This window comes from Labeo rohita, chromosome 10 (assembly GCF_022985175.1).
Source record: "Labeo rohita strain BAU-BD-2019 chromosome 10, IGBB_LRoh.1.0, whole genome shotgun sequence".
Lineage (NCBI taxonomy): Eukaryota > Metazoa > Chordata > Actinopteri > Cypriniformes > Cyprinidae > Labeo > Labeo rohita.
In genome coordinates this window covers 13,741,096-13,885,274 of record NC_066878.1, presented here as the reverse complement: position 1 = coordinate 13,885,274, position 144,179 = coordinate 13,741,096, and the positions used below count along the sequence as shown (strand labels likewise).

General features: G+C 38.6%; 1 protein-coding gene across 1 annotated transcript; it reads right to left on the bottom strand.

The window, feature by feature from the left end:
- Positions 1-38,474: 38,474 nt before the first annotated feature.
- Positions 38,475-137,142, bottom strand: pcdh1a (protocadherin 1a). The gene is made up of 5 exons (XM_051121521.1): positions 136,520-137,142; positions 130,949-131,767; positions 128,131-130,317; positions 75,876-76,095; positions 38,475-42,106 (listed from the first exon to the last, which is right to left on the bottom strand). The coding sequence occupies exons 2-5, from the start codon at positions 131,738-131,740 to the stop codon at positions 41,733-41,735; spliced, it is 3,573 nt and encodes a 1,190-aa protein (XP_050977478.1). The 5' UTR covers positions 131,741-131,767; positions 136,520-137,142; the 3' UTR covers positions 38,475-41,732.
- Positions 137,143-144,179: the final 7,037 nt, after the last annotated feature.

The following is a 144,179-nucleotide window of genomic DNA, read 5'->3' as shown; positions in this document are numbered from 1 at the left end:
AATAAATGTGAATATGTATTTTCAATTCCGCACTGACATATGAACAACTAGTTCGTAATAAGAATGATGTCAGTGTTACTAAAGTATATGTAAATCACATTACTGGCTCCTGGTTTGTTTTGTTTAGTCAGATGTGAACTCAGTAACTAATTTACTGATTGATGCAGAGTCTGATTTTTTAAATCTTTGAGTGACCCATAGGAAAAAAAAAACTCTTCATAAGAGTAATTTATTCGTGGTTCGGATATCATGGCTCGTGCTTATTGTTGCATGCAGGAAACGCTCTAATGAAATTACATCTTACAAAAGCACATCAAATGATAATTAAACTACTGAAACTGACAAACATTTGTAGTTTTTGTTTCCTTCATGACCATTTTTATGATGATACTGAGATGTGGCTACAACAATGTCTCGTAAGCAATGCAGCCACCAAATACACAAAAAACAAAAGAGACGGGCAGGGCGAGCAGTAGCTCATTATCGTTTAGAGAGACATGCTGTGAACAGAGCTGTTTTTGACTAGGTAAAAAGGGTGTCCATTGAGGAATTTTAACCAAAGTGTGTTGCAGACATTTCATGAGGACCCTAAAGCAGGGGTTTTCAAACTGGAGACCCTTGGGGGTCCATGACGCAAAGCCAGGGGGTCCACAAAATAATTTGCTATTATATGCTACCATATTTTCCAGACTACAACTCGTTTCGTAGTCCAAAACATTTTTATTTTATATTTTTTTTTTTCTGAAACGTGCTATGATTTATATTTCATAGTAACTTCATGCTTAATGTCAAATAAGCATAAACACTTAAAAAGCGGGGCCTTCATGGTTTTTGAAAGTATATTTCTCCTGTCTGTGTCACAAGTAGGCAGTAGAGTTTTTTGTTGCATTTCAGGAACAGTTTGACAGAGGCTGAGACGGCAAGCGCATTTTGTTTGTGTTCTTTATTTTACGAAAGTACAACATTTCACTGTTATTTTGAAGTTATACAAATATAAAATAGACCGTTTTAAATTAGGCCCTGTCTTACTCTTACCTGAAGGATATATTTTTCCCACTGATATAAGGAATCCAAGTGTTCGCGCCGGGAGTTGTAGCATTGTAAACTTGACATCGCAGCCTCTTCATCATCAAATTTTGAGACAAGTAAACATACCGGTTTTGCTGGTCAGTGTGAGCACTGCGATGCCGTGGTGGTTTTCCAAACATTTTTTTTGCGTATGTGGAGGATGCTGTTTTAAGCAGATATTCAGACACGAGAGAACTACTTTATGTAATAAATAATAGTTTAGCAACCACACCGCGTCTAACAGCTCACTCATGAAAACGATTCGTGCTGAATGAGAGGTTCACTTTTAAATGACTTGTAAATGCCTGTGCGCATTTTACTTTGGCTTTTAGAATTAGCGGCAATTCGGCATCACTTGACTGAATTGACAACAAAATCGTGACACCACTGTGTAGTAGGCCTATCGAACCGTTACACCATTAATATTTATGCATTTATTTCTGTTCTGTTTTGAATGCCACTAAATTTAAACACTTTGGAGTGAGGGGAAATAAAATACATGTGTTTAAAACATTCGTTTTATTTAAGCCTATTAGTATTTACATTATAGCAAAATACGACTGACGTGTTTTTATATGGTAAATTTAATTATATTACGCCGTTAAAAGAACATATACAATGGGGACCATTTGCACCAATAAAACAATCATATTATGTTTATTATTCCCACCCACATTAAACTTTAGCCTTAAACGCTGTTATAATTATGAGGGGGTCCTTGGAAATCCTCTTCTCTGTAGGGGGTCCCTGGTTCCAAAAAGTTTGAAAACCCCTGCCCCCTTTAAATAGATAATGATATGTATATTTTAGCTTAGTGACCGAATTGATTTCAGCAGAGGAAGCAAAAATAAAGATGAGGATTCTGCATCGAGTCCTCAGTCAGGCCATTCCTTCACCACATTAGTTTTAGAGCCATTGCCATGAGTGTTTCCGCAGAGGTAAATGCGACTCTCGGGTCTGTCTCCGCATCATCCGTAAAGGTCCAGGGCAGCAGGAGCTCATTGGATTGGCAGACTGTAATAGAGCAAACAGGATACATTAAACGGTACAGCCGGTGACACCCCACAGCAAGAGTCTGGCGACCACTGCAGTCATTACTCTTTAAAACTGCTGACCAAAGCCATCACAGCGCCCGGGATGTCAGACAACACACAACTCCTACCTGCCAGGAACAGACAGGCAGCGGGAGACAGAAAGATAAAAAGAAAGAGAAATCAAATGAGGTGTGTAAGAGGAACCATGGCATAGAGGAGCTCGGTCGTGATTCTAGTTCAAGGAGAAAAGATGAAGGAGAATGAATGAGATTAACAGGAGCGATGCATGAAATTGCAATTTTATGGGTCCAGATTTTCTGTTTTTATGAACACAACCATGACGGATTCAGGTTAATTTCACAGAACTTAGTTAACAGGCTGCCATTTGCCCTTGGGGGGCAGTTAGTTCACCTTTCGGGACACTAATAAATAAAAAAAAATTTTATTGTTTCAGCCCATTAACATTTAATGCAAATTATGCCCATAATGCACATTAATACTTTAAGAATGGTAGCTTGGAGTGCCATCAAATGAAATGCTTTGTATTTTTAATATCCGTCATAATTCATTTGCCAATTGTACCCAAAAGAGGTCTGACTTTTCTTTAAACATGACGAATAATACAAATCACAATCAGGTTGCGTCATTTTATGTGTATTTTTTGGGAAAAAAAAACAGCTGATACTTGATGCAGGAAATCCATTAAAGCCCCATCTTTCTATCACACCCCTCTCTTATGTCATCCTGGGGACAGATTCAGAAAAGCATCCATAATTAATGAATATTCATAAAAGTCATTAAATATGAATGCAGACAATTGCTTTCAAAAGTGGATCCGATGACCCAAATTTAAACCTCAGCAATATTTTGGATATGGCGCCTCATGAATGTTAGGGTGTGTAATATCTTTTTTCAAAAGCAAACTGTTCATGAGGCGTCAGAAAACACAAGCAGAAGCCAAGTGCAAATGATGAAGCTTTATTCTGCTTGTTTCTAAATCGCATAAAGATTTATTATGTACATGCTCATCATGCGCCGTCAGTATCTCCACAGCATTAGTGCAGCTTGCATTCATTAGGCAGCTATCCCAAAATGATGAACGCTATTTGACACAAACAGCTCATTAATTTGACCCTGTCAAACATAAGTTTAGCATAAAGTCACTAGGAGACCATTTTGAAATGCTTGTTTGCACTGCATATATTAATAGGTCCCACACAACACATTGTAACAGCCTCCTTAGCATCCTGCTCCTCATCTAGAGAAAAAGGTGTAGTACTGTCGAGAAACCTTTGTTAACTGAGTTGTTTTGTGTATCTGTGTGTGTGTGAGTGGGGGTTGATGTTTATTTTTGTGATGTGGCGGATCAGCAGTTGACTGATGTACAAGCAAAAGAAAATGTTTTTCATTTGCTGCACTTGAGTTGCAATATGTTGAGTAACATTGTGACTTTTTCAATTCTGGGAGAAACTGTATTATATTGACTCGGATTGCTGCACTGAAGTGAAGACCATGGAAAACAGCTGCAATCAATAGTTTGGCACGAATTTTACACATTATAAAATTTTCTGTTTTGTGAAGAGTGAATGGTCCACACTCTCATGGGATGAAGAATGTATTCATAATAGTTTTCTGTCAAAAAGTGAAAATTCTGTCATTAATTAGTCACCCTCATGTCCTTCCAAACCCGTAAGACCTTTGCTCATCTTCAGAACACAAATTAAGTTCTTTTTGATTAAATCTGAGAGCTTTTTGATCCTGCATAGACAGCAACACAACTACCACATTCAAGGTCCAAAAAAGTATTAACGACTTTGTTAAAAGAGTCCATGTGACATCAGTGGTTCAACCTTAATTTTATAAAACTATGAGAATACTTTTTGTGTGCACAGAAAACAAAAATAATGACTTTGTTCAACAGTTTCTCTTTTCTGTGTCAGTCTTCGAAGCGCTTTCACGAGTACAAAACGCTAATAGCATAATATTGTTTGGTGATTTGAAGATGAAAATTAGACTACTCCTATTTTATCATACCTTATTGGTGGAGACAAGGGAAGAGGAAATACCTGTATGGTTGAAGAAGCAGAAAAGCAGGGTTCAGGAGTACTTTAAAAAGCACCTTCTAATCAATAATCAAAAAATCTGATTAAAAAAAAAAAATGCCTTCCCATTACAAGGTGATATTTAAGTCCTTAAAGTGATTTACAGGGTAATTTTGTTTTTATTAACTTTATTAAAAGTATGTTATCTTTTATGTCAAATTTTTAAAAAGTTATATTTTTAATCTTTTTAAAATTTCTAATTAAAACAACAGAATAAGAACAAGTAGAATAAGTTACCAATAAGTATCAACAAAATTAATTTGTACTACAGAGGTGGCACAGAAGAACACAAAAGTGGCTTAAAAATAAAACTAAAACTGCTAGTTGTCACGGATCTGGTCGGTGTTCTGCGGACTACCCTCCACCAGATGTCACTCTCACCTTTTCATGCTCTCTGACTGTTGCTTTGCATTTTGGACTGCATCTCCCATCCTCCACCGCGCTGATTGCGTCAGCCCCCATGACCAATCAGGCGCTCTATAAAACCCCGGACTTCCTGGTACACTGCACGGAGTGTTGTTTGGTTGTTATCTTGTTTATGTTTCCTAGTTTCCTAGTCCCCTAGTTTGTATTCACGCCTGGTTTATCGTGTACGACTCATCGCCGCCTGCCTTTTGGACTCTCGCTCTGGTTATTGGAATATTCTCTCTCGGATCGCCCCTATGGATAATGCTCGCTCCTGTTTTGACCCTGCCTGCCTGACCATGTATCTGTCTAGTCCTTCTAATAAAAGCTTGCACGTGGATCCGCTCGCCTCTCGTCTCACTCGCACTGTAACAGAACACTCCGTCACAACAGGATCCAGCAGCTTTTCACCCGGACAATCTTCAGATGTGGACACAGACCTGATTTTAGCCAGGATCAAACAGGGACAACGTACACTCGAACAATACATCCGTGAGTTTTTGGCCATTTCAAACTATTCTACCCTCCCGGACTGTATTATTATTGAACTGTTTGCCGATGGCGTCAATGAGCCGCTAAGAGCGAGAGTGAGACGTGAGGCTCCGCGCTCATCATTAGCCGCATTTATGAACTTTGCGTTGCTGTGTGCGGGTTCGCCGTGTACTGTGGGGGTCGCGAGAGAGGAACGCGACAACGCGGACATGGCAGCCGCGCATCCCTCTCGCAGACTGGTGGTCACGCCGGATCACGACGCCACAAACAAGTTTACCGCCTGGATCGCTCGTGAAATGGCGGCCGTGTTGGAGCGCGCTCAGGCTATGGCGGCGTCAGCAGAGCCCGCGCACAAGATGGCGGCCGCGCCGGAGCGCGTTAACGCGATAGCAGCAACAGCGGTGCCCGTTCACAAAATGGCGGCCGCGTCGGAGCGCGTCCACACAATGGCGGTGACTACAGAGCCCGTTCACAAGATGGCGGCGAAGACAGAGCTCTGTCACGTCACGGCTGCCATACCAGAGCCATATAGAGTTGCAGCTGTGTTTCCTGAGTCAAGTCGAGTTTCCAAGTCCAGTCAAGTTGCGGCTGCATTTCCTGAGTTAAGTCAAGTTTCCAAGTCAAGTCAAGTTGCAGCTGTGTTTCCTGAGTCTAGTCAAGTTCCCAAGTCAAGTCAAATTGCAGCTGTGTTACCTGAGCCACTTCACAAGAGGGCTGCCACGCCAGAGCAACTGCACAAGATGGCCGCCGTCTCCAAGCAACTGTACAAGATGGCCGCCATTACAGAACCTGTGGTCAGCACCCGGACGCCACCTGTGGTCATGATGGCCCACGTGCTGGACACACCTCTAGTGACGGTATGGGCAGCAAAAATGGCACTCCTTCATGCTGCGGCGGCTACCCCAGAGTCAAGTCAAGACACAGAGTCAGGCCAAGTCACAGCTGTTCCCCACGAGTCAGGCCAAGTCACAGCTGTTCCCCACGAGTCAGGCCAAGTCACAGCTGTTCCCCACGAGTCAGGCCAAGTCACAGCTGTTCCCCACGAGTCAGGCCAAGTCACAGCTGTTCCCCACGAGTCAAGCCAAGTCACAGCTGTTCTTCACGAGTCAAGTCACGTTACAGCTGTTGTTCCCGAGTCAAGCCCTGTTGTTCCTGAGTCAAGTCACGTTACAGCTGTTGTTCCTGAGTCAAGCCATGTTGTTCCTGAGCCAAGCCATGTTGTTCAGGAGTCAAGTCCCGTTACAGCGGATCCTCATGAGCCAAGCCGAGCTGCTGCTGTTTTTCCAGAGCTAAGTCAAGCTTCAGCCGCTGCTCCAGAGTCAAGTCAGGCTACGGCTGTAGCCTCCAGCTCCAGTCAAGCCTCCAGCTCCAGTCAAGCTTCCAGGTCCAGTCAAGCTTCCAGGTCCAGCCAAGCTTCCAAGTCCAGTCAAGCTTCCAAGTCCAGCAACGTCAAGGCTGTTGTTCCTGAGCCAGGTGAAGTCATTGTTAATCTTCACAAGCCGAGTGAAGTCAGGGCCGTTCCTCCTGAGTCAAGCAAAGCCACAGCCGTGGTTCCGGAGTCAAGTAAAGTCAATGATCCTCACAAGTCAAGTCAAATCACCGCTGATCTCCAAAAGTCAAGTCAGTTCACTACTGAGCTTCACGAATCAAGTCAAGTCACGGCCAATCTCCACGAACTAAGTCAAACCATAGCTGATCTTCATAAGTCAAAGGAAGTTATTACTGCTGTTCCAGAGCCAAGCCACGTCCCGCCTGACGGCCCAGACTCAAGCCACGTCCCGCCTGATGGCCCAGACTCCAGACTCCCGCCCACGGCCCAGACTCAAGCCACGTCCCGCCTGACCGCCCAGACTCAAGCCACGTCCCGCCTGACGGCCCAGACTCAAGCCACGTCCCGCCTGACGGCCCAGACTCAAGCCACGTCCCGCCTGACGGCCCAGACTCAAGCCACGTCCCGCCTGACCGCCCAGACTCAAGCCACGTCTCGTCTGACCGCCCAGACTCAAGCCACGTCTCGTCTGACCGCCCAGAGTCAAGTCACGTCTCGTCTGAGCGCCCAGAATCAAGTCGCGTTCCGTTTGACCGCCCAGAGCTTTGTCACATCATGTCTGCCAGTGTGATGGCAACCGCCATCCTCAGCATCTGGGCCGCACACTACGCTCCAGAGATCTTGACAATTCCAGAAGTCCTGCCCGTTGTCAAGTCTGCGCCAGAGGTCTCGTCTGACCTCCCTGAGCCTTGTCACGTCATGTCTGCTAGCGTGCTGGCGATCGCCATTCTCAGTGTGTGGGCTGCACACTCGGCTCCAGAGGTCACATCTGTTCGCCAGCCAACTCCTGCGGTCACGTCTGGTCACAAGCCTGCTCCAGAGCTCCCGTCTGGTCACAAGCCTGCCCCAGAGCTCCCGTCTGGTCACAAGCCTGCTCTAGAGCTCCCCTCGGTCGGAGAAGTTGCGCCAATACCTCCTGAGGTGTCAGCTACGGCTGTAGATCCTCCCTTGGAGGTGGCGTCCCCTTACAAGCTCTCTGCTTCTCCCCCTATTCTGTTTGCCTCCTCTATCTCTGCTTTCCCCAGGTACCAGACTATGATGCGGGTTCCTGTTCCGCCCCGGAGGGCTGCTCCGCCTCCTGTTCCGCCCCGGAGGGCTGCTCCGCCTCCTGTTCCGCCCCGGAGGGCTGCTCCGCCTCCTGTTCCGCCCCGGAGGGCTGCTGCGCCTTCTCCCCCTATTTTGTCTACCTCCTCTGTCCCTGCTTTCCCTAGGTCCCAGACCGAGACGCGGATTCCTGTTCCGCCCCGGAGGGCTGCTGTGCCTCCTGCTCCGCCTCCTGTTCCGCCCTGGAGGGCTGCTCCGCCTCTTGCTCTGCCCCGGAGGGCTCCTGAGCCTTCAGCTCCGCCCTGGAGGGCTCCTGCGCCTCCTGCTCCACCTCCGGCTCCGCCCTGGAGGGCTCCTTCGCCTCCTGCTCCGCCTCCAGCTCCGCCCTGGAGGGCTCCGGCTCCGGCTCCGCCCCGGAGGGCTCCTGAGCCTTCAGCTCCGCCCTGGAGGGCTCCTGCTCCGCTTCCGCCCTGGAGGGCTCCTGCGCCTCCTGCTCCACCTCCGGCTCCGCCCTGGAGGGCTCCTGCGCCTCCTGCTCCGCCTCTGCCCTGGAGGGCTCCTGCTCCGCCTCCGCCCTGGAGGGCTCCTAAGCCTCCTGCTCCGCCTCCGCCCTGGAGGGCTCCTAAGCCTCCTGCTCCGCCTCCGGCTCCGCCCTGGAGGGCCTTTGCCCAGCCGATTCTGTCTCAGTCTCCTGGCCCCCCCACCGCTCCCCTGGACTGTTTTTTCTGCTTATTCGGTTGGAGCGTCTGGAAGCCGCTCCTTGGGGGGGGGCTATGTCACGGATCTGGTCGGTGTTCTGCGGACTACCCTCCACCAGATGTCACTCTCACCTTTTCATGCTCTCTGACTGTTGCTTTGCATTTTGGACTGCATCTCCCATCCTCCACCGCGCTGATTGCGTCAGCCCCCATGACCAATCAGGCGCTCTATAAAACCCCGGACTTCCTGGTACACTGCACGGAGTGTTGTTTGGTTGTTATCTTGTTTATGTTTCCTAGTTTCCTAGTTTCCTAGTCCCCTAGTTTGTATTCACGCCTGGTTTATCGTGTACGACTCATCGCCGCCTGCCTTTTGGACTCTCGCTCTGGTTATTGGAATATTCTCTCTCGGATCGCCCCTATGGATAATGCTCGCTCCTGTTTTGACCCTGCCTGCCTGACCATGTATCTGTCTAGTCCTTCTAATAAAAGCTTGCACGTGGATCCGCTCGCCTCTCGTCTCACTCGCACTGTAACACTAGTAGGTGGCATTAAGTCACTGATTTAATTACTGAATCATTCATTTGATTCGTTCGAATGCCTGATTCATTCAGGAATAAAGCAAGTGACTCTTTTTATGAATGGGAAATTGAATCATTAACTCACTAGTTTAAAAACGCACGTTCATTCATAAACTAAACAACGCTGCGGTTGAATGGTAGGGCTGTTCGATTCCGAAAATTTTGGAATCGAGTCCGATTCCGATTCCTGGTTATGGAATCGATGGGATTCGATTCCAAGAATCGATTCCTCACAGTTGTTTTCGATTCTTTTTCGATTCTTGTTTTTTTATGTTGGAGGAAACTAATTTCACCATGACTGTAGGATAAAGGTCTTAGAAAAGTAACCTTATCATAATATGAAGCTTTTTTTTTTAAATTATGATACATTTCTGTATTTATTATTTTTTTTATCTGCATCGCCCATGAAATTAGTCATAGCCCACAGATGAGAAGTGGACATGCGTTTATTGCATAAATGAAACAAGAAGTGTACAGTTAAGCTGAATGATGTTTACTTCAACCGTATGCGTTGCACAGAATGGGGAGTCGATTCCCCCTGATGGAATCGATTCCGACCTTTGGAATCGACTCTCGATTCCCAACGCCTCGTATTCGAAGAATCGATTCTTTTTGGAATCGATTCCCAGCCCTATTGAATGGAGATACGCAGCGGCTCAGTTGTGACTTGTTTCAGACTATTTTTGACGACAAAATAGAGCAAAATCAGGCAATAGTGTTATAGTCAGACAATGTAAGTCACTTAACATGAACCTCTTATTTATTTAACTGTTGTATTAAGTCAATATCTCATTCACAAAATCATTAAAAGCTGTCACTCACTTACAGATCTTATTTCTTCGCGATATCACAAAGCTCCACTATAATTAGTGAAGCTCTCTACACTGCACAATGAATCTCTTATTTACACTCTCACTACACTTTGTTTATGAAAGGATTACATTTATATTTACATTTATTCGTTTACATTATTACATAGGATTCATGAGATATCTCTGTGATACATTACTCAACGTTGCTAAAACACGTAAAAACATTTTGAAGCTCCCCTCAGCACAAACACAGATATGCTGATCGGATCACTTAATTGCACATTGTGCTCCTAAATATTTTTTCACGGTCGCAGTAGTCTTAAGTCGCAAATGCGATTGAAATGGTCGCGATGTAACGTTAGAGAAGGAATACAGCTCTTGCTACTGGGCATGCGCATATCAATCTTACGTTATTTTTGTCACCCTGTACAACAACAAAACTGTTTTTGTATTATAGTGAGGGCTAAGTTTAGGGTTTGGGGTAGGCGTAGACGTTAAAAAACATAATCCAATAGGTATAACAATTCATTTCATTGTTAGTTTCTGGTCGGAGCTGTTTCCCTTATAGCCGCAAGCACTGTAGAGCCCTGAAAAGGTCTGTTGACAGAAGAAAGAAGACATAAGTGTAAACAAAACATAGGAACAACAAACACAAGGTGGAAAGACTTATAGATAGAAAATTCTGAATAGTGATTCCAAAGTTGCTCTTTTGGAGAAGTAAGATCAGTAAGAAACATGAAAACTCAAAAGACAAGCATGCTGAACCATGTCAATAGATGGCAGTGCAGCATCTAACACCACTGTGGTATTGGTACTGAAACTACACAAAGAACAGTGATTCTAATGTTAGCTAAAGAACTACTCAAGGCACTTTTAATTAATATATATATATATATATATATATATATATACACACACACACAAACCCTCAGCAACACTGTGTTTTTAACATCAGCTTGTCTATGTATGAACAATATGTCCAGTTAATTGCTCTCAGTGGATGATTCCAGATACTGATACTGATTCCCTGACTATTGATTTGCTCTGTAAAGCACTGACATCGAGACAATAGCCCTTCCGCTATATGGATCGATGAAAAGATGGTTGATTGATAGACCAATTGACGATATTACAAGACAAAGATTAGTTCAGCCAAAATGAAAATTCTGTGATTATTTTTATCCTCATGTTTCTCCAAACCTGAATAACTTACTTTTTTCTGTGCAGCATCCTGGTCGATTTTTTTCCATCCAAATACAATGAATAGTGACTAGACCTTTCCAATTGAAAAAAGACACAAAAGCGTAAAAGAATAAACAAAGCAAACCAAATGACTCATGCGTTATATTCCAATTCATACAGTTTTGTGTCATAAACAGAACAATTTTTAGGTTGTTAGTCACTGATAATCGTAAAGGGATAGTTCACCCAAAAATGAAAATTCTGTCATTACACACCCTCATGTCGTTCCATGCCTGTAAGACTTTTGTTCATCTTAGGAACACAAATTAAGATATTTTTGATGAAATCCAAGAGACTTCTGACACTGCAATAGACAGCAACAGTACTACCATGTTCAAAGCATTCTGATATTGAATCTGGATCGATGAGAAGTCGCACACTGTACATAAAACAGTCTTTGTTAACGTGCCTGAAGAATTCGACAGAGGATGACTTGCAATTTTTCACCCATTCTTACTTATTTGAACCAGAATATACAGACAATGAACTAAGAGAGATGGACGTTCTACTTTAGAACGCCATATCCTGTGTCAGCAGAACCACACAGATGCGTAGTGATACTCAAAAACACGTGACAGAGACTGACACGGAAGAAAATACATTTTTATATTTGTGCAAAAAGTATTCTTGTTGTTTCATAAAATTACGGTTGAACCACTGATGTCACATGGACTATTTTAATGATATCCTTACTACCTTTCTGGGTCTTGAATGTGTCAGTTGCATTGTTGCACTGCAAAAAAAAAAAAAAAAAAAAAAAAAAAAAAAAAAGGATTTTCTCAAGTATTTTTGTCTTGTTTTCTAGTATAAATATCTAAACATTCATGAATCAAGGTGCATTTATTTGACAAGTAAAATCACTTAAGATATTAAGTCTTATTTTCTAAAAAATAACAAAATATATCTGTCAATGGGGTAGAAAAATAATGTTAATTCAAAGGCTAAACGATTATTTTTTTTGCCCCATTGGCAGATATTTTTGCTTGTTTTAAGCAAAAACTAACAAAGTTTTGATAACCTTTTTTTTTTAAAAAACAAGACAATATCTTAAGTTGTTTTACTTGTAAAGTAAATTTATCTTGATTGAAGAATGTTTAGATATTTTTACTAGGAAACAAGACAAAAATACTGAGTAAGAAAATCATTTTTGCACTGCGTCTATTTCAGAAAGTTTCCAGATTTCATCAGAAATATCTTAATTTGTGTTCTGAAGATGAACAAACGTCTTGCGAGTTTGGAACAACGTGAGGGTGAGTAATTAATCACAGATTTTTTCATTTTTAAGGGAACTATTCCTTTTAACTGCTGTAATTAGATTAACAGAATAATGTGAACTAATCATTGAGTCATTTGAGTGAACTGAATTTGAAGACCCAAATCAATTTGATTTACGAACAAACCATTCAGCCAACTGGATGAACTGATTAAAAAAAAAAAAAAAAAAAAAAAAAAAAAAAATGACATAATTACTTTGCACCAAAGAGAGCTAGTCAAGATTTTGTCAATATTGTTTTAATGAATAATGACTTAAACGAAGTCTGTTCCTCACACAAAATGTCTATATTCCTCACTTTTGTTTTTCCAGTCTTTATTCACTTTCAATATATTCAAAAGAGTTTTTTTTTAAATTAACTTTTTGAGGTTAGGAATTGATATTGTTTCATGAAAATTGAGCAAATTGATTTTTTTTTACCCAACCCTAGCATTTTTTGTTGATTTTAGTGGCCTCCGCTGTCACTTCAGGGTGTGGTGTTGAGTTTATGAACAGTCTCTGTTCAGCTACTTCACACATAAATACATCCATAAACCTATATGCTTGTCTTGTGAGTTCATGATAAAAAAAAAGTAAACAAAATGTGTTATTATAACTAAAACATGAAAATTAAAATTACTGGTAATAGTAGATTATATTGGAATTTTTAAAACCCGGTCTGTCAAAAGGACGGACAATGTTAAAATCTAACACAACCTCTGGTTCCACTGAAGAAATAGTCATGCAGGTTTAGGACAAGAAATGATAGGCTTTAGTTTCATATTTTTGTGAACTATTGCTATAGGTTCACTGGCCAAACAAAACTTATTTGTTCCTGAAAAACCCCAAATAGGCCAGGACTGACAGTCAGTCAGTCACTGAAAAGAGGTCCAGTAAAGTCAAGTTTTATTTGTCCACACTTTTCACAATACATTTTGTTTCAAAGCACCTTTACTGAAAATAGGACCTTACAAATTCCCCGGTGAGCAAACCAAGGGCAACTGTGGCAAGGAAAAAACACATTCTGAAAGAAATGTACTACTTCATGTTCTCTGGCACGGACAGGCCTTTACTTTTTCCCCTCTACTAAAAGAATAGTGAATTTGTGGTCCCATCTTCCAGTCAAGAGCATTTTTGTGTGCAGAGATGTGTCCTGTGACAAACTGTCTGATGTGCGAGCACTGGCTGCCCGTAAGTTTGCCATCACTCTCGCTGTCTGTGCCTCAGTGCACACTGGGAAATATTTCATGAGCTCTAAGTGACTGAAATAGTGTGTAAGCATTTTTATCGGCTGGCCATTTTAATTAAATAAGGTTGGGAGAGTTTGGAGTTTTAAAGAGGGCCTTTTAGCGCTGCGCTTAGACATTTATAATGTACGTCTTCATGTCCATTTAGGTCTTATCAGCATTGACCCATTACAGCTCTGTCACTGTGGTCATAAATAAAGGATCCTTAAATATGTTATCAGCGCTGACCCAGGCTTGATCACGGACAGGAGGGAATTTGCAGACCGTATTTCTGCTTTCCCTCAGCGGGACACAAAAGTAGTATGTAAACACACACACAAACCCAGCTCAGCTAGGCGATGGACCTCTCGGTGTCCATCTCGTGATCAATCTTGAGTCAGCTCAGCTGTCCCACTTTCCACCAGAGACTTGTGTTAGCAGGACTCATCGATTTCCTTCCCAAAAAGAGACACCTTGTGTGCTTATTCTACCGCATATTAACAGAATCATTTCTTGCTCTCTGCCCCCGGCAGCAGGTTCTGACTGCATAAGGAGATGTTGCGCACCAAAAAATGAGTCATTGCAGTCTGAAGATCTGCACAGATCCACTTCACACTTGCTGTTACCTGCTACAGGAAATGGCTTTCTCATGCAGCTTATATATGTACCTTTTTGGATCCAAAAAAGGATTAAAGGGCCCACAAATGAGGTTCTTTGGGGGCTCCGGAGAGTCTTCCCACCTCCGGTGGGAGCTGTCACCTCTGTCTTTTTGGCACTTCAATTACCAGAAACTCATGACCCACAAGAGCGAATCGTGTACAGGAACAGGCGTGCTGAATGTTAGCGCGATGATAAGATGTTATCAGAGAGTGACATTTGCACCTGCAGAGTCTCGCACTTCTTTAATTGGTGAACGACGGAAGCTCTTTGTTTTTGCAGATTCATTAGAACAGCTCGGTAGTTTTATTCAATCGAGAGAACTGTGATGGTTCAGGATTCTCAGCAAAGCAAACTTGCTGTAGGCACATGAATTATTTAGAAGTACAGTGGCCTTAAAAAGTATCTGGATGCTTAAGCCGCACTTAAAAATGCATGAATCTCATTGCATTATATAACGAAATATCAAACCGAGAGGCATTCATTTTAAAGAAAGATAAAGCAAGAACACTTTACAAGAAAATTACACTTCCCAAAAATATTAAGGGAACACTTTATCATCACATTATCATCCAGCATGTCTGCTTTGGCAGCGAGTCAGTGATGGACTGGGGAGGAATATACTTGGAGGGTTGCACAGACCTCCCTGTTAGGTACCAGGATGAAATCCTCAGAGCCACTGTCAGACCTTACACTGGTGCAGTGAGCCCTGGGTTCCTCCTGGTGCATGATAAAGCCCGGCCTCATGCGGCCAGAGTGTGTCGGCAGCTTCTGGATAATGAAGACATTGATGCCACTGACTGGCCCTCGTGTTCCCCAGACCTGAATCCAATTGAGAACCTCTGGGACCCTTTGTATCGAAGCATCTGAAGCCACCAAGTAACACCATAGACTATCCAGGAGCTCACTGATACCCTGATCCAGGTCTGGCAGGAGATCCCCTAGGACACCAATGCATAAATAAAGTTTTGATGTTTTAAAAAAACGGTGTGTCTATTTACACTAATTGCAAATAGCCTGACTTGTTGGCAGAGGCTATTTACACTAACTCCGGCCATAAATGTGTGATTGGGCTAGTCAACACTACACAAAACGGTGATCTAAAGACAGTTCCAGCGCAGGTGGTAAAATGCGTGTCATGGTCACTTTTGAAGGATCGACCCAGGTTTGAATCCACAGTCTTTGTCCACAATATTACATTTTAGTTTGAAAACGCATCTTTTACTATCTGTTTGGGCTGAAATGAGATAGCGTTTTGTCAAGGAAAACTCTGCTATCCGGATTAATGTAGGTGTAGCCACAGTAGAGGTCTGCGCGGGCTTTAAACTGAAGCCTGAACCCGGCCCGTACCCGAGATCATCTGACCCGACCCGACCCGACCCGAGCAGCACTGTTAAATTTAGAGCCCGAACCCGACCCGAACCCGAAGCTATTCGTTAAATATTAACCCGAACCCGACCAGAAACCCGAGAGAATTTCGGGACCCGTCGGGCTCGGGTCGGGTAGCAGACCTCTAGGCCACAGGGATGCAAAACTGCTGTGGCTTTGTTTGGAACTATTTTCGCTGCTGAAGTACAGAAAAAACAAGAACTATTTTGCCAAAAATGAAAGCCAGCTTCCTGTTTATTGAACTGTTCATCAAATCAATATCAAATTTGTAATTGTGCCGATGTTTGAAGAAAAACTTCACTCTCTGTGTGATATTAACAGATGACAGTATAAATGAAGCTCCAAAATTTAGGTAATATCGCAATGAGAGGCTGAACTCTGCGCTCAAGCCGAGCCTTGAGTTTGAGCCTCCATTAAGGACAGCGAGCCAAGTTTGTTTACCAATATCCATCAGGACCGGATGGGCAGAGGGAACTCGTGAAAAGACATTTAAAAGTTATACGAGGACATTTTTGCCTGTGAGATGAAGTTGCAATTACAATACAAAATTCAAGATTGTGAGAAAAAAAGGCTCTTTTTGATTCAATTATGTGATTGTGAGACACAAAGCAGCAATTGTAAGATAATGTGAGAGAAAAAAAAAAAAAAAAAATCACACTGTAAGATCTAAAGTCACCTTGTGAAATATAAAGTTACATGAGCTACAGTAACAAATGGAAGATAAAAAGTCGCAATTATCAGAACTGAAGCTGAAGTTTCTTTCTTTTATTGCGAAAAGTTATTTAGATGATGTTTCTGGTTGTCAAACATGTCAGTTAATGTGAACTTGGGACCAGCTGGTTAAAGTAATTGGCCTAGTTCTGGAAAATATCTGGCATAATTCGTTTGCAGACGCCACTTGGTTTGACATTTTGTTAACTTATGTAATGAAATTCATGCATTTTATATAAGACTTAAGTATCCAAATACAGATTCCTGCAATGAGAACATGAAGCACACAAGCACTGGCAAACCAATTAAGTATTATTTTTCTATTCATCCTTCGGTTTCATCCAAAACATTTATATAATCAGGAGAACTATCCAAAAAAACTCAGCAAATTTAGCCAACAATCTATGAAATTATCATTAGAAGGTTCTGTAAACTGGAGCAGTGTTTTTCCAACCTGCTCCTGGAGGACCACCAACACTGCACATGTTGTATCTCTCTCTTATCTAACACCTGATTCTTCTCATTAGCTGAAGACTAACAAGTATCTGAATAGCAGAGCATCCAAAATATCCGGAAACACTGAACTGTAAAAGTGGGGAAAGAAGCTTCAAACTCACGTTATCTAAATGTGTCGTATAAGCGGTGAGTAGAATCCTTTCAGTCATGCACATCTGTTACCATGGTGACAGAAGGCCTGCTGGGCTCTTCAATACATGCAACATGTGTTTGACACACTGCCATGAGCACAATAAACGAAATTTACATGCAGAGATGCTTAAGTAGTTGCAACGAGTAGTTTATGTGAATGTATTTATTTGTGTACATGCATATGAGTGCATATGCAGATGACGGAAATTCTTTTAAAAATCTATTGCCAAAACAAGTTCTTATGAATATACTCATATTAATGTCGGTTTCAAATGGTTTGTAAAAACTATGTACACCATTCTCAACAATTGAATGGCTGTTTGAGCCATCAAGAAAAAGTATATAGTTGCTGTTGTTATTATTATTACTAGTTATTACTAGTTAGTGTATAGTATAGTGTGAAGCAGTTTAGCAAATTTTTTCTAAGAAATATATTAATAATAACAATATTAAATGTGTATTAATAACACTAATGACATGATCCTTATTTTTATATATTAATATATTGTTATAATAATAAAAATTATTATTTATATTATTAAAATACAAAACTACTTCCCTGATTATTCAATATTATTTATATTCAATATTAATTATAACATTTATTTTAACAAATATATTTCAAAAATAATTATAACAAACAGTAAATTGTTTTTTGAAATTTTCCTAAATAATAATAATAATAATAATAATAATAATAATAATAATAATAATAATAATTATTATTATTATTAACAATATTTTATCATTACTGTTTATATTGTTAAAGTACAAAACTGCTTCCCTGATTATTTATTTTCAATATTGTGTGTATTAACAATAAAAATAATATTAAATTTATATTAATGACACTAATGGCATCCTTATTATTGTTATTATTATTATTGTAGATTATTAATACAACAACATTAATAATAATAACAACAACAACAATAATAATAATAATAATAATAATAATTATTATTATTATTATAGTACAAAACTATTTTCCTGATTATTTACATTCAATAACAAATATAACAAATAGAGAAGTATGTTTTGCATTTGTCCTAATAAACAATAATGAAAGAAAAATAAATAAATAATTACATACATAATAAAAATAATGATAATAATAATATTAATAATAATAATTAATAATAATAATAATAATAATATTTTATCATTATTGTTTACATTAGTAAAGTACAAAACTGCCTCCCTGATTATTTATTTTCAATATTGTGTATACTAACAATAAAAATAATATTACATGCATATTAATGACACTAATGGCATCCTTATTATTATTATTAATACGATAACAACAACAACAACAACAATAATAATAATAATAATAATAATAATAATAATAATAATAATAATAATAATATAATTATTATAATTATTTTGTTGTTAATGTTTATATTATTAAAGCACGGAACTGCTTCCCTGATTAATTATATTTAATATGAATTTATTATTATTATTATTACTATTATTGTTTATATTATTGAAGTAAAAATCTGCCTCTTTGATTATTTATATTCAATATTAATTTATAATATAGTAGTGTATATAATAATAATAATTATAATAATAATAATAAACGTCAAACTATTCAAATCAGGTTTTCTTTTCAAGAATTTCATTTTCTAATGAGGCTCTTCTTAATTGTGTTATCAAGACTATGATATGACACTTTAGTCTCAAAATTATTTGCCATTCATAACTCAATAACATTACATTATGTACTGACATTATCACTTTTAATGTTATATAACCAGTAAACTGTTGTAGATGCAATTTTTATAAAGTCCTGGATCTTCAGAAAAGCTTGTAATTGTAAAGTACTGCAGTCTCTGCAGTTTCATTTAATATTATATAACTGAGGTTAACTTCTGAACCTGGAACGTTCCTTTTAAGAAAGCAGTATGTCATATTGACAACTAGCGGCTAAAATAATCTCAAAATTAATTTGAATTCAAAAATCATAACATGCTAAAACATAATAGTAGTGGTATAATGGAAGTGTATTCATTATCATAACCATTAAAAATATAATAATAATATAATAGTCTACCTGTTGTGATTTGATTTCAGTTACTACACATGCATTCGTGGTGTGTCCGAATGCGTTGCTGCATACAGAAATGTGTGTGTGTGTGTTGCGGCAGAAGTGGCTTTGACGTGCTCATCCATCAGCACAGCGAGCTGAGGTCTCCGTCAGAGCGGCAGGGATACAGTGGGCCGCTGGGAGGGGAGGTGTCACTCTTAAACAGGATATATGGCCTCTCACTGAGACACAAATTACAGAGTAAATACATTATGGTGCTGCAGGACTTCCCCACTGCAACATCTCTTTACTAGCTGCGGCCCGGCGAATGCACGCAGTCCCGCATTAGACGGCTCCACACCGCATACACAATCACATTAGAACGGCCTGCCAACACCCCATACAGTCACATTACACAGCGTCGAGAACTGTCACGCAATCACCGCCGGCATAAAATGAACTCGCTGGATCTAAATGTTGATCGACCCACCACACAGCGAGCAAATTTAAACGTCGCATTCAGCTCCCACAGCATACCGGATTCAAGATGGTCTCCAACTATATCCCAATGATGGCATTTCAAGGATACAGCCTGATCCATCATAAGCTACACGGCCTGTGCACTTTAAGAGAAAATTGCTCTGGCTGCTGTCTTTTCCTCCTTTTTTCCCCCTAAATTAAGCTCAATTGACAGCATTTGTGGCGTAATGCTGATTAATTAATTAAATTTCCATTTGTATCTCTTTTACTTTTAAAAAAGCAAGAATCCATTATACGCCTCAGCAATTACAATGGAAGTAAATGGAGCTAATCCGTAAATGTTAAAGTTCTCTCTTTCAAAAGTCACAGGATGTAAACAGTATGTGTTAACATGAATTTAGTGTGAAAAAAAAAATCACTTGCTAACCTTTTCTGTAGTTTCACAACACTGTTGCCATGACAATGCAATACCACAAAGCCTAAAAACCTAAAAAAGGCTATAAAAAATTCTTAGTTTCAGAGCTTAAATAATACATTTTTAACAGAGATCTTAATGCAAGTGCTTTTATGAAATTCACATTTCTGTTTTCAAATCTTCCAAAAAATAGCCCTATTTACTTCAATGGTTAGAATCTCACTGTAACTTTAATTACATACAGTTGCAGTCAAAATTATTAAACCCCCTTGACCTGCAAGATATTTTGCAGCAGAGAACAAAATTTAGTGAAAACTATTTAACAACGGCATCAGTACAGTATTAGAAAAAATGTATTATTAAACATTTGAGTAATTCTGAGAACGTAAGTTGATGATTAATGAAAACAAAAATCAAACTGGCTCTAAACGTTCATGTTCAAAATTTTGCAGAATCTTTTATTCTTCTTATTCTTTTATTCTTTAACCACAAATAAACACTATTTGGAAGTGCTTAGAAGCTTCTGTCACCTCTCTACTGCAACCTTGGCCCATTCCTCACCCGAATAAGCTTTCAGATCACTGGTAATCTTTGGTTTTCACATTGCCACTGCTTTCTTCAAATTCAACCAAATATTTTTAATGAGAATTACATCTGGAGACTGAGCAAGAACATTCTATGACTGATCTCTGAACCAAGCATAAGTAGATTTGGATGTATGTATGTAATGATTGTCCTGGAGGAAAGTCCATTGATCATCAACTTCAGTTTCTGCACCAAAGGCATTGCAATTCTTGTCTAAATGGGCTGGTACTTCAAAGAATCCACAGTATCCTTCATATGGTCATGTTTTCCACTCCCTGCTACAGTAAAACAACCCCATAACAGGACTGGCCCACCTCCATGTTTGACGATGGAGATGGTGTTCTTCTGCTTATAAGTGTTGCCTTTTTTTGCACCAGACATACTGTTGATCCATAGGCCCAAAAAGTTCCAGTTTGGTCACATCACTCCATAAAACATTCTTCCGGAACTCCACAGGTCTATCCAAATTAATTTTAGTATGTTTAAGTCGGCCGTTTTATTCTTCTTGGTCAAGAGTGGTATTCGGCAAGATGCCTCAACATGAGGGTGGTTAACTTCAACTAAACCTGGAATGTTCTTTTTAAATTTGCAGTATGTAATATTAACAACTAGCAGCTGAAATACATCTGCAGTCCAAATTCAAAATATTGGAGAGAGTAGTTTCTTACCCCCAACTTCTCAAACTCAACCAATAAGCGGATTGCAGGATTGAGGACACGCAACAGGAATAAGCGCATCGGACAGGGATGAGTTTTACAATGTAAATTGATTAGTTTATTTTTTTTTTGTTTTAATATGCATGTGGTCCAGGGGCATTTCCTTAGAGGAGGCAAGGGAGGCAGTGCCTCCTCAAAATATTGGATGAGAAAAAAAATTCATGGTGCAAAAATACCAATATTACAAAATCTAACATTAAAAAGTGTATACATGATTGTCCAACAGCAACACCAGCAGGTAAAGTTACAGTGGTAGCCTGCATCTCTCTCGCCTCCCCTGAGACCATAAGTTTTCAGACCACCTAAAGCATGCGGTGGGTTTGGTGGGTGTAATTGAGAATGAATAGGGGAAAGTCATGTAAGAGGAGGCAATGCCTCCATCGCGATATGATTGGATATGACTGATTATAATCAGCTGTGATTGGTTCATGTGATAAATCCTGCCTCTTGTGTTCTTGTGCATTCCACATTTGCGAATCAGTCTGAATAAACAATATAATGGTGTTAATAGGAAGACTAATTAAAAAAAAGTAAGCAACTGACAAACTTACATATAACCACTTTGTTACATCGACTTAAAATGGCACAAAAACATGATCTGTGGGAGTTTTTAGTATTTAGCTTGATGAAATTTGATTCTCCATGTCTATGAGCATTATTTACAGAGCTTTGATGACTGATGATCTGAAAATTCAAAAATAGTTAAGTTAACCATTAAAAAGAATAGCCGAACATAAGTTCACAAATAAAATATATGGTTTAAATTCCCACTGCCTTGAGTTATTATTTTGTAAAAAATGGAAAATGCTTAAAAACCCTTACTTTGCTGAGATTCATACTCGGCTTTAATAAACAGAATATTGATTACCTTGTCTGTGCAAAAATATAAAACAGCGTAATAAATGCTTATTTAACCAATAAAATGTGTCTTGGACAAAAATTTACATTTAATAATTAAAAAAAAAACCCTTTGAGGACATTGCCTCCATCGCACACCACTGATCTGTTCATAGAAACGCGGCTGGCGCAGCCACTGGAGCTGATCGCAACCACTCTAGTCAGTGTTAGTGTTTATACCTGCCGCGGCACCTTTCTGAAGCATCCCAGAAGCAGCTCTCCACTTTGCCTTGCTAAAGTTTAGCACCTGGTCTATTTGTGATGGCTAATAATAATAATAATCATCTTGCTATCATCAAAGGAATTAGCAACAGGGGATATTTCTATCGCTGATACACGATACTATTGTCTATTGGCACAACCCTACTTCAATGGCTGCAATACTGTTTTTTACCACTGTGTTTCCTGCCAACTGGTAAGCCAGATGTCAAAATTCTATTGGGTAAATCGGCAGTGGGCGGGATCACAGACAGAAACAAACGTTTCAAGACGGAACACAAATTTCAAAGTAGAACTAGCTTTAACATTGTTTTCTGGAGAAACAAGTATGTTAACTTAGTATGTTTCCTAAATATCCACAAACATATTATGGTATTATGTTTTAGTAGTCAAAAAATGACATACATCACCTTTAAACAATAAAAACTCCATACAACAACAAAAACTGAATACTATCAGTTGGCTGGCCACCAACGTGAATGAACCACCCAGACGGTCAGTGCATCCATACATCAAAAGCCCACAAGTGCTTCATGGTTTCACCATCTAATAAAGACTGATGTCCAACATGAGGCTCAGGATTTCACAACTGCCTTAAAAGCAAAAGAAAACGGTCTTTCCACCATATCATTTGCTGATTGTCAAAACAGAGCATCTTCCTTGACAATCAGTATACAATTCTCCATCTATAAATTATGATTTTTTAACATAGGGAGCAGTTTGACATGAATTATGCCCCGTTTGTTTGAAGCACAGCTATAATTTTCATAACTACACCCACTGATAATAAAGTGCCACGGGTGGCTGTCTGTCACCTTGCCGGCATTCTGTGACAGATGACATCCTGCTTGGTTTATTCCCAGCTCTCTGCTCTCTTCTCATGCCCTCAGCGAATCACAGCAGCGCCCCGCAAAAGCACAAACACGCTCGACGTGAAATTAAGCTTTTTTTTGCCGGTGCTGTCAGATAATGCGGCAAGGATGACGGTGACTTGTTTTACGACCTCATTTCTCGTTTTCAAACCTGCAGCTTCACTCTGTATTTTCCTTCCTTCGTGACTTCTCCTATGAGAACAGACAGGGCAGGGTGCGCAGAACGTCGTAGACAAATGGCCTCCTGCTTCCGTGTTTATAGCTGGTGGAGAGAAACAAAGATGACCAATGAGAAAGAGGGGAATAGGTCAAACTAAATCTTTGATTTGAGAAGCGGAGGTATTCATTTAAACTAGCACAAACAATCATCATATATTATTTTGAATTACTGCCGACAGGCCACTGTTTGTGTGCAGGTTTCTCTGAGGCAAGGAACACAGTCCAGGGTGAATGGACAATTAGATCCACATAGGCTGATCTGTGCTGAGTTTTCCTCCAATTATCTCTGGTGTAAACCACAGGGAGGGGGGTGGGATGAACCTAGCCCTTAGCGAATAATCATGTACAAATGAGTGGAAGCAGAGGAGGGGGTAGAAATGAGAGAAGATTCTACGACGGCTCCGTGTGAGGCCTCTGAGAACCGTCTGTATGAAGAAAAAGAACTCTTCCATCTCAGTGGTTTCTACTAGACAGTTACACATTAAATAGAGAGCAAATGGAGACTTTTGCTGACATGTCTCTGATGTGTTTTCAGAGATAGAGAGAGAGAGAGAGAGAAAAAATAATCCTCAACAACATCAAAAACTGTGTTCAGATTGGCCAAGATACAAATTCACAGATTTCCACATGAACTCAAAGATTTCCTTTAAAAATGTACTTGGCAAAGCTAAAACGCACACACACACACACAAACAAACAAACAAAAAAAATCAATATTCAAGTAACTATTTCCTTTTTGATTATTTTTTATATTTAGCTCATTCCTGTGATGTAAAACTAAATATTTAGCATCAGTAGCCTACTCCAGTCTTGAGTGTCACATAACATTTCTTAATTTAAATTTTTTTATTCACATTTCTTAATCATGTGAGACATTTCTTAAAATTCTTTGATATACACTGTAATATATACTATATAAAAAAATTACATATTCATATTGAAACAAACAAACAAAAACAAAACAAAAAAACATTTTGACACTATGGTTGGAAAATGTTTTACCGGATTCGCAATGAATTCCTCTGAGTTGATTCTCTGATGAATCGAACAAATGTATTGTTAAAGACGCTTAGCAAAGCTTTTTCTTTCATCGCTTAACGATATAAATATCTACTTAATTTGCCACTCTTATTGATCTGTGTTATAAAGCTGCTATTTTCCAGTTGTGGGTCACAGATTGGAATAACCGAGTCTAAAAAAAATAGCAAGTTTTAAACATAGTGCTGCTTTCATGCCATCGCAAACAGAAGAGCTCCTCGAATTCAATTATAAAAATCGTTAGTTGGCATATGCTCACAAGACGAACCACAAATGTGTCTGTTTTAAAGTATTCCATTTCCATGTTAAAAGTGTGAAACCGCTCCAAGTGGATCAGACCAAATGTCGAACCGATTTGACCAATTCATTAGAGATTCATTAGAGAACCGACTCCATAGAAGGTTTCATTCGTGAATTAGTCACTGCTAGTTCTGAGCACAAACGGCCGACAGAAACTGAGACAATTTGTGGTTGCATAAATATTGTGAGGGATAATGTTTCTCAGATCCTCTCACTTTTCTGAGGAGTTACAATTAAGTAACTGCCAAAGCCAGTGTTGCCAACTTCTTTCAATGGAAAGTAGCTAAACGCTTGAAAAGTCACCAAATGTCGCTAGATGACATCATACGCTAATTAGAATACTCATGACACCAGTGCGTCCTACTGCCTTGCCTCTCTAGGCTCACATACTGCATTTTAATGCAGCCAGATTCTCAATAAAACCGTTTTCATTAATATATTTCATAGATATATTAATATATTTTACTGTTTCTGTTCTCACACGAGATGAATTTGAAATATTGACTGAAACGCGGCTCATTAAGACTTACCAGCTCTCGAAGATATTAATTTACACTAAAATCCTGATTTATAATCACATTCTCTAATTAAATCAAATACACATATGATTAGGACAATGGCTGTGCTGTGATTTCAGCTTTACACTTGCATGTAAAATAGTTAGAAGCAACAGAATATCTTTTTTTTAACTGAAAGTGTTGCTCTTCTGCCACTCACTGAACAGAGCAGATGTAGAGAGAGAGAGATAGAGAGAGGTGAGTGGTCTAGAAAAGCACAATCTTGCGCTTGTACGGCAGTATGGGAGCCTCAGAAACTAAATAAGGTTTGTCTAAGAAGTTACTAGATTTGTCGCTAGGCGCGTTTTTGGAAAAAGTCACTAAGAGGGGTCTGAAAAGTCACTAAATCTACCGACAAAGTTGCTAAGTTGGCAACACTGGCCAAAGCTTCAGACAGCTGGTTGTTTCGGTGGTGGGCGGGCTTAACTCTTACGTAGTAATCTTATTGGATAGTGCTCATCTTTACCGTCCGCGTTTTGATTTTAGCAAATCACTTTGGATGAACACAGACAGCATGATTAATATTCATGAGCCCAACAGCTTTTCTGACATAATGCAGCAGACGCTGACTACAGTTTGCTTTAGTGATGGGAAGTTCGGATTTTACCGACTTTGACCTTTGAGTCTCGTACAGCAAAATCTTCAGAAAAAATCTTTTTTGAGTAATTTTGTTCATTTTAGCAAAATATAATTAAAATGTTACGTGTTACTTCCCTAACACATCTACTGCTTTCACAAACATTGGTCACACTACAAACAAGACAAAACTATAATGCTATAAGAAACAGAAAAGATTAATTCATTGTTTACCTGGGTCTTTAGTCTATGATTAGCTCACCTCACCTCTTATCTGACAAGTTTTCGGGTTTGAGTCGTTCGTTCATCACGTGACAGCCCCATAAGCTTAAAGGGGTCATCGGATGCTAAGCTCACTTTTACGTGTTGTTTGAACATTAATGTGTGTTGGCAGTGTATGTACATATCTACTCTATAATGATAAAAATCCATGCAGGCGAGCAGAGCTCATTTGCATTTAAAGCAGCCTTGACCAAAATGGGATGATTATTGCAGAGCTGATTTTGTCAAGGTAAAATGGGTGTTGTTTTACACAACCATTGAGAATTTTTAACCAAGGTATATTATAGACTTTTCATTAAGACCCTAAAGAATCATATCAACTTGTGGAAAATGGGCATTAAATGGGCGTTATTTATGTCTGAAAACGCGAGGCACACCACACTGCCCTTTTCTGGAGACTTTTAAAAAAAGAGCAGTGCGTTGCGTTTTTTATGTTGCTGGGCAACCATCAAATCAGCCGTCCTGTCAAACTAATCAAAGGATTATAGCGCGAGCGCTCTAAAATCTTTCGTCACCACAATGGAAGGTCCGCCTCTCCATTCATTCAATTGGACAATGAAAAGTCACGTGGTGCCGGCGCCGTGTGAAGTCGGACAAAATTTCTGATTTGTTCAAAATGAGTTTGCTTGAGGGAAGACGAGCATTTAAAACAAGTCGTCTTTGATTATTGTAAGTTAGTGTTGATGGTAGATAAAAATATTTTACATTTAAGTCATTTTAGCGTATTTTCAATTCTTGGACATTAGTATTTTTTATCACAAAAACAGTGACCGACCATAATGTCCATAATTCTATTTGATATACATATTTCATTCATACATGGTTGCAACACATTTTAGTTTAGTTGTTATCCCATATAATGTATATATAAGCCTTTTAAAAATCGTGTTATATTGTGAAGATAGACTAATTTAAAATTTAGACTGCAGTTTTCAGATTGTTATGTCCTTTATTGTACTAAAACTGCCTTGGTAAAATATACCAAGATGGTGCTCTAGACGTCAGGCCTGGATTTATGTATGCTTAAACGTAGTTTTTTTTTATCAACAGGTTAAACATTTAGATAAGAATGGTTCATTATATCTATGTAGACCTTATTTTATTTCTCAAAATTACATTTTGTAAAAGAATTATGGACATATATTAAAATTATCTGGTCATTGGATGATTGAAGCTCTGTATTTGCAGTACGGGGAGTAATAGACTCCGTTCATAATTCATTTTTAGGTTTGAATTTTTATGGGTGAAAATAGATGAAGCAGGTTATTTCACAGAAAGCCTTTCATTTATGCAGGCCTATAAAATGATGAATTCATCTCATCCCCAAACCTGAAGCTTAAGTGGGTTTTTTCCCTCAAGATCACCTCTTTATAAAGCCGCTGGGAGAGGGGTAGCACTGGACCATTTTCTCTCTGCGCTGTAAGGTAAGAGAGTGTTCGTTCATGATATGAATCTCATTTGAAGCAGCTGGAAACATTGCTTTGCATGAGTGGCCCTATCGCACGACTGACGCAAGGAACGCAACGATTTGTCACCCGCTTCCCGCGCTTCTGCAAAGAGCTCGCGAGTAAACGCTCCGTAGCCGCCACAAAACAGCCTAAACCACAACAGGCCATTAAAGTTACCTCACCATGAAGAGAGATTACACCACCTTCTGAGGAAAAAAAGGTGAGAGAGAGTTCTGGCTTACATAACTGAAATCTTTCGGTAATATGGCCTTATTCAGGGTAGACGCCATATTTAATCCTGTTCCTACTGTTTCAAGGTACTGTGTCATATCTGTATTTTCACACATTATGTCAAGTTAAAGATCTAGATTTTTTCTACTTGCTCGGTCGGGCCAGGCTGCTTGACTTGTGAACATTTTCACTGGCACAGAAAAAAAAGAAAAAGAAAGAAAAAACTATTTATGATTGCATAATTTTGTATTTAGTTTTCTGATATTTATTAAATTCTTATTCTTCATTTTTTTTCTTTTAGATTTTTTTAATTATCTCGAATACAGTATAAATGCTTTTAAATCAGACATTAAGTGTTCTTTACAAATAAAATCTGCAATAATAGCTTGAAATTATTCAGTTATTATAATTACACACTGGTCAGCAGGTCATTCTTATTGCTTAGCCCTGAGACATCGGAAATATAATTAGGTATGATAATTTTTTCCACTGTCTCAATTGCTTGGACAACCTACTCTTTTCAGGTTTCCATGAAGTATAGAGTCTGTAACCTTTTTAATAGCAAAAGCAGTGGCTTTTGGTCTTGTAGTCAAAGCTTTAAAGAGGCTTGGTGAAGTCATTTGTGGTCACACAAGTATAGGGCAAAAATGTCACCGGAATCAAAATATTCATAATTCTGCATTGCTGAACACAGATCTTGCACACGGTCAGTTATTGTATACAATTCAATTATACAAATTTGTTTTGGATAATAAGCCAGTGCACAGTTCAGCCTTCATCCTGGTTCTTTTTCACAGTGGTACAACCCATTGAGCAGACCATACATCTTTTGCTCATAGTATCGTTTTCACTTGCGAAAATGAACGATGGTGTCTCTCCTGAATAAGGTCCATTGCTACTCATGTATTATCTTGTTCTCTGTCACAACTTCTGCTTTTTTCTTACAGAATTATACCAACGCAAACAACAGATCTGGAATAATTGACTTTGGATGTAGCTGCTTTATTCATTTTAATTTTCTGACTATGTCTGAGAAACCTGACCGCACTCGTCAGCTCTACTTCAGACACATTCACAGTGATGAGAAAGAGAGAGAGTGGAGCTCCGCTGGCGTCCTCCATCTCACAAGAACAAAAAGGAAATACAAGTTTAGTCAAGTGTGAAGGGAGTACTCATTATAAAAGTGAAACATGTCAGTTTTGGTGTAAGAAATAAATTTAAAATGCATTTGACTTCCTGCTTCTCTCCTACAATAGAGCACTTTTACATTACATGATTAGTGTTGCTCGGAAAAAAGGGCTCATTTTCACACTTTACAACTCTTTATGAAGTCAACACATCCTCTGGAGAATATTCTCCATTCCATCATGAAATCTTGGAGAGTTCAGCCGGGAGGTTATCAAGTCTCACTTTTCCCCCATTTTCCTCCCCAGAACAAAAGACTTTCTGTCTCCTGGCAACAAAAGAACAAATTTATGGAGAGTGGAAGAGAAGAAATGTGACAGCATGTGGCACCCAAAACATATGCTTTATTTTATTTTTTTTACAGAGACTATTCAAAGTCCCTCAACCGTTTCTTCAAAAACACATCATGCGCTGAATAATGGCTTTGAGACTCGCCATTATCTCGAATTCAATGTGTTGTTGTTTTGAGGCACAATCTGCACTATCGTAATTGGACAGCCAGGCCTGGTGTGTGTAGCTCTTGTCTGAAAACACAGTAAGTCAGGTCTGCAACTTAGTGAACTGGGAGAGATACTTCTCCTGGGAGACACGGGTCCGGCGCTGAGGACAGTGCAAGAAAACTAGCTGAAAAAAGTGACTCTGCACTCTGGGTTCGAGATGGAACCTCCAATTCCACATGGCTTTAGAAGATCCAGTCTGGGAAGCAACAAAGTGGATGGGCTGAAATTGGCTGGATGCCGAGGGAGAGAGGTGTATTGTTAGGGCTATGGCGAAGCCTCGCTGCCTGAGGAGGGAGACAATGATCTTCAATTACCAACAACTCTCAGTCCAATTTACTGCGGACATGAGAGGAGGAACGACGAAAGAATTGTCTTCAGAGGAGAGCTTCGGGTTGTAGAGGCTGAAACTTTCCGGAGCGATCTGCGAACAGAAAAAGGTGAGATTTTCTTCTTTTTTTTACGTGCGGCTAAGTGGATCGACATATAGAAAAGTGAATGGGAGCCTTTTAATTAGATGACGGACACAAAGAAAGGGTGGTTTTAATTAGAAGCGAATCGATTCCAAAAGGAAGAAAGTTTTATTCAGAAGGGAGAGGGCTAGGAAAAATGTGAGCTTTAATGAGACTACAAGATCAGAGCTTTTATCCGAGGTAGATGGCAAGCGACACTGGGAAGTGGCTGTCATTAATGGCTGCGCCTGTCATTAAAGCCATAATGTATTTTATTTCTTCTTTTCTAAAGGCCAAGGCGCACACAGTTGCGGCGTATCGGAGAGCAACAACAAAAATAATCGTGCGCTTCACAAACGAAACGTTTCATGGCTACATTGGTGGAGTAGATCAAAAGCGTCTTGCATTATTCACCGAAACGCACTCGCTTTTCTCCCTAATCACGTGCATCCAACCTCAGTGGTCGGCAAACAGGTGAGAGCGTTCCCCAACGCCTAAGATATAACCGCAGACTAAGTCCGACAGCACGGCAATTATACTTTGATACAGGAGGATTGAAAGAGCAGAAAATGAGTGCATGGGGTTGATCAGAGGCTCCCACGGCTGAGATCAGCTGATGCCACTCAGCCGCCCAGGTGTGTGCTTAATCAGGAGTGCTTCTCCTTTAGATTTCGCCTTGGACAGAAGGAGCAGGTCCGCCGGGAGACCGCCTGTCAGTATTCATCTTCTAAATGAGAGCCCCCTTCCCTACTCCATCATGTAGCCTGTCTCTTCTTCTCTGGGAACTGCCAGTTCTGCTCTCCCCAGCAGCTACAACATTTCTCAACAAAACGCCGTGTTTTCCAACTGTACCCTGACTGTCTTTACAAAGCCATCAAGCAAGTGCAGGAGAGCCGCCTCTGCAGCCTTAGAGGCAGAGGAAGCACACTATAGCTCACCGTACCTGTAGGGTTCATTCAGGTGCATAACAATATCCGACAAACCTCTAGAATGTTGTTGCTGCATAAAACGCCGTCGAAATAATCCGGCCCTACTCGCGCAAGATTAATATGTAAAAGCAGCTCTGATTAGGCTCTCGACTGATCTCCCTCCAAAATAAACCACTTCTTTCCACCATTAGCGGCGGCATGTTTTGTAGTAACTCCGTATGGCCTTCAATAAAATCGTTCAGAGCAGCTGTACACATGATGTTTAATTGCACCCCCTGTGTTTACAACAAAAGATCCATCTTTCCTCGCTCTCCATTTTCTTGCCTTTGCTATCTACCTCTTGAGCATCTGCTTCTATCCACTTTGTCTAAGGTTGCTAAGTGAGTTTCTCACGGGAGAATCGTCTCGTTGCTATATTGAATCTTCTCTTGATTTAAAAAGTTTTATTTTCTCTAACTTTCCTTTTAGGCTACTGTTGCATACTAGAAAAAAAAGAAACTTTATTGCCTGACTGGACCTCTTTTCCCAAAGGACTGGAAAAAAACAGCGGCTGCCCACAAGTGTAGATGTAACCGAGGAGTCACAGATGGAGAAATACGCAATGTGTTACTGGAGCTGAAAGGTATTATTAAATGCAAACTATTGTCTAAATGAATTCTTAAATAAAAGGATGCATCCTTTGAGATTTGAGTTTGTTTCCTTATCCTTCAGATTACAAACTGCAAAGGAGTCTCTGACAAAAAAGAGAATATACCAGAAAAATGGCTAAAAGTAGATGAGGGTAATGATGGAAGATAACTGACAAATTCCAAAAATACCAGTTTGCAAAGAAAGCCAGGGTGTAAATTATGATCCATTAACATTAATTAACACCTGCAAGCAAAGAACAACCTTATTTTTTGCTATGCTTAATGTGATGTGTCACAACACATGTGATGCATTTAACAAAAAAAAAAACACAGCACATTTGCTAACCTGTCTAAATGGCAAGGTAATTAAAATCCATTTCTGCCACACAATAAAAATGTTTATTGGCATAGATCAGTGTTATTTTTTTTATAAAGAATGCCATGGGTTTTAGATCAGACCTATGAGATCAAAACATCACTACATTACTACATACATTATGGTCTGAGTCATGATGATCGGCTGGAGTGGAATAATTAATATTGCTGCATTATGAGGTGATTGAAAGTGCCATGATATTTTCCGGGATGTTTATGCAGGCTCATGGTGTAATTACTACATCCACCAGCAGGGGTTAATGAGCCATGCTAACCAGCCAAACCATGACCCTTTGGGTGAAATACATTGTTTCCAAAAGATTGCTGGATTTCTGCACTAGTGTGGATTTCCATTATTATCAGTGGATCAAGAAAAGCACAGAATTTGACACAGATTATAATAGTGCACAGACCCAGACATCATAGCTTTTATAATTGACCCCATTGCCCCCAGCAGGTGACATTTGGATCTTTTTGAGCCATCGCACAATGCCTGAAGATAATCGCAGTGACAAATTCATGACCAGTACCCAGTCTCAGCATTACTGCAGCACAAACTGGCTCCTTCAGAAAGGATATGCAAATAAAAAAATGTATTTAATAGAATCAGATCAAACCTAAATTTAATTCTGTCATCATTTTGTCACTCTCTCATTTTTTTTATTGTTTCAACACCTGTATTGTATTGATTAATTGATGGATTGTCCACAGTAACATTGGAAGGCAGTGATTTTTTTGTTGTAGGCAAAATATATATGTGACCATGGACCACAAAAGCACTCATAAGTAGCACGGATATATTTGTAGCAATGATTTTTCAAAATGATTTTTCTTTAATGACAAAAATCATTAGGATATTATGTAAAGATTATGTTCCATTGAGATATTTTGTAAATGACCTACCATAAATATATCAAAACTTTATTTTTGATTAGTAATATGCATTGCTAAGAAATTCATCTGGACAGATTTAAAGGCGATTTTATCAATATTTATGTTTTTTTTGCACCCTCAGATTCCATATTTTCAAATTGTTGTATCTCTGCCAAATATTGTTTAGAGTACAGTTTAAAAAAATTGACCTTTATGACTGGTTTTGTGGTCCAGGGTCACATCCATTTTTCAGAATGTATTCTTTATGTTCAACTGAACAAAGCAAGTCATGAGGGTAAGTAAATGACAGAATTTATATATTTTGATAGATTATATTATTTTATGCTATTTTATATTTTTTAAGAGGACATCATATGCAAAAATCACTTTTACATTGTGTTTGCATGTAAATGTTTCCTAGCAGTGTGTCAACACATCTACCCTACAATAAAAAAATCCATTCACTCTTTTTTTAATTCCCCCCAAAACTAAACAGTCTCACTTGTTTTGATTTTCTGAGCAGTGTGATGTCATATTGCTCAAGCCCCGCCCACGTCCTCTGAAGGACTGTCCTGTATTAGCACATTTCCATCCTCAGCCATTTGTATACTGTCCGTCATTTTCTTTGCACTCAAGCAACTATAGCGACAACAATTTCTTGAAAGGTGTTTTGTAGTTGGATGTAAAAGTGAACATAAGCTCGGTTTGTACATCAGCTGCTGTTGTGATGTACAAACGCTTCCAGTGTCAATACACTTGCGAGTCTGCATCTGCAGTGACGATGAAGTTACGTTGACGCGAAGCATAAGCTTGTGGTGTGACATAGGGATAAAATTATTAATTTTCTCCTGACATCAGAGCCACTGAGGGTGCATTACTTTTGTTTTTGATGGTAATGCATCACCAAATTAAAAAAAAAAATGGAAGAGAGGGGGATGTGGTGAGCAGAGCTCATTAACATTTAAAGAGACATGCACTGAAACGAGTCACTGTGAACAGAGCTGGTTTTGACAAGATAAAAAGGGTGTTTTACATAACCATTAAAGGAGAAGTCCACTTCCAGAACAAAAAATTACAGATAATGTACTCACGCCTTGTCATCCAAAATGCTCATGTCTTTCTTTCTTCAGCCATAAAGAAATTATGGGTTTTGAGGGAAAAATTTCAGGATTTTTCTCCATATAATAGACTGGTATGGTGCCCCGATTTTAAACTTCCAAAATGCAGTGTGATCATTCTTGGCTGGTCCCTGAAGCGTATGATCACACCCGTGTGAGTAGAACATTAAGCACATCACGAGATCAGCTGCTGAATTCAAATCTGTGTTCGCGCTTTGGCTGGCACTGAGCTAGATCAGACGCGCTGATCCTTTGTCATATTATTACAACTATTCAGTGTTTTCAACCATATACTGCTTATTTTAGGTTCTAGACATTTAAATACACATAGGTACTAGCAAAACCATACATTTCTAGTTTGTAAAAATACACGCTGATGTCTATGGAAGTGGCAATAATGATTCTATAGGGATTATATTGTATAGAATCCTATAGAATTATATTGTATACAAATATTATCTGATGGCATGTTTTATTAATATCATATACACAATGTGTAGGTAACTATAAAGTTTAATCTGCTCTTCTCCCAGTACTTTAATGTTTTTCGGGAAGAGAGGATGAATTTGTGGGCTGTAAATCCCACAGCTCGGTTTCAGCGTGAACTAACATGGCGGCGCCCATCACCCGGTATAACTAATGCGGTCATTATAAAAGTGTTTAAACTTCCAAATACATTTACTTGCGCACATTTCAGAACCGGAATATCATATATTTCATAATCTAGCAAGCACGTTTGTAAATATTAAAAAAGAAAAAAAGAAAAACAAAATAAAATCGATCCATGTGTCTTACAGCTCTATTGTGGCTGTGTTGTGTCAGTGACCGGTTATTTTAATTAAAAAAATACAATTTAAATACTTTTTAATGTCAAATGCTCATCTTGTCTCGCTCTGCCTGAACTGTTTTTTTTTTTCCGGTTCATGACAGTTAGGGTATGTCGAAAAACTCTCATCTCATGTTCTCCCTCAACTTCAAAATCATCTTATATCGCTGTTTTACCTTTTTTGTTAAGGGTGTTTGATCTTCTTTGCATGTTCACTTTGCAAAGACTGGGTCGGTACTTCTGCAGTGAGGTAGGATAATTTTTAAATGATTTTTGAAGTTGAGGGAGAAAATACGGTCAGAGTTTTTTGACATACCCTAACTGTCTTGAGGCAGAATACACAGAGTTCAGGGAGAGCAAGACAAGACGAGTGTTTGAGATAAAAATATATTTAAATTTTATTTTTTTTTAATGAAAATAACTGATCGTTTCGGTAGATAAGACCCTTTTTCCTCGGCTGGGATCATTTACAACCACATTTGGGATTGTTTGAAGCCGCATTTAAGCTGCGTTTTGGAAGTTAAAAATTGGGGCACCATAGCAGTCTATTATATGGAGAAAAATGTTGAAATGTTACCTCAAAAAACATAATTTCTTTACAGCTGAAGAAAAAAGACATCAAAATCTTGGATGGCAAGGGGGTGAGTACATTATCTGTAAATTTTTGTTCTGGAGGTGGACTTTTCATTTAAGGTAAAACCAAAGTATGTTACAGACATTTCATGAAGACCCTGAAAAATCATACCATCTTTTGGAAAATGGGCATCCGATGTCCCCTTTCTTTTATTCATTTATTATTTTATACAAAACACTATAGATGTTTTGCATTTGAGGATGAATTGTTTTTATGTTGTCATCATTCAAAAACCTATATAAATGACATATTCAAATACTGAATAAAGTAGAAACTGATTTTGCCTGCTGTTCAACACTGTAAATCATCAGTATTACTTTATAAAACAGTTCATTAACAGCAACAGACATTATATAATGCACTTAAAAAAGGTGTCATGATAATTTCATCTGACAAATGTGAATTTGCAAGTTGAGAAATTAGTTTCACAAGTGTATTTTTAGTCACATCCATGACTTTCAACACAGACCTATTTTTTTAAATATACATACATAAAAAAACCTTGAGGTACAGAATATAAATATTTACATAAAAATACCTAGGTGACTCAGACATTGTTGAATGCATGTATGCCAGTGGTTTGAAAAGCTGTTTTAATTCCATTTGGGCAGAGTCTTGCAGTAAATTAGATTAATGTTAAAGTGTCATGTTTCTAGGATTAGAAGATGAATTCAAACGAGTCTCTAGGTGTGTGATGGAGCTCAGCAGGTGGGCAGGAAAGTGTTGAGCTCCCTCTCTCTTGAAGGCACCGCTGATTCTGAGCTCTCTTCCATGTCTTTGCGATTTCAATAATCCCGTTTTAACAACCCGACGAACGCACACAGCGTGGGTCAATAAAATATGACTTTTAATAGTACTTCCTGTTGGACTACTCCACAAATGTGACTCTTATAATACGCTATAACTCTCTCTCGCTGCCGGTCATGAGCTATCAGCCGTTTTTATCAAGCAGAATGCCACAGACGAGGCAGTGAAAGGGACAAGTAGTTATTCAAAAAGTGATTTTCCACTTGAACATACAGGAGAAGCCTCCTGAGGCCTAAGCGACTGTGGAAAGGGGGGGCGTTTAGGCCCAATGAATGGGTGAGGAGGCACTGCCATGAGGTGTGGCGTATGGTCGCTGTGTTTGTCAAGGCTGATGGATGGCTCTAGGCTGTTTCGGGATCATAGATGATTGGAAGATTGAGTTCAGGTGGGACGTAATCGGGTGTTAAATGAGACAAAGAGACGTTTTATTGACACTTTTGGGCAGCAGAGGCGTGCAGTAGCTAGCTGAACAAAAACGTCTGATATGCACTTATAGTGTGACGCGAAATGAGTTTTTCATGTGTGATGTTGCATGTGCCTGCGGTTCCGAAACCATCTCCCCAGTGCTTATTGACTTTGCACATAAACCTTTTTAATGATGATGCTGTTTAAATTGCGCCATTGATTTTAATGCACCAATTACGTCTATAGTGTATGAGTCGATATGTAGGACAGCGGTACAAATAGCCGAATATGAGAGGGCTTTAGTCCAGCAATTTTCTATGAGTCTTAAGTGCCGACGATCTGTAAAACACCTCACTTTCCTGAAAAATGTGCAATCAATACTGTGGTGAAAACCTTTTTAGGGCTTGCAGCTACATGCATTTTCTGCTGAATGAAAGAATAATCAAGTTTTTAACGCCTTGTGACTACAGGAAAAACACGCCGGCTTTAGCATCATTACGGGTGCTGCCGGAAAAGGTTGGAATTTGCGCACACATCGATCTCCGCGTCTGTTTGTTTAGGTGCGGCTGTAACGATCCTTCTTTTAGAGGCACAAATGTGTCGTGTGATAGGAGGGGACGGCGGGAGGCGGCGGTTTTGAGATCCGCCGTTATTTGACAGTGTTTAATTGGAGAGTACATTTGAGAGGCAGCCGTCCCCGCCGCTGGCTTTGCTTCTAATTGCCAGCAGCACCGCGCTTAACGAAGCGAGCGAGAACGAGCGTGGGTGAGGGAGAGAGCGTGAGGAACAGAAAGAGAGAGGGGCCAGGTTGCTATGGCAACGGCACATCAACAGTAGGCAGTAGCCGAGGGGGTAGTTTCATCTTGAAGAAAGACCCTCTCTGCTGAGGCTCCCTTCGCAACAAGAAACAAATGCCCCAGCCGCACGTAAACAAAACACCAGCGAAACGGCTCCTTTTAAAGCTCAGCCTGCAGAGTGCGAGGCGAAGCGAAAACCTATCCATTAGAAGGAGATTAATGAAAAAAACTCAGTGGGTCCTCCCGTCGCAGCCTCGGTTAAATAAGCCGCTACGAGCATCCCTGTCTGCGAGATGCGCTTCTATGTGGTCCAGAAACCACTATCGTCCTGATCTCAATTATTATTCATGCAGCTTCGCTCGTTTCATCCGCCGTCCTCGGGAACGCGTACGCTGTAGGTGATGTCAACAAGAAACTGAAGAACCCCAGCAGAAAGGAAGGCTATCTGATTCATTAATCCTGACTGTTGAGTATCAGTTATTAAACACTAATCCTTCGCCCTTTTTTTTTTGGTGGGGGGAGTTTGGGAGTAGTTCTCCCGACGACCGTTAGAGGGCAGTTTGGCCTATCTTATTCAGACGCTTGACAGCGTAATGTGCATTTCTCACATTCGTCTGTTTACTCACATGCTTGCTTCGAGTATTTCCATCTTGTACGTTTGATATTCTTTTAAACTTGTTTACGGCTCTCGCTTTTCACAGCGTTTGTTCGCCGGCTCACATCCGTTTATTTTTATCTGTGAAAGCTATCATTTCAGAGGTGCACGAATTACGTCGTGGCATATCTATAAAGACAGCGCGCCAAATGAAAGCCGGATTGATTTATTGTCTTTCATCTCGGCGTTATCATCTTTACGGCTCCGTCTTTATTGTGCTGTCGAGTACCGGGAGGTCTTGGGTGTAACGGTTTAACTCCTCATAGAGGAGAGAATTAGGTTTCCGAGACTGAGAAAATTCGGGGTCTTGTGTTTTTTGATCATTAATATTGATGGACAGCTTTTGTGAAGTGAAAGCTTCACATTACTGGATCTCACATTCGCTATTCTGTTCTATTAAGTTCCTGTCAGTCTGGCGAAAGCGTAACCTTTTCCTCTTTCTCTGTTTACGCGGGCAGAGAGACCCAGGATGGGAGAGAAGAAAAAATTGAGTCTTATATCTTTGTCAGATCAATTTGCTTTATTAATGAAAAAGCTTTATGGAGAGATCACAGTCCCTAGATTCATTCTTAAACAATGACTCACCAAGCAAATGTATTTCTTTGTTTGTTGTTTTTTTTTTCTTCACTCATTTTATTACAAACTTTGCAAGGACTTATTACAAGGGGTTTGTTTTCAACATGCGGAAACAGAACGAAACAAAACACATGGGAATCAAACAAACAAGTCGGATCGGACAATCCACTGTTCACAATAAACATAAAATCTGATAAAGCCCTCGGTGACAGGAGCCAGTGAATGACTACGGTGCAGGCATACGACGGCCACATTCACACTGACTCGGCAAAAAAGATCAATCCATCCAAGGCAAGATGTGCACATCTCAATAAACACTTTACGATTTTTATATGCCATCGGCTTTTGTTGTAAGATTTAAAAAGCTTCACTTGCATGTACATAAAACTGTACAAAAACAGATCATCACAAGCATTTTTAGTCCTATATAAATATAACCAACAATTAAGGATAACAAGTTTTGAACTCTCCTGCAAAAGACATACTTTCAAGGCAGCTGTCTTCAGTTTGGGGTGAACGGTGAAGATGAGTTTTGTGCAGTGAACGTCGCTTTTGTTCTCAAGAAAAGGTTTCTGAACCGGCACTAACATTTCAGCAAGAACAGTAAACGGTTTCTACCAATTATCTTTGGAATTCATGCTCAACTCGTCGCCTGCTTGACACCACGCACGGGGGATGTGGAGAGCTATGTACAGAACACTTTTTAAGAGATGTTTACCACAAACACCAGTTTTCGTTAGTCTATGAAGAAAAGTCTCGCTCTAAGGACGAAGAAAAGACTCCCTCGTTCGTTACGGTCGTCTCGTCACATCCAGACATCTAACAGCGAAAGAGCACACATCTAAACACCAGTTTAAAAAAACAACCACGAGAAGTGGACATTCCTCCCTCCGTCCTAAAGGACTCTAGGAGTCTAGCCTTAGAATTACTAGGAATAAAACAGCCGCGACGAAGCCAGAGGAGTCGAAACCTGCAATTCAGACTATCTGACTCAGGCTGGCATCAGAGTGGAGGAAGGTCAAAACCTGCTTCACTCAGAGTTTGAATAGATGAAAGCCTTTAAGTGGTGGTAGAGTTTTGTGGTCATCTCTATCTTTTAGCCGTGTTAAGTCCAGGTCAGAGATCTCGCACGTTCGCCTGGGAAGAGCGCGGCCGCAGCGCGAAGGAGGGAAAGCTGGGCTAATTACGCTGGATCATGACTCTCGCTGGATTTTTTTTCCCTTCCCCTATCAGAGTCACTAAATGGCTTTGAAAACAGCATAATGTGCTTTCTTTCCTTAGGGCGGGATAATCATTCGCCTTATTTAATCATGGCTACGTCCAGTAATTTCCATACGTTTCAGCCTTAATTATTCGGCGGGAGGCGCTGAAGGCAGTCGCGATGAGGTAAGTGCAGTGAAAAATGCGACTCGCTAAACAATTGAAGCGTTTGGACCGGGATCTTTTTCTGTGATCTGTGCTTCCTTTGGGGGCTGGAGTGTTCGCATATGCCAACTGCACCACACTCATTACTCACCCTAATTAAGGAAATGCCCATCGTCAACCCCCCTGCAGACACAAAGCACGCCCGCCCGAGCGCCGGGATCTGGGCAGGTACTGTGCTGCAGCAGGTGCGGAAAAAGTAGAGATTGAGGCGATGCACCGTGATGCAATAGTAATGATAATGTCCATCAGATATATGGTCCTTGAGCACACTAGATAGTCATTGTCAAAATGGTCCCCCAGAGATTCTCTGAAACTTGGAGGGAGACACAGCTTTAGAGCAGGTTAGATAGTCAGCACAGTGTCAAAGAAAAAAAAACTAACCAGAAGAAATACCCAAGTGATGGAGGACAGAACATTTATGTAGATATAAAAAAAAAAAAAGAGAAGTGGCTGAAAATAAGCAAATGGCGAATGGTGGTTTGTAACATTTGTCTTTTTTTGATTGTGAAAAAAAACATGCACAATTGACATGCGAAGACAAGACAGGATTATCAGTCTAATTTGTCCATTGTGATTGTTATATACAACTGTTTTTAAGGCATTAATACATTTGTTCATCAAACAAAGTCTAAATAGGACACAAAGATTTAATTTAAAACTCTTAAAAACAACAAAACAGGACTGAATATGAGCGTGGCAAAAATGGACCCATTCGATGGAGACGAGGTGTGCTTGTGGACTTAACACACCATCGAGTTAACAAAACTATACTGATAATTTGAGGGGAGGCAGGTGGTCTCCTCCTCGCTGAGGCTGTGCTGTGTGAGCCGTAGGCGTCTTTGCGAGTGCCAGGCAGCGTTTGCACTACACCGTGGGAGTTCAGGAGAGATTCACAGTGCCAAAAAACACAAGTTCTGCCGCATGACACAAAAGTATGCACGCGCGTTCTCATCTGTTGAATAGCGAGTTAATGTGCCAGAAGCCACATGTGTTACTTTTCATGACAGTAGGTCCCCTGACGCACGAACGCACACCCCGGCATATGTTAAGGGTCTGTCATAGTGAGTTAATCGCTGCTAAACCCACTGCCCGCCCTTACCGAACGCATAACTATACAGGATCTGGGTCCTAGACGGGCACAACAAGGGTCAAGGAGCACCATCAGGACGTTTTCCCCTCCACTCCGGCTCGTCTTTTCACGTTCCTGTATGGCCGTTATAAACGTTCAGACCCTCAAAAGCGTGGTACCGACACACTTCAGGTGTTCAGGCTGATTTAGACGTGTTTTTACGATTTTTCAACTTGAGCCTGATAGGAATATTCATATATACACCATACAAATGTATTTACAGCGTTTTACAAAGACTGCTCTCCTCTGAGGACAGGATCAAGTTAAGAGTGTTAGACACTCTGTATGTGGCTCAAGACCCTTTTACAGCAGTGTCTCCTGCCCACTACAGCACTTGGTAATCTAGTAGACGAACCCATGAACATTCTGAAGGCTAGCGAAGCTAAACGTCTGTTAGTCACGTAAAAGTATGCGTCGGTTGGTATGCAAAAACAAATAGTGTCAAAAAGTGCTAATAAATAGATGTATGAATGAATGAATAAATAAATAAATAAAATAAATCTACTCGGACATTATGACAATAGCGTATTTTTCCACTCTCCTTCCAATTGATATCCTGTCGCAAATTCGATGTTCTCTTTTCGCAACCGTGTCTCTAATTTCTGATGTGCGTCAATCAAAGATGGTGGGTGTGGTTTTCTCACAGGTATATCTCTCTTTTCGAGGCGTGATTGGAGGGGGGGCTGGTAGGCGGGAACTCTGATGTCACGCTCAGAGGCACCTCCTCCAGTGGGGCGTGGTCACTGGGGGCGTGGTCACTACTGGAGTAGGCACTACGGGAAGGTGGGAGGCGTGGCCTGTTCTCCTCTCCTCCCAGCCTCACGCTCCCATTGGCCAGGCGTCCCAGGCTCCCCCTCTCCTGATAAGGCACAAACGTGGACAGTTTAGGGGGGTTGCGGGTCTTGCGGACGGGCGAAGGCTGACCGGGCATCCAACAGGCGTCTGAGTGACCCAGCTCGCTGCACTCCTGACTGCAGTTTCCCGTCATGGCGACATCAGGCAGCGAGCGAATATCTGCGGGAGGAAGGCACACAAAAGGCAGTCTTTAATGATGAGTAAATGATATTAAAGAACAGCAAATCAAACTTGTTTTGATACGCTCAAGTTCATTTCTATCGGGTGAGTCACTGAGACACTGCAGTTCACCTAGCGTCAAATGCAAGCAACTAACAGGGAATACACAAAGAGCTGCCAGTGGTTGCTATGCACTGTAGTGTGGTTGCTATGTGAGAGGCAGTTGTTGCTATGCACAGTGCTGTTGTTATGCATTGCATACTGGGATTTCTTCAGTGGCTACTGTGGGTCAGACTCTTCTGGTTTGATTCCATCAAGTCATTTGAATTGAAATGGTTTCTTCGTAGTGTAGATATGTACGCTTGGTAGGTGCATTCGAATGTCTGCATGCCCACATACGTTTTGGAAGTTTAGTGGCAAAAGGGCGAAAGTGCAATTCACTTTGCACTGCGTTTATGTCCTCTGGGCTGCAATCCCTCGATATACATGTCTTGAATATTTATGTACATTTACACACTGGGACGCTCGCGTTCAGTATCCTACATTCAACACTAAATGCGACCCACCAAGGCCCCTGAAGGAAAATTCAGCACTAAGGCTTATTGATTGGCAGGTCTGAAATTAGTGAGCCTCTGATTGCTATCCATTTTCCATTCCACTGTTCCCTAATTAATTAAATAGGGCCGAGACCCAGTGACCTCATTCCAACAGAGCCACACAGAGAGCTACATTAACACACACTCCCTGTAATCCGCCAACCACATGCACTCTTTCTCAGGAGCTGTTCCACTCGGTGGGCCACGTTCCTCACCCTTGTGCATTCACACCAGAGGTTCTCAACGAACCCACGTGGGGTTGCTGGATGTGCGGATGGGGTCATGGTCTTCTTATTCATGAAATATTTTTGAGCAGAATTTTTATAGTTGTAGGTAGACAGAGTCTAAAAAACAGTTAAAAGAACAAAATGACTTAAAGGATTAGTTTATTCCTGAATTCAAATGTCCTGATAATTTACTCAGCCCCATGTCATCCAAGATATTTTTGTCTTTCTTTTTTCAGTCAAAAAGAAATTAAGGTTTTTGAGGAAAATATTCAAGGATTTTTCTCCGTAAAGTGGACTTCAATAGGGATCAATGGGTTGAAGGTCCAAACTGCAGTTTCAGTGCAGCTTCAAAGAGCTCTACACAATCCCAGCTGAGGAATAAGGGTCTTGTCTAGCAAAATAATCAGTCAATTTCTACAAAAAAAAAAAAATGGATATATACAAATTTATATACCTTTTAACCGCACATGCTTGTCCTGCACTAGCTCTGCAAATGCTCTGCAAAAAACAATCACGTAATCAGTAATCAGTAATTAGAAAGGTCATGCGTGGTTAGTTCTCCAACATCGTTGTTTTACTTTTTTTTTGTAAATGGTGTTTGACTTGCACATTTGCTTTGTAAACACTGGGTTGATACTTCACGTGACCTTTCCCACATGATTACATAATGCGTGAAGTCACAGACGCGCATCACAGAGCTAGTGCAAGATGAGCATTTGTGTTTAAAAAGTAGGGCTGCCCTTGACTAAAGATTTTTATGGTCGACTCGTTTTAAGCATTAGTTGACTATTAGTTGCACATTAATTATTAAACCATATAAATCATAATAATGAGCCTTTATATGCCTACATAGCCTAATAAACGCAACGCAAAAAAGCATGCCACAGCGCAAGGGCAGAAGCAATTATGAATTTGTCAGGAAAAAAACTGCATTGACGTTTTAGTCATTTATTGATAAACTAGCACTTTCTTTGTTTTCGGCTTAAGAGATAAAGTGGGCAGCAGTGACTCGATATCTCCGCAGTAGTGATGTGCATGAGTGCATGTTTCATATGCATATGCATACATTATCATTTGTTTTCTATTTGAATTGGTTCAATTAAAAGTAGACATTTCACTCTATATATTTTTCATGTCTGTAAGGCAAGTTTCGAAGTTTCACGCTCAAGTTCACACAGACCAAGACGGCAGAAAGCGCATCCTGTTTGCTTTCATTATTTTACAAAAGCGCAATGTTTTGTTATTATTGTGAGTGCACACAAATAAACAGAGTTTTTATAGATTCGAAAGATGTATTAATACTATCTATATGACCAAAATGAAGTATTTTAAGAGCAAGTGACCGCATTGGTGTCTTCAATCTCTTGTGCAGGAAGTGCACTACTATTCAGCTTCCACACTACGCACAGACACTCCAATAGTGCACATTTTTCTAGATTAACATTAGATTGAGCTGCCATGTAAAGTTTCTACTACATACATCTTTTAGATGAAAAGCCATATTAGAGGTCGATGAATGATAGGTGAGGATTTGGATGTCCTGCCCGATGTACTACAATATTACCACATAGACCAGCCGTTAACGATCTGTCCATCACGGACCGTGTGACTTGGCCACTTCCTGTGGATTTTTTCTGCGACTAAGCAAATAATAAAATTTTGGTCAACCAAGACTCTTCTCGTCAACTAATGGTTTGTTGACTATTAGGGGGGAAGCCCTATTAAAAAAAGTACTGAAATTTTTATTCATTTTCAAAAAATGACGAATCATTTCACTAGATAAGACACTTATTCCTCTGTTGGGATCGTGTAGAACCCTTTGAAGCTGCATTGAAACTGGAATTTGAAAAGTCCACTATATGGAGAAAAATCCTGGAATGTTTTCCACAAAAACCCTAATTTCTTTTCAACTGAAGAAAGAAAGACATGAACATCTTGGATGACAAAGGGGTGAGTAAATTATTAGGAAATTTTAATTCAGAAGTGAACTGATCCTTTATTCTATGACGTATATAGGAATTTCAAGTAGCTTTGGGAATTGAGGACCAAATGGAGGCATGTGCAATAGCTAAATAACTATATAACAGACTCTCGCATCGCTAGCGTACGTCTCCTGTAATCGTCTTAACCTTGATTACAATTGTCATCCATTAAAACTTTACCAGCGTGACTCTGGTTTGCTTTGTCCTACCGAGAGATAGTTTGCATATCATATGCTCATGTAGCAGTTGGCTGTTTTGAGCCACCGTTCAATCCATATTTCACAGCGAAAAAAAGGGTTGGGCTGCTCTGAAACAATCACAGAATATGAAAGAGGTTGTGGTTTGAAGCCAAACACATTCAGAAATGAATAATTTACTAAAACCTAGATGTGAGTCACTATTCTTTCTGCCGTCTCTAATATAATCGGCCGTGTTTTTAAAGCATTAGCGCTGTTGACTGCTTAAATGCATTTGCTTATGCATTTATGGATCCTTGGACTTAAAGTTTTCCAAAATGATCTGATCGCAAACAGAAGAGCAGAAACATACCCTTGTCTCGTTCAAAAACCTGCTTCTTTTCACGTTTTGAAGTATTATTTCATCTGTAATGTACAGATTGAAATGGTTAATCAGTAATTCAATAATTAATTTTTCTTTCTATTTTGCATGCTTCTTTTGACATGCTCTGGGGAGGCCTGTCCCACACTTTCAAAGCCCAACCAGCTATAGAAAAGTCAACCAGTTATTTATTAACACGTTTATTATTTTGCAAAGTGTGTAATTAGTTTACTTACTTTTTTATTAGTTTTCCTATTAACACCATTATATTGTTCATTCAAACTGATTCATGAATGTACACAAATGCAAGAGGTGGGATTTATCGTATGAACCAATCATAGCCGATAATTTTCCCCCATTCTTTCTTAATTACCCCCACCAAACCCACGGCATGCTTTAGGGGGTCTATTAAAATTCAGTGGGCTCAGGGGAGGCAAGAGAGACGCGGACTCCCGCTGTAACTTTACCTGCTGGTTTCAATGTTGGACAATGTTTCTTTAGAAAAACGAGTGAACGAGCGAACCTCTAAAAAGTGAAAAGTCTTTTTTCCTAAATATGTATCGTTTATGGAACTAGAATCCTTAAGAACAATTGGAATTGCTAAATTATTAATGATTTCCATCTCTAGTCACAAGTATTTTTGATCCTAAGAAATGGGTTGCGGACCACAAAACGTTAAGAACCTCTGATCTGCACACTCTGCCTGCCATGTTACCTTTATTTCCACTTTCACTTCTTGCCTGAGTTCCAAACTACTTCATCTTCCAGAGACAGAGAAAATGAAGAGAAAAGTAGTAGAGACCCTTAAATGTGCAAGAGATCTACAGATGGCAGCCCCGAGGCAGACGCTGGGGCCCAGGGGACGTACCTCCACCGGCCTTGAACATCCATGCAGCTTTAATGCACTCATTAAAAAGAGCTCTGTGAGGCTCCACAAGCACAACATAACTGACAGTTCTCTCCACACGAAAACACCACACTGACCCCACCACCGCACAAACGTACGTATGCTTCAAAAAACTCCCAATAAGCAGGAGCCGACATGGTCAATACATCAAAGAGGTCTGGAATGGTGTAAAAGAGGGCGTTTACTGGAGGAGGAAAGAGGCTTTATATCTCGCCAAGCGGAATAGATCAACTCGCCCCTCTGGAACAAACACATTAGAGTCCTACTGTCCTGTTTGTGTGTGTGTGTGTGTGTGAGGGGGCTAGAGTGTGTGGGTGAAAAAAAGTGTGGTGAACTCGGAATATAATTGAGTGTGTGTGTTAGAGCCGCAACCTGTGAGGGATAGGATGTGCGTAGGAACAGGAGCATGTGTGTTAGATGACGCTTCTGTCTATGTGTTTGTGCAGTAAAAGTGTGCGCACACGTGTTTGTGCAAGAGATGTGTAATACAGATGGTGTTTGAAAGGTGAGGTGCTGGGAGTGTAGAAATGTGTGTGTGTGTGTTTGTGTGATATTCTTGTGGCTCTATGTAGGAAGGTGTGAAAACAGTTTTTTACATTTTATATTCATTACTGGATCTCATTTTTTTTTATATACTTTTAGGGCTGGGTAAAAAAATATTGTAAATCTTTCAGAAACAATATCAATTCTTAAATTCCAAGAATCGATTAGTCTAGCCTGTTTTGAACAAAACACTGTAGCCTGCCTCCCATTCAATAAATCACAATAAGCTTTGTGGTACTTTTGATATGAAACAAAGTCTCAGATTTCAAATTCTGTCCATTTTATTAAAATACTCAAAGAATAAATGCAGTTTTTGGTGCTGTTTAATGTGTAGTGACAGATCACTGTATAATGCCTCAGTTTAAGACAAGCGGAAGCATGAAATGCACACAAACTGATTGTCTACGTTTTTATAACAGTTTCAACATAAAATTAACATGAAAAAACATCTGAAGGTATGTTTAAAAGAAAGAGTACCGCTTATCGAAATCCATATCCTGTTGCATGTAATTGCATGTTTTTGTGGTCAGTGTTTTAACCTCTCAAAGACGTCAGTATAACAGCTTGTAAACAATGTCACGTAATGTCACGTACCTCAGAAAAAACATTTTCGATGACCATAAACTTGTTAGTCATCTAGAAAAATGATATCTAGGGAAGAGCATTTTGCTAAATATATGCACCATATAACATATTCATTACTTTTTTTTTTTTTACTGCTCTTCAATGTTTAATTCATATTTGAATATATCTGTCAAGTTTTTATGATAGCTACATTTTAAATGTTTTCAACAAATTGGAGTACATATAATTGTGTAATTCAAAGTATTTAGTATACAATATTTAAACTTTAATATTGTAATAATGTAGTACCAACTAACGCTTATGTATATTTTACAGCGTTAGCTGAGTAATTTTTTCTCTTGATAGAATTTTCCATGTACTGTACCTGATACAGTTTATGTGACCCTGAACGACAAAACCAGCCATACGGGTCAATTTTTTGAAACTGAGATTTACACATCATCCGAAAGCTGAATAAATAAGCTTTTTATTGATGTATGTTTGGCTGAGACACAATTATTTGAGAATCTGGAATCTGAGGCTGCAAAAAAATCTAAATATAGAGAAAATTGCCTTTAAAATTATCCAAATGAAGTTCTTAGCAATGCATACTACTAATCAAAAATTAAGTTTTGATATATTTACGGTAGGAAATTTACAAACAATCTTCATGGAACATGATCTTTACTTAATATCCTAATGATTTTTGGCATAAAAGAAAAATAGATAATTTTGTCCCATACAATGTATTGTTGGCTATTGCTACAAATATACCCATGCTACTTATGACTGGTTTTGTGTGTGTGTGTGTGTGTGTGTTTAAAATATAGAATAAATAGCCAATCAAATGCTGCTCTGTTTACAAAAAGTGAAAATTAGAAAAGCATGCATTTAGATGCAAGTACATTAAACACAAAATTGAATCAACCAAATTTTATTAAATCTTTCTAATTATGCATGATTGATACAGTACTAAAAACTATTATACCTATAAATATATATAATATATATAAAATATATATTATATAACTGTTTTGCCCAAAAAGGCTGATGGTGCTAAAGATATGTAGGCAGGGAAATATAGCCACTAGACCATTACACCCTCACTGTAAAAAACTTTTTGTTGAGTCAACTTAAAATAATTTGTTTCACGGCAAGTTTAGTCAATTTGAAATATTAAGTTGTACGAAGTGGCAACGTTGATATTTGAGTTGATTCAACTTAATATTTTAAGGCAGTTGGGTAACAAGCCCGGCTTTTAAGTTTAACACAATTTTTTTTGTTTAGTCAACTCAAATATCTTTAGTACATACTTAGTACAACTTAACATTTCAGGCTGACTAAACTTATTTGAGTTAAGTGAACCTAAAAAAATATATATATATATTTTTAATTTAATTTGGAAAACATCACATTAAAAAAGTAGTGTTTATAAAACAGTTACTGTAATTCTTCCTCTAAATTTTGATTAGATGTGCCACATTTAAAGTCGTTTTTAAAACGCTCCTATGCAACCAACAGTTTAGGTAATTCGTGTGCTACACTCTAGAAGAGTTTATTCAAAACAAAACAAAACAAAACTGAAATAATTTATTTGCTATTGGTGTCTTTTATCATGTTTCAGTTGCCCACAATACACCTTACCCTTGATACAATCAGAGTGTGTTTAAATGCACTTTACAAGTTTTATTCGATTTTATTTGATTTGTCTTTTTTAAATGCCAAGTACACTGTTAAATAAAGTTAATAAAACAAAGATTACTGCCTGGAGCACATTCTACAAGAAAATGCAATTTCATTCTTTCTTCCTCAAAAAATTTCATGTTTAATTCAATGCTATACTTTTCATTTCTTTGTAAATATTTTCTTAGTGAAAATTGTTTCAGATGTACTGAATTCGCACCACAGACCCAGATAATGTGATTGTAGCTCAGCTTTGTATACACATTAATTGGCAAGTAGCTTGATTATAACTGCCTTTCAAACTTGGAGCAGCTTATTGCATCCATAAATGTCTTTTGACATCTTAAAGGCATGTGTGTTTTGGCGTTTACTGTGATTGGCATTGCGTATGGGGTTTGGACTGCACTTTGGTGTTCTCGCTATACAACAACAAACGCTTGAAACCATCCAGGTTTACAGTCTTAATCACAGCACACAACCTGGAAGAGACCAAAGGAAAGTCAGAAGAAGGAAAGATGAAAGAGAACAAAAAAGGTAAACCGCACGCTACAGGCGCTTCGCCGTGACCACCTTAGCATGCAAAACTCGCCCGTCCTTCGTTTTAAGACACATGTAAGGGTGGGTTTGCAGTGTTCTTGCATCAGGGAACCAGTGGGATGACTGGTCTCGTGGATCTGTGGCAGGTTTCCTCTCTGTCTGATCTCCAGCCGAGGGGTAGTGGGGAGGGGAAATGGGCATGTTGCTCTTCCTGAGATTTCACAGAACACCTCCTGTTTGATCCAGCGTGCACACTTTCTAACGTACCCTCAGCCTTTTGCCCTCTCTCTGTCTCTCTGATCCTCTTTTTTCTAGTGCTTTTTCCGAATGACTCTCTCTCTACCTTGCCTTTCTGCTTTTATTCTCCCACCCCCTCCAATGCTCTTTTACTTTCTCTCCAATCTGCCACTTTTCCTCTCCCTTCGTTACCCTCCCTCCATCTCTTTCCTTCTACCTGCTGCTTCTGAGTGCGCCGCTGTGCTCTAATCAGCTGGAAATTACAGTCCAGTTCACGGAAAAAGCACACCAGACGAAAAGAATCTGTCTGACTCCGCAATTGTCCACGGTTTTAATCAAATGTGCAAAATGCTCGCGTAATTATAAGAATCTATTATCAAAAATCAGGTGCCCTGTGGTTAACCACGAAAAAACAATGATGTCTGTATTTTGGTAATAATTTGCGGCAGCCGTCTTCTTGCGGAGGGAAAATGACACAGCTTGGTTTTGCCTGACATGCTGAGGTTATTATCAGACACAGAAGCTCTTCTAACAAGCTGGCACTGCCGAGTACATCATGTTCCTCTCTAGAGCAACCAGGAAAGACAAAGAAAATGAGGGAAATCAGCCGAGAAAATAACACAAAATAAGACAGATCTTGGAATCTTTCACATAATGGCAAAGACATCCCAAGAAGGATACATATTTAAAAAGTAATGATGGCAAATTTTCAGGTGCTGAAGCATTATGGACGCCTATTATCCTGAGTTGTTTCGGTGACAAGGAAATTTCAGTTGCTCTATGAAAGCAGGTCATTTCTAGGTTACAAAACCCTTCGTATTTGGAGCGAGAGGGGCTTTTGTGGGCACAACAAGTAGCATTTCTTCCAACTGATCATGTCTACCCGTCCTTCAATCTCCACCGACTCAGCGTGGGGCTTTTGTTAAGCTAATCTCAGCCTGTAAATTTTTCACTCCAGAAAGTGCAAAAAAGATTTCAAGGAAGATTTGATTCATTATTGAACACAGCACTACTCTATTTTTGTACTTGTGAGTGTGTTGATTGCAGCTTGGAGCATTTGGGTTGCTGGAGTCTTTGGTCTCAATTTTCCTCCTCCAGTGTTTGACGCGCCGTGCCATGCCTTTCCTTATGAGAACGAACAGAATGGATGAGAAGCTTCTTCTAGAAGATCCTCCATGTAGAGAGGCATGCACGGGATTCATTTCTCAATCCCGTTCCCACAGGATTACACCTCGCTAGAGAATATCCAACCCTGCACTTGTAAACATTTTCTACCGTAAGTAACTTTTATTTTACTTTCACATACTGTCATGGCCAAAAATATCGGTACCCTTGCAATTCTGTCAGAAAACGCAACACTTCTCCAATTGCAAGTGTTTTGGTATTCACATGCTTACTGTTTTTGTTTGCACTGCAACAACACAAAAAACAGAGAAGAAAAGTCAAACTTGATAAAATTTCACACAGACACCTTGTCAATATTGTAAGAAATAATTGCTTTTCAAGCATGTGATGCTCCTGTAATTTGTATTTAGAAACACCTGTGGCAAGTAACAGGTGTGGGCAATATAGTAATCACACTTGCAACCAGTTAAAATGGAGAAACGCTGACTCAACCTTTGTGTTGTGTGTCACACTGAGCATGGAGAAAAGAAAGAAGTGTAAAGAGTTGTCTGTGGATTTGAGAGAAAAAATTGTGGAAAAACATGGACAATCTCAATCACATCCTGTGTCTACAGCTAACCTCCCAGGACATGGAAAAATTACAACACAGGATTGTTTGACTGGTGGAACTGCCAAACAAATTCAAACTGATCTGCAGACACAGGGTACAACAGTGTCAGCTCGCACTATCCGTTGCCATCTAAATGAAAAGGGACGTTATGGTAGGAGACCCAGGAGGACACCACTGCTGACACAAAGGCATAAAAAAGCAAGACTAAAGTTTGCCAAAACTTATGTGACAAAACCACAATGCTTCTGGGAGAATGTACTGTGGACAGATGAGACAAAGTTAGAGCTTTTTGGTAAAGGACATCATGGCACTGTTTACAGAAAAAGGCCTTCAAAGAAAAGAACACAGTCAAACATGGTGGAGGTTCAAAGATGTTTTGGGGTTGCTTAGCTGCTTCTGACACTGGATGCCTTGACTCTGTGAACGGTATCATGAAATCTAATGATTACCAAAGAATTTTGGGGCGCAATGCAGTGTCAGAAAGCTGTGTCTTCACCAGAGGTCATGGGTCTTCCAGCAGGACAATGACCTGAAACACATTTCAGAAAGCACTCAGAAATGTTTACAAACAAAGTGCTGGAGAGTTCTGAAATGGACAGCAATGAGTCCAGATCTGAATCCCATAGAACACCTGTGGAGAGATGTCAAAACAGCAGTTGGGAGAAGGCATCCTTCAAATCTGAATTACCTGGAGCAGTGTGGTCCAAAATTCCAGCAGAGAGGTGTAAGAAACTCATTCATGGTTACAGGAAGTGATTGATTTCAGTTATTTTTTCCAAAGGGGTTGCTATCAAATATTAAGTTAAGAGTGCCAATAGTTTTGTCCAGTTTTTTGGGTTCTGTATCAGATTTGACTTTTCTTCTCTGTTTTTTTGTGTTGTTCCAATGCGAACAAAAAAAGTGAGTACCAAACATTTGCAACTGCAACAATTTTCTGAGAGAAGGGTTCTGACAGAATTGCAAGGGTGCTGATATTTTTGGCCATGACTGTAGTTATATTTAGTGGGAGTCCCACGAGTGATTTCTTTCTCCCGCACTGAGAAATTCAGAACGTGTCCCGCACTCAGTTGCGTCGAATGCAGACCTCTACCTCCGAGAGAGGAGAGGGAGAGAGGTTGGGAGGTGGTGCGGCCATTCTGATGAGCTGATTAGCCACTCACTTCTGCCAGGTCCTCCTGATGGGCAGCAATTTTTGGGCTAGGGATCATTTTCCTCTTGGCGCCGGAGTGGTGCTGCTTGGCTGTAGCATGTCCTGGGTTTTATTATGGTGATTGCTGGCGCTTGTATGGTCGTATCTGGCTTTGATGCAACACACTTTGGCACTATCAGTTTGCTGTTGGATTATGGGGTAACAATTAAAGTCTGGCTTTCTGGTGTGTGACTGTATAATCACAAAGCATTAGAGCATGGAGCGAATGGGCAATGGTCTGTATGGCTGCACCAATACGTGCGAGGGAACGTGATGATGTTCTGTCCACGGATTTACAGCGTATGTTTGAGTACACAGGCCGTGTTGCCTTTGGCTCGCTGGTGAAGATGGAGAGCGGTCGCAGTGGACTTGTTCCTCTCAGCACTGCTGAAAATAAGGAAGTACATGTCAGAGCCACACAGCTCCGCTCCCTCCAGTGCCATCCATCATAGCAGGCCAGTTCAGTAGTTAGAGAGCGCTTCGCTGGCTCTCCGTGTATGCGTGTGTGCGAGACAGAAATGGAGGTATGAGCCCCAGGGCATTTCTTTGCCTGTATGAGCAGCCCAACTGGGGTGGAAGTGGATTTGGCCACAAGCCAACGGTCTCTCAAAAGTGCCCTTTGCTCTACCTGCTCTAAGAGAGCTTTTCTGGGCAAGTCATTGCGGTGCAGAGGTGGCGCATGGATTTTAGTTACGCATAACCCCTCCTTGATCATCTAACGTGTGTAACTTCTATAGTGGTGAATGGAAACCATGATAAATATATTTTTTCCTTTCTGTTTGTGTCAATAGCAAAAGAAAAATAAAATTTACAATAACATGGCATGAATTGGTCAGAAAAGAGAAAGATTTCAAATTTGCCATCACTCCCTCCCACCTTCCGCCATTGAATTAGAAAAACACGAAGAATTTACCCGAAAATCTGTCATGATTTACTCACCCTTATGTTGTTCCAAAGCCACAAGGCTTTGGTTAATCTTTCCTAACACATTAAGATATAATTAATGAAACCTGAGAGGTTTCTGTCTCACCTCCAAGTAACCAAATCTTAAAAGATTCAAAAAGATTATAAAATTGTTGTAAAGTACAGTATGTGTATGCGTGTGTTTTATGTATGTGTCCTCAAAAAAATGATTGAAAACAGTAATACAATAAAAACAAAAAAGCAAAGGACAAATACAATAGAAAAATCAAAAAGAAGTGAATTGAAGCAAACAGTGCTTTAATTTATTTTAAAGCTAGTCTAAAGTATTCAGCTAACAGACATTGAACAATCAAATGTAAAATAAAACAGCATAGTCTTCAGTGTAAGAATTAAACTTGCTTTGTTTCTTATTACAGCTACAAAAGTCCTTCAGTCAAGAGCAGTGAGTGATTTTCTCTTTGTCTTTTGTTGTTTGATTAATATTAACTCTTTCCCTGCCAGCGTTTTTGAAAAAAGTTGCCAGCCACCACCAGCATTTTTGATCATTTTCACAAAAATTTCATGGCTCCCAGAATATTTTGTTGTATGAATATCTGAACATGCAATACTGCAAAATACAGAACAGAGCATCTACTTTTAAACAATAAATCTTTTTTATTCTAGCTTCAAGCATTTTTTTTTTTTTTTTTTTTTTTTTTTGCTGATGATATTCTTTTGTTTTATGCCTGCGGTAATTATGAGTAAAACATCACATCATTACTGTCTATTAAACAGTGCCACCTTGATGAATAAATTTGAATTGCATGTATTGAGTCATCAGATATTTGAATATTTTTGCACAGAAAAAATATATATACACTAATACACACCTCGGGTCTCTAGCAACCCTATACACTTTTTATTAAAAAATTAATCAGAAAACATACATTCTTTTAAATTTTCTCAATTATTATATTTACATTATCGTTGGAAGCTGAAATTAAATAATCACACAGCCACAATAAAGATATAATAAAACTTTTATTTATAATGTTAATAAAAACTAGAGCTGCACGATTCTGGATAAATTGAGAATAACAATTGTTTTGTCTCAATTAACATCATGATTCTCCCACAACTTTGAACTAAACAAAATTATGTGTGACAAAATATTAATTGCTGCAGTCTATTTAAAAGTGTTTAATTAATTTGAATAAATTAACATTTTACTATATATGTATTCAAAATATATTTAATACTCCTTTTTTTAATATTAAAAGTATGAAAAAGTGGTTTGAATGAATGATTCAATGACTCACTCATAAATACTGGATGAAACAGCGTTTTTGAATGAATCTCTTGAATGAATGATTCAATGACAAATTATACATATTTTAACAGTCACTTGTGACGAAACGCTGTAATCGACACAAATGTTATTTGAAGCACCAGTTACTTTTAAAAGTGTATTTCCTCCATTTTGATTGATACCATAGACATCAATGTTTATATCTGAACTATTACCTTTCATCCCAGTACTTCTGATAACACGAATGACTGTGAGACAAAAATAATACTGTGTAGTTTAAAAGACTGTTTGTGAAGCCATTTCTTACCCTATCTGCTCTCTGTGTCAGTGGTAGCACAAACACAGATTTGAATGTTCCAGTATGACTTTTTCAAAGGTTTAATAGACAAGGGCAAATCGTTGTCATTTAGAAATTAGATCTTGTGGGCGTTTCTGAATCAAGATCTTTTAACGAGTATTAAAAATGTGTTAATACAGCCACAATTCAGTGGTGCAAAAAGGATCCATTGGCCCATGGCGTGTCTAATTTGCTCAGGAGCCCCTTTACAGAGACTGGAGCTTCAGCCTGAGCTCAGATATGTTGTTCTTTCCTCTTTGTTTTGAGCTAATCCTCTGTCCGGCTTCGCCTCATCACATCCCATCAGCCAGTGTTCTGCAACGTCAGTCCGCCGCAACCACGCACACAAACACCGTGGAGTATTTTCATGCGCTTTTTCAAATTATCCCCTGCGTCTCTATAATGTCTTACAGTTCCCCTTACTCTTCTAACTTAAGTCTATAATGTCAACTTCCCCAACTTTGCGTGTTATTTATTGGGTTATGTTGTGCTATGTGTATTGTAATGCTCTCCATCTGTCAGACAATCAAAGGTGTTTATTGTGTGAGCAATCCACATGGCAGTATAAAAGGTTTAGCTTCTGATTAGCATACAGATGCGCACGCTCACAGAAAGCATGCTCAAATTGACCGCTCACAGAAAGAATATTGAATCTATTGAAACTTGCTGAAAAAATCTATTGAAGCACCAACATTTCAGCTTTACTGCTGTTTATGAATTAACTAATATCTCATGGCCATTAAATAAATAACGGGATGATACATTATTGACTTTCACACTGGATTAAATGACTTCAGGCTGGACCACATGAGCAGATCGAGATGAAACTTAAATCAGAGATGAATTATATGTGGCCACGAAGATGAGAAATCTCACCACAGCAAAGCCATGCTATAGTTCGATATACAGCATCCAGCCCGACTTGTCAGTCCACATGATGTAACTTGAGGAAAAACTGGGCGTTATTTGCTGGAAAATGAGCGAGGAGCAGGCGAGAGGTTTGAAAGGGCTTATTTGTGCTTTATTGTAATGTGACATGATGAGGGTATAATCAGTTTCATTGAGGCACAAGCCGAAGGCTGATGTTGACGTTCCGTGAAGGCGATAATCATCTAATTTTTATCTATGATCAGCTCACATTGCCGAGACCCCATCAAGCCCGAACCCACTGCTGTACTTTGAGTGATCCACTTTGTCCTAATGACAGATGTTATCTGCACCACTTGGGCCAGATCGCCTCACGGTCATTACAGACAATCCTGGGTAAACATCGGTGCGATACGTGAAGGGAGGGCTGAAAATGGGCGCGTGGAGAAGAAGAGAGTACACCTGGACAAGATTGGACCGCAGATTCTCACTGAAAATAAGCAGCTAAATAATATTTAAACTAATTAAACAAATGACTTTGATAGTTGACTGAGGTCATTTATATCTACCTCTTGCAGTAGCCCTTTAGTGTTGCACACACTTTTTCGATTATTTGTGCAAGTAGAGTACATACAAAGTCAATGCAGAGACGCAAAGATATGTGAGTTCTCGCCACATGACACGAATGACGCAAATCGGGTGATGCAATTGCCTCAATTGCGTCTCGAGTAGGAAATTTTCATGACGTTGCGTCGCACAAGCCAATCAGCGGAGAGCTTATTGACATGTCCGACATGACACTGTCATCCAGGCACAGTTCCGGTGAAATTCACTGAGTTGTGTGCACCTCTGGATGGTGCTGCGAACCCAGACATGTCAGCGTTTGGATTTCCAGTGTATTTTTAACTTGTACAACAGCTACAGAGGAGCAATAGTAGTTATGGGTGAGTTATATGACCAAAATCTTATATGACGATATTAGTAATCTTTTCACAGAAATGATATATATCATGATATAGTTACTTTTACTTTAAATAATGATGTCAAAATAGTAATTTCATAATTCTTGTCACCAGTGTCAATATCAACAATAAAAAAACAAAAACAAAAAAACACTCAATCTCACCGAAGACAAGTAAACAGTCAGTGATTAAAAAAAGAATAAGAAACTAATTGCTCAGCTGTTTTCACTAAAAGGGATAGTTCACCCAAAAGTGAAAATTCTGTCATTAATTACTCACCCTTATGTTGTTCCAAACCCATAAGACTTGTGTTCATCTTCAGAATCCAATTTAAGATATTTTTGATGTCCAAAAGCTCTCTGACCCTCCCATAGTCAGCAAGGGTAATACCACGTTTAAGGCTCAGAAAAGTACCAGGAGGATCAACAAAGTAGTCCATGTGACTTCAAAGGTTCAACTGAAATTTTACGAAGCTACAAACATTTTTTTGCACAAAGAAAACAAATTACATTTATTACATTTTTATCGGTACTGCGTCACTTGTGGACGCGCATTCGAGTACCATGACTCATACATGTAGTGGCGCCGCCGCTGACCCAGATCTAGCATTATGACGTTGAACACACGCCTTGTTTACGCGTGGAGAAAGATGCGTGATGTGTGAAAGCTATTGAAATCTATTGACCTGGGTCAGCGCCGCCACACGCATGCATCGTGGTGCTCTCGTGAACGTGTGTCCACAAGTGACATTAGATTTCATTAGAGATGAAAATGTGGAATAAGGCTGCGTTAACACTTGTGCGTTTTCGTTTAAAACGTTTACACTACTCCGGCGTTTTCAACCCTCAAAAACGGAGACTTTTGAACATGCTGCAGACCCCATTTTAGTTTGAAAACTACTGGGCTGCGTTTTAGTGTAAACGGACCAAAACAGAGATTTTTGAAAACTATGGTGTGGCTGCCCACATTCGATCTGCGTATCCTTGATGATTGTGTAAACAATAACATCATGCTCATTGTTGTATACATAGATTCCTGCAGGTAGATGCATCACTCGACCGCTCAAAGCACGTAGACATGTCCGCCATAGGGAATCTACCTATACATATCTATGGTTGTACCTATGTGAATAGTCATGTGACATGCATTTTCGGTTGTGTAGTGTAGACAGAGATCGTTTCTGAAACGCAGAGAAAACGCTAGTGTAGACGAGGATCGTTTTCATTTTAAAACACCGTTTTAAAATGAAAACGCAGTAGTGTAAACAAGGCCTTAGGCCTTTTTGACTGCCAGCGTCTGTTCTATATTATAATGCTATGGAGTAAACAATGTTTTAAAAAAGTCCTGAGCGTTTTTTTAAATGCCACCACCAGCGTCTTATTCTGCAGCTCTTTTCAAGTTTAAAAAAGTTCAACTTTTCTGAAAAAAAAAAAGCTTTACGTGAAGCGTTTTTTTGACAGCTGACCAATGACAAGGCAGTAGCGAGACCTGACATTTCCATAACAACAAGAACAGCTAGAAAAAATGTTGTGAACCGACATTTTCCTCCCGGTTAACTTCAAATACCAACACTTGGAGCCGATAGCCTAGTGGGCAGCGACATGTAAAGCTGTTGCACTTCGGGCGTCCCTTTTTCGACTCCCACCTTGCTTCCTGTCTAAATACTGTCCTATCAACTAAAGGCATGACAAAAATAAAAAACAAAAGCCAACACAAGAGCAAGCTTTCTCTTTTCTCGACATTTCTCGTCATTCATACTGTTGCAGCAGTTGTTATAGCAGCAAAAGATGCCTTTGGCTGCAACGCTGCCAGATTTTTTGTTTTTTTACTAAAAAAGCACCCTTGTCAACTTTTTCCTGTCAAAACAGACGCCAAGTGTGAACAAAGACTAAAGTCATTATTTTTGTTTTCTTTGCGCAAAAGCATTCTCTAAACTTTGTAAAATTACAGTTGAACCACTGATGTCACATGGACTACTTTGTCGAACATTTTAGTACTTTTCTGAGCCTTGAATGTGGTAGTACCCTTGCTGTCTATGGGAGGGTCAGAGACCTCTTGGACTTCATTAAAAGTATCTTAATTTGTGTTCTCAAGATGAAAGAAGGTCTTATGGGTTTGGAACAACATGAGGGTGAGTAATTAATGACAATTTTCATTTTTGGATGAACTAACCCTTTAAGACCTAAACTACTGTGTTTATGTATGTATGTATATATGTGTGTGTATTTAGTCATTTAAGGCCTATAAAGTGGCAAAAATAACTCTGTTCAATACTCCTGCGCTCTATAAGCAACAACTTTACATGTGTGCACCTCAGAAACTCAGAAAAGTCTCTCAGGCAGTGCATGCATATAGCGAAATGAGTTCTCTTTTTCTCTGCTGATTGCATTTCAACTGAATAAAATCACTTGTTTTTAAACCTCAATGCTTAAAAACACATGAAGAGTTCGGATACAAAACCAGCTAAAAGGCATCTCGGTCAAAAATGAGATAATGATACTGAGTGAATGCTCCTGACACATAGTATATGTCCTTCACATACTTTTTCTTCAAACTCGCTAAATTCCAGCCTCAGGCCAATCAGAAGTACTTACATAGAAACCTGTACACAGTAGCCAGAAAGAAATGCTAATTTGAAAGAAATACATCAGATAGATTTAGAGGCTTTTGCATCTGAACTCTTCACATGCAAACTGTACGTTTTTATGACCATGTAGCACAGCAAAGTCACGTGAATGTGTAACCGTGATAGAGACAACCGATCAAAATCCTGATCGGCTGACAATTTTGTACCGGTTATATCACCCACTCCTAGCACTAGTTATCTCCAACATAGTTGATGACAGAAAAAATGTAAAGAAAAAAAAAAATGTTGTTGACATTCCTTAACACGTAATGTTTTTATTCGCACAAGTGATGCGAAAAAACTCCCGTGAGTAATCTAAAGCGAGATGCAAATATTTTGATATTCACACACCGTTAGACACCAAATACTCTTAAAGTGTGACAAAATGAACTAAATGGAAAGTGCTACATGTTTGAGCTGGAAGATGCAGTTTTTTTTTTTTTTGTTGTTTTTTTTTGCATTGAGCTTTCAGAATAAAACCTTTAAGAAGAGGAAAACTGATTAAATGAAGTAAACATTTCAAAACATTATTATAGTTATCAGTCTTGGTGAGAACTGGCCTTTAGTGCAAGGATACTATAAAAAAACATGACACAATGAAAAAAAAAAATGTACATAAAAATAACCATATCTGGCTAAAACTATATATATATATATATATATATATATATTTTTTTTTTTTTTCATTTGTTCATTCATCTTCCTCATAGCCTTGTTCACTTTCATATGTGCCTTAAAAAGAAATATGGGACAGTTGAAATTATTTTCTGAACCGGAAGGCTCTTTTAAACCGGGCTGTGACCCACTCTCTCGATCTCTTTGCACTCTGTTTGCATTCACCCAAACTCTGCAACACAGATACATCTGAGCCCTAGTTGGTTATTTTTTTCTGCCACTGCACTGTAACTGTAAACGGCGCAGTACAGAACAATAAAGGCGGTAAAAAAATGAACGATAGCACAATGAGCACAATAGCTGTGCTGGAACCTACTGGCATTAAGGCCAGAGAGCCACTGACAGCTCACCTCTTGAGGGTAAACAGAACCAGGACACATTGTTTCACTCCACCCCCCCTCCACCTGAAGCAACCACCAGGGAAAAAAAAAAAATACTGTCCGAAAAATCCAGAGCATCACATGCGCCTCTCTCTTGTGGGGAAGGTTGAGCAGAGAGCAGAGAGCAGAGAGGCTGGCTCGGGCCTCTGCAATCAATTCTACTAACAGGCAGGGACTCTGACAAGGCCCAACGCCATCTGTCTGAACAGAGCCGTGCCCCGCGTCGTCACGCCACGCTGGCACCCGGGCAACAGCCCAAGCTGGCACCCACAAGACAAACAAGCCCCCTCAGACTAACACTCTGTTCTTCAGTCTGTCCCTCTCACTTCCTCTCTTTCAACACGCGCATTGTCACATACAGAACAAACAAAGACATGTCATCTTTGGTTCACCCAACAAACTAGTGAACGATCACACACAAACACGAATCACTCACAAAAAATACTGACTGCCAAAGCGGCACGAGATCTGAACACGACGTGTGATTGAACAAGCTCGGGACACAATGAAAATGGTTTCATTAAAACCCAGAACTTGAAACCGAGAGAGAAGCTGTCAACAGAGTTCAAAGGAAGTGCTACAAAAATTGATTTTTTTGAATTTTTAAATAAAACAAAGATTAATGGAGTACATTTGGCAGGAAATTCAATTTCAGTCTTTATACTTAAAAAAAAAAAAAAAAATCATGGTTTAACCCTTCCCCTGCCAAACAAGGAGTTTTCGTTATTTATGAGACAATGCTTCTCTGCCAAACACAATATTTTTACGGGTTTCCATATTTTCACTGCTATATAGGGGGTGCTATTATACATTTCTAAAATAAGTCCAAAACACAGGTGAGGAAGATGCAGAAACGGCCGTTCTCATATGCATTTGTATACGCAGATTTTAAAGCAGATAGCAGATTTTTAAATAATGCTATCGACAATAAACAACATATATAAATGAAAAATGTCCAATGTTACTGAGTACACTGTTGGTCCAGGAAGTGGTAAAGGACTGTGAAGCTTTGGGAGTATTGATGGAAGCGATCTACTGCATATTTGCTTTGATCATCATACTAAATATGATCCAGATGTAGTATTTGATTAAAAACTTGATTTTCTCAGCTTTTTGTTCAAAATGTTTAAAAGTAGAGGCTCTGTTCTTTGTTGTATGAATATGTGAACATGCAATACAGCAAATCAGAATATTCTGGGGGTCATAAAATTGTAGTGAAAATTATAAAAATGCACGTTTTTTCAGAAACATTGACGGGGAAAGAGATAATGTGTTACTTGCTGTTGTAATTATTTGTGAAATTTAAAAAAGCACACAATTTAATAAAACGAGGGAACGAAATTAGTAAATTGTCTGCACGATTTAGTAAAATGAGGGCACAAAATTAGTAAAACAAGGGCACGAAATTAGTAAATCGTGCACACAATTTAGCAAGGGAATAAATTAATAACTTGTGCACAGGATTTAGTAAAACAAGGCAACAAATCAGTAACTTGTGCACAATTTAGTAATATAATGGAACAAATTAGTAAATTGTCTGCACGATTTAGTAAAACAAGGGCACGAAATTAGTAGATCATGCACTGGATTTAGTAAAACAAGGCAACGAATCATTAACTTGTGTGCACGATTTAGTAAAACAAGTGAACAAAATTAGTAAATCATGCGTCCGGTTTAGTAAAACAAGGGAAGAAATTAGTAACTCAAGTGCCAGATTTAGTCAAATGTGGGAATGATTTAGTAACTCTTGCACATGATTTTGTAAAACGAAGGAATAAATTAGTAACTCATGTGCACGATTTAGTAAAACTAGGGCACAAAATTAGTAAATCATGCATACGATTTGGGTAAAACAGGATAGCAAATGAGTAACTCACGTGCCAGATTTAGTAAAACGATGGAATGAATTAGTAACTTGTGCACACAATTTAGTAAAACAAGGGAATGAATTTGCAACTCGTGTGCACAATTTAGTAAAACAAGGGCACAAAATTGGTAAATCATGCGTACGATTTAGCAAAACAAGGGAACAAATTAGTAAGTCTTGTGCCAGATTTAGTAAAATGAGGGCACAAATTAGTAAACCGTGCACATGATTTAGTAAAATGAAGAAATAAATCGAAGAGTTTATTTGCAAAAACAGATAATTGTTTTTTTTTTTTTTTTTTTTTTCAAAAATCATTTTTTTTATTATGTGATTATATTTTTTTATTGTGTTTTATTGTGTTAGTTAGCTGTATTTTTAAGTTGTTTGTACTTAATATCAAAATGACCCAACTGCAGTTTGATCTAGATTAACGATTAATGAAAAAACATTATTTCTGAAAATGGTTTAAAACAGAGGTATCTGTTTTTGCAAACTAAATCGTGCATGAGTTACTAATTCGTTCCCTTGTTTTACTAAATCGTGCACATGAGTTACTATTTGAAGAGTTCGTAAAACGAGGGAATAAATTAGTAATGTGCACACTATTTAGTAAAACGAGGAAACAAATTAGTAACTTGTGCACATGATTTAGTAAAACACAGGAATGAATTAGTAACTCGTGCACACAATTTAGTAAAATGAGGGAATGTAATGAGTAAATCGTGCGCACTATTTTGGAAAACACAGGAACGAATTAGTAACTTGTGCACGATTTAGTAAAACGACGGAACTAATTTGTAACTTGTGCGCACAATTTAGTAAAACAAGGAAACAAAATTAGTATATTATACACACAATTTGGTAAAACAAGGGAACAAATTATAAACTTGTGCGCACAATTTAGTAAAATGAGGGAATAAATTAGTAAATCGTGTGCACGATTACCCTTTCTTTCCTGCATGTTAGGTGTGTAGTTCCGTATGTCTGCATATACTAGTTATAACATTCTTCTCCATCATCATACGCATAAGCATACAGAACAAAGACACGTCATCGTTGGCTCGTCCAACAATTTAACGAACAATCACACAAAAACACAAATCACTCACAAATAAGACCAACCACCAAAGCAGTGCTAGATTTGAATGCAACATGCAAATGAACAAGCTTGGGACATAATGAAAAATTATTTCATTAAAATCCAAAGTTTGAAACTGAGAAGCTGCCAGCGGAGTTTAAAAGACATGCTACAAAAACAAATGTTTTTAGAAGTTGTGCATAAAACAAATATTATTGTAGAAAATACTATTCCAGTCTTTCCAAAATTTCAAGTTTAATTCACTGTCTCCTTCCGTTTCATTGTAACTATTTGTAAATCCTGTGAAAATGTGAAAATCCTTCAAAGTAAAACCTACACCAAAGTTTTCTCAGAGTACTCTCAAGTGACTCTTTAAAATGTTAAAAGTGCACTTGTTTACAACGCACGTCTGGATATATGCCAGTTGTGAAGTTCTTCTCCATCGCCATACACGTACGCATTGTCAGATACTAAAGAAACAACAACACGTCCTCTTTGGTGTGCCCAAAAACGAGCAAACGATCACACGCAAACAAGACCAACCACTAAAGCAGCGTGAGATCTGAATGCGACGTGTGACTGAACGAGCCTGGGACACAATGAAAAATGATTTCATTAAAACCCAGAGCTTGAAACTAAGAGAGAAGCTGTCAGCAGAGTTCAAAAGACACGCTACATTATTAGGACTTCATAAGGCACCCGAAACATCACAGGAACCAAGAAGAAAGAAAGAAAAAAAAAAATCACAAGGCATTGCTAAAGTTCCTCATCATTATGCAAATGCCATTTTATTCCATTTTATCTCTGTCTCTTTTTCCACTCTGGCCATATGTGCTGTGGCTCATGTTGGGGCTTCAAAAGGAGGCTCAGCCAGGCCACATGCAAATACCCCCATCTGGGGATCAAACAGCCCAAGCTGATCACCACACACAGGACACGCTGTGGCCACCGAGATGTGGTCAAACGTCACCGCTGACCTGTGTAAAACTCCCAGCGAGGAAACCTGTGCACTTCCCTCTCCCTGAGGGACAAACGAGCGCTTGTCTTAAAGAGTACAAAAGCAATCTAACACGAATAGGACCCAATATCAGTGCCTCGGAGACCAAGCGTTCTGACAATCGTGTCTAATGAGCCTTTAAAAGCATTTCTGAGAGTCAAATTATTCCAGACGCACGCAAGACTGGATTGTCGTTAGAAAACTGCGATGTTCGATACAAAAAAACATGCTTGATAGTTCCTTCATAAATCAAAATTAGCAGCCCTAATCAGAGTCAAACAACCACTTATCAGGAAGGAATGATTCATCAGCGTCAATCCCTCCTCTTTTTCCTTCTCTCGAGTGGAGGAAGCCGCAATAAAGAGAAAATCAGCATTCGCGAGCATGTCATTGTTCGCCGGCTGTCACTCAGATTGCCTACATAAATGAGTTCTGTACACCTGGCTCGTCCAATCAAACGAGTCCAATTAAGAGAGAAGATTAAAACTCCGAACCTGTTATGGCAGACGTTCTCACCGCTAGCGTTGCCTGTCTTGAAAAATCATAATCAAAACCGGGTGCGCCCGTACGCATTAGTACAGAAATCTCTATTTTGGCTGGCCTCTGTGCTGCCGTATTTATAATCCAGAAGTGAAGCGCAAGCTGTTGTAGTATGCTGAAGTTGTGTTGTCGCCATTGTAGGGATGCTTCTACATACAGGCAAGTTCATTTGTAATGCATTTACTGTAACTCAAGCAGATGGGGCCCACACACAAACACGCTAACCGCTCAAAACAATCACTGATGAGATCTGCGAGCGAAATGAGTGGCCCTTCGTGTTCTGTACACTTTTGATTTCATGTTCATTTTTCATCATAATGCTAATATGATACTAATAAGCATTAGCCAGCACTTAAACTAATGACGCTCATCAATTCTAATAATGTCCATGATGATGACAGATTTATTGAAAGATTGCGTTCAATACAGCTAAAAAGATTGACAATCATTCAGTCCATGGGAAACGATGACTTTTTCCTGTTTATTAACTACAGAGTCTAAAATGATTTCGAATCAACATTAATCTAATTATTATACAGTGCGCTATCATTTATCTGCTTGCATATGGTGATATAGCGATGCGAATTACTCATCACTGCATAAATATGTATGGCTGCTTGGGCAAATGTTCATTTAACAAAATCAATGCTTTTCTACAAAGTTGGTTTATGGGAAGTCTTTAGCCAAGCTCTGAACCAGAACACAGAAAAAAGTAAGAAGTAAATATATAAACATAAGAGCAATTTTTACACTGCATTTCCCTAATTTGCAAGTTGCTGTGCTTGGTTGTGGAGGATTCAGCAGACTATTGTGATCTGCCATGCTTTACTGGAACCATACAGCATTATACTCTCAAAAAATGTTTTTTCTTTTTTTTTTTTTTTTTTTTTTTTTTTTTTATTAAAGATTATTAGAGTATATTTTATATATTAAGTATATTTTGTTAGAAAATACTATTTCAGTCTTTTGACTTCAGAATTTCCTGTTAATTTACTCACCCCAATGTCATGTTCACGTCTTTCTTTCTTTAGTCGAAAAGAAATTAAGGTTTTTGAGGAAAACATTCCAAGGTTTTTCTCCATATAGTGGACTTCAATGGGAGCAAACAAGGTCCGAACTGCAGTTTCAATGCAGCTTCAAAGGGCTCTACACGATCCCATTCGAGGAATAAGGGTCTTATCTAGACAAACAATCTGTCATTTTCTAAAAGAAATAAAAATTGATTTACTTTTTAACCACAAACGCTTTCTTGCAGAAGCTCAACCTCAAGCATTAAGTAGTCACGTTGGAAAGGTCACGGCGCTTACAAAGCGAACATGCCAAAAAAGGCGAACGCCTTTTAAGGTAAAGCGATGGCGGACGATTTTAAAGTTTGAGAGGAAAATGAGATTTTTGCAACAAGTTTATGTAATGTGTGAAGTCGCAGACACAGAGCTAGTGCAAGATGAGCATTTGTGGTTAAAAAGTATGCACATCTTTATTTTTTAAAGAAAATGACTGATTGTTTCGCTAGGTAAGACCCTTATTCCTCGGTTGGGATCGTGTGGAGCCTTTTGTAGCTGCACTGAAACTGCAATTTGGACCTTCAGTCCACTGATCCCCATTGAAGTACAATATATGGAGAAAAATCCTAGAATGTTTTCCTCAAAAACCCTAATTTCTTTTCGAGTGAAGAAAGAAAGACATGAACATTTTGGATGACATGGGGGTGAGTAAATTATCAGGAAACTTTTATTCTGGAATTGAACTAATCCTTTTAATTTAATGTGTCACCTGCCATTTTTTGTGAAATTTACAGGCAATTTCTGAGTGAAAACTGTTCAGTAAAACTGACAAGTAAATCCTCTTTTCTCAGTTTTCTCAGTGTTCTTCACCTCAAGTGTTGATATTGGACTTTTGCATAAATGCCAATTATAACACTCCTCTCTATAATTTGATGTATGAACTGTTTCAGTGATCAATTGTAAATGTATGCAAACATCTCTTTTAAATGATACTGCCATTATGTCGGCGTTCCATGAACAGTAATAGAATGCTGTTAATTGCACCAGGCATGTAGATTTATAAATAAACTGTAATTTATGCTTACTATAGTAATAACATTAAATCAACCAACCCTAAACTAAACACCAATTCTAACCCTAGAAAAAAAAAAAAAAAATAGGATTTACTCTTTACTCTAAAACTTTGCTAGTGAAATTAAAATAATTACAAAGAAACAGCAAGCACTGAATTAAACAGTTTTAAATTTTAAAGCAGAACTTAATTTTCTTGTAAAACATACTTCTATAATCTTTCATTACTTTTACAGCTGAGTAAGTACATTCTTGTTCTCAAATGTATAATTACACTGAAATAAGGACACCTTAAAATAAAGTGTAATCTAATCTATAATAAATCTCATTTACATATAAAGGAGGCGTGTTTACATTGAAATCAGTCAATTACTTGATTTAAATACAACACAGTGCTACTTATTTAGTGCATTTAGCACCCAGTTAAACTGGACTGCAAGTGGTTTATGCAGGATTTTGCTCTTAAATATTGTGCACAAAAATGTTTTTTTACATTCGCCCCCACAGTACTTAAACATACATGGGAAGATCAGGGAAACATAGTACAGAACAAAAACCAAGAGCAAACCAAAAACCAGAGCTAATGTTAAAGCCAAAATGAGAACTGTAGAAATCAATAGTAACAGATCATGTTACATGAAAATCAAATTGTGTATCACAGATCTCAGGAAGCCCGTCTGAGCCTTTTCTCTAAGGAGAAAAGCCTTGAGCAAGAGAGAGAGAGAGAGAGAGACAGATTGAAAGAGAAGAGAGACAAAAACGAGACCGACAACAAGGGGAAGACAGAGCAACAGACAGAGATAGAGAGACAGAAAGGAATACAAAGACTCAGAGAGACAGGTAGACAGACAGAAAAAGGGAGGGGGAGAGAATGGGTGAGAAAGCAAGCACAAAACAGAAAACATTTTCCTTCCACTAAATCATTGAATCCCAGAATTTAAGACCACCGCCCCGTCTCTCCCCCACCATATACCGCCAAATTACATCATACACTTCAATCTGATCCAGGATCAAAGGGGAATTGCACGGGTGCCATGGAAACACACTTCAAAGACTTCCTCTTCCAGGATCCAGTGTAAACCTCTGCAACTGACTGCTGTTCGTGCAGAGGAGACGCCGGGGTTTTGTTGACTTCTTAAGAATAAGAATATGTCTGACAACTGCCTGGGCTCAGATTTGATATTTACCGATGGAACAATACAACGCTGCTGCAAACTGCAAAATGAGAGATGTCAAAGTGTACATTTTTACATTGCATTGATGGAAGAGACAAGTGTGTTTTCTGAAGTGCAAAATAAGACTTAATTAGAGTGGGAATCACAGTTAGGATTCACAGAAACGCTGGTTGTGACGTCACAAAATGGAGCAAACGTTTCTCATGAATATTAATTAGGTTATATAATAACAATTTAGTTTAATCTGATCTACCACAGTCATTTCTGGGATTTTGCAGGTCAGTTCATATGGATTGATGGTCATTATTACATTATTACAATAACGCAAGAGGTGGATGTATATTTGGACTGGAGTGACATTTGTTTGCATTTTTTTTTGTGAATTCACTAGAACGCATAGCAAGCTGCTGAAAAGCAATAGATTAGAGTCCGAGTCTGAGAGGTGTGAGCTGGAGAGAAAATGCCACTGTTGCTTTCCACAACTGATAACAACCGCAACAAACATACAGCAGTAAAAAAATAACAAATTTCCAGAACCGTTGGTCCATTACAACACACACTAAGTAAACAAAACCATCCTGAAGAAACTAGAGCTGCTGGAGATGTATTAGATACATCCCTGCCACAAACTTTCATAAAGTTGTGGAGACCAAAATTGGGCATTGCTAGAAAAGTGGAAATCACAAAACAAAATGCAAACAGCATAAATTATACCTATCATTTTGGTTTCTGTTTTCGTTGTTGTTAGGGGTTTAGGTGCTTTTAGGATCAGCATTCTCCAGCTAGTTGTGGAGACTTAAAACTTGGAAGGATGGTAGTACTCGCACCATCTACAACGTCACCAAGGCTCACCCCAATCTGCCTGTAGGGGGCATTACAGTACAAAATTGCTCATATTGTTGGAATCCTTGGCTCACAATGGACAAAAAAAATTGCCCCAGGTTTTTTCACCTGGTGAAATTTCAGGTGTTTTTGGATTTGTTTTTTTGAAAAACCTACTTTTGCGAACTAGTCTTAGGTTTTTCGCCTGCTTGAAACCAAACTAGTGCAGAAAGATTGAGAGTGATGAGAGTGAATATCAGTAATTATAAAAAAGTGGAACTTTCGACTCACCGTCGCAACAGAATGCCACAACGTTCATAAGGTGTGGAGTCCCTTTTACCAAAACACCTATAACAGAAGGAACGGAAAGAGATAATTTTGCCGAACTATGTATGGTCACAGTAAAAGAACCATGGAGTTTGGCCACTTGATGGCGCTATAACGGGGGAAAAAACATCAAATTGGCTATAACTACAGATCCGTTAGTCCGATTGACTGAAATACGTACCAATAAGTACATATCACTTCAGTTTCCAGTAGAAATAAACAGTAGAGATGCTAAAGCGAGCAATTGTAATCGTTTTCGTACACAGTAAGTACATATCACTGCAGTTTCCAACAGAAATAAACACTAAAAAGTAGGCACTTGTAATTGTTTTCGTACACAGTTACGATTACAGCTTATATGTTTTGCTTTCAGATCGTTACAGGCTTGCACGGTAACTCAGCTGACACAGAATCCTTAGGTACGAATCTTGTGAAAAACATGACTCATGATGAAAGAGCTGAAAGATGAGAGATCATTTTGGCAAACTTGGAACACATATGTAAGAGCTGAATCTCAGGTCGCAGTAAAAGAAGTGGAGTTTGGCCACTTGATAGCGCTATAACGGGGAAAAAATCATAAAATTGGCTATAACTACACACCTATTATCTTGTGTCTTTGTGTCTCATGACAAAAACATACCTGTGGAAACTTTTTCGCAAGATGCAAAATACGCACCAATAAGTTCATATCACTGCAGTTTCCAACAGAAACAAACACTAGAGGTGGTAAAATAGCGAGCACTTGTAATTGTTTTTGTACACAGTTACGATTAAAGGTCCATGTGTTTTCGCTTTCGCTAACAAGCTTGCTCTGTAACTCAGCTGACACAGAATTGGAGTTAGGATGCGGAATCCTTGGGTGTGAATCCCATGTAAAACATGACTCACAATGAAAAAGCTAAAAGATTAGAGATCGAAAAACAAGCTAAAACACCATAATTGCAATTGCATGTCACATTCCCTTTTGTTCATACTATCGGTGGGATTATGTGCAGTGCAGATGGTACGTTATTTTAAAACGTCACGAAGCACTACAATTACTCAACGGACATTTCGAATCAACAAGTTTTAAGCCTCTATAATCAACTAGTGTCTCACACATCCACACAATATTCAGATCTGTGATATATATGATAGATCTCCTCATTCTGAGCAACTTTGCATCAAGAACCACTGCTGTCAATAAAATACTTCATTAAATACTCTCAATGATGTAAAAAACTACTTTTGCGAACTAGTCCTACGTTTGTCACTCAAACCTCAATAAAACAACTGCAGTACAATTCTCTGGACTCTATAGATCAAAAATGATCAAAAAATGTCACATTTTACACTGTGGTTAACTATAACAGGGTCATTTTTAAAAGGGGTGTTGTCAAATATACCCAAAAGCCTATAAACTCTAAATGAAAACTCAAAACTTCATGAAACTAGGTGAACACATGCAGCATATGATTTGCCAAAAATGCTTTATTTAATCATTGATTTAAGTGTTTGCAGGTTTGCTAAATAATATGTAATGTCTTTTTACATACAGTATGTGCTTAAATGCCTTCAAGCAATATTTTTTTTTGATATTGCATTAAATTAATGTTACTGCTTAAATAGTTACACGTTATCACACTTGAAATAAAATAAACATTAACTAAAATAATATATTTTAAAAGTGTTTTAAGCTAGTAGCCAAGATAACATTTCTCATTTAAACATTTATCAGAGAACATAAAAACAAAAAACAAATCCAAAATATACTGACAAAATCCATAATAGTATATCAATGATACTAAAATAACACTGTCACTGAATAACGCATATTTAAATACATTTTTTTTTTGGACATACCGTACACTGCTACATATACTGGCCACTCTACTCTTGGAAGAAAATAACATATTTGTTGACCATTGTCAAACTGTGTGATCGAGAGTTTGTGGCTGTTGTGGTGAACGCGATGCACTGTATATGCATGAAATAAATCACTAGTCTCTGCTACGTGCTGCATAACCCTGTCAAGATGACAGCAATCAATCATCAGTCGATTGACAAACGAGCGGTGTAGTGACAGGCTGAAACATTAGCGGAGCTCTCAGTACGTCAGTTTGCGGTCTTATGGATGGATTAGAGGTATCATGTATATTGCGCTCTGTATTGATAGCAGCTAACAATGGTTGTTGTGTCAAATATCCCGTGAAGGGCATGTGAAATATTACATCTGCCATTTGCTCAGTCTGAGAGATGGACGATATTCGACACGTTGTCCCGGGCTGGAGAAATGATTGGTTTAGAGTTGCAGTCGGTCACCGAATCAGTCACAGGCTGCAGGTGTTCACTGTATATCGAAAATAGGCAAAAGAACAATGCGTCGTGTTCCAGCACTGGGAATCAAGAGGACTGGCAACAAAGGTCAGAGCAAATCATAAAACACAATCGCTTCGTGCACGAAGGGGCCAACGTCGGCAACAGAAAAAAGGAGACTTTTCATAACCAAAGGCCAAACTGCTTCGGGGATCCGCCGTGTCATTTCTGCTGTGGGCCACAGACGCATAGGAATGTGTGTGTGAAGTTCACATATTGCTTTTCATCCAGCTTAAACGGAGTGACACCCCTCCCCCCAACTGTCAATCATTGCAACGGCAGCGAACAAAACCCTCCACCGGCCCCTGCTTGTCACTCTGTCACTCAAATCCCACCGCAAAAATAAATAGGGGGCAGGAAGCAGCGGCGTACGGTAGATGGCTAGAGGGGGTGGGCGAGTGGGAACAACTGCCTTTTTAAAATCATTTTCTTCTCCATTTCTCAATGAGGGATTTCTTTATAATCTCCCTGAGGTGAGAATCATATTTTAATTAGGTCTACCTCTGGTTAACAGTTCCCCTCCCTGCCTGATCAGTGTACGTGCCCACCCGGCGGTGCTAGCAGGGCTGTCAGACTCACTCTCTTTCAGATCAAATTGGATCAAATCAAAGATGCCAACAATCCTCAGTCTTCTCACTCTCACGACACCCCCCAATAAACAAAAAGTCAGCTTGTGCCACGCTAGTCTTTAAAGGAGACGTTCACTGAAACATAAACATTTTGCAACTTACAAAAAGTCGGAATAAAAAAAGTAAAAATTAAAGGCATTATTCTGTGATCAGGGGTACAATCTTGTCACTTTTCAATAAAAATCACCATTTGGAATCAAAAAACGGTAATTTCTGTGGGTATCATGAGTGCTTCAAGCATGGCACTGGTTTTATTTACATGCAAGCAGATCATGTTACAAGCGAGCAGTCTGTGTTTTCAGTGTCTTGGAGCAGCTTCGGTAGCAGTAAATGGTTCTCTACAGGACTCCGTCTTTGCAAGTGCTGAGAGTTTGGTTGACTTATAATCTGCATTTTAAAATGCGACAAGCGACAACCTTCTTTGGAAGTTTGTAATGAGAGTTGTTTATGAAAATTGTTGTCAACAAAAAAGAAGCTTTATGGTCTCCCTGTGGCTCTCTTTTTCTATCTTTCTTTTTTTTTTGAAAGTGAAGAAATTAAGTCAGCCATGAAAATTTGTGTTGTAATTTTACAGTTAAATAAAATTATTATTATTATTAATATATATATTTTTTGCCTTGTTTAATTTTTATAATTTATCAATTTATTTTAATATTTAACATTTTATGTTATAATAATAATACATTCCCATTTTTGTTATTTTACAGTAAAAAGTATATTAATATATTTCTTTATTGTCTTATTTAAATTTTATAATATAATTGAAATTAAATATTTTAGCAATAATAAGAAATAACTATTATTATTTTTAATTATTACTACTATTATTCTTCTTATTATTAGCATTATCATTAGTGTTGTTCTTATATACATTATTATTATTATTATTATTATTATTATATAAGTAGTATTATCATGTAATATATTTGTAAATACTACTACTACTACTATTACTACTACTACTACTAATAATAAATACCTATTTTTGTTAGTTTTACATATTACATATTTATTTTTCTAAAAATCTCTTAATATATTTATTATATATTTCTTTACCATCTTGTTTAATTTTTATAATATAATTAAATAAAATAATTTATTATTAATAATTATTATTATTAATAATTACAGTAAGTAGTATTGTCATGATAATATATTTTATTGCCTTGTTTATAACTTATTAATTAATTGAAGTAATAATAATAATGATGGTGATAATATTAATAATAATAAATCTATTTTTGTTATTTTGTATATATTATATATTTTTCTAATAATCTCATAATATATTATATATTTATGTACCTTTTTGTATCTTGTTTAATTTTTATAATTGAATAAAATATATTAGTAATAATAATAATAATAATAATAATAATAATAATAATAATAATAATAATAATAATAATAATTGTTGTTTTACAGTAAGTAGTATTGTCATGATAATATATTTTATTGCCTTGTTTACAATTCATTAATTAATTTCAATAATAATTATAATAATAACAATAAAAATAATAATATTGTAGTAGTAATAATAATAATAATAATAATAATAATAATAATAATTAAATAAAATATTTTGGGAGTAATAATAAATGCATAACAATTATTATTATTATTATTATTATTATTAAATGTTAAAATGTTAGTTATTTTTCAGCATTATTGTTATTATGTCAATATATTCAAAATAATTGTTATCATTTATTAAAATAATTTTTTTTTGTAAAAATAATGCTATATACAGATCAGTATAAAAAATTACCTGGATGAATAAAATATTGGATGAATAATAAATAATGTTGTTGTTGTTGTTGTTATTGTATAGTTACATTATATGGGTTCTACAAAACACGTTTATCTATTGACTGTCAGGAAATCCTGGAAAAGCCAGGAAATCTGACTTAAATTTCTGTTTGTGCAGGCAATTTGTAGGGCTTCTGAAGATTTATAGCACTACGTTTTACAATATATTTTGTTCTTTCTAGAAGTTGACAGTCCTATAAAACAATCTGTGGAGATATTTAATTTTTTGTTGTATTTCATGTCAAAGATAAAAGAGTTAATTATTTAAAAGTCCCTCTATTCATGGCTTCCTAAAGATATTGGCCAAAGCCCATCATGCAAAATCATGCATAACACATCAGACTAAGGTGAGACCCACAAGGCAATGTACAAACAGAAGGTTATGTGTTCATTTACCGTAGGATTTTCTCTGCCGAACACAGAGCCAGTCACACGCAGTGCTGACATTTCACTTCCTAAACGGTTCCCCTAGAATCTGATGCATGTCTGTGGGGCTGGCAGACACACCCCGCACGCGGCGCAGGTTCCCAGTGTGAAATCAACAAGACGTTGTGTTTCACCGAGCATGTTAAAACTAAGGTATATTTCACACCCAAAACGTTAACACGAGCTCACCAAGACATCCAGAGGGATATAAACATGGTAATTAAGCACTAATAGAAGACAAATCTGAAGAAGATATATGTGAAAAAGTGATATTATGGAAGTGTTGCCTTAGTAATGGAGCTTAAATTGAACAGAGATGAATTTGGGAGAGCGACATTTAAAATGGCAGCTGCTGTGAGGATGCTTCTGGTTATGAGAGCGACAATATAAATGAATTACAGGAAGAATGTCTAGTTTGTATCCGGCGGAGTTTAGTAATGGCTAAACGACATTGACGTTAGACTATCCTGCTTAGTCCTCGCGTTTTCGTTTTTGGATTCGTTTTCTGTCTTATTGTTTTATGACCCCAGCAGCTGCTGCAAGAGCAGTTTGGCTTCAGCAAAAGAAGCTGTTTACGATCTGCACACTGTTGTCTGGGCGGACGTCAAAGTGCAGATTTATTCCGAGACCAAAAGCTCCATTAGTCTGAGTTTTTAATTAGCACACTTGTGTGAGAGGGTCATTAAGAATGATTTGCTGTTGTGATTGAGGGCTTGCTGATGGGCAAGACACAGACCCTGCTGAGTCTGCTTCTGACCCCAAACTCATAGATCTAGCTTTGGCCAAAACAAAGCAGTGTTGATGAAAAAAAGAAAAAAAAAACGTATTTGGGCAATTTTTCACCCTGCCTACCAGTTTCTGGGTGTTCCATCTCTCCGATGCTGCCATCAGGGGTGGTCCGCTCGTAGTGGTCCTCGGGTAGGGCGAGTGGGCCGATACGTGGTCCCGAAGAGCTCTTGCTGCTGGGAGTCTCGGACTCCTCCAGACCACTGTCATAGTAACTCTGCTGCGAGGAGTCCTGCTGATCCTGCACGGGATTGGCCGTGGAGAACGTCACTCTGCGATGCGGGAGCTGAAATCGAGAGAAAAGAGGGGCCTTCAGTCAAACAACAATCTAATTATAACTTTAGGCCCCAAAACTAGGCTAATTGACCACTAAATTTGTAATATCACACTTCAGCAGACGGGTATTTTCAATATGTAATTTCCAGAGGGACGGCTAATGAGGAAACATTTTGTTCAAATTGAGGGGAAATGGTAAAGAGGGAATCACTTATTAGAGTATCTCTCGGCAAAGGGGGGAAAGCAATATAACTCTTCTTTTGATATCACTGCTTAGGTGACTGCGTTGTTTTTCACGAGGCCAATGAGGGCAAACACTCAAGCTGAAATACAGAGGCGCAGAGCTCATAAAACAGTGGAAATCACAGAATCCTGCAAAAAAAGCTTCCATTCCCAATTCCTTGTGAGCTCACAGCTCACCAACTGCAGGGAGGGATCGATAGTGCCAGGCTGCACACACACGTACAAACACACACATAGACTGGCAAACAGAACCATTTTAGAGTAGGAATTAGGGCCATTAAGAGAGCAATTTCAGTTCATATAAAAAGCCCATTAACACGGCCATTTAAAACATATAGAGAGGCCATTAACGCTACGTACTTCGCCATCCCAAAGTCGTAAGGCTTACGTTTCCCTCCTCTAATTCAGCATGTTTATTTATAAGCTCATTCATCAATTATTTTCTTGACTTCTGCTGAAATTGAATGTCTAAACTGTTCAGAAATTCAATGCACATACTAATACTGTTAATCTGCATATTTACGTAGCTATTCATGCAACATATTGCACATTTACATACATGCTAGAGTTGTGCTATAGCACCATTTATAGCACCATTTCCACCAGTCCAACATCAGGTAGAAAATGACAGCATTTTCTCCAAACGGTGTCACAGATGTGCACTCTTAGTATGGACAGCTTTGTTAATTATAAAGAGAGTGATTTTTTTCACCGTGCTGCACTGTGCTGCGTACGTCCGTACCTAAATTTTTCTTGTTCAGACATAAAATATGTTCTGTGAATGACTAATCTGAGTCCTTATATGAGCGTCTGCATGTGTAATTAAGTTTAGACAGTCTGCAAGAATGTTTAGTAGCATCCGCGGTGTGAAATTGATCGATGCAAGACACTGGCCGAATGAAGAGTGAGGGTGCAGGCACAGCCTAAGTCCTCTGTTGCCAGATCCAGCTGTTATAAGCACCTCTGGACTTGTCTTTTCCACTTATGTTGACACTTTAGAAAGTTAATAAAGCAGGAAGTTGCAGTTTAGGGTTAGTGCTTTCTAGCGCTATTTGCAAAAGATTTTAATTAATTTTTTTATTTGTTTTCGTAGAAATATCTGGCAACACGGCATTGCCCGCATTTAAACTGTAAGTAATCAAAAAAGCCCACAGGTTATTGCTGGCAGGATACCACATTTAGTAAAGCAAACGTAAAAAACAGAACTGTCAGAAATGGCATCAACACTATCAAAAACACTAGTAGGGGAGAGCGGGGTAAGTTGAGCCAGTTTTTAGTTCAAGTGTTTAAAGTGAGCACTTGGCAGTAATGGGTCCAACTCAAACATGTACATACATTTCAGAATGTGGTGCTTGGGAATAATCACTCTGGATCTAAATAAACAGATTTCACAATATGAATTTCCAAAAAAAAAAAAAAAAATTACATGTTAAACTGTTCCACTATTTAAAACTAGTAAAACTGTACATTTTCACCTCATGCTGTATCAAAACAAGAGAAATTCAATAAAAATGACGTCTTAAAATCTATGTGAGAGCATTGTAATGGACTGATCATTCATCCAGGGAGTTTTTTCTGCCTGCGGCTCAAGACACTGGGTTGACTTTGAAAGCATTTTTAAAATTAATAAGGTACCTCAGAACAAAACAAAGTTTAAATGAAAGACTTAAAAAAAATATAAAATAAAAATAATAAAAAACTGGCTGCAACTGACCTTACAGAACTGGGCTAATAGTACTCAACATCCCACGTACAAATGTTGTAGGGAAATACAATTTTATAAAAACTTCAATGTCCAATTATCTTAATCAAGACCTATTTAAAATTTTCAGAACAAAATCAAGTCCAAAACAAAGACAAAATCTAAATTTTTGGTTTAAAATTAATGAAATATCATGAGTAAAATAATACTATAATCACAAGAAGGGCCAATGGCTCATCTTACCCCAGGGTTTTCAGCTCAAATTACCCCACTACTACCATTTTAACTTTTAACTTTTAAATGCTTGCTGATGCGTCAGAAGTAAACACGATGCATTAAAAACCAGAGGGTGAAAACTTTTTGAATTTGAATATCAGGGTATATTTAACTTATTTTGTCTTTTGGGAAACATGTAAGTATCTTGTGTAGCTTCTGAAGTGCAGTACTAAATGAAAAAAAGAAAAAGAAAGAAAGATATTTAGGCAAAATAAGAAAAATAAGATTTTGTTCAAAAGTTTACACCCTTGGCTCTTAATGCATGTAACAACACAGTGTTAAGAATCAAGTGTATGAAAACATTTGAAAAGGTTAATTTTTATAAATTCAACTATTATTTTCTCTTGTGGACTATACGTAAACATCTTTTATGTGAAATGTCTTATTCAGGTCAGCACTAAAAAAAAAAAAAAAAACATGCATTTTGTATAATCCCTCTTATTTTGGTAAAATAATTAACATGTTGCAGATTCTGCAAGGAAACTTTTGACCTTAACTGTATGTGGTCATATAACCAATTTTGTTTAAGGTTGTCTAGAAACTAGGGGTGGCTCAACTTCCCCACAAGCTCGAATCACCCCATCTCCCCAGATCTGTAGAACAAGTAGGTTACAGAATGAAAGGAAATATGCAAACACTAGCCATTAAAAAGTCTATGCTATTTCATTAAGTATATTAGTTAAATTTTCATCAAATCATGCTAACACATTTATAAGTGTAGACAGTTATCATCTACATTGCAATGGTTATTAATGAAACCTATAACAGTTATTGTATGAATAATAAACAACTGATAAAATTATGCACCCCTAATCCATAGTAAATTATTAACAGATGTGTCTGTCTTTTTTAAAGTGTCTCTTTTTCAAACCCTGGTTACAGACATGAATCTTGGAACTTGTAGTACTATAGAATTAAAAACCCCATGAGTTTTATATATTAAATAACCATGTATTAATGGCCTAATATATCCTATATATACTGGGTATATACATTTAGGTGTTCGATTTCCACCAACATTAACTATATTGTGATATATACTGTTACCATGATATTAAATTACTTGCACCATGATATAAGATCTTGGTCATTCTGCCCACCCCAAATCTATTTACTTACTTACATCCCCTCATTGTTCATACGCCGTACAGACACTTCCACTAATCATTAGTACTTTGTGCTCACTCTTTACTTTGTCACGTTCATGAGTTGTAGGCCTGTTCTTCGTGTGCTCCCTTGTGCCCTGGTATTTACGGTTAGTGAGGCACTGAAGTGCGTAGACGAACATTCTCACTGCACAGTAATTACATCGACTTCCTTAGCAAACTCAGACATGGACTCACAGCATGAGTCTCTCCGTTGCTTGTCAGAGCTTTCATACAATTTGTGTGGAAGAGAGAAGGAGATACTGGGGCGAACGATGGGGTGTTCTGTCTTGGGGCAGTAACTTTTTAATATACTTCCTTTTTTAATTTTCTTATTAATTTGTAGTCTTTGATGTGCGAGGGACCGCATGCACACCATTCTTCGGGTGGCGCACATTTTAGTCATTGTTTTATCTTTTGTAAAATGTGCTTATCGTTCTTTGTAGAAAACGCAAATGGCACCGCTTGATCACTGTAAAGGGATGTAGTGATTACAAGGCCACGTGTAGTATGCAAATTGCAGCGTTTGATCTACAGTAAGGGACTTTGAAAAGAGAAATCCTCAAGTGCGGTTTTATTAAGGAAAGCGTATTATTACCGTTATGATATTTTAATTGCGAATATCGTCGCCATCCCAGGTACCATCCTGGAATAATGGCATTCTCACCGACTAGAATTGTACTTCAGACACGTTGCTATTTAAACCTAAGAGAGGCATTTAGTTATTTAAATATGGATTCTTGCTTAAACTGCTCCTGCAGGCATTGCTCGAGAGTCAGCACTTTTATCCCCCCTCAGCGCTGGAAGCTGCAGCTCTGCAGTTCTGCAGATGGGGTAGAGTCTCAGTGCACGGTCCAGTCTCTCTCTCTCCCTCCAGGGGGAGCGCTGCAGAGCTGGGACGGGGAAGGCGGGGGGGGGTGTAGCAGTCAGGCAGGACCAAGATAAAGAGACAGGGCCTTGGCTTTGAATGTAAGAGGGACAGTCTCCATTCTAGCTGGCTTGAGTTCTCCACTGATGCCTGGAATAAAGAGATCCCTGATTAGAATCGACCTGTGTGGATTTTGATGGCTGTAAATTGGGTAACTGCAGTTGCAGAGAGAGAATCTTAAAATTCTAGAGGATAAAGTCTTGGATTGGAGAGCGTCTTGTACTGGGCAGAGAATCTTGGACAGGTCAGAGAGTGTTGGACTGGAGAGTGTCTTGGATTTGAGAGAGAGAGAATTGGAGCAGGCAGAGAGTTTTGCTTTGGAGAGACAGCCTAGAACTAGGCAGGGAGTCCTGGATTGGAAAGGGAAAGAGATTTGGACAAGGCAGAAAGTCTTAGTTTGGAGAGAACTAGGCAGGGAGCTTTGGATTGGAGAGGGTCTTGGACTGGAGACTGAGACTTAGATTGAAGAGAGACTTGGACTGGAGTGGGTGAGTGCTAATCTGCTGTCTCCAGGACAGAAATGGAGAACTGTATTAGGGTTACTGGGACTGGCTGGTGCACTAGACTTGAAGCCAAAGAAAGGTTCAGTTATGCACCACAAAGATGATTGGACAAAGTAGACAGACAAAACGGCCCTGAAGGAATTCGGGTAAACCAGAACGGAATAATGCAAACACGCAATGCCGAATATGCAAGAGCATTTCACTTGACAGAAATAAAACCCCAAAGACACAAACAGAGGCAGAGGGAGAAAATGGCGTTGGGGTGTTGTGCCTCTGAGGATAATGGAGTGCTGCCTGATATCTGTCTATTCATCACACACGAGGTGTGGTTTGAGGTGAGATACTCCACAAATGGATAGCTGATACACGGGGTGGTTTAAGCTGCAGGCAGGGCGGCGAGGCTGAGCTTTTCCTACCAGTGATTCATTCAGCCCATTACTCCTGCATGCTGTCATACCAAATGGCGTGAACTATGAGATTTGTCATTAGAAGTGGCAGCTCGATCCCCTGTACTCTGCGTACGGCCAATGCAGGCTTTTACTGTGTCAGCGCTGCCGCAGCCTCAAACCCTGTACCAGTTTTAAACATTCTGCTCTAGGAGTGCTGCTTTCAATGCAGGGAGGGAGATCTATTGAGGGAGAAGCTCTCATGTCTCTCAGACACAGAGGGGTTTGTATCTACCGAGCTTTGCTGGTGCAATTAGCCACTGGTGAATGCTAAACAGGTCTGACAATGGCTTTCTCCTGCCCTCTTTCATTTCAATCACCAGCTCTTCTTCTTCTCCTTGTTTCACGTCTTCACTCTTTCCCTTATTTTCGTGAACACCCCCTCCATTCTGTTTCTTTCCCAGAATGCACCCTCCCGACTCCTCATTTCTCCCTCCCTGTGTCTCTTTGATAAGTCTGGACTCTTTGAAGACCCCAGTGTCACACTTCTTGCCTCTAAGCTATTGCACCTACAAAAAAAAAAAGAGAGGAAACACAACTCTGGAAGATGGGAGAGGAAAAAGCTGAGGAGGTGAGAGTCGGATAGAAAATAAGAACAGATCCGTATGTGCCTACACCCCACCACCACCACCACCCCCTTTTCTCAGCTCTCTGTGATTTTATGCTGGCTGCATCTCTTCCGAGGTGCACTCCTTCATTGTCATGTTTGTTTGCGCAGCTCATTTTTCCTCTGCTCTACATGCCTTCTGAAGCAGCGGCTCATTGATCCTCGCACACGCCCGCAGCCCTGCAGCCTGAACGCTCACTCAGATCCCCTTTAACTAACGCATGGCGGCAAGAGTTCACCCACCGACTTTAACCAAGCGAGAGCGCAGAGGTTCACACTACATCTCCTACTCAGTGTGGGTGCACAAGGGCAGGAAAGATCTCTAAATTAACCATGGGACAGCAGCTGAGAAAACAACCTTCAATATCTAACACATAATATATCACCGCAGACAGCACAACAGACCTTTCCAGACATGTGAATGAAATATCTTCACAAAAAGTTGGCTTTAATGCTTTGAGAAAATTAAAAAATGCTAAAAGTCAAATAAAAACAGCCATACTTCACTTTTTTGGCCTAGGGCCAAAGTTTTAAACCAGGGACCACTATGGAGTCAATTCACACTACTTCTGCCCACAGCAGAATTTTTATTTCAACATACAATTTGGGGTCTTAACCACTCACAAACCAGGTTAAAGCGAGTTTAGAATTCAATCAAAACTCTGTCATCATCTGCACAACACAAAAGTAGATATTCTAAACAAACGTTCTCCGTAAATGTGCTGAAATAGCACCTGAATTAACTTATTGTGATTTCTATGTAAATGAAGCTTTATTCACAAAATGACTCAGTGGTATTTGCCTGCTGCAATGAACACTGCTCTATTAACGCTCACAAAAAAGCAGGTTGGAATCACAATTTTATGACAAAGAGATGCTTGTGCAGATTTTCTACTGATCATGGCAGCAGTTTTTAATCAAATGATGATCAAATTATGGAGAAGAGCACGATAATTGGGCATACATTCAAATGCATGGTGTAGACGAACACACTTTCACATTTTAAAGGGAATCACACTGTTATATAATTTACATAATTCTTTAGTGAATTGGCTACTAAGAAAAGACAGCGTGGGCAATTAAGCAGCACTAAAAGCAGGCATAATGCTTTCTCACTGAGTGTTAATCTCGTCAATGAAATTACGGACAGAAATGTTTGTTATTTTTTTTTTTTTTAAGTTGACACTAATGAAGACAGGATATAACAAAATATTGTCAATGAATATATATATATATATATATATGTAAGAAATTTATTTTTAAAGAGTATTTATGTCAAAAGGAAAAAAAAACTGACAGCTAAAAAAACTTTCAAACAATCAGCACTACACTCCACACAGAATTAGATGTTTCCTAACTATTTGAATGAACATTAAATAGAGACCTTCTATAAATTTTATGACGTTAATGTTCTTATTTTTTTTTTCTTAAAGGGATAGTTCAACCAAAAATGAAAAACAACAAAAAAGAAAAAAACTGACAGCTAAAAAGCATTGAAACAATCAGCATTAAAACTTCCCACAGAATGAAATTTTTCTTAACTATTTAAATGAACATTAAATAGAGACTTTCTATACATTTTATGACATTACTGTTCTTCATTTATTTATTCTTAAAGGGATAGTTCACCCCAAAATGAAAATTCTGTCATTAATTACTCACCCTTGTTGTCCCAAACCCGTAAGACCTTCGTTCATCTTCTGAACACAAATTAAGATATTTTTGATGAAATCCGAGAGCTTTCTGACCCTGCATAGACAGCAATGCAACTACCACTTTAAAACCCATAAAGGTAGTAAGAACAATGTTAAAATGGTTTGTGCGACATCAGTGGTTCAACCGTAATGTCCACAAAGGAAACAAAAATAACAACATTATTCAATAATTTCATCTTTCTTGTCAGTTTTCGCCACGCGTTCACAAGAGTACAATGATGCATGTGTGTGGTGCTGCTGACAAAAATAAAAAATTAAAGTTGAACCACTGATGTCACATGGAATATTTTAATGATGTCCTTACTATCTTTCCGGGCCTTGAACTTGGCAGTTGCGTTGCTGTCTATGTAGAGTCAGAAAGAGTTTTTGGATTTAATAAAAAAAAATCTACATTTGTGTTCTGAAGATGACCTAAGGTCTTATGGGTTTAAAACATTTTAATTTTGGGGAAAACTAACCCTTTTTGTATTAAAGGTTCCTGGGTTGACTGAGAGTCTTTGTCTGGTCCAGACTATATGAAGACAATTGAATAGAAGATTATGTTGAGCGCAAGGCGAAAACAAGATTTCTGCTGTCTGCCACATCAGACGAGACAGCCGTCTAAACTTGAAGATTCTCTGTCCTGACTAGGAAAACACACAGTAACCGAATCCGCAATCCAGCTTTGGCCTTTTCTTGCTATATCGCAATGGCTGTCATTGTTGACCTTGCCGTGAACCCGTAACCTTTCAAACTCTTCGGTTTCCTGTCCATCAGCGGGACAAGATGCGAAACAAACACTCTAATCTACACTCCTTATAACACCTCTCCATCTCACCTTTACTTCTTTCACACCATCTAAATTTTAACCTTTCTCTCCTCCCAGTTTCTTCACACCCTCTATATTTTACCTTTCTCTCCTCCCTTTTCTCACCTGGCATCTGTCACTCCCTCTCTGCCTCACTCACGATCTCTCCATCTCTCCTCCACCCCACCTTTCTGGAACTGTAGGCCGCCATTGGGATTTGGAGGAAATTGAATTGAATTATGAAGGAATTTCTCTGCAGTTCGATTGGCATCATTTCCCCCCTCACAATAGAACATCATTCTCATATCTCTTCGTGTGAGAGAATGAAAATAGGCCCGGGCGCCATTCTCTCTCTCATCCTTTTAAATTGAATTTTTCATATCAGAGGGCACCCGAGACATCTGCCGATTCTTTTAAGGCTGGGGAGAAAAACCCATTTCATAACGTGTGAGAGGTATATACCTGCGATTTCCAACGTGAAAAATTTGACTTCCTGCGAGAGAGAACAGCATCAGTCACAGTACAACATAAAATAATAACACAAGCCTCTTTTACAACATTAGAAGGTGGAGCCGTGTCGGTGGTGCGCGAGTGTCAAGTCTTCGGAATATTACCATTTAATCTGGGGGGATCAAGCAGCCGTTTTTCCGCTATAAGTCCTTTATCCTGAGGGATGCACTTTGGTCGGCCCCACTGCAAGTGTTTGCTTTCAGAGGTGGGCAAACACTTGGGCTCGCTGTCCTAAATTGCATTTTATTTATGCTGTGTTCTGAAAGTCCTTGTTTTGAAAATATTGAGTGACAGTGGGAGAGGCAGTCGGAATATTAAGCCGCGACGTGGAGGTGGAAGGGAAAGGAGAGAGGCGCAAAAAGGAGAGAGAAAAGCACTTGAGAAATTAATCCTCAGTATCCACTCCCAAGTGGACACCTTTTTCCTTCTTAAACCTCCATTTCAGAGTTAATATCTCAGTCCCTAAAGCTCCTGGCTGGAAGGCATGCATGGAGCTCAGCCTCAAATTGCTTTAAGGACCTGATATATAATGGGATTGTGGGGAGAGATGACAAAGCTCTCAAGCGTGCACCAGACTTTAGGAGCTCCCCCCGGAATTGTTTTTTGCATCACTATTAATAGGCTATGATGGAATAGCTTGGAAGATAGTTCACAGTTAAAAATTATACTACTAAAGACAGTTACTGTATTACAGTGGTTTTGTAGAAGCACTGTAAAGGTGGTGTGGGAGACTGCCCTAGTTCTCAAATCCTGTACGATTCACGCATTTAAATCTGCCGCATTGACGATATACATGAGAACCAATGAAAAGCCAGCACAGTTTTTCTAATGGTGTTGCTATGCTTATGTAAACAAAGACTTTTAACTCAAATTATCGACTAAATAATCAACACAATCAAAACCTGTTGTACACAATCTGCTACGTGCCTTCTGTCATCCGAGTACTTTTTTTTTAGCAAGTGAAGGTGTATGTGATACGTGAAGATATACAAGATAAAACCTAAAATGTTGCCCTTTAGGGCAGTGAAATCTTGTATTTTTATAACATAAAAATAGCTTTTGTATTGTAGGTAATATTTCAAGATCAACACTTATTGGAATGAAACACCTTATGTAATTTTTAAGAAGTTATAATGTTTCAAAAATTATATCTTGGGCTTCTAAGGAATGTGTGTCTTAATTATCAGTTTATTACACTGCATTACAGTTTAGGTCAAAAGTTTACATACGCCTTGTAGAATCTGCAAAATGTTAATTATTTTACCAAAATAAGAGGGATCATACAAAATGCATGTTATTTTGTATTTAGTACTGACCCAAATAAGATATTTCACATAAAAGGCACTTACATATAATCTGCAAGAGAAAATAATAGTTAAATTTTAAAAAATGACCCTGTTCAAAAGTTTACATACACTTGACTCTTAATACTGTTGTTACCTGAATGATCCAATTTTTTATTGTTTTTTTTTATTTAGTGATAGTTGTTCATGAGTCCCTTGTTTGTCCTGAACAGTTAAAGTGCCTGCTGTTCTACTCCAGGTCCCACAAATTCTTTGTTTTTTTCAACATTTTTCAACATTTTTCAACTGTATGATTTCTTTTCACAATGTGGACAGCTGATGGACTCATATGCAACTATTACAGAAGGTTCAAACACTCACTGATGCTCCAGAAGGAAACGCAATGCATTAGGAGCTGGGGGGTGAACTTTTTGAATTTTAAGATCAGTAAATTTAACTTATTTTGTCTTCTGGAAAAGATGTAAGTATCTTCCGTAGCCTCTGAAGGGCAGTACTAAATGAAAAAAATATATTTAAACAAAATAAGAAAAATGTACACATCTTCATTCTGTTCAAAAGTTTTCACCCTCAGACTCTTAATGCATCATGTTTCCTTTGTGTTTGAGTGTTTGAACCTTCTGCAATAGTTGCATATGAGCCCCTTAGTTGTCCTCAGTGTGAAAGGATGGATCTCAAAATCATACAGTCTTTGTTGGAAAAAGTTCAAATACACAAAAATACTGAAAAACCACATAATTTGTGGGACCTGGAGGATTTTTATGAAGAGCAGTGGGAAGTTTAACTGTTCATGACAATAAAAGGAACTAATGAACAACAATCATTCATTGTTAGTTCGTGTTAATTCATGGAGCATTAACTAATATTCACAAGCACAACTTTTAATTTTAATAATGCATAGTAGAAGTTGAAATTACATTAAAGACTAATAAATGCTGTAGAAGTATTGTTCATTCTTAGTCTGCTGTCTTTTTATTTGTAACTAATTTTGGATTAAAAAATGCTAAATAAATACATACAATTACATGTTTTTTCCCTACATTTGTATAGCACATAATCGCACCACTACTGTAGCTAGACAGTCTTTTTATCTGTATACTTCTCCTACCTTCTTACTGAAAAGAGATGACTAACCAGTCTGAATTTCCTCAACATATAAAATAAGAGAGGCTATATTAAAAAATAATGTTTAATTAGAAGCCGGAGAGCTCTTTCATCTACTGCTCAGAGCGCTCTGCCATGGCCATGGAACTAGGACAAAATTCTTTTATTGATCCATTTGAGCGAACCCGTGGTTTGGCAGCTGCCTAAGTGTGTTCAACCAGACGTAAAAATGACTCTTAGAATTTTTTTTTTTATCTGCAGTGAGGCCAGCTCACTTGTGTGCGTTCTCCCTTCGCTTCTGAAATCAGAAGGACGTCTTGTCTGGAGTTCTGTTTGCAAATATCAAAAGAATTCAAAGCCTTTTAAAGACCCCAAGCAAATGATGGAGTAGATGATTCTGCTCACATCTCATCCTCCGCCCACTTTAGCCAGTGGGTGAAACAACACGCCGTAGAGCTGATGAATTCAAAGCTCTGTCCTCTTAATGAATTAAAAGCTGATTACAGATGGGTGAGTATAGCTCTGGCTACAGCTGGGCCTTGCAAGTGAGATGAGGGAGGGAGAGTGTGAGAGATAGAGAGAGAGAGAGTGAGAGAGGTTAGTCTTTAAAGAAAGGAAGAAAAAAAAAAGACAGTGCCGGATAAAAACCACTGCCGTAAGCCAGAAACAAACTATCTTGTGAAGCCTGGTAATCAGAAAGCATTGATCCGACATTTCCAATTAAGTGAGGACGCATGTAGAGTTGAGGAGTTTGTGATTACGCATTCATGCGTGTGCGTGCAAGGCAAAGTGTTTGTCTGTGCTTAGTGTGGTGTGATAATGGCTTGAAAGTCAAGGCATTCGCTCGCTCGCCCTTCTCACTCTCTCACTCTCTGTGTTTCTGGGCATTATCTGAATTCAGACTAAAACAAGCGAACCTAAGTTCTACACTGTACCCTGCAATGAATGGAGTCAGTTTGTGGCAGCAGTTAACTTATACAAGAGCAGGCATGAACAGAATATGCAACTGGAGAATTATGCAATATAACTTTAAAGGGGTCATCGGATGCAAAGTTCACTTTTACATGTTGTTTGAACATTAATGTGTTACCCTGTAATAATAAAAATCCATGCAGTGGTTTTTAATTAATCTGTCGCTCCAACAATAGTTGATTGACATGAGCGTCTTACCTCAGACCTGTAACAGTCCGACCTCCATTGATCTGATGCCGGAGCAGGGATGTAAGTTAGACAATAATATCTCTGATTGAGCGATTGAGGTGTTGTGTTGCTGGATGTAATAATGAACATAGTGGTCGTCATTTACGACATCTAAGCAGCTGAAGATACAGTCAATTACATTTGCTTGTGAAGGGAATGTGCCTCCCGATCTACATACATCCGTCTATGTTCACACAAATCATTTGTGATCCAGCTTCACCTACATCAGAAGTGAGTATAAGGGTTTTTCTTATGAATCTTTGCGATCGGCTTTCCTAATAATGTGCTAGTTAGCAAGTTTAACGGCAAAACGCAGCTAAAGTAAACAGGTTCGTCACTCCACAAAGAGAAGAGAGGGGCGGGGCGAGCAGAGCTCATTAACATTTAAAGCAACCTCGAACAGAACAGGATGGTTTTTGCAGAGCTGATTTTGGCATGGTAAAAAGGTATTATAAATAACTTGTTTTTCTAAAGAAATGTCCAACAGCGACACCAGCAGGTAAAGCTTCAGAGGGAGACCGCATCTCTCTCGCCTCCCATGAACCCATTGAGTTTTAACAGACTGCCTAAAGTGTGTGGTGAATTTTGTGGGGGGTAAGTGACATAAGCGTAGGCAATGTCTGGATGGATATGACTGGATATGACAGGCTGTGACTGGTTCATGTGATAAATCCCAGCTCTTATGTTCGTGGGTGTTTCACATTCGTGAATCAGTCTGAATAAACAATATAATAGCGTTAATGAGAAGACTAATTTAAAAAAAGTAAGTAAACAACTCACACACGTAAATATAACCAATTTGTTACATCAAAATAAATGTAAAACTGCATGAAAACATGATCTGTGGGAGTTTTTAGCTTGTGAAATTTTAAGTAAATCTTTGTGTGTGTGACCGATATTTACTGAGCTTTGATGAAAAAATAGGGCCGGACGATTAATCAAAAAGTATTTAAAAATTAAATTCCGAACCTATAACCATCATAATTTTCTTTAGTTGTTTATTTAGTTTTTTTAGTCCTATTAATACTTTCCCATTAAAAACATACTACCATGTGTGTAGTCGGCGCTATACGGACATGTATGACTGTTGCGCCATGAATTTGAACCATTTTGAACGATTCTTCACAACGTCATTGTTCGGCAATGAAAACAAAAACTCGCTTTGATAGTGCAGGACACAGCGATTTTTCGACGATGTAAACACAGTAAATAGCGGATGTGTTTGTGGGCAGGTCAGACTGTTCGTATTTCGCAATTTTTAAATAAAATTTTAACATCCTATGCGATTTGAAAACTGATACGATACGGCGTTGCACTTGAGTGATGAAGAGCTCCTCTGAAACTATGGATCGACAAAACAGCTCAAATCCACATGAAGAAGTTAAAATAGCACAGCTGCATCAACAATGTGTCTTTAAATCACTTCTGTATTTGTTAATATTATTGGGTAGGTTTAGGGTTGGGTTTGGTATAGGGAATATTTCTAATGCAATAGAGCATAAACCTTTAGCAACACTCCCTGGATATTTAAATTCTGAACAGCCGCAATACGTATCTCAGGCAGCGTAATAAAAACGCAGCTGTACCAACATAATAAAAACTCGGTGGACATTTCACTTTGAAAGACATATATTTTCATGAGCCTTGGTTGAATAAAATAAACGTTCATTAATCGTAATTGAGGTAAAACGTTCAATTAATCAAGATTTTGATTTTGGGTTATATCGTCCAGCCCTAATAAAGTTAACAGCTAGGCTAACAAACTACATTAACCAGTGAAAGGATTATTTTTAATGAATTCTTCTTTGTAAAAATGGGGATGCACAATACATCAGTACCATATCAGCATCAGTTTATGAGCCAGTATTACAGATGATATTGGATATTGTGTATTCGCATTTATAGAATTTTAATATCAGCCGTTTCATTATGAGCCATCAGCTTATCATCACCTGGACAGAATTTCAATATAACTGCATTATTATTAATAAATTACCATCAAGGCCCAGGAAGATGTCTGGTTGTCATGCACTTACACCTACAAACACCCATTACCAGTGGTAAAAAGTGGCTTATTTCTTTTATATCCCCTGATCCTTGTATATTTGTTAATTAAATATTTTGGCTAATATTAAAATGCTATAATTTCTGCAATGATTTGACACGGAATTTAATTCTAAATAAATAAACTCCACAGATTCTCTTCCATAATCAGCTTAAAAAGTGTGAGAAAAGTAGGCAGGTGTTGGCCTACGTGCAAGTTAGCAGATTTCACAACATTTCAACACTTAGTTTGCTGATTAATATGAATAAGTTTGAGGGTCCTGACACCTGTTTCCAAACCCCTGGATAACACAGGGATTGAAATGTACCAGCCTTCCTGGAACCAGTATTTTCTTATGCAGTGCGACTCAACGCCAAAACGCTTTCTCTCGCTCTCGCTCTCTCTCTCTCTTGGATTTGTTTCAAAGATAGCCCGTCGTTTCTCATGGAAATCAAGAAGTGAGTCAGCTAGTTGGGGATTAGAATAGCAGATGGGAGGGAAAGGAGGTTTCTCCAAGCTGCAAATTTAAATCTGCATTAGTTTTATTGGAAACGTTTGCAGCCAATCAGCAGGCTGGGATTTGAGACCCTGGCTTTACTAGGCTTTATAGGGGGTTTTGTAGGTCAGTGGACTAATCGGGAGCCAGAGGTGATGTTCTGCAGCACACATTGACCTCCATTACACTACTGCAGGACATTAAGAGAAACAGATAGTGAGAGATACAGACAGAGATACCCATTAGTCCCATGTTAAAGCAGCTCATTTCAGAACATTTCTGACCACAAACTGAGAGGCAGACAGGGAGCAGAGTCTGGCCTCAGTCTATATGTAACACGGCACTTCCGTAGCCATAAAGCTCCAGGGACCTTATCAGTGCAGTGATCGTGTCAAATACACAGAGCGCTTTCAACTCTTCTAAAACATCCAGACTCTCACAGTCCAACCGTAACTGGCATAGACATTCACAATTGGCTTGGAAAAAAAAGAAAAAAGAACAAAAACATAAAAAGGACCTGACACATGGTCTCGATCCCTGCGGACATATGCAGGCCATGCCACATTTTCCACTCTGAAAACCTGGGCAACAGTATGTGTTAAAACCACTTCCAGCTAATACAGAAAAGCAATTAAAGTTTTTTTCATCCTCAAATGTAAATTATATAATCAGTTACTCAACCTCCTGCTGTTTCAGTGTCCAAGCTGCTGTTTTTCATACAACTAAAGTGAATGCAGATGAACTCCATCAAGCTACAAAAATTGACACAGACTGTAAATTCATAGCATTATTTGCTTAAAGTCTTGCCTTCTGTGATATTTGCATACATTCATATATGTGACCCTGGACCACAAAACCAAAAAGTGTAGATTTCTCAAAATTGAGATTTATACATCATCTGAAAGCTGAACAAAGAAGCTTGATGGCCGAGATACAACTATTTGAAAATCTGGAATCTGAGGATGCAAAAAAAAAAAAAAAAAAAAAAAAAAAAAAAAAAAAAAATCAAAATACTGAGAAAATTGTCCAAATGAAGTTCATAGCAATGCAAATTACCAATCACAAATTAAGCTTTGATATATTTACCGTGGGAAATTTACAAAATATCTTCATGGAACATGATCTTTACTTAATATGCTAATGATTTTTGGCATAAAAGAAAAATCGTTAAATTTGATCCATCCAATGTATTTTTGGCTATTGCTACAAATATTCCCATACAACATAAGTCTGATTTGGTGGTTCAGGGTCATATATGACCAAGATAAACTGTAACAGTCCACACTGGGGAAGCAACTTTGTAAGCTACAAAAAAAAAAAAAAAATCAGAAATTAAAGGAGAAGTTCACTTCCAGAACAAAAATGTACAGATAATTTACTCATTAAAAATGCACTTTAAATGCAGCTTGAAGTTGGAGGAGAAAATGAGATTTGTGTTTTTCGACATACCCTAACTGGGCGAGGTTAAAAAGTGTATAAATTGTAATATTTTTTAGAAAATACCCGATCGTTTTGCTAGACAAAACCCTTCTACCTCGGCTGGGATCATTTAGAGCCCTTTGAAGCCGCATTTAAGCTACATTTTGGAAGTTTACACATAGGGGCACTATAGAAGTCTATATAAGAGAAAAATCCTGAAATGCATCTGAACTCTTCATATATATATGAATGATAAAAATGAAAGATAAAATTATCAGGACCTCCTGACACAACACATGAAAGTGAGTACAAAATGTGTTTCTCAAAAAGTTATGTTTATTTATTTATTTATTTTTATAAAAGAATAAAAGCTAAACTACTTAAAATGGTTCTTAGTAAATGGGTAAATTAGTGCTGTTACTTAATAGTTAATTAACCCTGGTGCCAAGTTCGACATCAATACATGGGTAGCAGTAAATCACAATACAGCTTGTTTGATCTAACAAAAAAAGTCCAATCTAACAAAAATTTTTGTGATGTATGATTACTGCATAAGAAATTTAAATATATATACTAAAAGACATATTATAAAAAAATATATTTTAAAATCAATTTGATAGAAATTGCACTTACAAAGAGCTTGGCTGTATATTTAAAAAATGAGCATAGCAATAAACATTTCATGACTTTCACAGCCCTGGAAATCGCTGTTCTAGAAACTCCCTGATATTTCCAGGTTTTCCACAACAATATGAACCTGATGTAGTGTAAATAATTTACAGATGCTAAGATTGTGTAACATCTATTGAAACACAGGTTAAACATACTTGTGAAAAGAATTATTCAGTGCTAGTGTTCTGGAGACACTGTTAACACCATTTTTTATTTTCTTTTTCTTTATTGTAACACATTCACAGTGCCGGTTCCTAAAGAAGGCTCTCTGTGATCACACATTCTCATTGTCTGTTAATGCATTACAATGCATTAACTATCTGCAGTGGTCATTGCTCTTTTGAACCCCAAACATCATGTAAAGGAATAGGCAGGCTGGGAACATTATGAGTTGCCATTATAACTCAAACCTTTTCAATTATTGAAAGTCAGTCTGACTTGCGATGAAGGCACACACATACTTTTAAAGTGCATAGCAACAAAACACGCTTTGATTAAAGATACATCTATGCCAAGTTGGAGATAAATCACAGTCTTTATGCTGGCAACGTTCCAGTGTGTTCATGCTCACTCTATGCACATAAACATTTGCATACACTACAGCTGGATCGATACTAACATTTTGGCTTCATTATGATACTAGCCTCTGTTTCCTCAATATTGATACTAAATCAATACTTTATGCAACAAATAAACAGCCTCGGGCAAATGATGAAATGAAACGAGGGCTGTGAATAAATTCAGTCAAATGTAAATAATTCATGATTAATCTCATGTTTTTATAGATAACATTACTGTCTTCAGTTCCTTTTTAATGTAAGAAAACAAAATTTCTAAGCAATTCATTTGGATGACAAACGTAACAGAATATTTTTGTTGCATTAAAAAGCACAGGAAATGCAAACACAATGCAGAGCTCTTCTAAAAATGTAATATAACAAGTTTTAATAAACTTATGAATAGATAGACATATGGTTTTGCTGCTGCTGCTGTCTGATGGTCTCCTCATTGTTTGTTTTACAAAAATATATTTCATATGAGCGTTGACAAAAATCTAAATTTGCAATACAAAGGGTGCAAATAACTTTTCTAAACATCCCTTAAGGATTTGATCCATAGATAAATTTAGGGATGCATGATATTAGATGTCTGATATGCTGATATTTTTCAAATAATTTTGCCAATACTAATATATATTTCCTTTTGTTTTGAAACAATACCAAATCTCTCCTGTGCAGTAATTATAAACTAATTATTATTTTTTTTCAAACATTATTAAACATTATTATTATTATTATTAATATTATTTATTTATTTATTTTTATATAAGCTTTGAAAACAACTATAATCTTTACTATCTTTGCTTTTTTTATTTGTATTTAGACAAATGCAGTTGAAATCTTAACATTATATTTGTGGATTTAATATTAATGGTCTAAATCAAATGAGCTGTAAAAATTCTAAAAAATCTTTTGTCTTTTTGAAAAATAAAAATAATAATAATAATAATAATACAATAATAATAATAATAATAATAATAATAATAATAATAATTGTAAAATATTGTTGTAATTTAAAATAGTGGTTTTCTATTTTAATATACTTTAAAATAGAAATTATTCCTGTGATGCAACGATTAATTTTCAGTATCATTACTCCAGTCTTCGGTGTCAAATGATTCTTCAGAAATCATTCTAATATGCTGATTATCAATGTTTAAAACAGTCAGTAATTTTTTTGTTTCTTTTTTGTCTGAAAGAAATTAAGACTTTTATTCAACAAGGCTGTATTGAATTGATAGAAAAAAAGTGATAGCAAAGACTTTAGTTGTTAGAGAAGATTTCTATTTTGATGCTAAGACTGTGTAACATCTATTGAAAAAGTTAAACATATACTTTTGAAAAGAATTATTCAGTGCTGGTGTTCTGGATACACTGTTAACACCATTTTTTGTTTGTTTTTTTTTTCTTTTTTCTTTTTTTGTACTGTAACACATACACTTTGCAAGTTCCTAAGGAAGGCTCTCTGTGATCACACATTCTCATTGTCTTTTAATGTATTATTATTTTTTTTTTAATTTTCAGACAAATGCAGTTGGAATCTTAACATTTTATTTGTGGATTTAATATTAATAGGTGGTCTAAATCAAATGAGCTGTAAAAAATCTAAAAAATCTTTTGTCTTTTTAAAATAAATAAATAATTATAATTGTGAAATATCATTGCATTACCCCAGTCTTCACTGTCAAATGATTCTTCAGAAATCATTCTAATATGCTGATTTATTATCAGTGTTCAAAACAGTCAGTAAATGTTTTTGTTTTCTTTCTTTGAAAGAAATTAACACTTTTATTGAACAAGGATGTGTTAAATTGATAAAAAAGTGATAGTAAAGACTTCAGTTGTTAGAGAAGATTTCTATTTTGAATAAAACTGTTCTTTTAAACTTTTTATTCATCAAAGAATCCTAAAAAAAAGTATCACAGGTTCCAAAAAAAATATTAAGCAGCACTGTTTTCAAATTTGATAATAAATTAGCAAATTAGAATGATTTCTGAAGGATTGTGAACGCTGAAGACTAGAGTAGTGGCTGATGAAAATGCAGCTTTGCATCAGAGAAATAAATTATATTTTAAAGTATATTAGAATAGAAATTGCAATAATATTCCATAATATAAAATCGTTTTCAGTATTTTTGATCAAATAAATGGATAATATCATGCACACCTAGATAGATTACAGAAGGAAACTGATAATGTCAAATCAGTGAAGTGCATAAAAACACATTTAATGAATCTCATACGCTGCACTGTCGAATTACAGTGAATAGCAGCACATTGTCATTCACCTCAGATGCCGAAATTTGCAAAACGCTAATATTTTTTAGTGACAATATTTCATTCGACTCTACACACGCACACATAATCACATCAAAGCCGTCACATTTGAGTGACTTCTGTTCATATTTCTTTGAAAGTGTTTACTCATTGGTCGAAATGAGAGATTGATTGGAACTCAAAACCATCTAACAAAGAGACACTCAATCAGCCTGAAACATTATTAAAACATCAAACGACTTCAACACTCCACCCCTCTCATTCAACGGCACACAAAGGCAAAACACACTTCATTTTCTCTGTTTCTCTCCCACACATACACTCACACATGCTAACACCCCCCACTGCCCCCATCCTCATAGTTAATACATCAAACAGCATTAGCTCACAGTATTGGAAGGCCTCAGACAGACACGTTTCTGACAGACCGTGATCTCTCTCTGCCTCTCAAACACACAAACACATACACAATGTGCTGACAGTGTGTAGATTGTATCTGTGTTACTAGACTTGTGTAATATCAAGTTGAAAGTGATGTGCTGTCTTACCTGCCAGTGTAAACTGCTGTGGGAAGAGCCAAAATGAGAAAAAAACGAAGCGACAAACATGGAGATCCAACTTTTGAAAGCCTCGTCTATAAGTCTATAAGGCTTCATTATTGTCGCTTATTATCACTGTCCATCAGGGATGGAAGAAATGCGTCAGCGTTCACAAAAGACCTCATTATCATGCTTTACATATATGGCTAACACATCCATATTCATGAGTGTATCTTTTATTCGTTTGTAATGAAGGTTTGGATTAGAATGCTCCCGAACAAGCTTTATTGGCTCTTAAACCCATAAAGGCCTTTGGCGTCTAATGAAATGACCAGGTGGTCCATTAGATTTCCCCTCAAAAAAGACATTAATTAGTTCACGAGCTGAATAAAACTCCATGTAATTAACACTGATGGACAGAGCTCTCGTCCATTTCCCCTTTTCATGGAAAATAGCGCGTGGTGTCCGTCCTCTTTTATTTCATCAGCTCGGTAATTATGCTATTGATATTCATTATTAGTTTTCAAACAAGCCTTTGTAAGCGCAGCAGGGTTGTTAAATCGAGGTAGCCAAAAATAAACAAGCCCCATTGTGGACCCGCTTCCACGCTCCGCCCCCAGTCTGGCCGGGCTTTCTTGTTTTTTTCGCCGTCGATTTGCTATATTCCACTTCAAATGCACGAATAAAGGAGACGTTTGCTGTGTTCCGCCTCAGCCGCAGCTCTCAGTAGGCATTAGAAAGGAATACCGGTGCTCTATGAAGTCCTAAATGCGCCCTGACAATCTGAGACCCACTTGTTATGCCAACTTGGTATTAGCACTGACACGGTACTATTTGGAAGCTGAAGTGGTGTTATCTTCAATTACCTGATCATTCTCTGAGTGAGCAGGTAATCCATGGAAAAAGAGTGTTTGGCTTTAAGGATAGAGAATGTCGACAACGTCTCTATTTTTCCACTCTGTTTTCCCCGCCGTTCTCAGCGGACACGTTTCATTAGCCTAAACCAGCTGCGGTAGGAAACTCATCGCGATGACACTTAGTAGATGGATTTCTCGTGTTTGAGAGCCATCCGGAGAGAGTTCCTACGGCCTTGGACGTGGGTGGGTCTGCTCGGGAGTGCAAATGCATAAACGCACCGGTCGTTTCTGCAGTCGCACCACGTGACTGCACTCTGGTGTCTCTGGAGCATCTGAAAAAGAAATGAGTGTGGGCCATTATCTTTAACCCTCCAACAGTGCAGACGCAACATCTTCTCGGATATACCCGTCGAAGTCCTTCCCCCAAGACTGCGCTCAATAACGCAGCTCCTAACATCAGATTAATGATGCCTGCCTGGCATGTGCACCAAACTCTCTCTTAATAACAGCACTTCTTTTTTCTTTTTTTTCCACGGACCAATTTAGCAGAACTCAAGTGGCCTGATTTCTCCATAAATCTCCTCCGTCATTTGGCCTCCCGCCGCGGTATCTTTACGGGGATGGCGAGATATCCCGGCGAATCTCCGTGGACCTATTTGCGATCTACTCGGCTGACTGAAGGTGTCTCGAGGAGCGCCCGTCTGTGTTCGCCTGCCTGTCTCTCCTCATTGCCACCCACGAGAAAATGAGAGGCTTGATTTAATTTCCACTTTGTTTTCGGTGATCTGTGTCATTCCAGTTAAAGATGTCACATGTCTGCGGACCCGTCTCACCTCCGGCGGCTCAGTGACATTTTCAGAGCCGCTTTCATCAGCGTCTATCTGACAGGCTTTCTCTTCTCGGCGCTCTCCATAAACATATAAGGCAAACATATGAAAAGACACAGCCCCTTGCGCTTTACCAGAGTTCCTATCAAAGAACCCCACATTAACTTGTCAAGCTAAAAAATAAATAATGTATTGAATTTAAATAAAAAGGCAGAGACGCCAGTGGTGGCAGCTAGCGTGGCAGTGCTTTGATCCACTTCATCAAATATAGAGCGTGCCGTTCCCCCTCTTCCACTCTCCCTCGCATTCTGTCTATCTATATTGAGCCTGCGCCTTTCTGCATTGTTTAAATGACAATCCTGGAAAAGAAAGGTTTCGAAAGCGATAAAACAGAAATGCTTTTCCCCCGTCCAAATCGGACTGGGTTTTTTAATTTGCATGGACGTCTGATGTGGGGATAAGTCACATGAAAGGCAGTGGCATTTTCAGGTGAGGTAGATAATGAAGAGGATGTGAAGAAGGGCTGCAACTGCCAGCGTCTTTCCGCTATGAATGGCGGTCCGGTGAATAATGCTTCCATTTCCCTGCTGGCATTTTAGTGGCATTTTGATGTGAGTGCGTGAAGGGTCCCAGGAGAGAGGGGAGGAGAAATCCAATAGAGATAAAACTCCCTCTTCTCTGTGTGCATTTATAGTTATGCCAAACATCAAAGATCAATATCCACGCTTGGTCTTCAGTTGGCTGATGAGGGAGAAAGAACGTAAAAAAAGACTTCTAAGAAGATCTGATCGATTGCGATGCATAAGCTTCCATTTGCACTCTTTGTGTACCTACCTTAATGCTTTCTGATCGTGTGTGAAAAAAAAAAAAAAAGTGGGGGCTCATAATTCGGTAGGTTCTTTTAGGACGCTCCTCAGGGGTTTTTGCCGGGCTTGTTTTCAATGGTTACGTAATGGGGATCGAGCGATGCCGTGTGACTTCGAAAGAGTGAGGAAGAAGAGAGGGAGCGAGTGAAAGAGAGAGAGGTTTCCTTCCTCCCCTCTTGCTTTATTTATGAGGGCTGTTGGTGCTCTCATGGCTCTGATTCATGAATGGAAGGGAGAGCAGAAAAGAGGAGTGGAGCACAAGTGTACACCGCGAGCCACTCCGGAAACCACTTCCCAGCTTGTTGCTTGCACTCCACTTTCGTTTACTACACATGGCCTATTCAGGGTGTGAGATTTCACTCACCTGATGATGCTGTGGGTGCAGACTTTCTTTGGTCAGTGTGAAAATAGCTTTTCAAATTAAGTCATTGGCATACAAGTGCAGCTCCTATCTTCCTTAATAGGACGAAACCAAAATCCACCCAATTTGATTACAATTCTAGAATACTCTGTCGACAATAGTATCGTAAATATCAAATATAAATTGTACTGTTATATCAGGCTGGTCCAGTTAATGTGCTTGCACACTCTACAGTAAACAAACTCTATCAAAAAGGCAATAGAGTGCAACGGTCGGGTTCTGGAAGTACAAAACGCATTCATTTTCTCTATAGAGAAATTGATTTTTAACAGTTCTGTGTAAACCTTTCAAGACAAACCCACCATGAGCCTTAAGGTTATTAATTGTTGGTATAAGATTTTGTTGAAGCCATCAGTCAACTTCATTATTTTTTAATGGTATTTATTAGCTTAATTCCAGTTGAAAAACACTACTCACAAATCCTGAAGAAAAAAACATACACAAAGAAACATTTGGTTCAGAGAATTCAAGCAAACAAAGAGCTCATCTGCTGACCCTTTGTGTGTGTGCGTTGGCACTGTGGAAACTGAAGTATGTCTGAAATTCAGCTGTTTACAATACCTGTCAATAGTTTGGATTTTTTTTTTTTTTTTTTTAAATGTTTATTAAAGAAGTCTCTTTTTGTTCACCAAGGCTGCATTTTTTGGTCAAAATACATGAACAAGCAGTAGTACTGTGAAATATTATAACAATTATACATTATTTTAATATATTTTAAAATGCAAAATAATATATATATAATATACAGGAAAGACATTAATAGTGTTAATGTCTGTAACACTGTAAAAAATAAAAAAAACACAATTCGTTGAGTCAGCTTAAAATAATTTGTTACCCTGCTGCCTTAAAATTTTAAGTTGAGTCAACTAAAATAAGTTTACTCAACTTGAAATGTTAAGTTGTACTAAGTAACAATTTAGATATTTGTGTTTGCTAAACTTAACAGATGGGTAAGTAACCCAGCTGCCCTCAAAATTTTAAGTTGATTCAACTCAAATATCTAAGTTGTCACTTAGTATAATTTAACACTTCAGGTTGAATAAACTTTTTTTGAGTTGAGTGAACTTAAAATTTTAAGGCAGCCAGGTTACAAATTATTTTAAGTTGACTCAACAAACTGTTTTTTACAGTGTAGTTGTTCATTTTAAGCATTAATCGAATATTAGTAGCACGTTTATTAATAAACCACTATATAAATCATAATAATGAGCCTTTAATTGCTTACATAGTCTAATAATTATAAATGTGTCAGGGGAAAACAGCAAGAAGACTGCATTATCGGTTAATGTTGTTGTTTTCGGCTTAAGAGATGAAGTCGGTGACATTGACTATCCTGTATGCATGTTTTATACGGATTACATAATCTGAGAAATATTTGTTTCTTTGATTTGAAAGTAGACATTTTCATGTCTGTAAGGCAAGTATACACTGAGTTTCAGAATTTCGTGCTCACTTTCACAAAGACAGAGATGGCAGAAAGCGCATCCTGTTTGCTTTCATTATTTTACAAAAACGAAATGTTTTGTTGCTATTGGAATGCACACAAACAAATGTAGAGTCTTTACAGATTCGAAAGATGTATTACTCTTATCTGTATGACCAAAAATTATATTTTAGTATTTATAAAATTATAAATTAGTATTTTAAGAGCAAGTGACCGCACTGGCGCCTCCATCTGTCATGCAGTGAGTGCGCAACTATTCAGCTTTCATACTGTGCACAAACACTTGAATAGCACACATTTTTCTAGGTTAACATTAAATTGAGTGGCCATGCAAAGTTGCTACTACTTACATATTTCAGATGATAAGCCATATTTGAGGTTGATGAATTATAGGTGAGCATTTGGATGTCTTGCTCAATGTACTATATTACCACAAGACCAGCCGTTAATGATCTGTGTGTCATGGACTGCTTGACTTCACCACTTCTTGTGGATTTTTTTTTCTGTGACTAACAAAATTTTGGTCGACCAAGCCTCTTCTCATCGAAGCAGCAAAAACTATTTTTAACAAGAACTATTATTAATGCAATAACTGATAATAGTTGAGCAAATTAGAACCACCACAGGAAAAAAAAATACATTTTAACAGAAACAGTACTTTTCATTTAACAGTATTTTTACTCTATTATTGATCAAATATATACAGCCTTCTTTGAAAAGCATAAGTATTTAAAGGGACGGTTGACCCACTTCGTGGTACTCTCATACACACGCGTCGAAGACTGATACGGAAGAAAATAAATTGTTGAATAAAGTTGTTATTTTTGTTTTCTTTGCGCACAAAAAAGTATTCTCATAGCTTCATAACATTACGGTTTAACTACTTATGTCACATGGACTATTTTAACAATGTCCTTACTACCTTTCTGGGCCTTGAACTTGGTAGTTGCACTCTATGCAGGGTCAGAAAGCTCTCGGATTTCATTAAAAATATCTTAATTTGTGCTCCGAAGTTGAACAAATGTCTTAAAGGTTTGGAACGACATGAAGACGAGTAAGTAATGACAGAATTTTCAGTTTTGCCTGAGCTATATATTTAGCAACATACATAGTAGCATGCTTCAGGGAGTTCTGCAGTCTAATAGTAGTTTTAAATTGCTCACTCCTCTCTGTCACTGACAATTCCTGCTTGTGACAGCCATTTTGGTTCCTTTTTTTTTACAATCCGAGTCTCTCTGGTGCTTACTACACAGATGGACTTCTCTGTCATACGGTAAATGGAACGGTTTCCAACGTGGGTGCCGCCGGGGAGGCCGAAGGGACTCTAAGGTTTTTCTTATTTCTCTCTTGGCCTGCTTAGCAAAATGACAACCCAGACCAAAGCTCGCGTTAAGGAGGCAGAATCTGTCCGGGCAGCCTTGTGGCTGCGAGCTAGCCAAACGCTCTCTTCCCTCATCATGACATCTTCATCTCAACATCCTCTCAAAGAGAAGAGTGACTTGTCTTTCACTCTCACTGACTCACTTCCTTCCTCCAAGTCTGTATCCCTCTCTCCTTCTCTCTCTTGGCTCTGCAGTGTGCCTGTCACTCACTGTCGACTGGGTGGAAGCTCATGTCTGACATGCTTCCATTAGTAGGGAGACTGTTCAATTACCTCAGCTCACAATGTTTAAACCCTGCCAATTACTGATACATCTTCCATCTAAATTATGCATACACAGGGTTGGGCTGCTGCGTGTAATGATTTTCCCCTTTTGACACCGTGCTGTGTCGAGACCAGCGCGCCTGCAGTCGGAGGGAAGGTTGATCCAGATGCCCGTGCCCGATAGATCCCGGTTTAGTATCTCGCTTTGGTGTATCTTGTGCTCATTTGGTCTGATGCCTTCACAACAGCAGCTTTCTGAAATCACTGGCACAAAGCTCGCCGTCTTCAAACTGGCACACTATCTCTCTGTATGCGCTCGGCACATCTCTTCTCATCCCACAGTCTCCTAGCAACCTCGGCTGTCTCCGGCCCATGAGGCTCCCTCGTATCTTCACTCGGCATGACTTATCCCCCTTTATTCTACCCTCCTCCCCCTCCGCTAGTTGACCCCCATTCTGCGTTTGGGATGTGACCCCATCTCTTGCATGAGTACTCTCTCTCTGTACGATCTCAATCCATGACTACTCTAACCTCTCTCTTTAGTTTGCTTGTTTCTTTCTTAGACTGTCTCACTCCATCTCCATCTATTACTCCTTCTAAGGCACCCTACAGTTAATCTCTGATCTCTAAAACCACCACATGTATCCGGACCCAGCATTCCTTTAAAAGACGACATAAAACGGCATTCAAGATGCATTTAACTTCTGTAGTGTAGCATTCTGAATAAAATACACTCTGAGAAACAAGTTCAAGAAGGTGGTTTTTGCAATGATGTCATAGAAGAACAATTTTTGCTTTCTTAAAGAACCTTTTAGTGAGTTTTTAATAATATAAAAAAATCCTTTTGTGCAGTGGAATATTTCCATAGATGTTAAAGATTCACCCTAGATGACTTAAATTCCTGATAATTTTTTTTCACCCACATATCATCCAAGATGTTCATGTCTTTCTTTCTTCAGTCGAAAAGAAATACAAATGTATATACTTTTTAACCACAAATGCTCATCTTGCACTAGCTCTGCGTCCCAGGCTTCACGCATTATGTAGTCACGTTGGAAAGCTCACGTATGACATACAGTTGAGGTCAAATATTTACATCCCCCTTTCAGAATCTGCAAAATATTCATTATTTTACCAAAGGGATCATACAAAATGCATGTTATTGTTTATTTAGTACTGACCTGAATAAGATATTTCACATAAGAAATGTTTAAATAATAGCTGAATTTATAAAACATGACCCAGTTCAAAAGTTTACATCCCCTTGATTCTTAATACTGTCATTACCTTAATGATGCACAGCTGTGTTTTTTTTTTTTTTTTTTTTAAGTGATAGTTGTTCATGCCTCCCTTGTTTGTCCTGAACAGTTAAACTACCTGCTGTTCTACAGAAGAATCCTTCAGGTCCCACAAATTCTTTGGTTTTCCAGCATTTTTGTTATACAATGACTGTATAATTTTAAAGGGGTCATCGGATGCCCATTTTCCACAAGTTGATATGATTCTTTAGGGTCTTACTGAAAAGTCTATAATATAATTTGGTTAAAAATTCTCAATGGTTGTGTAAAGCAACACCCTTTTTACCTTGTCAAAATGAGCTCTGCAAAAATCATCCCATTCTGAGGGGATTGCTCCTTTAAATGCAAATGAGCTCTGCTCGCCCCGCCCCTCTTTTCTCTCTGTGGAGTGCCATGCCTGTTTACTTTAGCTGCATTTAGCCGCGTTTACCCGCTAAACTTGCTAACTAGCACAGGCACCAACAGGCATCTGAGAACGGCTTGATTTGAAAAAGAAAAAAAAAAACCATAAATTAAGAGCCAGGGGATGAAAACTTTTTTAATTTGAAGATCAGGACAAATTTAACTTATTTTGTCTTCTGGGAAACATGTAACTATGTTCTGTAGCCTCTGAAGGACAGTACTAGATAAAAAAATCTATAATATTTAGGCAAAATAAGAAAAATGTACACACCTCCATTCTGTTCAAAAGTTTTCACCCCTGCTCTTAATGCATTGTGTTTCTAGAGCATCACTGAGCATTTGAACCTTCTGTAATAGTTGCATATGAGTCCCTCAGTTGTCCTCATTGTGAAAAGATGGAGCTCAAAATCATACAGTCATTGTTGGAAAGGGTTAAAATACAGAAAAATGCTGGAAAACCAAATAATTGACTTTTCTAACATGATTACATAATGTGTTAAGTTATGGATCAAAAAGTATTTTTTAGTAATTTTTTTTTTTTTTAGAAAATGACCGATTGTTTTGCTAGTTAAGTCCCTTATTCCTCGTGTGCAGAGCCCTTTGAAACTGCAGTTTGGACCCGTTAAACCCCATTTAAGTCCACTGTATGGAGAGAAAACCTGGAATGTTTTCCTCAAACACCTCAATTTCTCTTTTACTGAAGAAAGAAAGACATGAACATTTTGAATGACATGGGGGTGAGTAAATTATCAGAAAATTTTAATTCAGGAGTGAACTAATCCTTTAAGAACCTTTATTTTTAAAAGTGTGAAGTAGGAAATAAAGCAGCACAGGCCTTTTTTGATTGAACTGTAAAAAATGAGCATTACATACCAGAATGGCACCAAATCTGAATGCAAATTTGTTAAAACAATGTCTGAATCACCATTTAGCTATTATTTAAAATTATCCAGTAGCAAAAGGAAAGCCGTTTTGGAGTTTGATGAAGGATTTTTTTTTCTTCTTTGGAACAATAGTGATGAATAATACACAGTATGACCAGAAATGTTAATTACGGAAGTAAATAAGGTCATTTTTGTTGACTTTAAACACATGAAATGGCATTTGCACCACATTTATCGCTCATAATGTGACATACTTCTGAGTAAAGTGCAATAGAAAAGGAAATAACACAAGGCAGAATTTGTTTTTATCCATCAAGATTTGATTGGACTGTGATCCCTAGGCAATGATATTATTGGGTAATGTAATTTTTCCCACCTGCAGAGCCATAGCTACATAAGCAGAAAAACAGTTATTACATTTTGATAAAAGCAAATGATTATGAAAACATTTTTTCTTTAGAATAGCATGACTTGATAAGTCACGCAGTAACATTACGTTGTTAAGAAAGTAAGTACATCGCTGTAAAATTCTTAGAAATTCCTCCACTTTCACGAATGCATTTTAAGCTTGTCTGTGAGGCAGGCATTATTACCAGCGAAATCAAGGAGAATAAACTGAATTACTCTCAAATCATCAAAGTTCCCCGTAAGTAATTGTTTCTGAGTCAGTGACCACGGGCGGCGGGGGGGCAAGAGATGGTCTGCCTGCCTGCAACCAAATAAGCCTGCAGCAGTGCTTGTAAGTGCATACTGCCCTATTATGGATAAATGCACAAAGAGCTCGCATTAAATTACATTCAATTCAGACAGACTTCATCACACAGCATGCCTATACACAGCTAACACGGGCCATATCAAATGAGATCTGAATCACTTCCAAATCTGCACTTTGATTAAATATATTCGCTCTATCAACAAGAAGCCACCTTTAATCTAACACAAATGTGCATGGTGCTAAGGAAGACACAGACTTAAAAAAAAAAAAAACTAAATTGAAAAAAAAAAAAAAACAAATCAAAATAACTGAGGATAAAACAGAAACTCATAATTACAGAACTCAGAAAACTGCTGGAGTTATATAAATTCAGGCTGAACTTTAAAACACTTTAAGTCATTATTAAAAACAAAATAATTTTTATCTGCGCTGTTATGTTTTCACCAGATTTACCATTTATGTCTGTGAAAACATGAAATTATAGAGCCAAGAAGAAGCTTATTAATTATTTCTTTGAGAAAACAGAAATGTAAATATTTCGAATTGACTATTTGGAATATTTCAAGACACACAGTATATTACTGAACATTTCTGGGTTTATTAAATAACCATCCACTGAAACTGCATTGGGAGATTGAATTTGGTGGGTTAAGGAGGTTTGGTTGCTCTAGGGCTGTTACGATTCTTCGATTCAATTCGAGTACTCGATTTTAAAAAATCCTCGACTGCAATTTGCCCTTGTCGAGTAACTGGCAAAATACTAAAAGTGCCATATTCCATGGACGAGTTTTCCAAGGCTGCATGATATATTAAACCCATTTAAAAATCATCATAAAGCATATTGAGAATTCTCAATATGCTAATTGTTCATCGCAATTTTAAAATAAAAGCTTAAACCCTCACTTTGAGTTTACACGTTTTGAAGTCCAAATGACTGTAGTATTTCTGTCATAACCCAATATTAAATATGAATCCAATATTAAACAAGGATTAGATTGTGCAGTAAAGTGTAAAAACAATTGTTGAGCTGTTGGCACCCTCTGCAGTCATTTAAATTTTTTATATGTACACATTAGCTCTATTGTTTCTAATACATTATGGCTAAGACTAAGCCAGGATTAGGCCATAGCTCAATTGGGACATTAAAGTAATTTTTAGAAACATGCTTAGAAAAAAACAAAAAACATTACTGGTGTGCATCTTGCGACAAAACAAAGGCACTTATATATTTTTAGATCAGTCAGTGCAAGTTTCTTTAAGTTGAAACAGCTCAGACTTACATTTTAGACTAGGACTAGGCTTAAACCTTGTCTGTAGAACTGGGGGCAAGTATTTTAACAGTTTTGTTAAAGGATGATTAGTTGCTTTTGATGCTTTATTTGAACTAGTTACTAGTTACCATTTTTATTACCACCAAAAAAATAAAAAATAAAAAAATTTACTCAATTAATCATCAGAATAATTGAACGATTACTTGATTACCAAAATAATCGTTAGTGACAGCCCTAAGTCGGTCCAACAATTGCTTACAGGAGACAGAGAACAATGGTGACTGAAAGTCAAAATGTAAATAAAAAAATAACCATGAGATCTAAATGCATATTTAGTTTAAAAGGGGAAATTTCCCTCATCTTACAGTTAAATATTGAAGTAGAAGGTAGTTCAATAAGCACAAACTCTGAGACTGGCAGGAGAAAGATTGAAACTGAGTTCAGCTGCAATCCAATTATAATATCATGATGCATTGCAATGTATTGCATAGCAACATACTTATTGCAATGTGTACTGTATTATGAAGCAGCCTGCACTACCCAGTCCTAATTCCAACCTTGCCTGTGAATATCAAAACACACCAGTATCGCTTTGAAAAAGTATTTTGGTGACGGTAAGAAAAACAACAGTTGCAAATAAAGATTTTTCCTCCACGAGAAGCGCTTTAAAGATTAAGAAGGGAAGCTCATTTCATATGCTGTGTTTGAGGTTCTCAGTCACAGTCAATTCAGGCGGATTGCCCTAAGACTTATGGAGGCTCAAGCTGTGATGCTCTGGCAGAGGTGGTATAGGGGGCTGCATCCCTCCCCAGCTGTGCTTCCATGGAGATGGGGTATGTAGAACACAGCCAGGACAGGCTGGTTTGAATGCCAGCTGTGCTGCAACGGCAACAAGCGAATGCAGGACAAAAGCGGTTCGTGCTTCATTTGGACCCCAGCTGGGTAGCCAGGGCGATGCCGGAAAACAGGACGGGCCCAGCACACGCCCCTGTGGAACCCCAGCTGCGCTGGGATTGTGATGGAAAAATAACGCCGAGGGGGGATACAGATGTGGCCCCCTAGAGCCTCGTACGCCAAGACGAAAATGAAGGGCATAGAATTCCCCTACACTGGAGACGATCCGTGCCTCCGTAATGATGCCATCTTGAACAACAAAGCTTGAACACCGAAAAGTGGGGCAGAGCAGTGTTCTGTCAATATATCACAGATACGCTACTTTTTTCTCTTCCCACAAGCCACGAAAAAACTGGCACAGACAGGTTTTTAGAAAACACGGCTAACGCGACCAACGGGTTGAAGCTAATAATTAGCTTTATCAGACAATGACATGGGTCGTCCAAGAGGGCGCGTCTCTCTCTTTGGTGAACAATAGCAGACAATATGTTTCAGCTCCGGAGAAATCTCCAGCGGGGATTGCCTGCTTCATATAATACTTGTCAAATCCCGGTTGACACTTCATATGGACTGCTAATCAGAGACAATCCATCCCTGGGCGAGACCCTGCAGTTTCCACAAATCTTTTTGTTGTGAGCACAAAACGCCAGAGAGCTGCTGCTCGGACTTCACATTTCTGGTCTTTTGTTTACTCTGACATTAATCCAAAAGGGAAACGAGGGGGAAAAATATGAATTTCTAAACAGGTATTCAGTGTGAAGCAAGCTAAATGACTGCTGAAAGACTCAGTGATTGCAAACAAGGATAACGAAAGTATGAAAAACTGATAAATAAAACAAACGGAAATAGACTATTTTCAGGATCGGTGCTCTGGAGACTCGTGCCTCCACGCCGTTTTCTCTAGTCTGGTATTTTTAGATGGAAATTGGAGTGTGAGTATGACATCGTTTCCCATACCTAACAATTACGCCTTGGGAAGTTTGCCACCCAGTTAAAGTGTGAGTAGTTCCTCATCTCCCGGTACGCCTTTAGAAAAAGGCAGACTTGGGAAAAAAATAAACATGGAGCGAGACGCCGCTTGACGTAAATGTTTAGTCTGCCGCTGGACTACAAAATAGAGGAGTTTGTGATGTACAGTGGTGTTTTGTAAATATGAATGGGGTGGCAGCTGAAGAACAAGGTAAGGGTAAGAGTTTGATTATAGACTCGTGCATTTCTCTTGTGATTGGCATCGCGAGCAACCAGAAGACAGTCATCTGCTTTTAGAACGTGATTACATAAGTATAGCAATTCAGACCAATTTTGTTCAAAGTGTTCATGTATTAGCAAAGTAATGAAAACATCTGCCTCTCCAAGGTCTTTAAATGCTATAATAAATGCTGAAGAACCATGATAGTCTTACAAACAATCTAACACGTAATTGCACGCCACAGTGAACACTAGATAATTTTAAAAGCCCGCTGAAACCCCTCTCAAAGGGACCGAATCCAATCTCCAAAACTCTCTCTCATTTCATGCTATAGTGCATTATGGTATTGTTAATTATCTTCTATCATCCTGTTGCAAACAGCCAATATTTTTTTTTCCAATCTTGTCGATACCACAGGCTATCTTTAGCTACCACACTGGTTTTGTTGTAGTAGCCTCTGCTATTTGGAGCAGATAGATACTGGTGTGCTGCTAAGCGAAGCGGTTGAGCTTTGTGACGCAGTGTCGTGTGTTCCTGGTTATGAAGTGTAGAGGCTTTAGCGGACTGGCCCATTGCATTAGCATTACCACAGTGAGCATGGAGAGGGGGAGATAGACAGGCTCAGTGAGCATCAGGGTGGCCCTGCTCTTCTCCTCTTATCAGCCTGCAGTCCTTGGCGTCCAAAAAAAAAGGCAAAGTAGGGAGGGAAAAACTGAAAGCGCACAAGACAGAAAAACAAGTGCAGACGTAGCCAAGCAATTAATAGTTGCCTTGCCTGGCATTTCAATGCAAAACTCCAGCAAAATGTCTATTATAAGGATGGTAATTATAGATAGAAAAGAGCTTCCTCACCCATCGTATTACCCTGAACCTAAAATCCCATATGGACTGGACTATATTATTTTAAATACACATTAAGTCAGTGCTGGTAATAGAATATGTAATACAATATGGCTCTCTTCCGTTTAAGAGTTGGAAGCTGAACTCCAGTGTTTACGGTATCTGAGCATGGAGGACTATAATAATCTTTGTCTTATTATTATAACAATTGTATATGTGACCCATGACCACAAAACCAGTCATAAGGGTCATTTTTTTAAAACTGAGATTGAAAGCTGAATAAATAAGCTTTCCATTGATGTATGGTTTGTTAGGATGGGACAATATTTTTATAATATAACTTCCTAATGATTTTTGGCATAAAAGAAAAATCTATAATTTTGACCCATACAATGTATTTTTGGCTATTGCTACAAATATACCCCAGCGACTTAAGACTGGTTTTGTAGTCCCGGGTGACATATATATGTAATTGCGTTGCTGTCTATGCAGCGTCAGAAAACAGACGGATTTCATCAGAAATATCTTCATTTGTGTTCAAAGATGAACGAAGATCTAGTTTATTTTATACATATTTCCGTAGGTGGTATTTCAAGTATGCACTACTGCTATTTCAATTCAACTCAGAATGACGCACCACCCTGATTCAGACCAATTTCTGAATTAAGCGTCTGGTGCGACTCATGCCACACATTGAGACCTTGCCTTGGGCCATTTCTTCAAAGACACGCTGAACACAAAGACATTTCAGAGAAGCAGACAAAGACAATATAAGAAGGAAACGGAGACAAAAGAGGGATAGAGAGAGAGAGAAGAGGGGGTAAGGGGGGTGCACTTGGAGAAGAAAAGGTTATGGTTCATTTGTCACTGTCCGATTGGCTCGCTTCTTCCTCATAATAGCAAGCATGAATTCTTTCCCTAAAACCCCCTTCAAAGTCCCCCACTGGCATGCATACACACACACTTACACTGATATAGTTACACTCTCTTAGCCTGAGGAGCAGCTTTATAGGATATCCTCAATCCTGTTCTACAGAGCTTCTCAAGGATCCTTTTGATTGTCTTTATCCGGGCCAAATACTTTATTTATACTCTATAAAACAGAACAGATCTTTGTTTTAGATGAGGGAAAACCTCTTGAACGTTCTCACACACACTAAGCTGGACAGTTGACCCTGTCAAGCTGTAGCTGAAGTACAAGACCAGGGATGGGCCATGATGATAGTGAGGTCAACAGTTTTTTATGGGCCATACAGAACTGGTCCAAAGTGAGTTCAGTTTATCTTTATTTATTTATTTCCCGAAGGCAATTTGGTTGCAGCAGACAAACATTTCACACAGGACAACAAGAGACACAACACAGAAAACACAGTCAGTTTCCTTTCTAAAAAGTACTTACCTTAAATTTAAAAACTTCACAGCTGTGGGAATAAAAGAGTGTCTGAACCAATTTGTTTTACTAATAGGGATTCTATACCGAATGCCAGAAGGGAGAAGATGAAACTCATGATACTTTGAAAATGAAAATACTCAGGGCTTTATCTTAAACCTGTCTATGATATAACTGGGCCATAGACATCTGAGTGGGAGTCAGAGTTGGAGACTTGAAAACAGAGTTGCAAATTGTGTAATATCCAAGATACACATTTCTAGTAATTGTGCAGGTAATTCTAATATTGTATTTTCAGAAGGTTTCAGATTATTTGTTCTCTGCCCAAATGTGTCACTACCAAAGCAGTAATATATAATTTAATTAGAAGTGTTATATTGACGTTTTAAGATTTTGCTTAATTGACTAATTAATTAATTTAAAAGATTTAACTTGTAAATGTATTTTCTTGCTATTTTATTAAAAAAATAAAAATCAAGTAAATCAAGAACAGTTGCATTTTTAACAATATATCACGTGTAATTTATGAGATTTTTAATCCATTTTTTCTTTGTGAAAGACAAAAGGTTGATCATACTGATTTCAAAGTTAAGGATTCATTAGTTTGAATATGCACTGAAACAAAAACTATCATAACATCTTAGTTGATAATTCAGTAAACTTTATGTTTGACAAAACATCCCATGTTTCGGTAGTGACTGCACATTTTTGGTAGTGACAGTAACGCTTTGGTAGTGACCACATCATATTACAGAATTTTAACTTGCATACTAAAACACTATTAAAACATACCAAAATACAATAAAATTGCATAACTGTACTAAAATTTTGTCATTACCACAACGATGACATGTTTCAGTCGTGACTGTTACAGTAGTGACAAATTTATGGGATAACGCACAAAAACAAAAAGAAACAAAAAAAAGATTTCACTACCGAAACTTCACCAAATGTTTCGGAAGTGATTGTTTTGGTAGTGACGTTCCTTAAAGTTACACACAGATTTTTCAGAATTTTGAACTTATTTACCTTAAAATGATGGGGCCTATCTATTCACCATGTAGTTAAGAGAGAGAGGGACACTTAAATATTTCCTGATCATAAATTTAGGGGCGTAGTTAAAATGGCCAACAGACTAAACCATGTACTGTTTAGGCAGTGACAGGAAAATGTGGGACATTTTTTTATTTTTACATAAATTCTCACAATTTACAAAGAACATATATATATATATATATATATATATATATATATATATATAATATGTCAATATAATTTGTTGAAATTTAGGGTTTCGGGACAGCCACCTCCCAATTGAAAGTACCCAATAATTGATGATTTTATACATATTAAGCTTACTAATATTCTTAGTAATTATTATTATTATTATATTATAATAATTATTATAAATATTATAATATTATAATATTCTATAATATTCTAAGGATCTAAGATTTGAATACTTAAATGCTATTTAAATGTGTTTTTTGGTTGTGGGACAGCAGTTTAGACCAATTCTGTAGAATGGCCCATATACATGTGGTTAATAGGGGTTGCACAGACTAGTCGATTAGTCGACTTTTTTTACTCTGCCATGACACTTTAAGCTTGACGTCGACTAGTCCCTGGTTCTATAGAGGGCGCAACAGGATAAAAAGTCTTGGAAGTCCACATTTACACTCCAATTACAAACAGTTAAAATGACAAATAAATCCGTACTTCGAAAGCACTCCTCAAGACTTGTGTGATTATACCATCTAGGTGCTTGAAATTGAACAGGAGAAAGCACGTAGCTCGTAGATTGCGTGGAAATTGTCAACACTGTTCTGTGATTTATCAGTGAAATAGCTTTGAAACTGAAAAGTTCTAGCATATATTTCTAAGTAACTAAAACCCACAGCTTCACTTTTAGTAGAGAGAAGCTCCCAGGTAGAATTAATTCACACACGCAATCGCTCTCTCACTAATGCATTCATATAAATGTAATCTTTACTGTGCTACTTTATGTGTATCTGATTCAGAACGAGCAGAAATCTGTAAAAAATTTAACAACCCAAAGACGAAAGAACTTGAAAATGAAATAAAAATAAAAATGAGCTGTTATAGAAGCAATAGCCATGTTGCCAGTGCTGTCATATGCTATAGCAGTGTTCAGAATTATATGTTCATTAATGACAAAGTAAGTGTTGAGATAACAACGTAAAGTAACTGTTTTCTGTTATGTTATGGGGCATTCTACGGAACTGGTGCAAACTGCTGTCCCAAAACCAAAAAACACATTTAAAAAGCATTTAAGTATTCAAATCTTAGAAATTTACTAAGGTCTTTTTATTATCTATTGAAACCCACAATAACATTTAAAATATCAGTAAGCTTAATATATATAAATTCATCATTTAGTAAGTACTTTCAAATGGGAGATAGCTCTCCTGAATCCTAACCCCTAAATTTTAACTTCTGAAAATGATATTTAAATCATTTTTGCATTTTATTCCATTGTTGTTTTTAAAAATATATTTTAGATAGTGAAGTTTAAAAATGTGAAGTTTCAAAAAATCTATATTTTATATTTTCTAAAAATGTGTCCCGCATTTTTTATATCACTGCCAAGACAGTGCGTTTTAGTCCATTGGCTGAGACTGATTTAACTACACCCCTATACATTTATCATCAGGAAATATTTATGTCACTCTCTTTCATAGCTACATGGTGAGTAGGTCCCATCATTTTGAAGTAAATGTGTTCAAAAATGTGAAAAATCTGTGTTAAAGAATGTCACTACCGAATACACACACTTTTTTGGGAGTTATTCCATTACATTTAGTTTTTGTATGTGTACAACTGTTAACTGTTGTTTCTATAGTGACAAAAGGAACACATAATCCTTCATTTGTGGGAAATAAACAACATTTTAGTACAGCTATGTACATTTTTAGAATTTTAGTATGTGAGTTTAAGTTTTGCAATGTGATGTGGTCGTTACCAAAACATTACAGTCACTACCGAAATGTGCAGTCACGACCGAAACATGGGATGTTTTGTCAAAAATATATAAGTATACTGAATTATCGACTAAGATGTTAACATAGTGTTTGGTTCAATGTATATTCAAACTAATGAATCCTTAAGTTTGAAATCAGTATGATAAACTTTTTGCCCTTTACAAAGAAAAACTGGATTCAAAATATAACAAATCTCATAGATCACACTAGAAATATAGTTAAAAAGGTAATTGTTATTGATTTACCTCTAAAAAACTTTTTAATAAAATAGAAAAATATATATATTTACAAGGAAGATGTGAACCTTTCTTATTAGATTATATATTACTGTGTTTTGGTAGTGACAAATTTGGGGGAAAAACAAATATTCCAAAACTTTTTGAAAATACAATATAAAAATGAACTGCACAATTATGCGTACCTTGGATATTATACAGTCTGCATACATACAAAAGACGTTTCCAAATCTGACTTTGTACCAATTCTGTAGAATTTCCCTTTAAAATACTTTAAAATGTAATTTATTGCAGTTAAGGCAAAGCTGAATTTTCAGAAGTCTTTGCTTTAGTCTTGAGTATCACATGATCCTTCAAAAATCATTCTAATATGATGAGTTTGCTGTTTAAATATCGTCTTATTCTTTTATTCTTATTATCAGTGATTAAAAAAAAAACTGTGTTGGTTTATATTTTTGTGGAAACTGCAATATGTGTTTTCCCCCCAAGATTCTTTGATGAATAGTAAATTATTTTGTAAATATATTTACAATTAATTTTAATCAATTAAATGTGTCAAATAAATAAATACATCTCATTAGCCCAACTTTTGAACAGCTGGGTAAATGTCCCTAAGGAATATGTCTGATCAGCTTATTATGACAAGGCTTCCTAAAGATTGATTAGAGAACTAGCCATTCAGACTAAAAGGTCAAGATTTGGCTGGTTAGAGTAGGCCTGTTAGCCCTCTGCTGGTAGATGCCCTAACTACACCAACAACAAAAAAAACATCACTATAGTAGACTTTTTTTTTTTTTTTTAAACAGTGTCTCTCTCTCTCCAGTGTTTGCTGCATTTCATGTCACAGCTTAGGACAGTCACAAGTGAAGGGTTTGGGACTGAGCTCACAAGCAAAAATGGTAGATTTCAAACTGTGTCTTTCCAGGGGGTCCTATGCCAGGTGTCACTGAGATGAATAGGAATACTACTGGATAGCTCTCACCAGGCACCTCTTTAGTCCAGGCAACCCACCAACTAGTGGATTTTAAAACATTTGCAATATACAAGCCTAGGTATTTTTTTTTATATGAAGCATGGTGGTAACAACTAGATTTTTTTTCTCCCTTTTTCCTTCCCTTCCTCTTATGTTTTCTCACTATCTTTCTCTACCCTGCTGGGACTGATATGACTGTAGGATGTGAGGAAGGCCGCAGCTGAGGTAGCAGTCCAGAATGCACTGCCGGCAGAATTGGATAAACTCGTTTATTGGTATTGTGTGTCCACTCAGAGAGCATCAGTGTGTAATGAATGGCAGAGCACAGCTACTGCAGTAAACTCTCTCTCTCTGTCTTTCAAATTCACATCCAATGGAGCTTTAATGATGTGACTGTCCAAACTATAATATTGGCAACGCGAGGTAGAGCCATTTCGGAATTCTTTCTCTTTCATGGTGCACGGTCAAGCAGGTGACCCCGCTGGCTGCCGGTTCAAACCCCAACTGCGAACGAATAGAGTGTTTTCCAGCAGCTAGATAATTAACCTGAATTCTTCTGTGTATCCAAGCGCATAATGGACAACTGAGAGCCATGTCAGCGACTGCAGATAAGGGCATCTGCTCTGCATTCTGATTACAGTCATAGAAATAACGCTGATAATGATGTGTTATTATCATCAATTATCTTCTCATATTATGGAAACAGAAAAACACAAGTTAAAGAGATTGGATGTTTGTCTAATCTGTACTGACAGTGCGGCGACTGTTGTACGTCTGTGTCTGTTTCGTCGAGGGCAAGACAAACTCAAGTCTGTCAGGGTCCGAGATGACGGAGCTAATGAACGCAACCTCCATGCATCGACTCTGTGGTTTTATCCGATTTTCTGCTTTTTTTAAAGCACTTTAATTGGATTTCATCATCCTGACAAGTGCTTTTGGACTGATAATTATCACTGGAGCATTGTCCAGTGCTATCTCTGCCTCTCTTCTCACTGGCCTTTGTGTTTAAACATGCCTACTATCCAGATAAGAGCATGAGACTGCCATGCAAATAATCATCTCTGAACGTGCTTTAGAGCACTCATCCGAAGAATCTCTTACCACGGGAAATAAAGGATTAGACTGCAGTGGACGCTCTCCCTGCGCGTCTCTTCTCTCGTTTTCTCTCTCGCTCTTTTTCACACCAGTGCGTAGTTATTAGTCAGACAAGGGATTCCAACATGGTGGAAAATATTGGATCTGGATCAAGTGTAGCCGTGTTATTCAACACCAGTGACCATTTCTACAGGGGGGCGGGGGAAAAGCTTCCGGAATCAATGTTGTAAGAAATATCATCCATTTAAATAGAAATCAACACCGCATACACAGACCAATATAAAATTGCAAATGTACCGTTCCTCCAGTCCCAGGTGGATTTGAGCATGTTACACCACATCGCCGGGTTCAAGAAGTTTATCTCGCAGACGTGCGAAACCGTGGGGCACTTGAAGAGCTGGCTTTTGTCTGAGCGCATTCAGCTCTTTCTTTTCCCCATCATTCCGACTGACGCTGTTGCTTTTGAGAGGCGCATCAGAACAATTTACATTGTCAGAAGCTCTTTTTTCTCACCCCATTTTATAGACTTATGCAATTAAGCCTTGTTCCTTTTGCTGCCAACATGAAACAGCAGAGAACATCATTTCTGCCACTGCCAAAAAAGCCAGGGAGAGCTCAATATTCATGAAATATTCTAATATCCTACCTTCCCACTGGGTGAAGACAGTGAGAAAAATAATGATCAGTGCTCATGTCAGGCAGCAAAAGCAGGAGAGAGAATTATGCAACAGCATATCTCTCTTTTGGTGATTTCTCACTTTTTTTTTCCCCGGTAAGTGGATTATTCTCCAATCCAGGACACAAGAAAATTAATGTTTTCCATCATGACTACGAATAGTTTTGAAGCCTCGGATATTAAACTAGGCCTTAAACACGCTCGCCGCCGAAGATGTGGGTTGAACAATTTGAACATAATTGCTTTGCTGGTTTCTCCAAAACTGCACTATGTAGCAGTTCTCTTCAGGGGTGGAGATACAAAGTGGAGGATCTTATTAGGACTTGTGTTTTGACGGGGTCAGGGGTTGAGCCCGCTCGTTGACATCTCAGTAAGAGCGAGGCCGTCTTGGGGCTGTCGAGGAGCTTGACTGACAAGCCTCTGACGATGAACGCTGGATTTGAAGAATTGATTTAGTTGTATCTTCTTGTTTGTTTGTACCAGGGTGTGATGCATGATTGAGTCACTGACAGCTCAAAACTGGAGAATTAGAGCAAGCACATCATGACTGCAGGACTGCTCCTTCATTTCCTGCCACCCTTCCTGTACAGAAACAAAGCATGTCCCGTTGATTTCCAATGCAAATTGCAAGCGTGATCAGGGTATGCTCGCCGTAAGTGATATTAACAGTAGGTTTAGAAAAGCAAAGCTCTACCGAGTCTGCCCCCAGGCGTCTTTTCTGCGGCGACACATATCATGGTCAAATATGAAACCATGTTTTCTCTTGGTAGTTTGTAACCTGCATTATGTATGAATGGTGTGTCTGAATAATGAGATGTGATTGTAAGTGTAATAACACACCACTGCAAGGCTGTGAAGGTGCTAGTGCGTGTGTGAATGTATACCTCTCTAATGGAGCTTAATGGATTGCGTTCAGATCTCTACCGCTTTAATGGGGTGAGATGTCTGAGAGACCTTTATCCTTGTTTCACTCTCTTCGGTTGAAACTTTCCCACTGACCAACAGGCGTGAGACCAGTGTCCACCAAACTGCCATTTTTAGGCTGGCAAGAATCTTCAGGTTGGTTCATGCTGCTTTTGTGCTACTCTTTGCTAGTTATGAAGCATGGTGGGGAAGCAAACATCTAAAACGTGTTACCAGCTATTCTGGTGGTTTCCTCAACGTATTGTTAGCGAGATGGGAAAACAAGATCTTCTCAGTCTGTCAAATCCAAAAATTGTATTAAGGAAATGAAAATATATGAGGCTCAGGGCAGCTTCAGTCTTCCGTAGACTGTTTGTCTTTTTTATTTAAAGTGGCTTCAGTTTTAATATCATCAATATTTCCAAATAAGGCTCTGCAAATGCAGAACTGTTGCCCATTTCTCCATGGCAACACAATGAACAGAAATGTGCCTCACAGTTATCATGCAAAGCCCATGACAAGACAATTACATCATGCAAAGTTGATTTTTCATCGCACTGAGAGAATGAGCCACTTCATTATTGACACCTCGGAAATCCGATTGGCCTTGTTGGCCTTTGAATGAGCAAAATAACAGCTTTTATTTACATAATGAAAGATAAAGCAAGACGAAGGGAGGGAGAAAGAACACAGAAGACAGAACGGAAAACTAAAGCATGACTGTAATTATATTTCATTTAGCATACAATGCTTCTTTAAATCACAATATTCCCTCAAATGTTGTCTCAGCAGTAGTTATCAATATTAAACCAATAATTAAACTAATTGTCAATGATGCATATACAGTGGAATGCGGAAATCTGGGAGCCCATTGCAGAATCTGTGTAAATTTGAATATTTTTAACCAAATAAGAGAGATCATACAAATTGCATGTTATTTTTTTTATTTAGTACTGTCCTGAGTAAGATATTTTACATAAAATATATTTACATATAGTCCATATTTGAGATCCATCTTTTTACACTGAGGACAACTGAGGGATTCAAACACAACTATTAAAAAAGGTTAAAACATTCACTGATGCTCCAGAAAGAAACACGATGCATTAAAATTTGGGGGGTGAAAACTTTTTAAACTTGAAGATCAAGGTAAATTGTATTTAATTTGTCTTCCAGAAAACATGCAGGTATCTTCTGGTGCTTCCAAATGGCAGTAATAAATGGAAAAAAAATGATATTTCAACAAAATAAGGAAAATCTTCATCCTGTTCAAAAGTTTTCACCCTCCTGCTCTTAATGCATCTTGTTTCCTTCTGGAGCATCAGTGAATGTTTGAACCTTTTTTAATAGTTGTGTTTGAGTCCCTCAGTTGTCCTCAGTGTGAAAAGATGGATCTCAAAACCATACAGTCACTGCTGGAAAGGGTTCAAATATGCAAAAGATGCTTGAAAACTAAAGAATCTGCAGGACCTGGACGATTTTTCTGAAGAACAGTGCTCAGTTTAACTACGAGTCCCTTGAACAAACAAGGGACTCGTAGATCATGGTCTTGTGGACTATATGTAAACATCTTTTATGTAAAATATCTTACTCAGGACAGTATTAAATAAAAAATAACATGCATTTTGTATGATCTCTCTTATTTTGTTAAAATTATTCACATTTTCACCGATTCTGCAAGGGGTTCCCAAACTTTGGCATGCCACTGTAAATGCGCATCGGAGATCACTCTCTTCTCAGAGACGAAAAAAATTAGGTCGGGGGAAAATGACTTGCCTCACCAATATTAGACTAAATATACTATGTATGTCACTGTACAGCCACAAGCTAATCATTGCAATTTTAGGAGTGTTTCGTGGGACGTACTTACACATATAATTTAGGGATGTGCTAATTTCTTCATTTAATATGGACTGTTTAGCACATTAAAAATAATTAACACAATTAATGCAGCATTTTTTTGAACCTCCTAACCTCATATATTTTCCGCTCTTCGCACACAGCAGGTATAGTGAAACTGTGATTGGCTCAGTAAATTAGTAGGGATGTGTGGATTTATCTGTCACACAGATTCTGTCATTCTACACCTGTATGAAGCAAAAAATGACATTTTGGTTTGAACTATTCCTTTAACTAGAGATCTAAGTATGATTTATCATGACAAAAAATGCATAAAATAAGTTATGAAGTGAAAATTAAGTGTGACATATATAGTTTGCATGTATAAATATAGTTTATAGCCTCTGAAATTCAAATTATTATAATAGAAAACTTGAATTTATAGCTTATTAATTGCTAGTTTGTGCTATATTGTATTATTGGCTGAAGGGACAACTTAAAGAGACAGTTCAACCAAAAAATTTAAATTCTGTCATTAATCACTCACTCGCATGTCTTTCTAAAACCGTAAGACCTTCGTTCATCTTCGAACACAAGATAAGATATTTTTGATGAAATCCAAGAGCTTTCTGACCCTGCATAGACAGCAACACAACTACCACTTTCAAGGCCCAGAAAGGTATGTGGCATCAGTGGTTAAACCTTAATGTTATGAAGCTACGAGAATACTTTTGTGCGCCCAAAAAACCTCCGAAATAACAACTTTATTCAACCATTTCTTCTTTTCCGTGCCAGTCTTCGACGCGCATTCACAAGAGTACCACAATGCCATCTATGCAGGGTCAGAAAGCTCTTGGATTTCATCAAAAATATCTTAATTTGTATTCTGAAGATGAACAAAGGTCTTGTGGGTTTGGAATGACATGAGGGTGAGTAAGAGTTTTCATTTTTTGGGTGAAGTATCCCTTTAAGACAGCTGAGAGAACCTCAAAAAAAAGCATTTTGCTGACTTTTTTAAAACCTTTCCACCAATTCCTTTTTTTACAGTGTACATCTACCAGTGTAAAGAAAAACAAGTAAAACCACTCAGACGGGAGAGAGGAAGGCTGAAAGAAAAAGAAGCATCTAGGAGTTACAGCAGCAGGAGAGAAATTGCATAGCACATTATTGAGAGAAGCATTGGTGCTAAGCTGCTTATTGATAAAAGCACTAATCTGCCTGGCGGAAGGTAAAGGAGGCTGGAATGAGTAGTGATAAAATATTTGAGCTAAAGGCAATGCCATCAGGGAGCCTAGCCTCTACATAGCATTCCCTAAAGGAGCTTCTCATTTTTTATTAAGTGCGACTCTGACCATCGGTGGCTCAAAGAACGTGTTTCTGTCAGCGGTAAAATGAGACGGGGGCACAGAATACAACTGCCACTTCCTTTCATCTGCTCAGGCAAACAGTTTGGAGAATTTCACTCTCTATAGGCCTGTCACGGTTATTACAAAAGCACCTGATTGATCTGATCTCATCGTGATTATCAACCGTTTTAAATTCCAATCCACAATTTAAGCCAATGTAGAAATTCCATGAAACATCTTTATACTGTACATCAATATATCACCATAATATAATATCCAGCTTGGCTGAGTTTCAAAAAGCAACACTGTTAATGGAAAGCGAACTAATGATCGCTGTTATTTGTATGGCAATTATTCATAATTGTGTCAGCCCGACCTATCTACATTCATCCTTATCGTAGCTTTCTCCTCTCATATCATAAGCAAGAATGCAATATGATGAAATCAGAGATGCTCTGCCTCTGGCGTAATAAAAAAAAAATGACACCGCTTCATAAACACCCATGTAGAAAAATGCTTCCAAGACAACACTCGCATAAATCAAGCTCTTTGTGGTTGTGTGCAGAAATATATTTGGGAGGAAATGAATCTGACTGTGAACACTTGCATATTACCATAATCATTATCATTATTGTCATCCTTGTCTTCGACGACACTATCATTAGTCGCACATCTGTGTGCTGCTGTGGTGCGCTGCGGTTCGCTGTCGAACGGCTCGACAACATCAGCCATCTCCTTCGGCGACTGAGAAACCATCTCCCGCCAGCGGAGCACCTCCTGGGTAGGGGCCGTAATCCCTCTTAACAGGTAATCATTGGGATGTTAGATTGAAATCGCCAACGACACGCACCAGAAGCGTGAAGACTCACGCAAGGCTTTTCCGCTACTCCAACCCTAAGTTTCCGAAAGAGTTTGTGTCCTTTTGAGATGAAGGGAGAAGGAGAGAGACACAGAGAGAGATGATCCAATTCTACTGTGTCAGTTCTACAGGCCCCATCCCAGCGTGCTTGTCAAGATCATGAGAATCGATTAGCCCAGACTCAAAATGTCATGTCGGTCTCATTTATTTGAAGTAGAGATCCAACAGAGTGGTGATATCTAGTGAATCATTTTGGCAGAAGAACCGGCTTGAACATACTAAAATTGGTTGGTGGCCAAAATGTGGTTTGACTACAAAATGGCTAAGAAAGAACTGTAAACCGTCCTTCGTGGCCATACCGTCTTATCGCTACCGGACAAGATTACTCATTTGGAATATGTCTGCCCAGTGCACTAAATCCCTGAGCACTTGTCCAGGTCAATCGATTCTGAAGTGTCAGCCAAGACCAGTCAGTCCGTAAGTGCCTGCAGAGACTTGTTAGTCCCAGAGAGACCCTCCGGGAGCAAACAAGAATGCATATCCTGACCCTCCTCGTTGTCTTCACGACATCCGCCATGTTGACACAATCATACCAGCTGTAGGTTTCCTCTTATTTTGCTAATTTCCCTCAGTGTGCGTGATCTCTGTAGAATATGATTGCAGAGTATTTCTTGATAATTGCTTAGTTGTTCGCTCCAGCAGGCTGGAGGGAGAGCGGGTGCCTCGAACTCTCAAATTCCTGTAAGTGCAGCAGTTGTCTTCACGCTGAGCGTGAGCCTGTGAGGCCTTCGCACCTGACAGTAGATTGGTCCACCGAGAGGGAGCTGAGTGCCGGCAGTATTGTGCTCTAATGAGGAGCAGTCTGAGAGTATTATGGGCTGTATTCACTGAGGGGAGATCTGAGAGGGTGGGCGCCAGGTTTGAGGTTTACGGCTGCATTCTGCTATGGATATTAGCCAGAGCTGGGTTGAGCAGATGCTCAAAATGTGGGATTCTGGGAAGGGCCTTGAGGCAGCCTCCATAAAGGCAAGGCTGCTTCACATAGAGAATTTGTGAGTAGGAGATGAACCATACAAAGAGCAGGGGGCTCTAAAGGTACTGAATATTTACTCTTTTAGCTTCTCTTGGTGCCGGGGCTGATTTATGGCCATATTGGATTTGTTACATAGGGTGCATAATTTAGTAAAGCGAAAAAGGAAAAGGAAGAATGCTCTGTAGAAAGGCAACATTTTGATGCTCGATCCTCTTATCTTAAAGCTTTGCTTGCCAAAGAATATGAGGCGCGTGTGGTAGATATGAAGATAGAGAGATGGAGTGGAGATAACGCAGAAAGACTTGGCTTGGAGCTATTTTTCAGCTACAATGCTTTGCTAGCCTGCACAGCAGTGCTTTTACTTATTTTGCCATGCCCTGGATGGTCAAAAGCATTCTGACAGAGTAAAGGCAAGCTGAATCTTATAAATCGTAGATCAGGTTATGAGAAATTTCATACCACTTTATCTGTTGTGTATGACTGTATCACAATAGTTATTTGTCTTGGAAAATCAACTAAAAAATGGTTTAGTGAATTAAAGGTGAAGCATGATGTTTCTGCACCATTAGCTGCATCACAATTGCAATCTGTTTGTTTGAGGGACCCGACTGGCCTGGATATATTAGAAATGGCTCAACCAAATGGTGTTATTTTAGGACAGAAGTATCCGTTTGTCCAACCAGTGTTTTAAAGGGATAGTTCAGCCAAAAATTACAATTCTGTCATTAATTCTCACCCTCATGCCATTCCAAACATGTAAGACCTTTGTTTACCTTCAAACCACAAATTACGGTATTTTTGTTGAAATCGAAGAGCTTTCTGATCCTGCATAGACAGCAACGCAACTACCATGTTCGAGGCCAAGAAAGGTAGTAAGGACATAGTAGTCATTACTACTTTTCTGGGCCTTAAACGTGTCAGTTGCATTGCTGTCCATGCAGGGTAAGAAAGCTCTCGGATTTTCATCAAAAACAACATAATATGTGTTCTGAAGATGAACTAAGATTTTACGAATTTGGAACATCATGAGGGCGAGTAATTATTGAAAGATTTTTTTTTTTTTTTTTTGGGTGAACTTTTGCATTAACAAGTGCATTATGTAACATTTCAAAGGTAACACTATTAAACCAATAGTTCTAATGCTAAATTTCACACTGAAGTAAGCTAATATATGCATCCTACACATATTAGAGTAATCAGGTACACACAGCATAAACGCAGTGAACTGCATTAGCATTACCTGACAAGTCAGAACGTGTGTCATGTTGCGGAGCAGACAATAAAGCAAGCATAATTTCTTTTTTGACATTTAAAAAATGTTATCGTCCAAAAACAAAAGAAAACAGTGCAACACTGCATATAACTATGGAAGTCTGTTTCCTTCACTGAATAAAAAATAAAAAAGCTAATTTCTCGCAATTGCAAGTATACATCTTGCAATTCAGACATTTTTTCTCAGAATTGTGAGATATAAACAGGCAACTCTGATATTTTTTTCCTCAGAATTATAGTTAGGATGTCTAGTTCTGAGGGGAAAAAAGACTGATATTTTGTCAGAAATGCAAGTTTATATCTCAAAATTCCAAGTTAATAACTCACAATTGTGTGTTCTACAGTCAGGATTGTGAGATAAACTCTGAGAGAAAAAAATTTAAATTGTGAGATAAATTGTGAGGCTTTATAACTCACAGTCCTGAGGTTATATCATGCAATTTTGAGAAGAAAAGTCAGAATTGCAAGTTTATAATTTGCAATAATTCTGCAATTATTATTGCGAGATATAAACCTGCAAAAAGATGTAAAACTTCAAATGCAATTCTGACTTTTTTTCTCAGAATTGTGAGATATAAACACGCAATTGTGAGAAATCAAGCCAGAATTGTGAGATATAAATGAGCAATTCTGACTTTTTTTCTCAGAATTGTGAGATATAAACTTGAACTTAACTTAACTGTTATAAAGTCTAGTTCTGAGGGAAAAAAAAAAATATATACATTTTGTCAGAAATGTGAGTTTCTATCTCACAATTCCAAGTTAATAACTCAAAATAGTGAGTCAGGATTGTGAGATAAAACTCTGATAAAAAGTCACAATTGTGACATATAAACTTGCAATTCTGGCTTTATAACCCATAATCGCTAGTTTATATCTTGTGATAATTCATAATTGTGAGTTTATATCCGGCAACTGACTTAATGACTTGCAATAGTGAGTTTTAATCTCACAATTATGAGAAAAAAAGTCAGAATTGTAAGTTTGTATCATGCAATTCTGAGAAAAAAGTCAGAATTATGATATAAAAAGTTGCAATTACCTTTTTTCATTTTTTATTAAGTGACGGAAATGGGCTTCCATTTATAACTGAATTCTACTGTAAAGCTGTGAAACACAGACTGTGCCTTAAAGTACTTCCTTTATAAAACTTCCTCCTTATCAATAAAAGCATATTAATAGGTACAGATGCAAAATCTTTGTCAGATGAGACATTTTCTGAATACATATCTTACAATATATGCCATCACCTGCCCAGCCCCAATATGAGTGTTATGAGTGCTCTTCCAACACACTGGCATTTGCAATGTTAAGAGATGTGTTTCACTAATTAAAGCCCACCCTAAAATCCAACCTAAAACCCTGCCGCCCAATCATCCTCCCTTCAGTTGGAGATGAAGGGCAGCCCAGAGTGAAGAGGGGGGAAACGGAGTGTTATCTCAGTCTAATAAGGCATTTTAATTGTATGGATTTAATTTAAGCACAGATTTACAGCTTCACAAGCTCTCATCACGCCCATTTAAAAATAACCGGGAAGGTCTCTCCCTTGATCCCTGTCTGTGCGCTATGTCTCTCACTCAAGGCTGTTCCAGAGAGAGAGAATCACATCACAAAAAAAGGTGTTAGATCTTTGCCATGACCAAGCTAATTATCAGCACTGTACTTGATGAGCCCATGCAGTCCCCTCGGTAACTGTCACACAGTCTAACACATTTGGAGGTTATAGGGAGATAGTTTTGGGAAGATCTATGAACTGTGAAAGACACACGCACGAACACAACACACAGCAACACATTCAAACAATTCTCTCCTCACGGAGTCAGGCCATGCCACTGTGAATTGAGCATTGAAGGTTTTTTTCACACCTCAGGAGAAGTCTTTTCGAACAAACAAACTCCTCTTAATGAGTTTTTTACGGACCAGGAAGGAAAGCAGTGAAGCCAGTCATCACGCTCAATCCTCACTGGCAATAAACGGCAAACAAGGCCACTGTGTTTACACTCATCAGAGCTTAAACTGGGAGAGCTTGAGCCAAGGATGTCACACGCACCTGAGCACATTGCCACGCGCACTGAGTCATCGGTGAGCGTATTACCATTCGTTCTGTCATGCTCCACTCTCCACATCTGTCACTCAGTTTGGCTGAGATTTTAATTTTTTATTTTGGTCAATCTGTTAAGCCTGATGTGGGTTTGGGATGGGATGGAGGGGCTTCCCTCATGAGTTCACATCTGCCGAGAGATGTCACATGAGTCAACATCTGTCCCCTTGTTTATACACCTATCAGTCAACTCTCACAGATACAAATATCCATTTATGTAGCGTATGTCATCGAGTTAGAATCTGATCAGTTAGGCCGACTCGCTGAAACCAGTCCACACACAAGAAACTCAGCCCACATTCACACAAACAGATTACATGAGTGCATACAGAAGCCTGGAAGTACACACACAAAGAAACAATACACACCAATGCAGCACGCTCTCCATAGCTGGAGTCTATTGTCACTTCCATGCCATATGCTGTCCATCACGGTGTGGGAGCTGCCGTGGGTAACTGTTCTCCCCAGTCAGTGAGTCTGCAAGGCCTGCACTCACCCTGACTGTCATCTAGCATCTGCTGGCTTTATCAAACACCAGACTGGTACTGACGGAGTCAGGACCCATGTGCCCTTGCTTTCTGTCTCAAGCCTCTGCCCAGCAAACTTCACTACCACTCTCACCGGTGGTTACACTCAATTTAAAATTTCTTATGTTTCGCCTTCACCCACGCATAAATCATAGCACCAACTGCTTTGCTTTCCCCCCCTTGGATTCCATCTGAAATTAGCATGTTGAATTGGCATCAAAATGGGTCAGATTGGATTGGCATCTGAGCAGAAGAAAATGACTTTGGACTTATTCAATAACAGCAGGTCACGCGGGCACCTCTCACTGACTAGATCGGATTTCATGAGAAATCTGAGAAAACATGAGCTCTAGCAAATATGCGTTTTGCTCTCTACCTACACTACAAAAATACAATGAAATCACTTCATGACTGGACCTTTGCAATTGTATGATCACAAAGAAAATTGAAGTGTGTTTTCAGACAGTGAACCGGTGGCCAGACAATATATAAAAGGGTACATGATGCAACACGAGAGCCATTTTTGACATCTTTCAAACAGACAGATTCATGTTTGGCAAGATGGTCTTTTCATGTCATACACTGTGAATTAACCCACAACAAAAATGAGGAGAATAATATTTCGCATATAGCAAAATATTAATTTATCATCACCCATTACTGTAGCACAAGTACCACTTTGAACAAAATTGAAAAGACAGTTGGAAGCACAGCCAATTTTTCCACAACAGCATTGCACGTGCAAAATCAGAAATAAAGATCGGTACCGTTTTTGTGCTGTATTTTGGTTGATTGGTCTTGTAGCTGTAATCCGAGTACTGGTCTGAGCCGGTGGAGTTGTCATCTCCGCCTGTTCCCACAAAGGTGTTGGCAGCAGGGAGCTCCTGGACAGCCTGATGCTTTTGGGAGGCAGATGGGGACTGGGCCTGGAGCTGGATGGAGGGCAATGGGGAATTGGAACGGTAGTGCCTGCCTAGGTCAGGGCTTCCAGGCGGATATGTCAGAGGCAAATGGATCCTGGGGCTGTCGTTGACCCCATCAAGGTTAAATTTCAGACTCTTTTGAAGACTGACTTCCTCGTCCTCTCCAAGAGGTTTAGGTGACTTTGGTGGCTTACCTTTTTTACCCTTTCGCCCCTTGCCACTTTTTGGACCTTGCTTGGGAGCATACAAATCTTTGGTCTCCTTCTTGCCAGCCTGATAACCACTCTTGGCTTCTCTTTGAAGGCGATGCCTGATGAAGACCACCACAACAATCACAGTGACCACTCCCGCCACTCCAGCTAAGCTGCCATATACAATGTTGCTTCTTTGGGCAGCCAAACCGTAATCTGGGTCTCCTGCAATGTCCATGTCCAGTGGGGTGTACAAGCTATGCCCCACAAGTGCCTCCACATGACTTACGTTGGCAATGGTTTCGTTTACGTAAATGTGTACCAAGGCAATGGCGTGGCGGGATGGTTTGCCCCTATCGCTCACTTTTACCACCAGTCGATGCAGACCACTATGCTTCCGAGTAAGTTCCTTGGTTAGTGTGATCTCGCCATTAGATGGAGATATGTAAAAAAGGTCATGTGGATTTCCCCCAGCAATACTGTATACTAGCTCAGCATTGGAACCGGAATCAATGTCCTCCGCTTCGACCACTTCCACAACACTGTCTGGAGCAGCCATAGGAGACAGACGTATGAAGGATGAGTTAGATGGTTTGGTGACAACAGGTGCATTATCATTCTCATCGAGGACATTGATGGTCACTCCAACGTAGGACGACCTGGGCGGGTCCCCTCCATCTACAGCTTTCAAGCGGAATGTGTAACTGCTCTCCTTCTCTCTGTCAAATGAGATGCTGGACAGAATAGTGCCAGTACCATTCTGAATCACAAATTTGCCCACATCCGGTTCCACAGAAAGTTGCACTTGAGCATTCTCACCCTCGTCCATGTCCTGTACTGTTACCATGCCAACAGGGCTAAGGGGTGGCATGTTCTCCAAGACCGAGAAGCTGTATCCACTCAGCATGAACTTGGGATCGTTGTCATTCCGATCAAGTACCTTGATTACAACTGTGGCAGTACCCCTGTGACTGGGAACCCCTTTATCTGCTGCAGTAACACGAAACTCGTAGCGCTCCTTGTGCTCACGATCAAGAGGACTCCGAGCACGTACTTCACCTGAGCTAGGGTCAATCTCAAAAAGTCCCCTTGTTGAAGAGTCCGCAATAATGCTGTAGACCAGCTCTGCATTAGTGCCACTGTCTGCATCTGAGGCGACTACATCTACTACCTTTTCTCCTGACTGGTTCTCCTCAGCAAACTCTACTTCAAACAGAGTCGGTGAGAAAACAGGGGAATTGTCATTCGTGTCGGTCACTTGGACTTTTAGCGAGTTAGTGCTGGACAGAGCAGGATTGCCTGAATCCACTGCCACTATCTCCACCCGGTAGTCTCTAACCCTTTCGTAGTCCAGAGGTGTTGTGGTCTGCAGAAAATACTTCCTCTTGTTGTCAACTGATGAATCGCTGGCTGGCCGAAGCTGGAAAGGAACATCGCCAGCAACCACACAGGTCACCACGGCATTCTCTCCCTCATCCTTGTCTGAAACCTGTACCAATGCCACTGCAGTGCCTACAGGCATATCCTCTGAAATGTTCGCTACTCCATCACTGTGGGTCACAAGACCAATGCCTCGAATCTCCACTGCTGGTGCATTGTCATTCTGGTCGGTTACATCAATAGAAACATACGTTTTAGAACTTTTGGGTGAGGGACCTTTGTCTCGTGCAACGACGTAAAACTTCAAATTGTTAATCTCCTCACGATCCAACGGGCCTTTGACATATATGATGCCTGATGAGCGGTCTATCCGGAGAAGTTTTGGCACAGGATCAATGGCCTGATGTAATGTGTATTCAATCTCACCATTAGGACCCAAGTCTGAATCATTAGCCTTCACCTGCAATAGAAAACATAGTTATTGAAACTTGACTTGAACTGCAATAAATGAAAACGTAAAGTACTAAAATAACAGCAAAATGGACTTTACACATACTCAAGACAAAAAATACCGCAGGACAAGACTGCAAAACAACATTCATCAGACACTGGGCATTAAATGCTGGGTATTTAAACACAGCGAATCTATTTATAGCACAAAACTGGGAACATAGTCAAAGCATTGCATAACAGGAATTCTGGGGCATTGGTTATCTATAGAGAGTGGGGTTCCTAATAAACTTCACAGACTACTCAGATCATTTCAATAATCTAATCTTTCAAACTCAACTTGAATAGTTTATAGTCATTGCTTATTTTACCAAATGAACGTGTATTTTATTTAACAAAATGAATATGTATTTATTCTTTAACCAGATGATGATCAAACTGGATTATTCTAATAATTAAGAAAAATGAATTTGGTAAGTCAGGCCCTGCTCCACTGATGTAAGGCATCAAAGTAAAGAACAGACAGCTGGGAGGTTGGAAAAGCAGTGCTCATTAAAATTTCACACTCTGACATGATGCAATAGGCAATTTATCTTGCCTTGTTCGGATCTAAAGGTTGACTTAGCACGTTGCCATTTTACCTGTAACACAGAGTGTCCAATTGGGCTGTTCTCTGCGACCTCTGCTTCATAGGAGGATTTTTCAAATTGGGGTGCATTGTCGTTGGCATCAGCAATGACGACCCTCAGCAAGGCACTGCTGTAGCGAGGTGGATTGCCTCCGTCCACAGCTTTGATGGTGAGATCGTAGGAATCTTTCCTTTCTCGATCAAGGCTTCCCAACACAATGAGCTGAGGCAATTTTTCACCTCGGTCCTCTGCAACTTGCAGACCAAAGAGAGCTACAGCTTCTGGTCCTGCTATTAAGGTGTAGTCAGCTACTCCATTTCTCTCTGTATCTTTGTCAGTGGCCAGTGGAATTGAGAAGAGCGCCCCCACGTGGGTGTTCTCTGGAACTGAGAGGGTAAGGACAGGTGAGGGGAACTGCGGTGTGTTATCATTGATATCCTGCACTTCAATTCTTCCCTCTATCAGCCGTGGACTCTGATTCTGAATAAGGTCTGTGACGGACACCTCAAACTCCAAAAAGCAGGGCTTGCCTTTATTACGACAATCCTTCAGTGTCTCTCTGTCTATGGGGATCTCAGTGGTAAAGATATCTCCAGTTTTGCCATCCACCCGCAGATAGGGAGTGCCCACCTCCAGTTTGTACAGGTGTCCAGTGTCTGGCAGGCCCTGGTCAGCCGCCAGACTGCCAATGAGTGTGCTCGGAGGTTGTTCCTCATGCACGCGGTATAGAATGCCACCCACCGCACCGCTCAGCAAGTCCAGTAACAGTCCCCACAGCAGAAACAACACCACGGGGAGATCCATGGGCCCTCGGAGAGGTAACACCTCAGTCTGCAAAACAGTGTGAAAAACATGTTAAATCGTAAACAAGTGCGTCATGCGGTACTCTTTTGAACAAACAGAGAAAAACAAACTTCCTTTTTTCTTTTCTTTTAATTTACTCTACCAGTGAGGGACTAGCCAAGGGTGAAACAGAATGCACGCAGCACACACTGTTTTGTGTACACATTGTGAGCACTAAATCCAAGGCTAAGAGTTGTAAAAGCTCTCCGGAAAATGCCTCTTCCCCTGACACCACTAAAAGCCTCCTCTCTCATTATCTTACATTATTTATCATCCTCATTTTTGAGCAGCCGATTACTTGTATGTAAAGAAAGACAACGAAGACCTACTGTACAAATGTCGTTCAAAAAGGTGCTAATGTTTTCAACTTCAGACAATGATTTAGTAGCATAACTGCCGCAAAAATGCTCCATTTATTAAATCTAGAAGTTAAATCATCCCTATTCATACCACACAGGAAAATGTTAATTATCACCCTTCTGAGTGCCTGTCCAAGCTAAGCTGCTTTTGAAAATTAATGATTTAGAACACGCAATAAGACACTTCTTAATGGGCTTTTTAATAAGAAGGTATGGGTTACTGTTAGGCTCAAAACAACAGCTCAGCAAGCTTTGTACTATTTACAACATAAATTAAACCATCTTATATGCCGTTTATAATGCACTTTCCTCAACATATGCTTAATCCGGTGCATATTCACAGCCAGTGATGGGGCTATTATTTTGGATGACTTCCCTTTAATGAAGGTTACACTCATTTGATTGGCCTATAACGTAAAATAGGCAGTTTCTCAATGCAAAGTGCTGATGAGACAAAAGGTACGAAGAAGACTGCTAACACAGCAAAGGAACCATTCGGCATCGCAGAATGTAGGCTGAAAGATTCCCCTCAGTGAAACGCTGGTATATTAAAACGCTGCACTCCCAGGTCACAGAGCACCTGAAGGCCAGCCCTTATCTCAAAGTACAGATTTACTCAAGACAGATCTGTCCTATCAAGGCTCAGAAGTTTCAGGCTAATTTACACACTGTAATGCTCATGTTTGATTTTCAACCTGCTAGGCCTCCTCATTAATCACTATCCTCTATTTTAGCATCTGCTTTGATCTGTATTCCCCTGGATCCAGGTTTCTCTCAGTTTTAAGCACCAAATACTTTTAGAGTTTAATTATTTCTTAAGCGAGAAGATGATGTTCCTTTAAATGACAGCAGACAGGTTTATTGAGCTGTGGCACTTAATGCTGCGGTCATTGTAGACCCCGTATGTTTATATGCAAAACATCCATGTAACATCTAGAACGGAGCATGAGTCAAACCAAAATCAATACAGGCTTTTCAAGCGGCCATGATCCAAAGGAAAGTAAATAAGTGTTATACAAAATAGCTAAACACAAGAATGCATAGAAATCCAATCAGAAATCCAATTCCTTCGTATCTGTTAAGATTGGGAGTGCAGCGTATTGATGCACTAATTGCCCAGGTATTGATGTGTCCTTTTTTTGCATTTGCAGGGCAGCCTCCTGTCGATTCAGCTGTGCTGATAGTGTATAGGGTAAAAACATGATTAGGGACTGTGGCATAAAGCACAGCCTCTGAAGGCCCAGGCAATAACTTGCACTCATGGCAGTGGGAAGGTGGACCCTATTAATGCAGTAAGACTGGAACACTGGATCTGCTGCTACGGATATGAAAAAAAATCATAATGGTGATGATATGTCGGCCCATAAATTACATCCTAGTGGAGAAAATGCAGTTTTGGTGCATAATGGGTTTGTTTGTTCTTTTTAAAATGTACGAACCTTAAAGGAGAAGTTCACTTACAGAACACAAATTCACAGTTTACTCACCCCCTTGTCATCCAAGATGATTTTTGTCTTCCTCTCTTCAGTCGATAAGAAATTATGTTTCTTGAGGAAAAAATTTCAGGAATTATCTCCATATAGTGGACTTCAATGGTGCCCCCAAGTCTGAACTTCCAAAATGCAGTTTATATGCAGCTTCAAATGGCTCTAAGCAATCCAACCGAGGAAGAAGGGTCTTATCCATCAAAACGATCAGTGATTTTCAAAACAAACTGACAATTTATATACTTTTTAAATCTCAAACGCTTGTCTTGTCTAAGTCTGCATGAGCTCTGTTTTTTTTCAATACAGTTAGAGTATGTCAAAAAAACTACTATCTCGTTTTCTTCCCAAACTTCAAAATCGTCCTACATCTTTGCAGAAATACCAACCCAGTGTTTACAAGATGAACATGCAAAGAACATTAAACAAAAAAAGGTAAAACAGCGATGTAGGACGATTTGACGTTGAAGAAGAAACCAAGACGGGAGTTTTTTGACATACCCTACCCTAAATATGCATCACACAGACGAGACAAGATGAGCATTTGAGGTTAAGAAGTATATAAAATGTCAATTTGTTTTGAAAATGACTGATCGTTTTGCTAGATAAGACTCTTCTTTCTCAGCTGGGATCGTTTAGAGCACCACTGAAGTCCACTATATGGAGAACATTCCTGAAATGTTTTCCTCAAGAAACATAATTTCTTATCGACTGAAGAAAGACATAAACATCTTGGATGACAAGGGGGTGGGTACATTAACTGTAAATTTTTGTTCTGGAAGTGAACTTCTCCTTTAAGCGCTTTAAGTATGCTGCTCCAAGTCATTGACTAGTGCATGTAATGATTTCTGAGACAAAAAGCAAGCAATAAAACGGCCTACAACTTGAAGGAATCTTTAAGCCAGTTCTACTGTCTGACCACTCAATTCAAACTGAATAGAAATTCACTGACACTGCACTGCCCGACAAAGACAAAAGCACAATAACTACACATTTTCTCAAAAGTGGGTTATGACCGAAATTGGGTCTCTTAGTCTATGATCTGTCCTTTGACAGACAGGTCTAGCTGAACTATTCTCAGATTCAGAGAAAACAGGGTATTAAAAAAAAAACAAAACAAAAAAAAACTTTGAAGCTATTTTTTGCTTAATTCCAGCATTGACAAAGTTGCTGCCTTCATTTGGTCGGGTTACAGGGAAGTGAAAGTATTTTGTTGAAGAAATGTATGTCAATAAATTGACACAGATTCATACATGGATCCAGAAAATCTTAATAATAATATTAAAAATGTCAAACACGGAAACATGCTTTACATAAGAGACTCTTCAAACACCCCAAGAGCATAAGCACTCATCCTGATAAGAGTCTACAAACACTCAACAAACTATTTAAGTGCTGTTGATTTTTAGCTATTCAGAATGCCTTGTGAACAAAAGGTTATTATAATAGCTCTGAACTCAAGTGTAAGCGCTGGAAAATACATTGATGAAAACATTTACTATAGGGTCTTTTTCAAAGGCATCAGCTGGTTACATGCTGTGGAGAGGCAAAGAGCAGAACATATGTTCACTATGTATTGCTTCCCTAGCGAATGCTGGTAAACACCTAGACAATCTAAATGAACCAGCCACATTCAGCCAGTGTATCAATCTCACACAGTGCTGAGAATATTCAAAGGTCTGTTGAAAATACAGCACAAGCACTTTCACACAGAACCCTCAGTTGTACATTTCAAGCCTTGCTTACACTGCACAAGACGCCTGCAACAATTTCCGAAATGAACATGCATGAAAGCCACCCTAAACAAGTTCTGAAGTCATTTTCGCTCTGCTCTTGAGACTGATAGTTCATGCAGACATTTTATTTTCCCTGAAGTATTGTGACCTTTTATTTTTCTGCAGTGCTGTAAATCATCTGTTATCACATTTATTCAGGTTCAACAGGTTTAGCATTTCAGCTCAGGCCAATTAAATCACTTACCCATATTATTAGCCATACCTTTCCCTATGGACAAACACTGGGTCATTTTACAGGCAAATGAATTCAGTAATGGCTATGTTAGACCATGCACTATTTTTATCCCCTCATTAGGAACAGTATCATTTCTTATTTTAGGTGCATTATTCTTTTTCTTTTTTTTTTCTTTTTTTGCTATTGATATGTCATATGTAGCAAAAATAATAATATAATATAAAAGATGTCTGTTTGTTTATTTATTTATTTTTATAAACCCCACTTTGTAGATGCACACCATCCTTTCTTTTGAGCTCAGACAGGGTTGTGGGTGGAGATGGTGGATGGGGGAATCCTGTAATCAGTCTTTCAGGGATTTGACCAAACATTGATCCTGCTGTTGACCCAGCCAGCCCAGGTGGGCGCTCCACTGCGATTTCCTTCATATCTGCAGCCCCGTGGAATCAAATCAAACCCAGTGCGCCTAGATGGCGAGTTATTACCGATAATAATGTTATACATGACTCGCAGTTGCGCAGAGCAAACAGCACATTCAACTGGTCGTTCGTCAACTATCTTCATCGCAGCGTTCCTTAAAATACGCACCAAAAGATCTGCGAAACGTTTACTGCACTAATAAATAAGATCTGCGAATTCGCAGCGCGTTAAATAGCTACAAACAAGTGTTATTTGGTTATGTGTATGTAAACCTAAACAGCCCCATTGATTCTGCAGCACATAAACGCCGTGGTCAGAATCTCGAAATAATAAGGGCTGCCGACAAATCACTGACATCGATACGCAATCTTTCCAAATCACTATAGTTTCTGCAATGGCATACCGCCGCGTATTGACTATTTAAATATGACCCATCGACATAGCTATCGAACATTCCCCTCAGCTTTATTCATTTTCTAGTGGCGTCAATAAAGTTCGTTGCCTACCTTCGTCGATCACTTTTTTTTTCCTGCCGAGACCGAGGCTTCTTGTCTGAGGATCAGCTACAGCTGATGTTTCCTTCGTGGTTACACGGACCCCTAAACACCTGCTTTAAAGAATCCAGACATCAAGAAAGCATAAAATCCTTTCGTCGGAAACCAATCCATTATTTTTCCACGCCATTCCCACGACTCCGCGTCAGTTTGATAACGTCGGCACTCATTAAGTGTTAATAAATTAGAAATTACGGCTGATGATGGGTGTTGAAATGTCTTTTCTGTTGTTTCTCAACACAGGAACAGTTCTAACGCCAGCAACTTCCCCCGTCTCAGTCCATAAATCCTCAAACACTCATTTTAGGAGAGTACAGGTTCTCACCAAATTTGACAGAGCACCTCGTTATTCGTTACGGAATGATAGCGTAATCTCCCGGAAATAATGTAAAAATGTAACAGTACATGGCAGAACGTGTGGATTCGGGTTTTCCCCCTTCGCTTTTCTCAGAAGTAGACTATCAACGCAGTTTTGGCACAGGGATCTTCTCCGCACAGGGTTAATCCTGCATTTCTATGCATGTGAGAGAGTGAGTGAAGAGATTTCTCAGCACCGCGCGCTGTTCCCCTCTAGAAGCGCGCACAGGCGGACGCGCAAAGCGAGAGGAGGTGGGGCTCTTGCGCGCCACAGGCTGTTTGATGAAAAAGGCACAATTAGGTTAGGAAAATAGTATAATTGTTAACAGCCTAATATATATGGCCCGTATCTTTTTTACTGTGTTTCATTGCTTCCTATTAGCAACTCAGAATCGTGAACAAACCGGGTCGGACCTTCTCAATGAATTATTTGAGCCAATTCACAAAACCAGAATTGGACTGAATCAACATTCTTGAGTTCAAAACAACATTGACTCTTTCGGACAGAGAAATGTGATCTGATGGTAAGAGCCTGAGCTGATTTGACCTAAAAGTGAGTTTAATTGCCAAATACCAGAAATGTTGCATATGTTTCTTGGTTATAAGAAACTAGACTGGCCACATACAATTACAGTACCCTTACGAAAATTAACCATGGTTTTACTACAAATAATACCAAAAACATGGTTACTATAGTTAAAACATGGTAACCAGAAATTAACCATTGCTACACTACCCATAGTTTAATGGTATTTGTAGTAAAACTATGGTTATACAAACGGTAATCAGTGCGCCAACATGGCTACTGGACTTTTACTATAATAAATCCATGGTTAATTTTCGTAAGGGTAAACATACCTATAATATAAAGTAATCAAAAGTGTCGTTTTAGTGAACACGGCAATCGCTTTTGAGAAACGGTTCTTGAGAAAGCGATTCGCGTAAAGGCGAGTCGCATCCATCACTATTTCTTTCAGCAAACATCTTTATCTGTTTTTCATTTAATGAGTTGTTAGTTTTAAAAAGGTGGCTTTGAAGTCTTTAAGCATCAGACCCTTCAAAAGGTCACCCACGGAGCTCCGCTCGTGTCATTACTTTCTCGTGCATGGATCATAATACTGAGCAATTGGGTCGTAAAATGTGATGAGTATTGATCGAGTTGGAATCGCATCCAATGAACAAATACAGTTTGATGCATTCAACAGTTAAGCGCCGAGCGCTCTTTGCTCTTTTGGCGCCACCCACGGGCGTTTGAATGTACACACGGCTGGCAAAGCGTGTTCACGTTTGCTCTAATCTACCCCATAAATCCACTCCCCCATCGCCCACGCACACACACACACGCAGACAGAGCCGCAGTTGTTGTTCTCATGCTGAAGAAAGGATGTTAGATTGTGTAACAGTTGATGTGAAGAGAAGACTAGACTTCATCCTTGAACATACTGTATAGAAGTGATCACATAGGAATGAATGGAAATGTGTGATTAAGCCTTGAATGGAGACACTCAGCAACAAAAAGGAGACATTTACTGCTGCATTTGTTGTGTTTATTTCTTGTTTAAATTAGGGGCAGGTGTGGGCTCACGCCATAATGACATAAATAAAATTATAATGTAATTAAAAATGTTGTATTATGTTTATATGCAACCAAATCCATTAGTAATCTGACTGATGGCTTAATCTGATTGAAAAGCCTTCATGTAAACACCTCAGTCAATATGATTGAAGTCGATCAGAATGCAATTTTGATCGAATTAGAAGGGGTGGTGTAGACCTGAAATAGTCAGATCAATCTACCTTATTCTTCAACGTAGAAGTAAGCCTATGGACGAGACTCCCGGATCATTGGCTGCCTCAGGAAAATAACGAGTTGAATAACAACGTGCTGTAAATGCTAAAACTGTTTGTACTACAAACCAGTGTGTTCATAATTAAGACAATACATTAAAATAATATGGTAAGACACATCAATTTGCAATATCAAGCAGCAAAATTAGCTGTTTTGTACAGCGAAATATAGCTTGACGTGGATGAGACAGGAGGCCAGACCCATAAAATGTACAAATAACCCCACCTGCTCTTACAGGAAAAATAAGGTGAATAGGAAAAAAATAAGCATGTAAACTCTTGAATCTCAAGCGGATTTTACGTTTTATGAACGTGCCTGTTTATTATTGTCTTATGAACTGGTCAGTGCACAAAAAAAGTGTTTAGTTAACTAAAAAATTCCAGTTGTCACTCAAATTAATAAAGTTGAAACAAAGTTGAAACAACTTTTATATATATATATATATTTTTTATATATATATATTTTTTTTTACAGTGTGGAGGAGATTGAATATCGACTAAATATTTGCTAAAAAAGCACTTCTGACATATTTAGCATTGTTTTCAGATGTGTCATCAATGCAAAAATGTCAATTGCACTCACCATAGCTCCAGTGACAACTTTGCTGTGACTTTATCCAGTTCAAAGTTTTTTCATGATACATATAATGCATGTTTAAAGGGTTAGTTCATCCAAAAATTAACATTCTGTCACCCTGTTAACTCACCCTGACGTTGTTCCAAACCCCTAAGACCTTCGTTCATGTTCAGAACATATATATATCAAGTATGATAAAACAGCACTGTTTTACCTCACATACACATGACGGGAAGAAGCGGAAGTGATCAACTATGGCATAATAAAAGCGCTGCCGCTTTCGAGCTGTGTATCGCTTGCCCTTTATTAGCAATTGCTCCAGCGTCCTCGTTTCGCTTCCGCGACTTTCAGCCCCACCATGTTTTATACTACAATGACCTTAATAAGTCTTTAATACATTAGCACATCCATGGACATGATTTCTTGCTGAGTTCCAACGGATTGCATTGGCTGTAGGAATGAAGACTACAACTCCCATTATTCCACACAAAATAATGGTGTCATCAAACTACGCCTTTGGTTCTTTTTTTGTTTTGAATATGCACCCTCTAGGGGTGAAAACTTACATATTGTGCCTTTAATGACAGAACTTTCATTTTTAGTTAGGGAGCTATCCCTTTAAATTAATATGTGCATCGGAGTGTAAAATTAAGGGTTCATATAAACAGCACTTTCAGAATCTGAAATCAGATTGGATTCATTCCAACTGGTGAAAATGCCAAATTCTGTCATGAAACTCTAGATGTTGTTAATGCAAACTGATATTCACAGCTAAAACTATAGGCACAAACTGATTGGTTCATGTTGCGTACGCAACCAGTAAGCTTGCTGCTTTACGTTTAAAAGAGAAGTTCACTTCCAGAACAAAAAATAATCTGCTCACCCCTTGTCATCCAAGATGTTCATGTCTTTCTTCAGTCAGAAAAAAATTAGTTTTTTGAGGAAAACATTTCAGGACTCTCTCCATATAGTGGACTTCTATAGTGTCCCTGATTTTGAATTTCCAAAATGCAGTTTAAATGCAGCTTCAAAGGGCTCTAAACGATCCCAGCCGAGGAAGAAGGGTCTTATCTATTATTTTCTAAAAAAAAAAAAAATTGACAATTTATATGCTTTTTAACCTCAAATGCTCATCTTGTCTAGCTCTGCGTGAAATCTGTGTATTCTGGTTCAAGACAATTAGGGTATGTCGAAAAACTCCAATCTCATTTTCTCCTCCAACTTCAAAATCACCTACATCGCTGCAGAAGTACCGACCCAGTGTTTACAAAGTGAACATGCAAAGGAGATCAAACGCCCTGTACAAAAAAAGGTAAAACAGCAATGGACGATTTTGAAGTCGAAAACCTTATTTGTCATGAACCGAAATATACCGAAATCGAGTTCACACAGAGCTAGACAAGATGAGCATTTGAGGTTAAAATTATATAAACTGTAGTATTTTTTTGTTTGGTTGTTTTTTGTTTTGTTTTTTTAGAAAATAACGATCGTTTCACTAGATAAGACCCTTCTTCCTCGGCTGGTTTAGAGCAATTTGAAGCTGCATTTAAACTGCATTTTGGAAGTTCAAACTCGGGGGCACCATAGATGTCCACTATATGGAGAGAACCCTCCACATCCCCAGCTCCACCTGTATAGATCTGCTACGGTTATTATATATGCTACTTGTGGAGCAGCAGTATGTCTTAAATACTCACAGCAGAGTATCTGCATACGTATTGGCAGTACAGGTTCCTGTACTTGCTTTGTAGCCGCACCAGCAGCAGTCATTTACAACAACAGCAATAAGCAACAGCAGCAGAAAAATACATTAACATTGTCATATTTATTACCATGCTAAAATCTTCTGAGAGTTGTCATGATAGAAATTGGTACATGTAAACATACCTAGTATCTAAACCTCAGTGGTTTGTTAGCATCAGTGCTATATTATCAGTCATTTAAAAGCCATGATAACAAGAGAATGTCACACAAATACCAGAGATTTGGTAGTTGTGATTGTGTGCTGACATTTAGTTCTCTCATCTTGGAGTTATAAATTACATTTTGGAAGGAGTATGTTCATCTAACCTTGCCAACTTCACCTGTATTTCTCATCATTCCTATTCTATATTCAGCTAGTCAAGGGGAGAGTTTGAATCGTGTTTCATTCTCAAGCCCTCCATTACAGACAGAAAGCCAGCAAGTTGAGCTTCATCTCATTCAAGTGTTATATTAACATCCGAACTTGTGAACTCTCATTCATCCTTCATTTAAATATATCATTCACCTGAAATGAACATCTACTCACCCTTGTATCTTTTAAAAACTGTGTAATTAAACACATAAATAGTTTTTTTATATATTAAAATGTGTACAAATGATAATTACTGAAGCTGACTTCTGAACTTTAGCGCACAAGTGTGAACTACTTTTAGCGTGCTTTGTGTCCTTGTTGTAGCTTGACAGCCCCTGGTCCCCATCCGCTTTCCTTGTACAGAAAACATTCTGCTAAACATCTCTTTTTGTGGTTCAGGGGTGTGGAGCAACATGAGGGTGAATAAACGATGACAGAATTTTCAATTTCGGCAAAGCTTTCCCTTTAAGTACCTTAAAAACAGTCTGCCACGGCCTTTATTGATTGTCGTGAGACCAGCGGAGCAGAAAGTAGAACCTGCTATGCTTAATTCAGTGTTTACATTGCAAAACTGAGGATTCAACTCAATATTTTTAGCCCTGTATGTTTTCAGCATGGTAGATGTTTCCTACACTGGGTGTAACAGCATGCCACCTGATGCTGTGTGTTAAAATCATGCAGCTCCCACCAGCCGAGAGGAGGTCTGTATAAAAGAAAGACAGCAGGCAGTTTGTCCTTCGGAAAGAATGCAACAGACGTTTACGATTTTTTGGGGTTGGAAACTACACGTTTAATTATTTCCACCATGCTGTGGGGGGTTCATGAAAGCTCTGAGAGAGGGAACAATTGAAGTAGGATTCCGTACAGATAAAACTGAGCCAATCCGCCGTGCGCCGTTACCAAAATCACATGACCTAAATCCTAAAAATGGTTCATCATCTCTTTATATAGTCATCTTTTATGAAAGATCAATACCAACTTGTTAAACCTAATTATCAGAGACACAGCAAAGCTTTGACGAGCCACATCTCCCTGGTCTCTGTGCAGACATCAAATCCGATCTGCGGCGAACAGCGGTGGCAGAACCCAGGAGCATCCAGAGCGGCTCACTGCAGCAGACCCCCGAGCTCGGCCCTCAGGGAGAGGTAGGACTTCTTCTTTTCTGCCAGGCGCTCTGAAGGCAGCCTCTTTCAAAGAGTTCCAGTGTGTGAGCCTTTCTCTCTCCTCTACCAGTCTCTCATTAGCAGCAAACAAACAGCTGTCGGGTTACCTCTCCTGGGCTCTCATTAAGCGCTGCCAATCATTTACGAGCCTGGCGCCAGCCAATCAAAGCGAGGCTTCTACCCACACTGTGCCCGCCTACATGCAACACGAAGGAGGTCAGAGGTCAGCTATGTATGAGATGGCATTTCTTCACTACGCCTTTGTGTCTCACAAGTAGGGCTGCACGATTAAAAGCAAAATCGCGATATGACTTGCGATTATCAACTCGCTAAGGCTGCGATTTAATTAAATAAATATATATCACTGTGTTTTTCAGAGTGAAGCATGGCACTGTGTTCTTACACACCAGCAGCTCATTATCTGAGGTGTCTACAGTAAATGCTGTTCCACACAAACTCTCGTCTCTGCATCTGCCCTGAGTTTGAGTCGCTTTAATGTGTATTTGGCAACCATCTTCCCATACTTGTTATAAGACGAGAAAAACAGAAGCTTTAAGAGCTCCCTGCAGTTTTCCGTCAAAATAGTTGGTTTAACATTGGTTTAACAGACAAAATATTACCATTGTAACTTTACAGTTGTAATGTAAAATAAAAAAATTATGATTATTATGATTTTTTAAACCACAAAAGTTTTTATTTATTGTAATTTGTATACTTTAGTTAATTCAAAAATTAATCTATCAGGCCATCTAAGATATAAATGAGTTTGTTACTCATTTATAAAAAAAAAATTATCATTACATCACTTGCTCACCAATGTATCCTCTGCAGTGAATGGGTGCCGTCATAATGAGAGACCAAATGGCTGATAAAACATCACAGTAATCCACAAGACTCCAGTCCATTAATAAACGTCTAGTGTAGTGAAAATCTGCAAAAAGTGTAGGTACATTTTCAGCTATTTATTAATAATAATAATATAAAATGTAAAAAAATATATATTCATATTAATCTTATTATTTTTTTTATTATTGCAATATTGTACAGCCAAACAGACAGATGCGTTTTAAAATTGCAAAAACATTATATAAACTGCAGTTAGATATTTTTGCCCCAAATTGTGTAGCCCTATTCACAAGCTTTACAGCCAAAAACAGGTTATGCCATTTATTTGCTTTTTTTTTTTTTTGCCTCTTGTTAAAGAGGCGTTAGAAACCCAAACAGTAGTAAAGACATCTTTTACAGAATTCTGTTAAATGCTCCAGTCAGAAGCAGCTTGTCTCACAAAAGAAAGTCTACATCCAGGTTTTCTATAGCCTGAAACCTGTTCTAATGAAAGGTGAGAGACTTTAAAATCACCCGTCTTTTGTTCTTTGATTGTGTAATAGCAGTGACTCATTCTTCACACAGTTTGCGATAATGACACCCCCCACTGTCAATCAGTATATTCAGAAATATTCAAAGGGGATAAAACTGCATAATGGCGTAGCAAACTCAGAGGGGGGTGCAGAGGAGTTGCTTTGGTTAGTGCTCTATTTCACAAGCAAAGCA

Excerpts from the sequence above, each read along its gene's own strand:
- pcdh1a (XM_051121521.1), bottom strand. The coding sequence starts at position 131,740 with ATGGATCTCCCCGTGGTGTTGTTTCTGCTGTGGGGACTGTTACTGGAC. Across the intron at positions 130,318-130,948 it reads TTGGACACTCTGTGTTACAG|GTGAAGGCTAATGATTCAGA; the intron begins GTAAAATGGCAA and ends TTTCTATTGCAG. Across the intron at positions 76,096-128,130 it reads CAAAATACAGCACAAAAACG|CTCCCGCATCGCAGAGTGAC; the intron begins GTACCGATCTTT and ends TCTCGATTTCAG.